Here is a 144,179-nt window from a genome sequence, read left to right on the forward strand (position 1 = left end):
TATTTGCACTGTAACAAATAAAAATACTAGACATATCATCATCAATATCAATATAATTAAATACATTTTATTATTTTATAGCACTTGGGTGAAAAAAAATTCATTCGTTTCAGGGTCTGCGGGTATTTTTTAAAGGGTTTGTTTTTTTAATTAAGAAACATCCTACATGAAAAAAGTTGCTCCAATATGCAACATAACACCGCAGCGCTTCACAGAGCGCATATTAAAGGGGAACATTATCACAATTTCAAAAGGGTTAAAAACAATGAAAATCAGTTCCCAGTGGCTTGTTTTATCTTTCGAATTTTTTTTCAAAATATTACACCTCCCGGAATATCCCTAAAAAAAGCTTTAAAGTTCTTGATTTTCGCTATTTGCGATGCGACTGTCCATTTCCCTGTGACGTCATACAGGACTGCCAATACAAACAACATGGCGGTTACCACAGCAAGATATAGCGACATTAGCTCGGATTCAGACTCGGATTTCAGCGGCTTAAGCGATTCAACAGATTACGCATGTATTGAAACAGATGGTCGGAGTATGGAGGCAGATAGCGAAAACGAAATTGAAGAAGAAATTGAAGCTATTGACGCTATTCGGCCATAGCATGGGTGTACCTAATGAAGTGGCCCATAGAATGGCTGCCATATTAGCATCGCCGGTAAAATGTGCAGACCAAACGATCAGGACTTTCGCATCTTGTGACACTGGAGCAACTTAAATCCGTCGATTGGAAAGTGTTTGTTTCGCATTAAATGTGGGTATCTAGTTTCAAATGTACATACAGCTAGCGTAAATAGCATGTTTACATCGATTAGCATAGTATGTTAGCATCGATTAGCTGGCAGTCATGCTGCGACCAAACATGTCTGATTAGCACATAAGTCAACAACATCAACAAAACTCACCTTTGTGATTTCGTTGACTTAATCGTTGCAAATGCATCTGCAGGTTATCCATACATCTCTGTGCCATGTCTATCTTAGCATCGTCGGTAAAATGTGCAGGCACTTTGGCAAATTCAATGGGGGTTTGGCGGTAGATTTCTTGCCATTGGTGCAACTTGAATCCCTCCCTGTTAGTGTTGTTACACCCTCCGACAAAACACCAACGAGGCATGATGTCTCCAAAGTTCCAAAAAATAGTCGAAAAAACGGAAAATAACAGAGCTAAGACCCAGTGTTTGTAATGTGTTGGAAATTAAAATGGCGGCTGTATTACCTCGGAGACGTCACGTTCTGACGTCATCGCCAAAAGAGCCATAAACAGAAAGGCGTTTAATTCGCCAAAATTCACCCATTTAGAGTTCAGAAATCGGTAAAAAAAATATATGGTCTTTTTTCTGCACCATCAAGGTATATATTGACGCTTACATAGGTCTGGTGATAATGTTCCCCTTTAAGGTGTTTGTTTTTTCATTTACATGAAAAAACTTGCTCCAATATGCAACATAACACCGCAGCGCTTCACAGAGCGCACATTAAACGTGCTAAAAGTAGGTTCTGTTACTTATATTGCGTTTCAATAAAGATAGTACATATTATATTTGTGTGCTGCATGTAAACAACATAACGAAACGCCACTGGTTGGAGCATATAATGCCACAAACGTGAAGGAAATGAGTGTCTCCATGGTAACAGCCATTGTAGTACACACAAAATCTTCATTTAAAAGAGAACGGTCTGCACTTGTCATCAATTGTACACATAGTCTACGTCCATCACCCGCAACACACCCCCTTATAGTATACACAATTTTATAGATAGCACACCCTATATAGCACGTGGTATTTAGATCTTAGTAGATCAGGCCCTATATACATGCAGAAGAGTTTCTGCATACATTACTAATCGATCAGTAAATCAACCAGAGGTTAATTTTCTTCATGTCTGCGACGTTGTGCACAACACAAGCTCAATAAAAGCATTTTTGGATGAGTTTGGAGTAGAGAATCTTGACACAGATAACTAGAGTGGGAATTCCAAAGTCCAAAAAAAAAAAAAAATGTGTGGCTGGTTGATTTTTAAATCACTCTAAACTTGTAAGAGGTAACAAATCGTGAATAGGTTTGTTCAAACTTTACTTTAAAATCCTGGACTGAAATACAAGTGAAAATAAGTTATTACTGCGAATTAAAAACTAAGTAAACAAACTACTTATCCCTGGAAGACGCCTGACAGAGTGAGGTTTGCAGGCCGATATTGTCATCTAGTGGCATTTTATTGTTATTGCTGTCGCTCTGCAAGAGAACATAGTGAGCTTTGTGGTCGTTTCCACAGCATTTTCTGTTTAGAAATTGATTCAGTGAAATAAAAACAATATACATCTTCGGCACCATAAAAGCGTGACGTACGTTGGCAAGTAATTTCTGGTTGTTTTCATGTTAGTCATTAAAGGAGACTTAAAATAATTTTACTCCTTAAAGACTTCCTTGTGAACTATCCATCCATCCATCATCCATTGTATACCACTTGTCCCTGTCGGGGTCACAGGGGGGATTGGAGCCCATCCCAGCAACACTTAGATAATATGTATTGGATATGCTTTGATGTACATTGTGCTTCACAGTCATTTTTATTACCCGTTTTTTGAGTCTGTCCGCAAGATGTTTATTTCTGGAGGTGTTCCCAGATTGCAAATGAAACCACGTTCCACATTCTTCAAAAGTACCATAATTTATCTTTTGAAAATCTACACTGTTGACACATATAGATTCTCAAGCCTTATTTTTTCCAGACGCAGTCAAAAACAAACTTCATAAAAATTACATTGATTCACCCGCTCACAACATTAGGTACACCTGCAGACTCATCGATTGATTCAGAGTTGCATAAAAGATAGCTGCGTTTAGCAGCATGTTTGTTACTACATGTCGCATGCCCGTGTCATCACGCACATGCCAATATTATAAAAACATGTTACTTATCTTGTGTTTTTTTTGTGTTTCCTCACAGCCTGAAGCAGAGGGGAGACACTTCTTCCCCTCTAGCCGAGAGCTCGGCTTAATGTCCGAATGAATATTTCCTCCTCGCGGTGATATTACAACATAGCCGGACTGCAAAACCCGGCAAACAGAACCATCCAAAACAGCGTGCAAGCTCACATCAAAATGCATGAACCTTATGATTTAATGGTTTGACATTGTTTGACACGATTATCCAAAATTTTAACAACATCTGTAAGGGCATGGCTTCACGAAAAAGTTTGTTTTTTGTTTTTGTTTTGCGTTAAAAAATGTGTCCCCACAGTGTCCTTTCAATAGTGAGTCACATCCAGGTGGAAATGTTGCCGGAGTAAGAATGATGTGATACAGTGCCTTGCCATAAGTGGCACTGTAGGCAATGAAAGCCACCAGAACCACCAAAAATATAGAAGAAACTGATACACACTCAAAGTTAGATATAACGCGGTCGTTGGGGACCATAAATTACCACCCATCCATTTTCTACCGCTTGTCCCGTTCAGGGTCACCGGGGATGCTGGAGCCTATCCCAGCTGCACTCGGGCGGAAGGCGGGGTACACCCTGGACAAGTCGCCGCCTCATCGCAGGGCCAACACATATGGACAGACAACATTCAAATACAGATTGCTTTATTCCCAAGATTGCATTAAATATAAATCTTTATTTATTAGCCTTTTGGTGGCTTGTGCCCGTACGTCAGAGAATGGGGCGGCACTATCCAGTAGATTTGAACATTACCGGGTCGATATTTTACTATTTTTTATTCAGTTTGTTTTTTTATTCCTTCTCTTTGGAAACTTTTATAAGGTTTACTGTGTAAGTTTGTAAATACTCGATAATTTGGTGAGAATCAAGGCGAAAAATCAGGGTCCACAGCAAGATCGCATTATATCAGTGGTGTGCCGTCAGGGCCAGCAAGGCATTCTCTGCTGGCCTAACATTACCAGAAGTCATGATCATAATTAAAGATAATTTTTTTTTTTTTTTACTTTACCTAAATATCTAAAATTATTCATATTCTCTTCATGTCATGTTATGCTTGTTCCAGTGCCGTTGTTTTTAGTTCAGTCAACTTATGTTGCCATGCTGTACCAAACTTGCAAGACGCCTTCAAAATCAACAATGCGGGCATCTGTGCACTGTAAGTGAACAGGCACATACAGGTGATAGACAGTTGCAATAGCCAATCAGATCACGAGTTGTTGTCAGTAAGGCGTTACGTCCCGTTTCCGCGTCCTGTTATTGGATACTCATCAGGACCGTTAGCAGATGAATTTGAGAACACTGAGTTGAGAAACAGTTGCAAAAGCCAATCAAATCACAAGTTGTTTTCAGTAACTGTTCTGTTACAACTAGAAGTTATAAACTATTGTTGTTAAAGTGTGTCATGAGTGTCATTTAATTAACTGTTACATGTGTGGGCAGCACGGTACAACAGGGGTTTGTGTGTCTGCCTCACAATACGAAGGTCATGAGTAGTCCTGGGTTTAATACCGGGCTCGGGATCTTTCTGTGTGGAGTTTGCATCTTCTCGCTGTAACTGCGTGGGTTCCCTCCGGGTACTCCGGCTTCCTCCCACTTCCAAAGACATGCACCCGGGGATAGGTTGATTGGAAACACTAAATTGGCCTTAGTGTGTGAATGTGAGTGTGAATGTTGTCTGTGTTGGCCCTGTGATGAGATGGCGACTTGTCCAGGGTGTACTGCGCCTTCCGCCAGATTGTAGCTGAGATATGCACCAGCGCCCCCCGCGACCGCAAAGGGAATAAGCGGTAGAAAATGGATGGATTGGTGTTACATGTGTATTTGTCGCCATCATGTATTCAGGGCAGTTAATATTTCTTTGAGAAGTGTGTACTTTGAATCAAACTTTATTGACCTCAAGATGCATAAGCCAAGCAGATATATTTACGGTATGTGTTTTAATTGCTGAAGCGTTTTTAATTGAATATTAAATGCGCCAGAAAATAGCCTGTTTTGTATACTGTTGGTATGATTCAATGCCCAGTAGGGTGTAAATGTGTTCCTTTATATTATTTCTCCAGCAATGATCGCGTGGTAACATCAATTGTGGTATTTTGAGAGGTAATCATTGAAGTCTGACATCACTGAAGGCCTAGGTGGGAAACGCACTGCCCGCCACTGCATTATATAGAACGTCATGTTACATGGGACTATATCTAAGTCAAACACCAAATCTTCTTTGCCTTTTGAAATATTTTCATTTATTTCGTACAGCTTACCCCAGGTTCAGGGTCACAGGTGAGCAGGAGCCTCTCCCACTGGACCTTGGGTGATATAGACTAACGACAAGTTACTCATTCACACCAATGGTAAATTTAGACTCCAAATCCCTGTTGGGTGAATTGGAGTCTACATTTAGGAGTTTTCAATTACCCTAAGATGTTTGTGGACTGTGGGAGGAAAGCAAAGTACCTGGTACATGCTAACATGAGCCCGTTATGAGTCTTGTCTCCAAATGTCCTGCAGTAATGACAGGCTGAACGGTCTCTTAAAAGCAGAACTTGCCACAGAATAAGTACTAGGCCATAAAGCCTGCCATGTTTTGCTGGCATTATAATCACTTTTCTCTTTGCGTGGCAACGCCAGTCAGTAAGCCTGCTCTTGATAGGATGAGTTGTTGTCAGTCACACACACACTGTATCTCAGCAACAGACACACACATTCCTCACCTGTCTTCCAGTGAGGCTTCAGCGCGCCTGCTGTCCACATTGTGAGATCCCACTTCACACGCAGTCTGAACACATGCACTCAACATGCACCTCCTCATTGTTTCCATGAAGGAGCCGTCAGACGCCTGACACCAACTACAGTATTAATAATTTACTCCCACTACAATTGGTGGTAGGTGGGATCCTAGGGTGGGAAAAGGGGAGCAATAGGTCAGCACAGACGTCATTGTATAAATTTTATTGAACAAATCTTACAGCTCCACTGTGACATTGCCTAGAAAAAAATTGTTTTAATACAAGCTCCGCTCGTATTTGTCGACACAACGCAGACAGTGAGTCAAAATCTACCTGCAGCGTTAATGCCCACTAACAAAAAAATACAACTCCAAAAGGCCTTTTAGATCTACTTTTGCAACTAAGTCTATTTGAGTTCAGAGTCTGCCCCCTGGTGGCATAATTAAGAGTTCACCAGGTCACGTTTCACTCTGCAAAACAGGAAAAGACATTAAAAAGACGAGTGATGGTATCGTCTCATCCACATTTCGAAAACATAACCACTGCCGGGAGCCAATAGAAACCTGCACTTAAACGCCCACAGCAAATTTCAAGCTGTCATTGCAGCCCCAAAGCGAGAAAAAAAAGGTTGAGAGACTTTCACTGAACAGGAAACCGAGTCAGCAATATATGCTGCCTTCCCAGCAGGCTGATACAGGTTTATCTTACTTGTAGTTTAACGCAAATTAAACGCAACAAACATTGTAATACATCTTGCCATGTTAAAAATGTGATATATCGTACAACTCCATCAATATGATTGCAGTCTGTCACCTTGTGATATTAAACCTTTAGCCTTTCAACAGTGTAAAAATATCATTATAAAAATTTAATAAACCTGCAAACTTTTCATTGGACTTTATATCCATGGAAAAGTATTTCTGTATGGTAATGTTTTGTATGTTTAAAGTGCAAAGCATTTATTTTCTTTGTTAGTAACATAGACAAACGCAATGTATCTTGGATGGTTTTTTTTCATTAATATATCAAGTTTTGTACCATTACTGGATCAAGTATTTATATTATCACAGTCCAATGTCACATTATGACTATTTAGGTTCCCTTTTCAGCCTTCCTAGGGATATACAGTGATGAATAAAACATTTAATTTATGGTAAACTTATGACAGAAATGTTTTTTGTATAGTACAGGCCAAAAGTTTGGACACACTTTCTGATTCAATGCGTTTTCTTTATTTTCATGACTATTTACATTGTAGATTGTCACTGAAGGCATCAAAACTATGAATGATCACATGTGGAGTTATGTACTTAACAAAAACATTTGAGATAACTGAAAACATGTTTTGTGTTCTAGTTTCTTTAAATTAGCCACCCTTTGTTCTGATTACTGCTTTGCACACTCTTGGCATTCTCTTGATGAGATTCAGGCCCACCTGTGAAGTGAAAACCATTTTAGGTGACTACCTCTTGAAGCTCATCAAGACAATGCCAAGACTGTGCGAAAAAGTAATCTGAGCAAAGGGCGGCTATTGTGAAGAAAATAGAATATAAAACATGTTTTCAGTTATTTCACCTTTTTTTGTTAAGTACATAACTCCACGTGTTCATTCATAGTTTTGATGCCTTCAGTGACAATCTACAATATAGTGATGAAAATAAAGAAAACGCATTGAATGAAATGGGTGTGTCCAATTTTTTGGTCTGTGCTGTATGTAAATAATGATCTATGGGTTTACTTTTTTCAGTTACATAAATATTATGTTTTGTATATGTTTTTCACCACTATATCGACTTTTGATATTGTTGGAAAAATATTGCAAAAATAGAATATTGCTGGCCAAGCCTTGAGTGAAGTGCAAAGTTTAAACAGAAACACATTTGTCTGAGTTTGCAGGTCAAACAGAATATTAAAAACAAGGCGCTGCAATAGAACAAATTCACAAATGGCTCACTTTTTGACCTGGTTTGAAACGTCCCCTGTTACTGTTTCCTACGAGGGCAAAATTAGCTAACATGTCAAGTAATTACATGTGATGACACCACTGATGAAAAGGTTGGAAACCACTAAAACCTGTTTGAACTGCCAATCACAATTTGTTCACAGATTTGAGGGCCTGTTTGCATAAAACATGAGCAGGGAAATTAAACAATAACCTCCCTCCATGGCTAGTGTGGAGTGTCTGGATCAAAAGTGTAAATAAATATTGTGCTTTTACTAAACTCTATGCCAAAGTACCAAAAACGGCAGGAGAAAAAAGCTCCTATCAGTCCTTCAAAGTAAGACGAGTACCCTTCATGGGAGCGGGATAAACCCGACATCAGCTGTGCCGGCAACAGTCAGCGGCGCGCGACCAAGTGAAGGCGAAGGTGATGCCAAACGGAACGCTGGGTTGATGGAGTGCATCGAGTCGTTCCTGGCAAGCGGAGAGCAAGGGTTGGCCGTGGTCGCCCGTGGGCACCCCATTGTGGGTGACGGCTGAGTGGGCGTCGCTGCGGAGCTGGAAGCCTCCAGGCCCAGGGGGGTTGTTTTGAGGGTACCAGGAAAGCAAAGGCCGGGAAAGTCAGAGGAGTTGAGTATCCTCTCGAGCACATCTTTGGTGCTCTGTGTGCACTGTGTGGAGAAATAAAAAAAATTCAGAAGTGGGTTAAGCGGCATTGTCGTGTTACTGCGGCTTTTCAAAAGGTTAGTTGCCAAAGCATTTAGCATTATGAAGGAAGTGAGCACACTGATGAAAGATCGGATTTAAATCCGTCAATTGAGACACACGGAGAGAGGTTAAATGCTGACAGTGCACACAGAAGGCAACCATCTGGGAGTAGGTGAAGATGGATGTGAAATACCTCCTCTTATCCCAACCTCTTCTGGCTCTGAGGAGAGCAGACAACGAATGTATGTCCGCGTGCATCGCCATGCATGCACAGTGCAACCAAGAGACATTTTATCCAATTACGGAAAGCACAGGACACTGATGTCAAGATGTGAGACGTGGGTGTGTGCAGAACAAATAGCAGTGAAGCATGCACACTCACACGTTCAACATCACAAAAATCAGACCCAAAGGTCCCCTCCGTTTGCACAAAAAAAAACAGGCGCTCTAATGGCCGAAGCACATCGTGGCAGAAACAAAGATGGTAGAGAAGTTTTGATTGGCTTCCCACTAGACCTGACTCTTACCATCCAGCTATGCTTTTCATGCTGTGCAGGACAATGAAAAATCCTGACAGTTCTCCTCCTGGCGTGGTGGAATGGATGCAGCACAACACTGAGCATTAAAGGTACAGCATTTTCATTTCAAAAGCAATTACAGTGGATGTCATATATTTTTACAAACCATTTGCAAAGAAATATTGTGTGCTAGAACCGGAGCGTTCATGAGGTTTGTTTGTCCAATGGAAAATATAGTGCATATTAGGGTTGTCCGTATAAACAATAAAAATGATTAAAATTTGTCCGACAATAGAGCTTTTAATACTGTCTTATCGTGATATTGCATGTTGAGGAGCTGTGTCTCGCAACTTTGATAGCAACAAGCGGACACCGGTCTACTGACTCTTTATGGAAATGTAGCGTCCTCGCTAGCGAGATTGCAGCTAACTAATCCTCACCTCCATGGCAGCAAATAAACAATGTTTCTTTTGAGTATCATTATCACTGGATGACGAGTAATAGCTAAATAGGCTACACTACACACCGTAGGAGCTATGACGTGTAGTGTTTGGCGAAGGAGGATACAATAAGCCATACTACAGTAAGAGCTAATGCTCTTGAAAGTAAACAGGGGTGGGCTGATCAATACAAATATGGACAGTAGCCATACTAAGTATAAAATCCGTATATGTTCAATACTACAGTGATTAAATCAATATTTTTATCATCACAAAATCCTTTTTTTTTTTTGTTTTTATTATTGTTATAGTTTACAATTCAGAATACAAGTCCATGGATTCAGGACAACTTAAAGGGCAAAAACCAAAGCATTTACAAACCTCGTTTCCATATGAGTTGGGAAATTGTGTTGGATGTAAATATAAACGGAATACAATGATTTGCAAATCCTTTTCAACCCATATTCAATTGAATGCACTACGAAGACAACATATTTGATGTTCAAACTCATAAACTCACATTTTTTTGGCAAATAATAATTAACTTAGAATTTCATGGCTGCAACACGTGCCAAAGTAGTTGGGAAAAGTCATGTTCACCACTGTGTTGCATCACCTTTTCTTTTAACAACACTCAAACGTTTGGGAAATGAGGAAACTAATTGTTGAAGTTTTGAAAGTGGAATTCTTTCCCATTCTTGTTTTATGTAGAGCTTCAGTCGTTCAACACTCCGGGATATCCGCTGTGATATTTTACGCTTCATAATGCGCCACACATTTTCGATGGGAGACAGGTCTGGACTACAGGCGTGCCAAGAAAGTACCCACAACCTTTCACTAAAAAGCCACGAAGTTGTAACACATGGCTTGGCATTGTCTTGCTGAAATAAACAGGGGCGTCCATGATAACGTTGCTTAGATGACAACATATGTTGTTCCAAAACCAAAGAAGTTGGGAAAGGTGGCAATAAATACTGATAACGTTGAGGAATGCTCATCAAACACTTATATGGAACATCCCACAGGTGTGCAGGCTAATTGGGAACAGTTAGGTGCCATGATTGGGTATAAAAGCAGCTTCCATGAAATGCCAAGTAATTAATAATAATAATAATAATGGATTAGATTTATATCGCGCTTTTCTATTACTAGATACTCAAAGCGCTCACAGAAAAGTGGGAACCCATCATTCATTCACACCTGGTGGTGGTAAGCTACATCTGTAGCCACAGCTGCCCTGGGGTAGACTGACGGAAGCGTGGCTGCCAGTTTGTGCCTACGGCCCCTCCGACCACCACCTACCATTCATTCATCATTCATTCACCAGTGTGAGCGGCACTGAGGGCAAGGGTGAAGTGTCCCGCCCAAGGACACAACGGCAGCGATTTGGATGTCAATAGGTGGGAAGCGAACCTGCAACCCTCAGGTTTCTGGCATGGCCGCTCTACCCACTACGCCATGCCGCCCCACACAAACAAGGATGGGGCGAGGGTCACCAATTTGTAAGCAAATTGTCGAACAGTTTTAGAACAACATTTCTCAACGAGCTATTGCAAGGAATTTAGGGATTTTACCATCTACGGTCCGTAAAATCATCAAAAGGTTCAGAGAATCTGGAGAAATCACCGCACGTAAGCGATGATATTACGGACCGTTGATCCCTCAGGCGGTACTGCATCAAAAACCGACATCAGTGTGTAAAGGATATCACCACATGTGCACAGGAACACTTCATAAAACCACTGTCAGTAACTACAGTTGGTCGGTACATCTGTAAGTGCAAGTTAAAACTCTACTATGCAAAGCGAAAGCCATTTATCAACAACACCAAGGAACACCACCGGTTTCGCTGAGCCCGAGTTCATTCAAGATGGACTGATGCAAAGTGGAAAAGTGTTCTGTGGTCTGACGAGTCCACATTTCAAATTATATTTGGAAACTGTGGACGTGGTGTCCTCCGGAACAAAGAGGGAAATAGCCATCCGGATTGTTATAGGCGCAAAGTTCAAAAGCCAGCATCTGTGATGGTATGGGGGCGTATTAGTGCCCAAGGCAAGGGTAACTTACACATTTGTGAAGGCACCATTAATGCTGAAAGGTACATACAGGTTTTGGAGCAACATATGTTGTCATCCAAGCAACATTATCATGCCAAGCCGCGTGTTACAACAGCGTGGCTTCATAGTAAAAGTGTGCAGGTACTTTCCTAGTCCGCCTGCAGTCCAGACCTGTCTCCCATCGTAAATGTGTGGCGTATTATGAAGCGTAAAATACGACAGCAAGAATGGGAATAAAACAAGAATGGGAAAGAATTCCACTTTCAAAGCTTCAACAATTAGTCTCCTCTGTTTCCAATCGTTAATTGAGTGTTGTTAAAAGAAAATGTGATGCAACACAGTGGTGAACATGCCCTTTTCCAACTACTTTGGCACGTGTTGCAGCCATGAAATTCTAAGTCAATAATTTGCACAAAAAAAATTAAGTTTATGAGTTTGAACATCAAATATCTTGTCTTTGTGGTGCATTCATTTGAATATGGGTTGAAAAGGATTTGCAATTCATTGTATTCCGTTTATATATACATTTAACACAATTTCCCAACTCATATGGAAACAGGTTTTGTACAAATGTTGAAAGTATAGGATTGTCCATATGCACCCACCTCTGATTATTTAGTGAGGAGGTGTGTCTTAGAACGTTAAGTGTACATGAGGATTTGCTGGTGAAATAACAAAACTTACATCTCATAACCAAATGGCCAAAATACAAAAAAAAAAAATGCTTATTTATCTCAAACCTGTGTTCCACAAATTGAGGCATACAACAAACATCATACTTATGCACAACAGAACAGCAAATGAGCAATGAAGTGCAGATATATACAGAAAACTATGTAAGCATTGGCAAAAAATGTAGACCAAGCTACATGTTGACTCCCTTAAGAGCCACACAACTAATCAAACAGCTAAAGAAAGAAAAGGTATGTGGTCAGTGAGTTTGGGACTGAAATTGTTTGACCGACTCAACAATCAGAACATCAAATACAGGTTACATGGTTGGTGAAGTAACTTTATGTTTCTACTGAAACAGCCAAGTCATGTCAGACACATGATGTATGAAGACAACATAAGAACCAATGCAGTAATTTGAAGAATTCTGCATGGAAACAGGTTTTGTAGCATTCATTTCTTAGTCACCACTCCTGCTACAAAATTTGCATACATGCAGAATTACTCTTGTTTGAAGGAGTATTAAAGCCACGCCACAAGTATTTAGTCATAACGTTTGTGTCTGTTACTGAGAAAGAACCACATAAACTAACATCTTTTGTTGGCATCACTCCATCTACTGATAATAAAGATCTTCTAGTATGCAAAATTAGTTTTTTAGTGATGTAATGCGCCTATAAAAACTGTTATTGAGCACCAAACTTAAGAAAAATCTATGATCCAACCTTCTTGTTTGCTCCACTTTTGAGAAAAGAGACGCCCATAATTTGAATGTCAGAGTTGTCATCACATCAATCTAGCTACACTTTGTAGAAAAAAGAAGGCTTCGCTACGCGTCTTTAAAAAATCCCAAAGTACTGCCAACTATGCGTCAGTCAGCTACAGACGTGGGAGCTGTAAGTTTGATGATTTTGTTCTTTTTCAGCAAAGAGGCTAACCAAGCACATAGCTATACTAGTGTTGCTAACTTTTGTGTTGTCCTGTAAAAAAAGTGGGTAAAGTGAATTATATATCGCTTTTTCTCTAATGACTCAAAGCGCTTTACATAGTGAAACCCAATATTTAAGTCAAATTTAAACCAGTGCGGGTGGCACTGGGAGCAGGTGGGTAAAGTGTCTTGCCCAAGGACACAACGGCAGTGACTAGGATTTCGGAAGCGGCGATCGAACCTGGAACCCTAAAGTTGCTGGCAGGGCCACTCTACCAACCCAACTATCTGCCCCGGTATAGCTCAGTTGGATAGCACAATAGAGTTTTTTGAAAACATGTACTTTATTGGAAAATGGCACAGACAAAATTGTGTTTTCCTAGTAAAACTTACTAAAAGCGCCATTAACCCTCAGGGGGTAAAGGCTGACTCTTTTTTTCTTTCAATAAATATTTGCTGTATTTCTGGCCAAAATTTTTGTTGTTACTCCATGATGCATTATTTTTCCTAAGATAATTATTTTATGTTAAACAAAATCCCTAATTTTTAGTACACATTTTTAATTTTTTTGCCTTAAATTTCCCAATCAACCTCAGCCCTTAACCAAAATCCCAAACATGTGCTGTTTTTAAACCCTATATAGCTTTAGATCAAATGATTTCACAGTTGTCAATTAGTATAAGACCATGTCCACAAAATCACAGTGAGCTTCAAAAATGCATATTTGGGGTTAAAACGATCTCCTTCCACACAAGTGTAGTTTCCAAAACTGTCTATGTCTAAACACAAACACATACACCTGCTGTCATGCACATTTTGTCCAATCAAAAGTCTAGAAGAAACAGCAACAGCTGACTTGGTGGATTTAAATTACACCTCTATTATGTTTATTTTGATATACTAGACGTATGTTGACATGCGCATTATCTTTAAAACCTGCCTGCACGAACACAGAGCCTTTGGAACATTGTATATATTTTTTTTTTGTCAGTGTTAAAACCGAATGCAAGCTTGTTGCTGAAACCCAACACTCATAATCTTAACATGTTCAGCAACATGATGTATTACATGTACAGTGAAGTGTAGATTCTTGAATCTAACGAGCCAAGGTAACCCTTTTGGATGTTTAAGTGCCTTTATAAAGCGAACGGACGTCCTTGTGTAATTATAAAGCATTTACACATCGATATAGTAGTACATGTGCAATGAAGTGTATATTGTCTTAAACATCAGTACACACTACAAAGAACACTACATCAAGGTACTTTTTTAGTTGCTTGATCGCTTTTTACACACGTGCACGGTCTCGCCGGACCCCATCTGCACAAATGGTACCAATGCACGTTAAGTTAACTTCTTGATTTGTCTTTAAACAAGGACTAAAAACATAAGATAATGTTGTACTTTTCGTATGACACGGAGCAAAAGGTATAATTTGTCAAAGTTGTACGATCAGGTGGTGGATCAACAGCGATCGTATCCAAAACAGCTGACTGTCATTAGTGTCGCAAAGCCCATTTTGATGCGTCTTTTTTATTGTTTAGTGAAAATAGCAGCATGTTTACGTTCAAACATACAGTAAGGCAGCGCACAACTGTGACGTCATCACAAGTCTTCGTTTCTGCCATGTGCACGTGTACGCTAAACGGAGAGATTTGGAACTCTACACTTTGTCCAGCAATTGCGAAAGTGTGTTTTTAAACAGAAAAGTAAACGTTTGCGTGTGGACAATAGGCCTAAACTCAGAGATAAGTATGCGTTTATTAACTATCCGTGTTTCTGTCAGCATGGCCTCACATTCACACACTAATATCAATGTTTTGCTAATCAACCTATGTCCAGGTGCATGTCTTTGGAGGTGGCACGCAGTCACAGGGAGAACATGCAAACTCCACACAAAGACATCGAGCCTGGAGATCGAAATCCAAGACCTTCATAGTGTGAGATATATACATATACATAGATTATATATATATATATATATTATATCCATCCATCCATCATCTTCCGCTTATCCGAGGTCGGGTCGCTGGGGCAACAGCCTAAGCAGGGAAACCCAGACTTCCCTCTCCCCAGACACTTCGTCTAGCTCTTCCCGGGGGATCCCGAGGCGTTCCCAGGCCAGCCGGGAGACATAGTCTTCCCAACGTGTCCTGGGTCTTCCCCGTGGCCTCCTACCGGTTGGACGTGCCCTAAACACCTCCCTAGGGAGGCGTTCGGGTGGCATTCTGACCAGATGCCCGAACCACCTCATCTGGCTCCTCTCGATGTGAAGGAGCAGCGGCTTTACTTTGAGTTCCTCCCGGATGGCAGAGCTTCTCACCCTAAGGGAGAGCCCCGCCACACGGCGGAGGAAACTCATTTCGGCCGCTTGTACCCGTGATCTTATCCTTTCGGTCATGACCCAAAGCTCATGACCATAGGTGAGGATGGGAACGTAGATCGACCGGTAAATTGAGAGCTTTGCCTTCCGGCTCAGCTCCTTCTTCACCACAACGGATCGGTACAAAGTCCGCATTACTGAAGACGCCGCACTGATCCGCCTGTCGATCTCACGATCCACTCTTCCCTCACTCGTGAACAAGACTCCTAGGTACTTGAACTCCTCCACTTGGTGCAGGGTCTCCTCCCCAACCCGGAGATGGCATTCCACCCTTTTCCGGGCGAGAACCATGGACTCGGACTTGGAGGTGCTGATTCTCATTCCGGTCGCTTCACACTCGGCTGCGAACCGATCCAGCGAAAGCTGAAGATCCCGGTCAGATGAAGCCATCAGGACCACATCGTCTGCAAAAAGCAGAGACCTAATCCCGCGGTTACCAAACCGGAACCCCTCAACGCCTTGACTGTGCCTAGAAATTCTGTCCATAAAAGTTATGAACAGAATCGGTGACAAAGGACAGCCTTGGCGGAGTCCAAACCTCACTGGAAATGTGTTCGACTTACTGCCGGCAATGCGGACCAAGCTCTGGCACTGATCGTACAGGGAACGGACCGCCACAATAAGACAGTCCGATACCCCATACTCTCTGAGCACTCCCCACAGGAGTTCCCGAGGGACACGGTCGAATGCCTTCTCCAAGTCCACAAAGCACATGTAGACTGGTTGGGCAAACTCCCATGCACCCTCAAGAACCCTGCCGAGAGTATAGAGCTGGTCCACAGTTCCACGACCAGGACGAAAACCACACTGTTCCTCCTGAATCCGAGGTGCGACTATCCGGCGTAGCCTCCTCTCCAGTACACCTGAATAAATCTTACCGGGAAGGCTGAGGAGTGTGATCCCACGATAGTTGGAACACACCCTCCGGGTCCCCCTTCTTAAAGAGAGGAACCACCACCAATCCAGAGGTATCGCCCCCGATGTCCACGCGATGCTGCAAAGTCTTGTCAACCAAGACAGCCCCACAGCATCCAGAGCCTCAAGGAACTCAAGGAATAGGAGAGTCATATATATATATATATATATACATATATATATATATATATATATATATATAATGACTCTCCTATTTCTGGGGCTGAGGTAGTTAAAAAGCTCCTCGGTGGCAAGGCCCCAGGGGTGGAAGAGATCCGCCCGGAGTTCCTTGAGGCTCTGGATGCTGTGGGGCTGTCTTGGTTGACAAGACTTTATATATATATATATATATATACACAAATACATACATACATACATATATATATATATATATATACATACACACACACACACACACACACACACACACAGGTGCTGTTCATATTATTAGAATATCATGAAAAAGTAGATTTATTTCAGTAATTATATTCAGAACGTGAAACTTACATATTATATCAATTCATTACACAGTGATATATTTGAAATGTTTATTTCTTTAAATTTTGATGATTAGTACTGACAATTACTGAAAATCCCAAATTCAGTATCTCAGAAAATTAGAATATTAGTTACGACTAGTACCAAAAAATACTGAAACGTATGAACATGGAAAGTTTTAGCATGTATGGCAATCAATACTTAATTGCAGCTCCTTTTGCCTGAATTGCTGCAGCAATACGGCATGGCATGGAGTCGACCAGTCTGTTGCACTCCTCAGGTGTTATGAGAGCCCAGCTTGCTTTAGTAGTGGCCTTTAGCTCTTCAGCATTGTTGGGTCTGGCATCTCGCATCTTCTGCTTCACAATACCCCATAGGTTTTCTATTGGGTTATGGTCAGGTGAGTTTGCAGGCCAATCAAGAACAGGGATACCATGGTCCTTAAACCAGGCACTGGTAGATTTGGCACTGTGTGCAGGTGCCAAGTCATATTGGAAAATGAAATCTTCACCTCCATAAAATTGGTCCGCGGCAGGCAGCATTAAGTGTTCTAAAACTTCCCGGTAGACTGCTGCATTGACCCTAGACCTCAGGAAACACAGTGGACCAACACCAGCAGATGACATGACACCCCAGACCATTAGCGATTGTGGAAATTGGACACTGGACTTCAGGCAACGTAGATTCTGTGCCTGTCCTGTCTTCCTCCAGACTCTGGGACCTTCACTTCCAAAGGAGATACAAAATTTACTTTCATCTGAAAACATAACTTTGGACCACTCAGCAGCAGTCCAGTCCTTTTTGTCTTGAACCCAGGCGAGACGCTTTTGAAGTTGTCTCTTATTCAAGAGTGGCTTTTCACAAGGAATGAGACAGCTGAAGCCCATATCTTGCATACGTCGGTGCGTGGTGGTTCTTGAAGCACTGACTCCAGCTGCAGTCCACTCTTTGTGGATCTCCCCCACATTTTTTAATCGGTTTTGTTTGACAATCCTCTCCAGGGCGCGGTTATCCTTCTTGCTTGTACACTTTTTTCTACCACATCTTTGTCTTCCCTTCGCCTCTCTATTAATGTGCTTAGACACAGAGCTCTGGGAACACCCAACCTCTTTGGCAATGACCTTTTGTGTCTTGCCCTCCTTCTTTAAAGTATCAATGGTCATCTTTTGGACAGTTGTCAAGTCAGCAGTCTTCCCCATGATTGTGTGTCATACAGAATCAAAACGAGAGACCATTTAAAGGCTTTCCCAGGTGTTTTGAGTTAGTTAGCTAATTAAGAGTGTGGCACCAGGTGTCTTCAATATCTGACCTTTTCACCATATTCTAATTTTCTGAGATGTTGAATTTAGGGTTTTCATTGGTTGTCAGCTATATTCATCTCCTTTTTGGCAAAAAACACTTGAAATGTATCAGTCTGTTTGGAGTGAATGTATACATTCTACAAGTTTGACTTTCTAAATGGAATTAATGAAATAAATCAAATTTTTCATGATATTCTAATAATATGACCAGCACCTGTATGTATATATATATATATACACACAAATGCATATATATATAAAATATATATACATTTACATATATACACGTGTATATATATATATATATATATATATATATATATATATATATATATATATATATACACATTATATATATACACATGTGTATATATACACATTTATATATACACATGTATATATATATATACACATTTAAATATATACCATATATATACACATTTATATATATATATATATATATATATACATACACATCTATATATATACTATATATATACACATTTATATATACACACTATATATACACACATTTAAATATATATATATACACACGTATATATATACATTTATATATACACATGTATATATATATATACATTTCTATTTATATATGTATATATATATATATATATACACATTTCTATATACACATGTATATATACATATATATACACATTTCTATATACACATGTATATATACATATATATACACATTTATATATATATATATATATATATATACATATATATATATATATATATATATATACACACATATATGTACACACACACATACATATATATATATACACACACACACATCTATATATACAGTGGAGAAAAAAAGTATTTAGTCAGCCACCGATTGTGCAAGTTCTCCCACTTAAAATGATGATAGAGGTCTGTAATTTTCATCATAGGTACACTTCAACTGTGAGAGACAGAATGTGAAAATAAAATCCAGGAATTCACATTGTAGGACTTTTACAGATGGGGGTGTATAATGTAGCCCGTAATAGTTCGGGATACATGGAATTCTGGGTATTTGTTCTGTTGTGTTTATGTTGTGTTACAGTGCGGATGTTCTCCCAAAATGTGTTTGTCATTCTTGTTTGGTGTGGTTTCACAGTGTGGCGCATATCGGTAAGAGTGTTAAAGTTGTTTATATCACAACCCTCAGTGTAACCTGTATGGCTGTTAAGCAAGTCTGCCTTGCAATCGCTTATGTGTGTCTGCAGAAGCCTCATACAACATGTGCATGGGCTGGTAAGCTGTTTGTTACGGTTGTGGAGGGCGCTAAACGCATTGTCATCATAGCACGCCCTTATTATTTTTGTTTGGGTGAAAACCAGCAGACAGTCGAGAGAATGGTTGCTCTGAACCTCGGTAGGCTCCCGGAAAAATTTAGATGGTTGGCAAATGTGATGTTGTCAAGCGGCATTCAAATAAAACTCACGGGCCGCACTAATATTAAATTTTCATATTAAGGTGCGGGCCGCGTTTCTGAGACCCCTGGTAATACATAGCACAAACAAAAAAAAACTTTGTACGCTGTGTTATTCCATCCATCCATCCATTTTCCACCGCTTATTCCCTTTTGGGGTCGCGGGGGGCGCTGGCGGCTATCTCAGCTACAATCGGGCGGAAGGCGGGGTACACCCTGGACAAGTCGCCACCTCATCGCAGGGCCAACACAGATAGACAGACAACATTCACACTCACATTCACACACTAGGGCCAATTTAGTGTTGCCAATCAACCTATCCCCAGGTGCATGTCTTTGGAAGTGGGAGGAAGCCGGAGTACCCGGAGGGAACCCACGCATTCACGGAGAGAACATGCAAACTCCACACAGAAAGATCCCGAGCCTGGATTTGAACCCAGGACTGCAAGACCTTCGTATTGTGAGGCAGACGCACTAACCCCTCTGCCACCGTGAATCCACGCTGCATTATTTCATTTTAAATTTCAAAAGAGTCTTGTGGCTCCCATAGTTTTCTTTATTTTGTGAAACGGGTCAAAATGGCTCTTTGAGTGGTAAAGGTTGCCGACCGCGTCTGTAGATGATGTTACATACTGTATGTATGTATGTACAAAATAAACCACATGATGTTAGTACATCAATCAAGGAAAATGATCAAACTACATACATGGCATACTGTAATTTGATTTTGATATTTTTTATCTTGATTGATTGAAAATGAACACCATTGATTTTAATGATGAAAATTATCACATAATTCATTCAGAAAATATAAATAACGACAAATAAAGATAGAATACTATTAACCCCAACATGTAAGTGTAAAAAAACAACAACATTATGATTTGTACATTTTCAGAATGTGCTTCTTCTATTTTTAAACACAGAAAACAATCTGAAGGTATCTTTATTTTTAAGTTATCGTGCAGGGATTTTACCAGTCCGGCCCACTTGGGAGTAGATTTTTCTCCATGTGGCCCCCTATTTAAAATGAGTTTGACACCCGTGCTCTAGAGAGACACTTAGACCAATGCATTTAGGACTGCGGGAATTTTGACATTCACTTTTTTTTGGCAAACACTGCTTTGTTCCTCAAATATCCATTAATGATCTACCACTTGTCCCTTCCAGGTTCACAGTACCTGGAGCCTATCCAAGCTGCACTCAGGCGGACAGCAGGGTACACACTGGACATGTCGCCACCTCATCGCAGGGCCAACAACTTTTTCCAAATATTTTGCTCTTAATACACCTTCATCCTTATCAGCCCAGAAGGCATAACAATTTGTCATAGATTTTCTATTAAAAGATTCTACTAAAGGCAAAGCAAAGTTTTAATTAATTACCCTTTGTGGATGTGTTTAGGTCATATCTATCAGATATGTGCCTTTTTTAGTCATTTTGCTTCCATAGAAGTGTTCACTCTTCCCTGACTGGAGATTTAGAGGATGAACGACTAAACACACAATCGACATTCAAAAAAGCAAGTCACATATTCTGGTTCACCCTACCATGTGTTTGTCGTTCTTGGCTGCAAAAGGAGGCAGCTCGATCTCCAAGGCAGAAGCAGCGGGGACAGACTCCTCAGGCGACAGGAAGCCTCTCTTGTCAATCAGACTGCACGACAAGATTATGATTATCCATCATTTCGCAAATGGTGGTGCAAACGAGTCCGAGGGACTCATACAAAGGTTACAGGTAGGTTATTTCACGAGACTCTTCACCCTTGCTCTTGATGGGTTGTGGTTAGGGCCTTGCATGGCAGCTTCCGCCGTCATAGTTTGAATATATGTGTGAATGGGTGAATGTGAAAATAGCGTCAAAGCGGTTTGAGTACGTTGAAGGCAGAAAAGCGCTATACAAGCATAACCCACTTACCTTGGTGGCATAGGCCCACATAACGTCACACAGCAGTTGGCGAGCATGCTGTTGTAGGTGTACGGGTTCCCAGACTCTTCTGCACCCCTTTTACTCGACCAGGAGCCCTTGATCTATAGAATTAACATTAAAAAAAGGATGTCTGTTTTTGTATTAATTCTACAAAACAATAATTGCAATGATGTATACAATATGGGCTTCAGAATACTTACATCCTCATTTGTTGTGAGGTTGGAGGCTACGAGGTAGGTATGGAAGCCTGATAGGCCCAGAATAGACCAGATGGAGAAGAAACAAATGACCAGCTCTACCAAAGTGCACAAGACAGTCAAGGAATAATCTCACTCTTAATGAGGGGTCTCAAACCATTTGTGACACCCAGGCCCATATTATGAGGCCCTCTACTAAACTTCATAGTTTAGTGTTACTGCAATCTTGCTAAAACAAATGCTAACAACAGCAGCGCAAACACAAAAGTGACAGAATTACACGCACACACTGAACAAAAAAAGCAACATCTTATAAGCAAGTGGAAGTGTCCGAACATCTCCTGGTTAATGCAAGTGTCAAATTATTACCTTTTTACATTTAATTTTACATTTATAATGACTGAAGACCAACTGTAGCTGAGGGTCCCTATACTTGTTAAAAGAAGAAACTAACACATTTAGTTACGTGGTTAAGATGTGAATCTGAAGTAAACTTTGTGCGGCCCAGCCTCACCGGGACTCGAACTCCAGGTAGGTACATTGAGTCCAAGACCCTTACTTTTAACAATATAAACCACTGTTATAAAACACACAACCATACACAGTGTGTACTAGGGATGTAACGGTAGGAACATTTTAAATCAGGGTTATTGTGACCAAAATTATCACTATTATCATTATTATTGTGCTCAAAAACTACTTATACATTCTTAAATATTTAAAAAAAAATGTAAATAACTCAAATTAATCCTGATAGGAAGCCCACTATTTTGTGTTTAATGCTTCACTGATAAGAGTGTTCTAGCGGGCATTGTGGTGCCCTACTCTGTTCAGCGGCCCTTGAACGCACTGTTAAAACACCTGCGTCTCATATTTCTTCAAGTATAAAACGATCACGCTATGTTAAGAGACCACAGCTTGTAGGTTGAATGTGCATTACTGGATATCTTAGTTGCTCCAGACAACAATGTGTTTATATGAGTTTAGATTAGTGTATGTTGTTTCTTAACGGGGAAAAACAATGTCTCCTATATTCATGTTAGCATTTAGGCTGGCAAGCTTGCGCCAGTGTGTCTATGAGTTTATCAAAGGGCCGCTATCAATCATGTTTTTTTTATTATTTTAAACGGGAATACTAACCATCGAGTTATATAATGCGGTTTAAGGTAGAGCTGCACTACTGGATTTACTCAAATGAACAACAGTCGTAAAATTTAGCAGTTAGAGGATATTCTAGTGCAACAACAAAAATACATTCAAAATAGCTAGAGAATGACAATGAAAACAAATGTTCTACTAGCCATTTGGTGACACATGTCCAATGGCAGTTTTGGATATGGGTCACTTAGGCAAACACTCAGAGAGGCGCAAGGATGAGGAGGGGAAAAAAAGATCATATTTATTTTCAGTGCCTTAGATGTAGGTAAAGCCAAACCAATGAGCAATTATCATTATTATTGTCATTGTGTGCACCATCTACCAGCAAAAAAAATTGTTAAAAATGGACTATGAAGCGGTTTTGTGTCTTGTCATTTAGTGGTGGTTAAAACTAATTTAAAGGGGACCTAAGATTAATGTATTCTATAAATAAAACACTTCCTAGTAGTCTAGATAATAAGCATTGGATATGCTTTGGTGTAAATGTTGCTTTGTCTATATATATATATATATATATATATAAATATTATATCATATATGATACATATGTATACGTTCCCAGATTGCAAATTAGACAACACCCCCCCCAAACCTCTACGGCCCAAACCCTCCCTCAAAAAAAATCTTAATTTATATTTTATCTTGAAGGTGTATAATTGATCTTATATCATAAAGTTGATACCACTATCAAAATAAACTTCATAAACATTAAATAGAGTCACCCAGTCACAACATTAGGTACACCTGCACAATCTCCATTCAATTTCGCTTTTAGCAGCATTCATATCAAACCTCGGTGTTTTGATGCTCATGCAAATATTATATGAAAATAATAATGTATCCTTCTTTTTCTTGGGTTTTCCCATAGCTTGACACAGAGGGGAGCTTTGAACTAATGAATCCAAAACTGATTGCAGGCTCACGCCAAAATGCATGAACCTTATAATTTCCCGCTTTGGAACACGAGTATCAAGCATTATAACGCCTTTTATAAGTCAGGAAAGACGGATTCCTCATAGGTCCCCTTTAAGATAATGATCATGTGTTTGAAAACTAAAAAGTTATACAACACCTTGAAATAAAGTCCACCACTTTCTCATAAATTATTTTTGTTGTCACTATTGCATTAGTGTTGATTAGTGCTCACAGGTGCTAGTGTTTTCGTACAAATTAATGTTTTGAACTTCTGTGTCCATGCAATGCTGTCCAATGCTGCCTGCAAGAGGTAAACCATAGAAGAGTTTGAGCATCATCACGAACATATATCTTGTTCTCAAGACCAGTGGTCCACAACCACCGGGCTGCGGCTCGATTGGTACCGGGCAGTAGAATAATTTTTTATTATTTTTATTTTTTATTAAATCAACATAAAAAACACAAAATGCACTTACAATTAGTGCACCAACCCAAAAAAAATCATTTTTTCATGACAAAAAAAATAAATAATTTGTCCCCCGCCGGGCTGTGGGACAAATTATCAAGCGTTGACCGGTCCGCAGCAAATAAAAGGTTGGGGACCTCTGCTCAAGACCATAAACTAGAACTAGATTTAATTAACAGCGACTCCTGTGGTTGAAGCCAGGTAGTGCACTCCTTTTTGCCTCAATTTCTTAAAGGGAATCAACCCATCAGTTAAGCCACCTATCCTTCATTTCAAAACCTACAATTCTGACACCAGGAAGGGAACGATGACGTAAACGACCATCATAAGACTTGAAAGCCATCTGCTTTGAAGGCATTGCGTTACTGTGAGCTCACACTGATCCTATTAAGCACTGGCTTAGACTGCAGAATGCCTTCACAACCCAGTGTTACTTTTTGCCGTTGCCACTGTCACACCTTGAAAAGACTGCACAAATTTCCAAAATGGTTTGATTATGGGAAAAACAAAACAAAAAGAAAAAGATATCTGGCAGGACTTTCCTGGATGGATTGGATGAGGCTTTTACCCGATTGAGAACCTGGACAGGGACACACAAACACTGTGTTTTTTATGGCATTCCGTGATGACAATAGAGTTCTTCTAGTAGTTAACTAACTTACGCAGGGTAATGTGGGCAATGACACAGCCAAATATGAAGGATGTCAGGAAAGAAAGAGAGATGATGAAACTATAGAAAAAGCGGTAGTTACGCCTGCCCACACAGTTGCCCACCCATGGGCAGTGATGATCAAACCTCTCTGCAAACAAAATAAATAAAAAAAATTGGATTACAGTAATGCAGTACGACAATACGCATTGAAACCCTTGAGGTGGTTGTCTAACAAAAACAATGCATGCCACATTCCTTATTTCTAATAATTGTCAGCTCTATTGTTAATACTGCTTTAAAATGTCTTTGACAATTGAGAACTGAAAGTTTCAAATTATTTTCCGTTTGAATTGACTATAGTTAAAATAATCAATTCCATACTCAAACTGTGGCCACCTTTAAACATTTGCTAATTGTACAGGCAATCCATCCACACATCCATTTTCTACCACTTGTCCCTTTTGGGGTCTCGGGGGATGCTGGAGCCTATCTCAGCTGCATTCGGGCAGAAGGCGATGTACACCCTGGACAAGTCGCCACCTCATCACAGGACCAACACAGACAGACAACATTCACACTCACATTCACACACTAGAGCCAATTCAGTGTTCCCAATCAACCTATCCCCAGGTGAATGTATTTAGATGTGAGAGGGGCCACTGTTGGAGGTAATTAGGCATGATACTTTGAAAATTTGAGTTGATACCGTACCAATTCCCACTACCAGTACTCAACAGTACTGAGATACTGTACTTTTGTGTGTTCTAATGCGCTGATAAATGTTTACTGTTTAAAAAGAAATCCACATTTTTTCAAATTCTAAATTTTTAACATTAATTAAAAACATATCATAATTTTCACAAATGGACAACTGTGCTTGTTTTCTTACACTTGTATTTGATTTGCAAGATAGTGGACTTTGCAAGCATTTGCAATTCTAAAGCGCCAAATGGCAGTAGTATATATATCATACAGTGTGTTGCCTTAGCCTCAAGGTAGTCTTTGCCATTAAGTTGAATGTGTCACATTAATCTTTTGTTGAGTTCTGCAAAGTGTTAAATTTGGAAGTGTTGGACTTATTACACACCGGCTATTTGATTATAATATGTATCTTAGTTTCATTATCAAATTTGGAGTTGTTGAAATTGCCATGTAAAATCGCCAATGCTAAATCGGTTCCATATCTATATCAAATCCAATGGAAATTAGGATCAAGTTAGCACATTTTGAAAAAAGGAGCCTTACTGTACTTTTAAGCACCTTATTTTTGCTTTGTTGGCAATAAAAATTGGAAACTACCAGGAGGCAGTCGAGGTTAGTCCACTCTGAGTGGCTGACAGCTTGATTCCCAGCCAAGTGTTTGAGCCGGTGCCAAGTATGCAAACGGACGTGACGTCCCGTTCAACAAAATGTATTGAATGTGGCACCGTGGCCGGTACCTATAAAAGTATCAAATTCAGTATCCATTTATAGAGGTAATATATAAGCACTCTCAAGGGTTATGATGAATGCAACTAGAATTAATTAAAAGTAGACAAGCAAGGAAGTGGAGTACTGCTGAAACCAACTGTTTTATACTTATTGTATATTATTTACATCATAATAGGTATAAAAGTAAACCAATAACATGTACTCATGTATAACTTTCATGGCACATACCAAATAGGTTATGACGAATGAGAAATACCTGTGAGGTGAGTCTCTTCACTATTCACAAATTCAGTACTTTTATAGGCATCGACTAAATTCACTCGGTACTACCAGGTATCGATTGACGTCAAATCAAACGATGCTATATTTCGATACCTTTGTTGCCTGCAAAAGAAAACCCTCGAACATAAAGTAAGTAAGGCTCCTCTTTTACAAAATGCGCTAACTTGATGCCAATTTACCTTCGATTTGCCATATACATGCGACTGATTAGTCTAATTTATTTTACACATCGATTTTATCCACCCATCCATTTTATAGCAGTTGTCCCTTTCGGGGTCGCGGAGGTGCTAGAGCCTATCCCAGCTGCACTTGGGCAGAAGGCGGGGTACACCCTGGACAAGTTGCCAATTTAACACCTCTATGTTGCAATTAAAAAGCTGGTGTGTAATAAGTACATTACTTACAGTAGAGACACATTTTAAGGCTCAACATAAGACAAGACTGGAACATTCAACTTCATGGCAAATACTATTACCCAGCTAGGAAACCCACCATAGTTTACATACTACTGCCATCTCAAGTCTTGGAATTGCAAAGCCGACTGTGTAATATTTGCAAATGAAACTCAGGAATGTAATAAAAAAAAGTGAGAATAAATAACTGGACTGCAAATGAGACTCAGGAATATATAAGAAAACGAAATGAAATAACTGGAAAGCTAATTTCAAATATTGTTATATTAAAAATTACTTTATTATTAAATAATTAATACTTCTTATCACAGACAAAAGTACCTAAAATCGGTACCGGTATCGATTCCCAGACACAGATCTTATGTACCTTATCGATTCAAGTGTTAAATGTTATCCATCATTAATGGTAGTATCACAAAAAAATCAAGGAACATTTTCCAAATTATGCAACTTTCACGGCATTCGACTTTGCACTGTAGAGTAAACAGCAACTTTTTCGCCACATCCTTACCCACACAGTTGTCACAAAGGCTGCAGTGCGACGTCCGAGGAGGGCGAAACATTTTACAGGTGAAGCAGTACTTGAGCTTGACCACATGCTGGTTGATGAGGATCTCCTTCGTCCGCGGAGGAGGGCGATACGTGGAAGATCCTGAGGTATCTTGCGAGACAAAGAACATGACAAAATTAATGTCCCAAAAACAAATGTGCAGCTGTCGTACTTTTCCAATGGAGGCAAGGGTAATCTTCTTACGTTTTGGTCTGCAGTTCAATCAAGTCCCGCACAGATCCCCCATATGGCAAAGCTCTTTTACCCCATCTGTCCCACAATGATTTGCAGGGTGTATCTTTCTTACCGATCTGCTTCTCTATATCTGCTGCTTCGTCCGGGGTGGCCCTGGGTAGAATGCCTGGGTCTGTGAAGCTGGTTCTCAGCAGGGAGAGGACCACGAATAAAAAAAGCACCCCTCCAATCACAGGTATGAAGACGGTCAGGTGCTGTACCAGAAACGGGCAACTGCAAAAATAAAGCATGCCAACTATTTATGCAGTGCCAAGTACACATTGTAAACAAACATGGTGACGTCACTTACTCGAAAGCAAAGAAAAGGCCACAGGTGACAACGATAAGACTTAGGGTCAGAGGGAGGACGCCGCTCTGCCTGGCGAACATGATCCGTCCATCGCAGAAAAACTGGTTCTTCCCAGGGAACACTTCCCATTTTCTTCGTGGACGTTCCGCTTTCTTGCCGGTGTGCTTGTGTGACAAAGCGGGCGACACCGACAGAGCAAGTGGGTCGATTTGCTGATACTCACAGTTCCTCATCCTGTCGGCACAACCACCACGGTTTAGGTGTAGATAAAAGCAGGCGTTATATTTTCACTGGATCTTTCAAAAAAAAAAAAAAAAAGGTTTTAAGTCATTGCGAGCGCAGGTTAGCATCCCCCGATGTCTTCCATCCTCAATGCTAACATCGGCGAGCTAGTGGTCCCACACGGAGGTTTTCTTCGTAGTTGACTTTTATCACATGAATGTTCTTTCCAGTCAGCCCAATGTCCATGATCATCTTTGGACGTTACACCACAGCCCAGGAAATAAAATAAAACAAAAAAATTTAGTAAGGGAAAAAATAGCAGACTTTAAAGCGTGATGAGTAGAAAACAGACGAGCGTCGCTTCCAGCTTAGATGCAGCACTTGATCCTTATCGCTTACCGTCCTCGTGTGACGTCACCACAGACTAGTCACATGACTCCAGAGTCGCGTATGACCAGCTGTCCGGCGGTTCTCATTTCTTTAATTCACATACCCCCTAATGCAGAGAAAAGCATTTTTGTTTGACGAAAACAGATAAAGAAGTAAAATACAGCACTATGTCATCAGTTTCTGATTTATTAAATTGTATAACAGTGCAAAATAATGCTCATTTGTAGTGGTCTTTCTTGAACTATTTGGATAAAAAGATATAAAAATAACTAAAAACTGGTTGAAAAATAAACAAGTGATTCAACTATACATAAAGATTCCTACACAGAGACGTAATTATCAACTTTAAGTGCCCTCTTTGGGGATTGTAATAGAGATCCATCTGGATTCATGAACTTAATTCTAAACATTTCTTCACCAAAAAAAAAGAAATCTTTAACATCAATATTTATGGAACATGTCCACAAAAAATCTAGCTGTCAACACTGAATATTGCATTGTTGCATTTTACTGTTTATGAACTTACATTTATATTTAGTTGAAGTATTATTCAATAAATATACCGTATTTCCTTGAATTGCCGCCGGGGCGCTAATTAATTTAAAAGCTCTTCTCACTCCTGCGCTTACCAAAGGCATGCGGTAAAAGTAAGTATGCGCTAATTATTTTAAAACCTCTTCTTACTCTGGCACTAACCACAGGCATGCAGTAAAAAATTGAGTGTGATGTAAGTTTGGACCTTAAATCCTAGTGAATAGCTCTTAATCTTCTTCACTTTATGCTTTATGCGATTTCAAATTACCGGTATTGAAATCAGCCTCCTCCATTTTGAAAATGATGACAGGGGAAGTGTCACTCGTGACGTCACGAGTTTGACCAGGCGGTAATACTAAGCATGTGCTAATTATTTTGCGAGGCGAGTTTGACCCGGCAGTAATTCAAGGCAGGCGCATACTATATCAAAAATAACTTAGATTTATATCGCGTTTTTTCTAAACACTCAAAGCGCTCACAGAGAAGTGAGACCCATCATTCATTCACACCTGGTGGTGGTAAGCTACATCAGTAGCCACAGCTGCCCTGGGGTAGACTGACGGAAGCGTGGCTGACAGTTTGCGCCTACAGCCCCACCGAGCAATACCCTGTATATATACCCTGCTGCAATTCAAGGAAATACGGTATTTATAAATGATTTTTTAATTGTTGCTATTTTTAGAATATTTTTTTTAAATCTCACATACCCCCAGGGGTACGCATGCCCCCATTTGAGAACCACTGAGCAACACACCGGCGCCATCTTTGCTACCTGGGACGTGTGCGGTTGTGCAGCAAAGCATGCAATTGCTGTCATTTTCATGTTAGTTTTCCTGACTAAATACATAAAAATTATTATTCTAAATTTATTTCTCAATACGTAAATGACCAACATAACCACAACACCAGGGGGAGCTCTACAAACCACGTTAAACCCAGGTTCCAATCTAACAAAGGTCTTAACTCATTCTATGCCACATCAATGTGGAATGCACTCCCAACAGGTTTAAAAGAAAATGCATCTCTATCCTCCTTGAAAACCACACTAAAACAACACCTACAGGCAACAATAGACTCACACCCTTCCCCATCGATCCACATCCCACCTTCCCGGATTGTAAATGATCCAATGTATAAACTTGTTCTTATGCTTTCTGATCTCTCTATGTCCACTACTTGCTGTATTTATCCTACAAAGTCAGACCTACACTGTTTCAATGTCCATTTCTCTGACGATGTAATTGTTGATGACTCAAGTGCTGCACGACATCCGCGGTACAGAGCCCACACAAGGGCAAGGAAAAACTCACCCCAGTGGGACGTCGGTGACAATGACTATGAGAAACATTGGAGAAGACCGCATATGTGGTCAAAAATTGATCAATTGTTTTACACTTGAATATAATATCGCCTCTCTTTTTAAGGCCCCTTTTTTAACCATATTTTAAAATGTTTATGAATGTTATCATTTTAAGAATCACATTTCTTAACAACTGGACTGTTTGATAATACCGTTTCATTGATCCCCATTATCTTGAAATCAATTACCATCATAATTCTTCTGTTTGTTGACGAAAAAAGTAATTTAAAAAAAAAGTGATTATTTTCAAAAAATTAAATGCATCATGGGCTTCACGGTGGCAGAGGGGTTAGTGCGTCTGCCTCACAATACAAAGTTCCTGCAGTCCTGGGTTCAAATCCAGGCTTGGGATCTTTCTGTGTGGAGTTTGCATGTTCTACCCGTGAATGCGTGGGTTCCCTCCGGGTACTCCGGCTTCCTCCCACTTCCAAAGACATGCACCTGGGGATAGGTTGATTGGCAACACTAAATTGGCCCTAGTGTTTGAATGTGAGTGTGAATGTTGTCCGTCTACCTGTGTTGGCCCTGCGATGAGGTGGCGACTTGTCCAGGGTGTACCCTGCCTTCCGCCCGATTGTAGCTGAGATAGGCACCAGCGCCCCCCGCGACTCCAAAAGGGAATAAGCGGTAGAAAATGGATGGATGGAAAATGCATCATAAACTTTGTGTCTTTTCTCATCTTTTATTTACCAAGCACCCCTATAATAAGACTACTGTTCTTTTTCAAACTGAACAACTTATTTACAGAAATCTACAAATATTGGTTAATACGGGTGTGGATCTTTAGAACCAAACGATTCGATCCACGTCCTGGGGTGATGAATGATTCCATTCAGAATTATTTCTCGATGTAACACGATTCTCGATTCAAAACTAATTCACAAAACGTATTATTTGGTGTAATAATTATAATGAAACGTTTTCTAAACAGGTTACAGGTTAGATAAGTTTATTCTGTGTGCAAGGAGATGGACTAAAAAAACATATTTCTAAAAATATATTTTTTGCAAAAAAAAATGCCTGGCGATAAAAAAAAATATATATATATATTTTCAGGTAAAAAACTGACATCCATCACAAGAGTTTTACAGTAAAATGTCCAGTGAACTAACGGCAGTATCATTATTTTTACAGTAAAACTCTGGTGATTGAGCTACCAGTTTTTTACGTAAAACCTATGGTTGTTTCATTTTAATAAATGTTATATATACATACAGTATATTTCTAATTACGACCAACATGAGTCCACACTGTTAGGGAAGTCACTTGTCTTTTCTAAAAAAAATGTAGCACACCATGAAGCAAGCTGTTGGACCTCTGCCCTGTATGCTGTCTCAGCAACAATGCTGAGACAACATACAGAGGTCCAACAGCTGGCTTCATGGTGTGCTAAAACAACTTGGTTCTTAACACTAACAAAACCAAAACACTAATTGTAGACTTCCGCAGGAAATGGCAGAAAGAACACCCTCCACTTGTAATTAATAATCTTGTAGAAAGGGTCAAACAATTCCAATTTTTAGGGGTGACCATCAGAGTAACACTGCTTCTACAGTCAAAAAGGCCCAACAACGTCTTTTCTTTCTGAGGAAACTAAAATGCGCAAACATTCCGCAGAAATCAATGGTAAACTTTAACAACTATGCTATCAGCAGTGTCCTCAGTCCTCACCTACAGCTTTTTAGTGTGGTTCGCTAGCTGCACTAAAGCAAACCAACAGGCCCTCCAGCGAGTGGTTACAACGGCAGGGAAAATTACAGGGACTATACTCCCAGAGATGAGTGCCATGTACACAGCTCGCTGCTTAAAGAGAGTACGCAACATCCTGAAGGACAGATACCATCCAGCACGTGGCCTCTTGAACCTGCTACCCTCTGGAAGGAGGTACAGATCTATTCCCACCAAGACCACCAGAATGTCTCACAGTCTGTATCCCCAGGCTGTGAGACTGCTAAATGAACAGCATGCCCCTTTACTGCCCCCGACCATCTTATTAGCTCACTCTTCACCACCTCAATAATTGTGCTCTGGAAATTGCATTGCTGCAGCATCAACGCAACACCCATCAGACATCTGACTGTATCCATCCCCCACGTCCCTCTATACGCGTTCTCATAGACAAATGCTAAACTAAACTGTAAACTACGGTCAACCTGCACATCCATGCAGTTTCTATGCCGCTGGACAAAGCTCAAACGAAATCTGTATGACTTAAGTGTTATTTATGACAATGACAATAAAAGAATTGATTGATTGGATTGAATTAAGCATTTAAATATGAGAAATATTTTATTTAATTTTAAAATGTTAACAAAAATGTGTAAAACAAATGAGATCTTTAATTTTTCACATTTAAATGCAATCAACTCTGATAATGATCATAAAAAATCCCCCCACTTTGTGAATACATGCACATTTAATGCCATGTTTTTCCATTCACATCCAAAATGTATAAATAAAACAGAATATTCAAAACAAACACATACACCACAGTTCTTAAACAAAAATATGAAACACATTCAATCCGCACTTTTTTCCCCATTGGTACGACCGAGACGCATGAGAATAAACATTCAAATTTCATGTGCACCCTGCTCAGGTTTGCATTCAACTACAGTAACATTTACAAAAAGGCATGATTTAAATTATGTAACCATATCTACTGTAAGCTCTTGTTTCAAACAAAAACAATCAGGCACAACATTTTGTCATGCTTTTTGTAACAGGTTATGTTAAAAATGTTACAGCAAAATTGAAAATTGAATAAATGCTATACTCCAGGTTAAGTCCATGGTAGAAAATTACAGTGCAGTGCTAAGCCTAGCAGCCAATAAGAGAGGAAATATCCCAGGATGCTTTGTGTGGTGGGGGAACAGATCTTAAAGTGTGGTAGCAGAGCAATGATGGGGTTTTGAGGTGTGTGCTTACATCCATTTTTGGAATGAGTCTTGAGTTGAATGTTTGGTGTCGATGTTTTCCTTCGGTGAAGAAGAGGCTCATTGAGGAGGAGCAGATGAGCGCTGATCCAGTAGGGAACAGGAGTTGAGGAAGCCATGAATCTGGTTAGGACCTAGACACACATTAATAGACTTCAGAGGAATTCTTCATGACATATTTTTTTTAACAAATATGTTTTTTTTTCCTTACCTGCACATGCATGCACAATATTCCAAAGGCGAGAAGAAAAGTTGAATGTACAACATAGACAAATACTCTCGGACTGAAAAATCCCGGCATGGGTTTATCGAGGCCTCTCTTTGAATCTGTCTCCCATAGTCCAAGTTTTAGGCACAACTCTGGGTTTCCTTGAAAATAAGCAAAAGCTGCCATGACACCCAGAGTCACCATAGGTAGAGCCAGAAGGAAGTTTGGTATTTGCCTTAGTTCAAAGTAGCGCAGGAAGCCCACATTCCAATAAACATCTTGGATATGGGAGTAAAGCAGGGGCAGAGATCTCATGCACCAAAGAGGGGGGGGACTATTTTCATCTGGAACACGGTAGCCTTTCCGCTCAGCCAAGGAGAGAAGAGCTGCGGGGATGCGTTCCAATGATGCGGAAGGCATACAGAAAGTTCTATAGCCGTAGTATTGGAAAGCACAGAACGGAAGGGCAATGATTGTCGTTCCTAAAAGAGAAGTGAGCAGGAGGCGGGTGACGACCCAAATGTACTGAAGCATCTTCTTGTGGCCTTTTGTCGTTGCGCGATATAAACGGATCCGGGAGATGGCGTGGAGTGTTGGAAGATAAAGTATAAAGCCTATATTGACCAGTCCGTTGGATCGTGCCGCAGTGGCTGTACTGAGCGCCACGCAGGCTCGAAGGGTGAATCCTTTCTCTAGGAGGAAGACCCCACTGAATGTGAGAGCAGCGAACAGACACTCTGAGTACCCGGCCACCATGAACACATTAGCAGGTGTGATGCAGTAGAGCAGAGTGGAGAGCAAGGCCAGACGCCTGTCCTGCAGAACTTCCCTGCTGAGCGCGTGTAAGGCCACCACACTCAGCAGGAAGAAGATGCTGTTCCCAACAGCGACTGCCACCATCAGACGGCCCCGCACACTCAACCAGCTGCTGAGAGGCCACAGCAGCGTCTCCGCCAGGCCTCGCAGGACCACGGGGAAGAGAGGGAAAAAAGCAAAGTTGTGTTCATAGATGTACCCTCTCTCCGCGATGAGGAGGAAATGCTCAGCATCCCAGTGAGTGAGGCCACCAAATAACCACTCAACTGCAGAGTCCAAATATAGATGCTCTTCGGTCCGCGGGGGCCTGAATGCATCAGCGTCATGGTCAGGGATGGCAGCGTTCAACAGAGCCTGTTAAGTACAATTAACATCAAATTAAAGTGACTTATTCTACTGTTTCTAAAACATATACCGTATTTCCTTGAATTGCCGCAGGGCATATAGTATGCGCCTGCCTCGAATTACTGCCGGGTCAAACTAGCTTCGCAAAATAATTAGCGCATGCTTAGTATTACCGCCTGGTCAAACTCATGACATAACGGGTGACACTTCCCCTGTCATCATTTTCAAAATGGAGGCTGATTTCAATACCAGTAATTTGAAATCGCATAAAGGGAGGAAGATTAAGAGCTATTCAGTAGGATTTAAGTTCCAAGCTTACCTCTCACTCACATTTTTACTGCATGCCTTTGGTAAGTGCGGAGTGATAAGAGGTTTTAAAATAATTAGCGCATGCTTACTTTTACCGCATGCCTTCGGTAAGTGCAGGAGTGAGAAGAGATTTTAAATTAATTAGCGCCCGGGCGGCAAATTAAGGAAATACGGTATGTAACTTTGTGGCGTATTTTCGATACAACGTGTTGTTTTTTTCCAAGAGCAGAAACATGTTTATTGTTACAGTTAAATTTTCTATTGGCAAGTAGCTAGCGAAATAAAATTAGCATGTGGCTCATTCACAACAGTTTACTAGGAAAATACATACCTGTAAAAACAACGAGAGACCCCTGGTTACAGTAGCAAATTCCACAACAGCTCTGTAATCCATGATAGTCACTGACTGAATTGGCGAAATCTGCTTTTCATATGACAGATCATCGTCGAGGACTAAGACTCGGCTTGTCGCGTTTTACATTAAAACCAGCGAATACAGACATAAAAACCCAATATTAAAATGAATTCAATTCAAATACTATTTTTTTTTCAATATTTGTAAAAACAGGGCGGACAATAGGTTTTTAAACGCAGTTTTTAAATTTCACTCTGGCGCTGCCTTCGACCTCTACCTGATTCACTTCCGGTGCCAATGGAACGCAAAAACGCTTTTCAAAATAAAGGTTTGCGGACTGGAACGAAACAACAGCCTGCGTTTATTTTATCAGCTACACATACGCAGAACATGTTTAATAATATTGTTTCAGCCTGTATGGACCTTTGTCTTATTTGCAGCTTTTTCGGGGAAATACAAATACTGTGTGGAGTTTGCATGGTCTCACCGTGCTGCGGGGGTTTTTCCCGGGTAAATAAATGATAAATGGGTTGTACTTGTATAGCGCTTTTCTACCTACAAGGTAATCAAAGCGCTTTGACACTACTTCCACATTTACCCATTCACACACACATTCACACTGATGGAGGGAGCTGCCATGCAAGGCGCTAACCAGCACCCATCAGGAGCAAGGGTGAAGTGTCTTGCTCAGGACATAACAGACGTGACGAGGTTGGTACTAGGTGGGGATTGAACCAAGGACCCTCGGGATGCGCACGGCCACTCTCCCACTGCCCACGCCGTCCCGGGTAGTACGTAATACATTAGTATTGTGTGAATGTGTGTGTGAATGGGTAAATGTGGAAGTAGTGTCAAAGCGCTTTGAGTACCTTGAAGGTAGAAAAGCGCTATACAAGTACAAACCATAAACCATATTCGGCCCAGCTGGGGAGGCGCTAAGCAACCTAACGCTCAAAACAGTAGGTATCCAGTTAATACTGCTTTTTAATATCTAGATAAATTGTATAATTATGCCTAATAGATAATATATCAATGTGTGCATGAAGCTTGAGCGGATAAAATACAGTAAATCTTGTAAGACAATCTGAACAGTCAAATTAGGATCTACTCAATGCCCTTAGAAAACATCGACCTGGATAAACGTGAATTATCACAGGCAATATGGGATAGTCTTCCTGCATGCTGTTATTTCACTAAAAACTAAATTCTGCATTAAGCATTCTTGTTTTTATTAAGAAGCCATTCATCTATAAGACAAACACCATTAAACAGTTTAGGAAGATTTAATGTACATTTATTCTTACCACGTGGAACATATAGTATAAAGATTTCATACTGAATAAATGATATTCATTGAGCCAAAAAAAGGGAAAGGGGGGAATTTACATGTCTTAGCTACATAGTCTGAAATACAAATATGATGAATCCATGATTGAAGAAAACATGTCAGATGTGTGTATTTCATCTAGTTTGCGTGGTACCAGGAAATAAAAGCTTTGAGCTGTGGAGAGACCAGAGTGGGTCTAATCAGCAGGAAGTAAAGGACGTCGAGTCAGCCTCTATCCCTCACCAATAATATGTGAGAATAGTGACACAGACAGAGACAGACACAAGAAGAAGTGTAATGTACAACATTATATATACACACCACAGCAAAGCTGTATTCGAAGTTGAAAACCAGTCCTAAGAGGTGATTTCTTTTCATAGGGGTATTCATACAATCAAGGGATAAAAGGAGGTAAGGGTGTTCTTGATACTTTGGGGAAGAAAGCCATTTTCTGTTTTAACACCAAACTATGACGAACAAACTCGAGTAGAGCTTCATCGTCCACTTCTGTGAGAAACGCAGTTTACAGATTGCTGTCACTGAAGAGCAGTACGGTACAGAAAATGTCCTACAATCTACTGCACACTGCACAGGCCTCCCCGGTGAAGGTGTCTATTGGCAGCATGTTGCTGCGTGTTGGGTTGACTGGTGATACTCCAACTACAGCAACTAGAACCAGTAGGCCACTTTTGTCAGTCTACGCCACCTCTGAGAGGAGAGCTAGGGCACACTGCCTCTCCCAAACTCACTGTAAACGAGACAGCAACTTTGGTTACAGTTTTTGTTTTTCAGCTATTTATTTATTTATTTATCTTTATTAAAAAGTACTTTCTCCCCAAGTGCAGAAAAGTTTCTCCACTGTGGCATTGCTCTGCTCTCTTGTCATCCAGTTGGCATTTCTTTTGTGAGTTTGTGTCACTTTGTGGGCTTCTCTTGGTTTTTTTAATCCAGCACAGCTCTGTGATGACAAGTCTCAGAGCAAGAATCAGAGAATGGAATCTGTGGATTTTCATAAATAAGAGTCACGTTCAACCTTTCCTTGCCCCGTTGCACACAAGCAATGATATCAGGGAAGTGGGGGTGAGGAGCCACAGCTCCCTACAGCTGTCAGGACTGGCCAATCAAAAAGAGTACATCACAGATAACATGAGAGACCAGCGAGTTCATGAGGGGGGACACTGAAAGGTCAAGGAGCCGGGACTCATGTAGTGTGAACTCAGAGTGGTTCTCCTCTACCTTGGCTAAAGCGTGCAAAGCCCGGGCAGCTCGCCTCATCATGTCCGGGCTTGTAGCCTCGAAGTGCATCCCCTGCAGGTGTAGCAATGAACTCTGGCTGTGCTGAAACTGAGTAGCAGCCAGACTATCCTCCAGGAAGCCTAACAAGTTGCCTACACTGCCCTTCTGAACGGCAATTGCCCGTGCAGCCAGCGTATCACCCTGTGCTAAGTTGGCCAGTAGAACCACAGCCATCTCCCTGCAGACAGCCACCTTCCTCTCTCCAATTTGCCGCACAAGATTCCCATAGAGCTTCTCCAATCGGCTGAAAGGTGGGGTGGCCAGGATGAGGTCCACGTTGTTGTCTTGTATGCTGAGCTTGCTCAGCGTCTCCAAGACCAGTCTCTGAGGGGACAAAGCACTGTGTGGACCCAAAGTGGGGAAAGGATCTTGGGCTTCTGCTGAAGGGCAGACGGCCCAGTGGAGTAGACCATCCAACAGAGGCAAGCAGATGCTCTCAGAGTACACAGACAAGTCTAATTGGCCTGAGATGTTTGCCAAGGTGACCAGTGTGTTTTCTCTCAGGAGCTCCAAGCAGTCCCACCACCATTCATCCCTCTGGCCCATTCCCTCCTCGGTGTCCTCATCTTTCTCGTAGGTGAGCGGGGCCTGTTTGCGCTCAGGGTGCCGGTGGTGGAGCAGAATAAGGCGACCCAGCAGCAGGAGTAAGCCTGGATGCTTGGACATCTCGTGGTCGTTGCCTGGAACAAAGGAGAGGCTGCGGACGATGTTGGAAATACAAATGCAGCGTCGAGCAAGTGAATCTTGCCAGTTTGCTAGTGAAACCAGCGGGCCCTCATCTTTACTGTGAGGCTCATCCTCCAGGATGGTGTTTGCCTGATGTGTCAGCACACTACCCACAGAAGGAATAGGTCGGTTATTCTCCTGGTTATTCTCAGCAATTTTTGACTCAGATTTGTTCTCCTCCTCAGTAGCCATGGTAGGACTGTCTTCAAAGACTGTGGCTTTTCCTGAGGTCTCTTTACAGCCTTTATCATCTTGAATCTTTTTCTCCTCTTCTGTTGGCAAATTATATTCAACGATATCTTCTCTGACTCGTCTTTTCAGCAGACTTTGGGGTACAGGTATTCGTTCTCGGCGATCCAAGAAGTTTTTGCGGGGCTCAAAGTGTGTCTGAATGTGATCTGTTGAGTCCCCACCACCTGCACTCCAGTGAAGTAATCCACTGTCAAACTCTTGAAGTTTGCTGTGACTGTTGGTCTGGGCAGCGATAAATGGGTCTCTCTTTCGTACCACCTTTACAGGAAACTTGTCAAACTTGCTGCCCTGTTTAAGTCTGTCCTGGGCAGATAAAATAGGTAATGAGCCCGTTTGGTCAGATGAAGAACCCTTGCACTTTCCATCGTCGTCTTCAGTCTTTTCATCTCCTTCATTGAAACACTCCTTACGCTCAACTTCCTGTTTTACATGAGCTTGCAGATCTATTTCTTGTTCCTCCTCATCCATATCGTCTTCATCCTCCACATCTACATCGTCTGGTTGTAGTTCCTCTTCTTCTGTGCTATCCAATACTTTTTTCAAGGCATCAGGGTCAAGTAGTGTCCTCTGTCCGGGGTCCCCCACCTCATATTCTTGCAAGATGCCAAAGATCTCAATGAGACAGCGACGGAAATATTCAACGACCAACTCGAGTAGGCCGGGCAACTAATGGGGAAGATAAATGTGCTCAATTATAAAATACAGACATTAACACCATGCTTAGTATGATGAATATGATAAAAATATAATCAAGTCTCACCGTATTGAGATCAAAAGTCGAAATACTGCTGTCATCATAAAGGAGAATGTTGATTGTGTCCAAGGCCCAGGTACTCTCAGCCAGTAGACCCGACTTTAATGACATCATGACCCTCCATGCCTCTGGGGTTCCTACGTTAAGAAGAAGAAAAAAAACTATCATGACCACCAACTAAAAAATTCCCCATCTTCCATTTAGGTTAAGTGCAGGGTAAAAGGGAGATGCAACCTATCAGCAGCGGAATAATCAACAATCATAACCTAACATGGGGAGAACATAGAACTCACAATCACAGAGAACACATGCAGAGTCAGTAACTACTTTTGAAATACCAACAGTTTCAAAATGCTGTTAAAGAGACATACCGATCTCTTTCATGGTGAGTCTCCGACGTGGTTTCAGGAGTGGGTGGCTAGCTTCGATGGAACCCATGGGGAAAGGCATGTCCCGCCTTATTAAAGGTGACTGCACTGAAGAGGGCACTATATGTGATGCAGGCACAGGAGGGCCGGCCTTTTGCATTTTCATTACTCCGTGCATGTAGGGAGATTTATTTGGGGATGTCCTGCTCTCCATTGGGCGGGGCATGGACGCAGGGCTGGATACTTGTGGAATGTGGTTCTGCACGCCCTGCGAGGTCTGGTAGTTGGTCTGCACAGAACGAGGTATCGGTTGACCCGGCCCGGCTGGACCGTACGGAGGCTGCCTCAGTCCCATCTGACCACCCCACTGGTTTTCATGATTCATTCGCTGTTCTGATGACATCATCTCTTCAGAGCGGCTCATGCTTGGGTAACCGGGTCCCTGAGGCGGGCCCCCAGGGCCACCCTGCCGACCATGGTAGTTCTGATAGTTCATGTCTCGTGGTCCCTGCCACATGCCTCCTTGAGGACCCTCGGGGCCCGGCTGCATCATCTGAGGGGGCATGGCGGGCTGAGCGTTAGGACCTGTTGCTCCTTGCATCCTGTCACGGCCAAAGGGAAATGGATACTGATTGCCTGGGCCAGGGGGGCGGCGTTCAGAGCCTGGGTATGGTCCACTGCCGCTGTATTGATTGTACGGCTCTTGCGGTACTGGAGATGGTGTAGGTACGCCGCCTTGCTGCTGTTGCTGTGGTGGTGGTTGTCCACCCGGGAAAGACCCACTGTACTCTGACTCATGACGTTTTGAAGGAGGGTAACCTCCTTCCAGAGGACGCTTGTAGCTCTAAAAAAACAAAACAAAGAAAACATGGTCAGAATTCGGTGTACTAAACTCTGCTCATTAGCATAGCGCAGTTTGACATTTACCTGCTGTTGCTGTGGGTACATTCCAGGCTGCTGATTGGGGTAAGAGCCAGTAGGGGGCGTTCCTTGTCCAGGATACTGATTACCATAGGAATCATGTCTGCAAATGATACACTGTCAATGCCAGCTTAGCCATGAAAATATTTCTTATTCAAAAGATAATTCATTGTATAATTATTTGAGTTGGTTAAATTTACTAATAGGACTGACTTTTTATGTTTTTTTGTTTCATCAATATTTTCAATCACTATATTTCTTTAGACTTAGAAAAACTTTGAGCCACAAGGGAAGATGTATAACATATACAAATTCAAGGGTATGTGATTATGCTATCACACAATATACTCTATATCATCATAATAAAAATAAAACCAAATAGACAACAGTCGATCACACAATATACTCTATATCATCATAATAAAAATAAAATCAAATAGACAACAGTCGATTACATTTGGTCTTCCATCCATGTAGCCAGTATCTGCCAACGTAATATTGTATAAAGAGGTTTTGTTAACGGACCGTGGTTGCTGTGGTGGAAAGCGATTTGGCGAATACATCCCAGCGTCGGCATTGGCAGGTATTATAGAGTTTGGCTGAGGAGCACCAGATCCCATGTTGCTTTCTGGACCCATTCCTTGCTCAGATCTGGGAAAGAACATAATCATCACAATACATCAGAACATCATGTTTCTTTTGTTTACTCTTTTCTTATGGTAGTTTTGTTTGAATTTCTTAATTACTGTTTGAAAATTATAGAGAAAGGTCATTTCTAAGTACATGTTTTGAAAAAATTTAAATAGACAAGTTTACTTGTATGTTTTGATTGTTTGAATTTTGTGCGTCATTTTGTTGTTGAAATAAAGTTGGGGGGAAAAAAGAGCTATGTTTGGTCAGCTTGTTAAGACATAATTCCCTGCGTTTACACAGCCCACCTTCGCCAAGATCTGCTTCTACGGTTTTGAAACTATGTGCACATTAAAAGTAACCGTTGCATTAAAATGATTAGTTCCAACTCCAACAATAGAGTGTCACTACCACTACTACACACAGGAAAAGAGTGGAAAAGAATTGCAAGTAAGTCCCGCATGCGCGTACCAAAACGAAGACTGGGGATGAATGACAAGAGGCTTACTCTGTTTTTGTAATTCTACTGTCAAATAAGCATGCTCAAGTGCCGAGAGCGATGCACAAAGTGAGACCATTGGTAGTTTGAATGCCAGAGCCAAAAAAACAAACTCAGGGAGATTGCAATTTATCTATGACGGCAAAGTTATTGAGTTAATTTTTCATTTATTGTTCCAAGAATCGATTTACCGAAGATACCGACCTACAATTATATTATATTTCTAATGCCTCTGGGCATCAAATGTAATACCATTAATTTTCGCAAAATCCATTTGACTTTTTAATGCTGTTTAATGACGTGCGGAAATCTTGAAATTAAGGTATTAGGGGTTAGTGCGTCTGCCTCACAATACGAAGGTCCTGAGTAGTCCTGGGTTCAATCCCGGGCTCGGGATCTTTCTGTGTGGAGTTTGCATGTTCTCCCTGTGACTGCGTGGGTACTCTTCGGGTACTCCGGCTTCCTCCCACTTTCAAAGACATGCACCTGGGGATAGGTCAATTGGCAACACTAAATTGGCCCTAGTGTGAGAGTGAGTGTGAATGTTGTCTGTCTATCTGTGTTGGCCCTGCGATGAGGTGGCGACTTGTCCAGGGTATACTCCGCCTTCCGCCCGATTGTAGCTGAGATAGGCACCAGCGCCCCCCGCGACTCCAAAAGGAATAAGCGGTAGAAAAATGGATGGATGGAATTACAGAGACAGTATCTCTTTCTGACTTGCAAAGGGAATTAGCCCCTGAATTTCATCAACATTCTTTAGTGACCTTTAAAATTCAGAATTTCTGACCTCCTGTCGTAGCCTGGTCCATAGGGATACTGTTGTCTGGGCCCCATTGGCATTGTGCCCATAGCTCCAGGTGGTCCACGATTGAATGGAGGCTGCTGCTGCTGTTGTAGCGGTTGCTGCTGCTGGTCGCCCATCGCGCTGTTCCCACCCTGGTTAGCAGGAAGAAATTGCTCCCCAACTGAGGATGCATTCAAAATTAAAGTCTGTTTAGTGCAAATTAACTGAGCCGTTACTTAGGGAACCATTTTATGATCCATTCAGCTCTCGCCTATTTAGCAAGCCTTTTTACCTTTTCGCATATTACTGAAAGGATCCTTGTTGAGTTCGTAGGGGCCAATGCGACCTTGCATGTCTGAAGTGTTCATACCAGACTGATAAGCTGAGTTAGGTGTCATGTTTTTACGTGGGTAGGCAGGATCACTACCTTCAGAAAAGGGGTCTTGCAGGTTAACACTACTTCTAGGATGGAAGGAGAAAATGAGGGTGTTTGAAATGGTAATAGTGGGAATGGCAGAAAAAAATACAATTAGTTTCACCAATTTATGAACAGTTTCACTGCAATAGTCAAATGAGGAAGTCACCTGGAGCCAGGCGGCATGGGAGGCATCTGGGAATGAGGAGTGGAGGCTGGGGTTGGAGGCTTGAGGTCTCCGCCCTCTGCCATAGAGCTGCTGGTTGACTGGGGAGTCTGAGGGCCCTGCAGAGAGCCTGACCCAGCTGTGGAGCAGAGGGACGCTTCAGTTTGAAAGTAGAGAGAAGCAGACAAATATAAATATGACAAATCATTTTAATGACACAGAAATATAGATCACATTAGAAAGACAATGGTTTGGCGCTAACCTGGCGAGGGGGGCTGGACCTTTGCAGTTTGGTTTTTTTTGTTGTCTGAAAAAATCTCAGGAGGTGGGTCTTCGCCACGCTCAATCTTACACTCAAAGGCGTACAAACACTGAATGTACTGCTTTTTCAAAGAACTGGCAGCACTGCTAGATGTACCCACATTCAGACTTGTGGCCAAATCACGCCATTTTTTGTTTTTATTCACCTGAGACACAAATCACAATGTAAAGTAATGTTAAAGATAAGAGAAAGGAATACATTAAAATGACAAACACACATAAGTAAGTACCTGTGTCATGCCTCCGATGTCCTTCACTGACACATACAACCGAAAGAGGTCAAGAGGTTTGCGTCCTACAGCAGGCAGGTTGGTCATGGGCATGGCTTTTTCCTCAACGAAAGCCAAATAGCGGTCAACCCACATCTTCCTCTCAGGCTCTGGTCCTAACTCATACAGACGCGTTATCTTTTCACTGGTCGTGGTGGAAGAATTGGACTTCTGTTTTGTGTGACAAAAGTTAAACCCATGTTTAGTAGGTGTGTTTGTTTTTAGTAAAACATAATTTATCAAACACAAAAGCAAATGTACCTTAGATTTGGGCTCGGGTTTAGGTGTTCCTCCCCCATCAACTTTGTTATTCATTTTATTGTTCATCTCTGGACTTGGAGCCATACCTATGCACATTTAATTTAGGAATACTTGATATGATTTGGCTTCACAAACAAAATATTAAAATCGGGTGAAATCAATTTGCATAATTTACCACTAGAGTTGTTGGCCATGTTTGGCCCTATGGAATAAGGTGATCCACCTTGGGTGTTCATCATTCCGGGCATGTTATTAATAGGAGGGCCATAAGGAGGGCCTGAGCCCATCATGCCTGGAGGCATATTTGGATAACCAGACATCCTGGAAAGGGGGACAGAAGTCAGAGTGTCAGACAGCATAATAAAGTAAATCAAAAGGAGGCATGAGCAAATACCAACCTGTTGTGCATTGAGTTAGAGGCGGGGTGCTGCAAGGCTCCAGGATCTTGGGCCTTTCTGTTCATTCCTGGAGGAGGGCACATCCCAGAGCCCACCTGGGGCGGTATGTTGCCAATGTTCGGAGGGATGTTTGGGACCATGTTGGGACTCATGCCAGGGCCATAAGGACGTGGCCCCATTTGATTTTGAGGCATCCTTCCTGGGGGCATGCCCGCATACGGTTGTCCCCCACCTTGACCTGCCATTTGACCCATGCCTGTTCCTGTGAAGTTGGCATTGGGCATGTTGCCATAACCAGGTTGGCGAGGATAACCTAAAGAAAATACAGCAATATATACAGTGACTAACTACTTAATATCTGTGTATTAAGACAATTCAGTGAGAACAATGTCTTTGTGTACATAAGGCACACATTTCTTTTGATTCTGTGCTAGCAGTGAAAGCTATGTTCCCAGAGCAACAAGCCTTCGTCACAGTCTGAGCTCCACTGACAGGAGGCTCTGCTACGTCAGCTGACTTTCTGCTTGACAGCTATTAATAGCTGCAACAGAGTTAGAGGGAGCGACTCGCGATAGCTTGCTATGCTATGCCTGTGTGTGGAAGAGATAGAGCCCACAGGTTTAAAAACAGTTAAAACATTTCAAAAAAATAAAAAGGTAGTAAATCAAGTCAGGGGAAATAAATAATGTCTACAAGCATTCAAAATGATACACACCTTGGGGTCCATATTGTCCCCCTTGTTGTCCATATCCCCCCATGGAGTTATTTTGTTGATATGGACCCATCGCAGGATGCATCTGTCCACCTGAAGACTGGCGAGGCGACAACGCAGAAGCTGACTGAGGGGGACCATAAGGTGGCATCTGAGGGTTTCTCTGCATAAACCCTGAAATGTTGTGCGGAGACAGGTATTGTTCAGAAAAAGATAACCAATTTACATTGCACTTGCATTGAAGGCCAAATGAGTGCACTATGTATTTAAATGACACACCCTGCTGCGTGAGGATATATGTACATCTTTTAGACTTCGGGGGTAAGATATGTCCACATACAACAGCATTTTGAAAAGTTCTCTGTCCTTATAAAAACATATTCGCTGGCTGACATGTGTGTTTTGGCCAACCAGAGGCCTTGAATAGCAAAATCACCTGGCTTAATCAGCCAAGTTTCTCTTTTTGCTGAAATTCCTGATGTCAGTATTGGACTTTGTTATATTTAAAAATCGATGCTCCACTTTACAGAGGCTGGTCGACAACATGATTCATGTTGGGTTTTTTAATCTCACATGGTGTCATTTATTCAGCAAAGTGCACACGTGCTCGGTTGTTACATTCGGTTTAGATAAATGAGGTCGGAGAGTTCAAAAGCTTGGTTTTCCCAATCTACAGACAAACAGTTTGGTAATGTCTTGACCTCGGGCTGGAGTTTTCAAATAGCTAATTTTTCAAGAACAAAATGCCAAAACACAAAAAAATATGTTTAAAAAAACATCCACTTGTATGCTGAGAGAGCATACAAGAACAAACATCTTGGAGAGAAAGAATTGCAATAAACAATTCTACTGGTTAATAAAGAGGGCGTGTGAAGGGCAATAGGGAGGTATTTTGGCTCAAAACTATCGATAAAGATGTAGCTTTAAACACGACATCACCGTGCTGCAGCCCTGCTTTAAAACATGCCTTGCCAAAGGTGGCATGAATAAAGTATAACAATATTAGCTTCATCTTAAAACTAACTCAACAAATAATCAGTCAGATCAACAGGTAATGAAATTAACTAGCTGCCTGCTGTGCCAATATGTAGACGTATAAACAGCTCCTTTGCTTGTTGCCAATTATTAGTGCAGTCTAAACAGTCCACGCAGCGTAAACTAATGCAAATGAAAGGACTGAATTTTGTGACAAATTCCTACAATTGGTGCTATATCTTTAACAATGTGTGCTTTACCTGCTACATTTTAGCTGTGTACTTATAGCCATAGTATTGTTTTTAGTAGGCGTGTGGGAAAAAAATTGATTCAAATACGTTGTGCGATTCAGAATCGAATCTCTTTTTTTTTTTCAATCGATTTTTTTTTTTTTATCAATCCAACAAACCACTACACAGCAATACCATAACAATGCAATCCAATTCCAAAACTAAACCTGACCCAGGAACACTCAGAACTGCAATAAACAGAGCAATTGAGAAGACACAAACACGACACAGAACAAACCAAAAGTAGTTAAACAAAAATGAATATTATCAACAACGGTATCAATATTAGTTATAATTTCAGCAGAAGTGATTAAAAATCCCTCATTTACATTATCATTAGACATTTATTAAAAAAAAGAACAATAGTGTCAGTGGCTTACACTTGCATCGCATCTCATAAGCTTGACAACACACTGTGTCCAATATTTTCACAAAGATAAAATAAGTCATATTTTTGGTTTGTTTAATAGTTAAAATAAATGTAAATTATTGCAATCAGTTGATAAAACAGTGTCCTTTACAATTATAAAAGCTTTTTTTTTTTTTTTTTTAAACCTACTTCTCTGCTTATATGTCAGCAGACTGGAGTAGATCGATATTGAATTGAATCGTGTGACACCCAAAGATTCGCAGCCCTAGTTTTTAGTATTTACTAATGTTGTATGTGTCTCAATGCCAGACCTAGAGTGGCAACCATAAATCATGAAGCATTTATTACAATACCAGTAGGGCTTTCTATTTTACTCCAACCTAATCCCAGATTATGGCAGGCTATATGTAACATATACACTTGTAAATTGTTATTTGAGTGCAATCAGAAAATGCCATTGTGTATTTTGATTTTATATTCAACCTTCTAAAATTGATCTTTAAAAGCAATAAGAAATATGTTTAATACATCATAAGATTTTGTATTAAAATTAAGACAATATGACTATTTTTGGGGTACCCTTATTTTGAAAAGTATAGAAATACATTTTGGTACGTGTAGCAAAATATTGATATCGGAACAGGACAAACTGAAATGAATGCATACCTGCAAATGACACTCAGAAGTGTAAGAACAATAGTGTCACAGTGACGTAAATTTTGGACAGCACACCTCAGTGCTAAATATTAAATTACAAATATTGTTAAAAGATCATTTATTACCACATGAACACACAGAAAGGTACCAAAAATCAGCACTGTTGTATACTGGTTTACTTGATTCACAGGTATTGGCGATTGGTACCATATCGGTTCAAGTGTGATAGATAACCATCTCTAATCAGGATATTACAAAAATTATTTGGCTGTACACTATGAGCATATTCCACAGGCGTATTCTTCTTTGATATCCATTTTCAAAATAAGGTGTGCACCATTTTGAAAAATATGTTACTAAATACAGGGCAAGTATATAATATGAGGAGACAATAGAGTTCCTGAATATGGTTTTATAACCATGAGAACTGAGTTTGACACCCCTGTCTTACATGATAATTGCATTTATAGTGTACCTCTGTCAGGGGCCAGTGGAGAGTGGCTCATGCCAGGGTGAAGGCTGCCATCTGACTGCACACTTGATGGCCTCGGAGGCATTTGATTGCCTACAGAAGCAAATTGACCTTGTGTTAGCAGGAGCAAAACCAATACCTTTACTTGGGTATTTATTGTGATTATGTGATTGAAAGGCCAGGTGGCGCGTAGTGTGTAGTTATTGTGTTGACATAGCCTAAAGGGCAAGAAAATAACACCGGAATGTACAAAAAAATATTCTGTGAAGAAATACATTTACCTGGCATGTTGGCAGGGGACAACGGTCCAGCACGAGGTGTACTGGCGCTGGCAGGGGATCCGGTCGGGGAAGGGGAGGGGCCTCGAATACCCGGCAGGTGTGGAGATGTGTGAGGCGAGAAGGGTGACTGGGCCGGGTTGCTCTGCTCACCCTGACTGCTCGAAACCCCTGGCGTGCTCACACCAGGACTCAGTGCACCGTCGGTACCAGTAGGCAGGTCATCAATGGATCCTGACAGGTCCTAAAATTATGTGAGGGAGAGCAGACTTCGAGTACATTCCGAATGTAAACGGATTAAACCTGACTACAAACCCCGTTTCCATATGAGTTGGGAAATTGTGTGAGATGTAAATATAAACGGAATGATTAGCAAATCCTTTTCAACCCATATTCAATTGAATGCACTACAAAGACAAGATATTTGATGTTCAAACTCATAAACTTTATTTTTTTTCTTGCAAAAAATAATTAACTTAAAATTTCATGGCTGCAACATGTACCAAAGTAGTTGGGAAAGCGCATGTTCACCACTGTGTTACATCACCTTTTCTTTTGACATCACTCAATAAACATTTGGGAACTGAAGAAACTAATTTTTGAAGCTTTGAAAGTGGAATTCTTTCCCACTCTTGTTTTATGTAGAGCTTTAGTCGTTCAACAGTCCGGGGTCTCCGCTGTCGTATGTTACGCTTCATAATGCGCCACACATTTTCGATGGGAGACATGTCTGGACTGCAGGCGGGCCAGGAAAGTACCCGCACTCAATTACTACGAAACCACGCTGTTGTAACACGTGGCTTGTCATTGTCTTGCTGAAATAAGCACGGGCGTCCATGATAACGTTGCTTGGATGACAACATATGTTGCTCCAAAACCTGTATGGACCATTCAGCAACAATGGTGCCTTCACAGATGTGTAAGTTACCCATGACTTTGGCACTAATACACCCCCATACCATCCCAGATGCTGGCTTTTGAACTCCTCTTTGTTCCGGAGGATACCACGTCCACAGTTTCCAAATATAATTTGAAATGTGGACTCGTCAGACCACAAAACACCTTTCCACTTTGCATCAGTCCATCTCAGATGAGCTCGGGCCCAGCAAAGCCAGCGGCGTTCCTTGGTGTTGCTGATAAATGTGTTTTACTTTGCATAGAAGAGTTTTAACTTGCACTTACAGATGCAGCAACCAACTGTAGTTACTGACAGTGGTTTTATGAAGTGTTCCTGAGCCCATGTGGTGATATCCTTTACACACTGATGTCTGTTTTTGATGCGGTACCGCCTGAGGGATCAACGGTCCGTAATATCATCGCCTACGTGCAGTGATTTCTCCAGATTCTCTGAACCTTTTGATGATTTTACGAACTGTGGATGGTAAAATCCCTAAATTCCTTGCAATAGCTCGTTGAGAAATGTTGTTCTAAAACTGTTTGACAATTTGCTTACAAATTGGTGACCCTCGCCCCATCCTTGTTTGTGAATTACTTAGCATTTCATGGAAGCTGCTTTTATACCCAATCATGGCACCCACCTGTTCCCAATTACCCTGCACACCTGTGGGATGTTCCAAATAAGTGTTTGATGAGAATTTCTCAACTTTATTAGTATTTATTGCCACCTTTCCCAACTTCTTTGTCACGTGTTGCTGGCATCAAATTCTAAAGTTAATGATTATTTGCAAAAAAAAAAATGTTTATGAGTTTGAACATCAAATATGTTGTCTTTGTAGCATATTCAACTGAATATGGGTTGAAAATGATTTGCAAATCATTGTATTCTGTTTATATTTACATCTAACACAATTTCCCAACTCATATGGAAACGGGGTTTGTACATCAAAAGTGAGCAAAAATAAACAGATCCTTCGGCAGCAATAATCCAATTAAACCAAAAACAAAAATCTAACTCTGATTAAAAAAAGAAAAAATATACTGTGAAAAAGTATTTGTATTCCAGCTGATGCATACATGACTGACCGGGAGGCTGGAAGGACGGCCTTGACTGTCCTCTGGACCACTTTTTGGCTGCGAAGATGGTGGGGCGTTGGACTGAAAAGAGTCCTGGGATAGCTCCTAAAAAAGCCAACACATGTTCAAGTACACTGCCAGATGTACAGATGCTTGTACAGTAAAGTACAACGACGTGGATGAATAAGATTCTGATCTGATCAGCACCTGTTGTGGAGGAGGAAAGCGCTGATAAGGTGACGGCTGTGCTTGCTGCTGCTGCTGAGGATTCTGTGGGTACGCTCCAGACTGGCCCTGTTGGTGCTGGGGTGGCTGGGACTGTGTCTGCTGCTGTTGCGATGGGGTCTGCTGTGGTGGTTGCGCAGATACAGGGTAGCTGGCCTGCCCTTGGGGTACTGGGGGAGCCTGGGAACTCGGTTGCTGTGGGGTTTGACCGCTTTGCCCCTGCTGTTGGTACGGGGATTGGCCAGGCTGTGAGGCCGACGTTTGGGAATAGGGCGGCTGAGACTGTGGGGGGCCTTGAGGTGGACCAGATGGGGGCATATGAGGTTGTTGATATGGGGATCCCCCTTGAGTGTGCGGCGCTGAACTTGGTGGCGGGTGTGGTTGCCCGGGGTAAGATGTTTGGCCACCTGGTTGCCCTGCTTGGGACTGAGAGTAGGGTGTTTGATGCTGGCTTGGGTGGGGACCTTGACCAGGCTGGCCGTAATATGGGCCCTGGCCTTGTGAACCATATCCTCCAGATCCATAGGACCCCATCTAGAACACAAGACAGATGGTGAGGTCAACTAAAGACGAAGGCAGAAACTCAACAAGATCAATACCTGTGGACCATAGGGCATGGCACCCATGCCTCCAGGGGTTCGTCCTTGCATTCCAACTGGGTATCGCTGAGGACCTGGGGGTCCATACCCCTGGCCAGGATATCCAGGACTCTGCTGCGCTGTGGGAGGCCCCTGTTGTGACTGCTGACTGTATGGGCTACCAGCACCGTACGGTTGCCCTCTCATTTTCCCCATTGGGTCCATGGAACCAGGCGGCTACAGAAAAAGGAATACATGCCAAAAATACATCAAAAATATGAATAAGCACAAGAAAATACTTTAGTTATAAATGCAGTGCAAAACATTAAAAAGATAAAAAATGTGTCCCGATACAACTTTACACTTTCGATAAAATACCGATATTGATCTGACGCCAGCACAAATAATACATACTTATAATTGTATAGAGTGGAATGTTAAAAAAGGCTTAATCAAGTGAAATGGATCAAACAACTGATATAATCCAATTAGGAGTGTGCCTATTTTGGTAAAAAGAATGTGATCGCCATTCCCAATTAATACATTTTATCAAAGATCACAAACACTGTTTGCCTCTCGTTGACACTGTATATATTTGTTGTCCCTCGGCTGACAAACAGCCAATTATGTGTCTCCATACACAATGTGGAACCGCTCCTCTTGAATAACAATAATCATCTCCATAATCCAGTATAGCAAATCTGCAATTTTTTGCATCATAAGTATCATTATCACGTAATATTATCACTGGAGGACAAGGCTGAACATATTACACACAAAGTAAGAGAACACAGGACGAGCTGAAATAATGTGTTGTTATAAAGTAACAGTCACCATAAATAGATTTAAAAAATGAACAGTTAATACAAGTGATTGGTTTGGGTATCGGCCAAGCTTACTCATGGATGATCGGTATGGTAAATGGCAGTATAAAACCTTGATCAGAACATACCTCAATCAGATACTTGTTTTTCCACTGATAATATACCAATTTCAGGTCGAAACACCTCTAGTTAACACGTAAAATTGGCTTTTAAATTTTATCACTAGTGCTGAATATATTCCCTTTCAAATGAAGGGCAGTCCGCCCAATTACAAACATATACCAGCTGTGCTCCTGTTTTGAGTCATGTCCAAGTATTTTTTTCTTCCTGGAGAAGGCCGTTTCGCTGTGCATGAATGCACAGCCACAAATTAAGTAAGTACTTTCAAAACAGACTGGGAGTGAACGGGGAATGAGCGCAAACTCATTCAAAGTCCAATATTTATGACTCCCCTTTAATGTAATTATTTGCTTTAAATGCCACACCATACCTCCATTTAAAATAATCCCTGAATGTGCAAGAGGAGAAAAACAAACATCAGCTGTACAAGCTATTTGCGAATAGCATGACATTTTGCAGATGCAAGAAAAATGAATTGAAATACATAAGAACAGCACATGGCTAATCTCCATAAGACAAAGGGTAACCCTTGGTGCTGTGAGAGATGGTGGACTGCCTTCTGATTGGCTTGGGTGGAGGAAATGGGGAGGTGTGCCAGGGGTTCCTTAGAGTCAAACTTTTGTGGCATGCCAGACACAGCAGCGACATGCACACATCTTCAAAAACTAGAGGACAAACCTCGCCTTGCAATTCTAGGAAGATTTTTTTTTTTTAAACAATTGCATTTATAATGAAAACTGCATCCAGAAAACTTAAAAGTGAGAAAGGAATAATGTGTTAAGAAGCACAGGAAATGTGTGTTGTAAAAACACTACTGGTGTAACGGTACGTGTATTTGTATTGAACCGTTTCGGTACAGGGGTTTCGGTTCGGTACAGGGTGTACGGAACGAGTTTCTAAGCTAAAGTTTTGACAAGCTGCTTTGCTTCTTCTGCCTCTGTCTCAGCACCCAGCATTGTCCCTCCCACACAACCATCTGATTGGTTACATATATAGCGGTAACAGCCAATCAGCAGTGCATATTCAAAACGGTAACAGCCAATCAGCAGTGCGTATTCAGAGCGCATGTAGTAAATGCTTCAGCGTCGAGCAGATAGGTGTTTAGCAGGTGAGCATAAGGCAGCGTACTCTCCCCAAATAAACACCTCCCAGTCAACTACTACTAACATCACTATGAGCCCGTAGACCTTCTAGAAACTTAAAGGCCTACTAAAACCCACTACTACTACCCACCACGCAGTCTGAAAATTTATATATCTATGATGAAATATTAACATTGCAACACATGCCAATAAGAGCTTTTTAGTTTACTAAATTGCAATTTTAAATTTCCCGGGAGTTTCGTCTTGAAAACGTTGTGTAACGATGACATGTACGCAAGACGTCACAGTTTTTTTAGGAAGTAGGAGCGCTACGCGCACACACACAGCTAAATGTTGTCTGCTTTGACGGCATAATTATATAGTATTTTGGAGAACTGTGTTGCTGAATCTTTTGCAATTTGTTCAATTAATATTGGAGAAGTCAAAGTAGAAAGATGGAGTTGGGAAGCTTTAGCCTTTAGCCACACAAACACACAGTGATTCCTTGTTTAAAATTCCTGGAGGTGAAAATTTACTATGGATCACAGCGCGGTCAAGCGAACATGAAACACGACGGAATGTCAACCAGCAAGTTTCGGTGAGAAAATTGTGGTTAAAATGTCACTTCTTACCGGAGGAAAGCTGAGCTTGCCCCGTCCATAGCTGCCGTTGACTCCTCTGAGACACTGCGCGTCAAGACAACCGTGGACGTACACCTCTGACTATCAGGTACTATTTAACTCACTAAAACACTAGCAACACAATAGAAAGATAAGGGATTTCCCAGAATTATCCTACTAAATGTGTCCAAAAACATCAGAATCTGTCCCAATGCAATCGCGATTAATTTTTTTTTTACTTTTTACTTTTTTTTTTTTCTAGTCCGTCGCTATCAATATCCTCAAACACGAATCTTTCATCCTCGCTCAAATTAATGGGGAAATTTCTCGGTCCGAATAGCACTTTTCGTTGGAGGCTCCCATTATAAACAATGTGAATATGTGAGGAGCCCCCACACTTGCGACATCATCGTCTGTGACTTCCGGTAGAGGCAGGGCTTTTCTCTTAGCACCGAAAGTTGCAAACTTTATCGTGGATGTTCTCTACTAAATCCTTTCAGCAAAAATATGGCAATATCGCCAAATGATCAAGTATGACACATAGAATGGACCTGCTATTCCCGTTTAAATAAGAAAATCTCATTTCAGTAGGCCTTTAAACTCAGCTCGCTTGCAGTTCTGGCTTGAGGTGAAGGCTAATTAGCTTTTAGCGTAATGTTAGCTCATTTTGCGGTGCGTGTGTGTGTGTGTGTGTGTGTGTTGGTGTGTGTGTGTTTTTTTTGGACAGAAAAGCTTTGAAAGGCAGGGTCCCTGCTATCACATGTTGATAAAAATATAACATTTACGTAATAAAAATCAACTACAGGATTCCCAAATGCTGTGATAATTAATCATGATGAACTGACTTGAAACTGTTTAATGTTGCACTTTTTATATGTAGAAGAAAAGTTTTGTCATTTTATTTAATCTGAGCAACAATTCTAGGCAGTTTAATGTTGATTAACGTGGGCAGAATTATTACAATGTTCCCGATGATAAAAGTATAAAGCCATTGTTTACCAATTTGGTAAATAACCAAAAAATGTATATTTTGTTGTTTTCTTACTGTACCGAAAATGAACTGAACCGTGACTTTTAAACTGAGATACGTACCAAACCGTAATTTTTGTGTACTGTTACACCCCTAAAAAACACAGAATATATTATTTATTATTTTGCAAACTTATTGTATTCTGCCATTCCCACTATTACCCGCATAAAAGTGGGTCATATTATGATTTTTTCCTCTAGGTTTAAAACACTTCCTTGTGGTCTACATAACTTGTAATTGTGGTTCTTTGGTCAAAATTTAGCAGGTTAATTTATAAGCCGCTCTCTATCTCTTTAGAATGCATCATTTTGTGGGCGGTTTTATCCATGTGCCGAAGCCTTCCTCCAGGCCAAGCCCCCTTTTGACTGCGTCTCCACCCCATCAACCATGTCGTAGTTTCCATATTGAGTTTACTGACAGATAAAAAATTAGAACTATGCACTACTCTTCATGAGGAATGGCAACAGTAAAGAATTTTAGCATGAATGTGCATGTACAATCCTGTCTGCCCCACAAAAAGAGCACTAGGAAAAATAAGGAACTTATTGACTAGAACTGAATAGAAAAGGCGGACACGTGCAAAGCACTTCGTGTAAAATTCGACCATTTATGGCAGTGCCGTTCAACAACATAATAAAGAGGGCAGCAGTTTCAAGAGACTAGACATGCACTGTTTCATTGATATTTTTGATGTTTCGTCAACAAGTGCCTCCACAGGTTATATTCCTTCCAGACTGTGTTTACTTCATTGCAAAGTGAACACAGCACCTTTCCCACTGCATTGTCAATAAAGCCATACTTTGTTGTCGAGTCGCTGTTCACAGTCTGATTTTCGTGATCCATTTTTTCTTTTTTCTGAGTCGATAGTAATATTTTTGGTTTGAATGAGTAGTCTCCACTCACCCCATTGTAACACAAATGCCTTTCTGTAGCCACCTGTGGGGCAGCGGGAGTACTGCATACATAAGCAACCCAAGCAAAACTGGTTTCATCAAGCTCATTTGGGTGTTCAGCGGACCAAATGAAGAACTTTGGAGGACCGGATGTGTTTTGGCGGCCACCAGTTGAGTAGGCTAGACATATGGAGATATCCACTGGCGTAACTATGGCAAGATATGTCCCTGAAATAACAAATTCCAAAACATTCCTTACAAGCAAGTTTTAAAGAATGCAAGATTGTTTTATAATTATTGCTGCATGCCTCCATGGTTTAGTTTAAAATTTTCGAAACTTATGGGGATCCCAAATACACAAAACAGGTACGAACAGATAAGAATATTTGTTTTGAATAATAGGACCCCTTAAACACACAATTCACTCTCGCCACATATTAGAATTGTTTTGCTGTAAACCGTATTTTAGCATCTTGTAAGTTGTGTATTGTTGTATTAATTAGGACGTGGATTGACAATCAAACAGCCTGGAACACACAACAATACTACAGCATCCTGTAAGGTATCCATGGGGCGCTGTCACGACATGTTCAGTACCGGAGGACACAATTGGTCCACACAAAAGCAAAAACGACATAATTTCCTTTCTTGCAGTTTTTAGGACAGGGAATCTGCAACCTTACGTGCTTTGTTATTGTATAGTGTTAATGTTTTTATAAAAATAAAATCTTACCTAATAGGAAAGGAGAACAAAAATATGAACATGAACAAAGGGTTGATTTGAAAAATCAGGGAGTATTCTCGCCATAATTTCAATCACTTTCACTCTACTATCAGTGCACCTAATGTGAGGCATTATTTTATTAAAGGTACACCTAAATGTATATCTGCAAGCTAGCAAAAAGTAAACTTTGCAATTGGCAGTATTGTGGATTGTTATATTCAAAAATAGTCAAAAGGATTAATTTATTTGTCATTCAACACTGCCAAGTAGATTGCTTTGGTTTCTGTACAGATATGTATGGTTTAGAACAAAATACTGTTTTGTTAAATGATGTGTTTTATATCTAAAGTTTCGTATAACAATGATTGTAATGTAAAAAGTAAATTAAGATAACAGTGACGGCGTGCAAGGACGTATAATACTGTAATTTGACAGGAAATTACGTAGTCTCTGCACGTGCGTGGACCGATCCTGTCTTCTGGTACCGATCGTGTAGCGAAAGGCGCTCCTTACGTGAGTGACAGTGAATTGGGCCAAAGTCACAGAAGAAAAACACAAAAGTGCTATATTCAGTGGTGGATTGGTGGGATGGCGTTAGAATTAACAATGCAATGGCATCATTGTGAAAATCAAAAGTGTGGACTCAGTTTCGCTTCTTAGTGTGGATGGGACAAAGCTGGAAAAATACTTTGCTGCATAGAAGAGTGTTTGATGGAAATACAACAAACTGACTGCATGGCAAACATGCACAGACACATCATTGTGATGTCACTGTCCTAAACTGAAAAAGAAAAATAATTATTTTTCTAATCAAAAGTTTAATATTTACTGTGTTATGTTTTTACCTAATAGATTTGATCTACTTTAGATTTGATTTTACAGGACCTGTGTTGGTCCTGTAATGAGGAGGGGACTTGTTCAGGGTGTGCCCTGCCTTACGCTCTGATGCAGCTGGGATCTTGATTGTCCAGTATTACTTCTGTTATAATTACACTATAGCATTATCAATGTTATTTCTGTTTTGTACAGTTCGTTTGCACCATGTTTGTTTCTGTTTTCAACATTCTGTTATGTATATTGGTTAATCCATCCATCCATTTTCTACTGCTTATTCCCTTTTAGGTCGTGCGGGGCGCTGGTGCCTATCTCAGCTACAATCGGGCGGAAAGCGGGGTACACCCTGGACAAGTCACCACCTCATCGCAGGGCCAACACAGACAAAAAGACAACATTCCCACTCACACACTAAGGCCAATTTAGTGTTGCCAATCAACCTATCCCCAGGTGCATGTCTTTGGAAGTGGGGGAAAGCTGGAGTACCCGGAGGGAAACCATGCAGTCACGGTGAGAACATGCAAACTCCACACAGAAAGATCCCGACCCTGGGATTGAACCCCAGACTACTCAGGACCTTCGTATTGTGAGGCAGACGCACTAACCCATCTGGGATATTTGTTTGGTGTTTCTATATCTGCACTATCTGGTGCTTTTATTTACTCAACAGTGTTGCTTCTTTTGTGTCAAATTTGCACCAAGATACACATTAATCCTTATTGCTATGTATATTTGCATCAGGGGCAATAATTGATATTGGTATGTATGTTTTTGCTATCTGGGATATTTATTCAATTGTACTACTGTTACATACTGTATAGGTGGTCACTTTGTCCAATCAACAAGTGTTACGCTATATTTTCCCTGGTTTCAAATGATCAAATATGCGTGAGAAAAATGGTGGAATTGACATTAAAGCTTCTTGAATCTTGAACCTGACTGATTTCCAACCACTGGGCTGCAGCACATTAGTGTGCTCTGGAAATCATCCAGTAAGCAATTTCATTTATGGCCATTGGCCCGAAAATGTGTTACTATAAATTAGGGCTGCAGCTATTGATTATCTGAGAAATCAAGTAAACTATCGATTAGTTTGTTTGATTAATGGAGTAATCAGTACAACACACTTTATAGTCTCAATATATAAATTAGGGAAAATAGTTCAAATAAAGAGTGTTCTAAATTTTTTACTACATTTATTATTTTACAAACTGTGTTCGCTGCCACATAGATCATGGCACCAACACACCACTGCTCTCGTGTGTGGTCCATTGCAGCGGCCGTACGAAATCTATGTACACAACATTAAATTTTTGCGTCCCGATTTTATACATTTCAATTATATACACTTATTAAACAATTAATTGGAGCAACATAAAATATGTTGAAGATTTTTTATTAAATAATAATCATTGCAAGACTTATATAAATGATGTTTGTGTTTGACTAGGCCTCAGTGATATATCAATTTAATCAATAAATTTGAGTGTTATGTTGCAGATAATTTTAAATATGGATGTTTTTTTTTCCCCCTTGCCCTGGCATACCTTTTACTCCCATTAGCTTCTGTAGGCTTCGCACACCCCCTGACTTCCTTACCAGAGATTTTACAAGCATAGCAAAACATTGCTAAGGCCAATGCGAGACGTTTCTGCTAAAGAAAAAAATTGTTCAATTTTTTTTTAGGTTTGCAGCAACAGGCGGGGAACAAGTGACTGCACGCTGCAAACTTTCTTTAAAAAAAGGCAGCAACACAACAAACATATTTCAGCATCTGAAACAGCATCAAGCCAAGTGGGGAAATGCAACTCTTTATGAAGCACCAAAACCGCAACAACAACAATCCCTAAAAAGCAAGTTACTGTGATGGAATCAGTTACACAAGGTACAATGTATGATGAAAAAAGAGAACAATGCACGGATCGATCACTAAAGCTGTTGCTGTGCATATCCAAACCGGACAGCTCGTACACGCATGTGCAGCTGCAAAACGCTCGTTTTAGTAAAGTTTGCACTTTATTAATCTCAATTGTGGAGATTATTTTGTATTTGCACGCAACGTACTATGCAACATTTTTGTTTACAGGAGTTTTTCTTAATTCAAGCAGGATTGCCTCCCAGAGGAAGCTATTACTTTATTTCTTTGAAAATGATTGCATAAACAGTACAACTTATAGCTGGTTTGAAAAGACAACATTATACAAATAAGAATGTTGCTAAAAGTAAGATGCAAGAGTTTTTCTTAATTCAAGCAGAAGGATTGCCTCCCAGAGGAAGCTATTACTTTATTTCTTTGAAAATGATTGCATAAACAGTACAACTTATAACAGGTTTAAAAAGACAACATTATACAAATAAGAATGTTGCTAAAAGTAAGATGCAACATATACAGCGTCATTTCAAACAAATAGTTTTGAACAAATAAAAGCAAAACCTCTTTGGAATTACCCCGATCATTTGTATTCTTAGCTTTTTATAAAAAGTAGGGGGAAAAACGTAAAGAATCGTTAACTGAATGGTTAATGAAAAAGTTAGAGAGTTTATTTCTTGGCCATAACACCCAGGCCTACGTTTCACATTGAGCGAGTAAATATAATTTATCTATCTATTGCTACACATTCTCTACAATTTTTACTTAAATTAGAAAATAGTGACAAACACAGAAAGTGTAAAAAATTTAAATGACAGAATGTAAGCAGAGAAAATATTTTAGGAATGAACATGTGAAAGATATAATGGTAATGAATCTTGATGGAAAAGGGCTAATATTAATAAATAAGTGCTTCTTCTCCCTACTCTTTTTTGGACTTGTTAAATTGTATAACTTTAAAAATGTGATGTTCCTCAATGTAAGGCGGTCCGAAACAAACCATTCCATCACTGATTTAGTTACATAAGCCAGCAATGATTAATTGATTATATTCATCCAGTCAATTGATTTAAACTTTGTTGGTTCAACTGATCATTTAAGATGTATAAAATCCAAACCGGAACTTTAAATGTGTATCCGCACAGCCGCGTCAATATAACACACATAGGCTCCAGCACCCCCCACTACCCGAAAAGGACAAGCGGTAGGAAAATGGATGGATGGTGAGCAGTGGTGTGTATGGGTGCCTTGATCAGTGTGGCAGCTAACAGCTGAGTTTTTTTCTATTAATGCACAAGTGTTAAAAGTGATGTGCATTTACTCTTTGAAAAAATAAAAATGAAGATTACGTAATGCAGAAAAATATTTTGTATTCCAACAATTTCTATAAAATACACAATTAGGCTATAGAGTAAATGGTGAATAGGTTGTACTTGTATAGCGCTTTTCTACCTTGTTTAAGGAACTCATAGCGCTTTGACACTATTTCCACATTCACCCGTTCACACACACATTCACACACTGATTGCGGGAGCTGCCATGCAAGGCGCTAACCAAGACCCATCAGGAGCAAGGGTGAAGTGTCTTGCTCAAGTACACAACGGACGTGGCTAGGATGGTAGAAGGTGGGGATTGAACCAGTAACCCTCAGATTGCTGGCATGGTCACTCTCCCAACTTCGCCACGCCGTCCCCCAAAAGTATTTTTGATCCGATTAATCGGACAAACCAAACCATAAATTACTCCATCCATCCATCCATTTTCAGCACAATCCCATTCAAGAGCAGACAAACATTACAGGGAGACAGAACAGGATCGCTGACGGGTCTGCCAACTTCCGGTGGCCCTTACAAAAAAGGTGAGATATAGGTAAACAAGTGAGGGGAAATGGGAGAAAAATAAATAAATAAATAAATAAAATAAAAAAATCGGTCAAAGGCTGGGCCCCTGGAGAGGGGGTCCAGACTGTGGCCAAGGGAAAAAAAAAAAACTCATAGCCATAGTACACATCCCTCTTACATCCTCTTTCTACCACTTATTCCCTTCGGAATGGCGGGGGAGCGCTGGAGCCAATCTCCACGGAAGGGGGGTACACCCTGGACAAGTCCCTACCTTATCGCAGGGCCAACACAGATAGACGGACAACATTCACACACTGGGGCCAATTTAGTTATGCCAATCAACCTATCCCCAGGTGCACGTCTTTGGAATTGGGAGGAAGCCGGAGTACCTGGAGGGAACCCACGCAGTCACGGGCAGGACATTCAAACTCCACACAGGAATATCCCGAGCCCGGCATTGAACCCAGGACTATTCAGGACCTTCGTATTGTGAGGCAGGTGCACTTTTCCCTGGGCACGGCACCGCTGCTGCCCACTGCTCCCCTCACTTCCCAAGGGGTGATCAAGGGGATGGCTCAAATGCAGAAGACAAATTTCACCACACCTAGTGTGTGTGTGACAATCATTGGTACTTTAACTAACCTCCGTTACACCGTGCTGCCCCCATAAATTACTCGATCACTAAAATAATACCTGCGGGACATTTTTAATACCCATTTTGTGAGATCTGTGGTCATTTTGTAAATTATGTGCAGGAGTGGTCTAGTTGGCTATACCTTTGTGGCCTGCAACTCCCATAATGGTTGATTTGCTTTTACACATTAACTGTGGGAGAGGAGCTGCTGCATGATCCTGCATTAAGCCACGCAGAGGGTCATTGTAATGTAAAGCATCATAAGATGCAATAGGATATGGCGTGTTTGCAGAAAGCAGGCCTCAGCTGGAATACCTCCAGTGACCCTGTGACGAGTTAACGCCGCTCTTATCAGTAACTGTTGCTCCGCATCACATGTAATTATAAATGGCCATGAGCTGCGGCCTAGGAGCCAATCAGATCGGAGCTAGCATGTCAACCCAAGACCAACTATCTCCTGGCTTTGACAGCCCGATTTTTTACCTCCACAATTCAAATCCCCGTTGCACGCTGCAATCTTGCACTTGCAGGCTTGCAGCCACCGGCCCGATCTCGTTAACCAGCCACAAGCATTCGAAACCAAATTCACATAAGCCTTCGTATGCATTGCAAATAATTACGTCATTTTAGTGACATATTGCGGGATATTTGAGGATGTGGCTTTTTTATTCTTTTTAAAAAAAAGATGCGACTTATCTAACAGCGGGGCCGAGTGTGAAGCGTAACGCATTCCTTCCGTCGTTGCCAGCAAATTATAGCTGTGCGCCAAGAAATATGACAAGTACACCTACTGACCGAAATGAAAGGAAAATCCACCCGGGCGTGTTCAACTTAATATAAACAAAGAAAAACGCAAACGCCTTGTTAGAAACATTCAGCTAGCAATGCTAGCGGGGTTAAAACGAACCGTCGTCCCTCGGTGTGGATTCTGGCTGGTTCACAAAGTCGGGCCTCCGCAGCTTCGTCAAAATCCCCAACGTCGCATTGACATCAAAACCTCGCTCTTGTGTCCGCCTCTAGCTTCAAAAAACGAGCTGAAAACGAGTGTTTTGCTGGCTGCTATGAGTGAAAACACACACGGCAGGCAGCCATTTTAGAGTCTTAGCGAAGTAGTGTATGAGACAATGGCTGGCCTGCTACGTTGTCAACTAGTTAGGAGGAGGGAAGGAGCCGTTGGGGGGGAAACTCGTCACGTTAGGGTTTAAATGTGATTAATTTATTTTTTACCTGTGTTCTAGCTAGTGGCTGTCCGCCGCTTCCAGGGCTCATAGGCGACGAGTGGTGGCTTCTTTGTTGCCAAGCCGGGTTGCTGCCTCCATACTGGCCGCTAGCGCCCATGTCTGCTGCTGCCTTGCTAGCGCCCTCCTGGCCGCCGTAGTCGCCGGGCGGGTAGTTTGTGTACGCCCGTGTGGAGCTCGGAGACGTCAGCAGTTTATTGAGGGTCGGCGTCGATGTCGGCTGGGGGTTCCCGATGTTATATCTCTGGTTATTATAAGATCCTGCCATGGCTGCGGGTCCTCCCGCTGGTGTTTGCTGCTTAGCTGGCTGCCCCCCGGCTGGCGGCGCCTGTGTACTACGAGGGGAGTTCATAGCGTAGGCCTGGCCCGGGTACGGCGTCCTGTTGGGGAACGGGCTGTAATTGTTAAACTGGTGGTTGGAAAAGCCGTGCTCGTTGGAATTCGCTTGGTAAGAGTCCATAATGTTGCTCTGCTGAGCCGCGGCCATGCCAGGGCTTTGTTGTCCGCCATGTTGTTGAAAAGGGGCCCGACTGTAGTGCTGACTGTATCCGTACGACGGGGGAGGAAAAGCGGGGTTGTGGTGATGCACCATGCCCGGGTGGTTATTTCCCTCTGGTCCAACACTGTCATTCTGGCTATTATTGTTAGCCCTGGGCGGGTTCCCATTCCCGTTCTTCATCTCAGGTTCCCCTCCTCCTCCTGCATTTCCACCGTCGGCGCCGTCCTGCAGATCCCCTCGTCCCGGCGATTCGCCGTCCAAGCCGGGCTGCTTTTTCTCCGACTGCTTCTCCCCTGGTCCCGAATCCTCTTTGGGTTCTCGATCCGCTTTTTTGAGCTCGGAAGGCGGGCTTGTGTTGAGAGTGGCGGCGCTAGCGACCTGAGCGGCCATGATATTTACCCCCCTCCACCCCACCTCTCTCCCTCTCCTCGGCGAGTCAGTCACAATTACAAGCTAGCATCGAATTGTTTACAACCATTTATCCCGGTGCCGATTCATCCCCGCCCGCCCGCGCGAACCGGACCGAATCCGGCTGCCACCCCCGTTGGTTCCGGTTCCGCGAATTGGGGTTAAAGAGCTGATGGAGGCTCCATACAATGCGTGGAAAAGGAGAAAATGTTGTGGGAGTTGTTAGTAAGCCCGGGTAGAGGCAGGGAGCGAACCCAAGCAACACGAGGCTTGGTTAGATACAGCCATTTTACTGAGCCGCACGGAGGCCTGCAAAACCCGGACTGGAACGCCAACGTCGGCATTGTCTTTTTTTTCCAATTGGCGTTTTTTTCCTATGCATAATATTTTAATTATCCTCCACGTCTGCTCTTGTGACAGAAATCCCAAACAAAACTCAAAAAGTATATTTTATGCAAGCTTCCTTACAGGTTATTTTCAACTGAGACCAACACAAATGCGGTTTTTCCACAGTTTTTCCACCCTGGCCTAGCCTTGCAGCAACAGAGACAAGCAATGCACATTCCCTCTCTTTTGCATGCCCCCTCCCCTCTCGGTTTCTCGGCGCCTGCACAGGGTGTGGGGGATGGGTGCGGGCCGCAGCTCCCTCGCTCTCGCTCCCTCTCGTCCCAATAACATAGAAACCAACAGCCAGACCTTATCTAGCGAGCGAGTGACGGATTGGAGAAGAGTGTTAGTGCAAGCATGGACCGATATTCTCCCAACAATGGCAACATCGGCGCCCATTAAAAGGCACCGAGGGTGCGTGCGCAGGACGCAGCATGAGTGCTTGTGTGCAACATACTGGTGAAATACAGAAACAGTGATTACAAATAATAAATACAAGCTACCATCTTTCCGTTTCCTCCCTCTCTCTCGCACACGCATGCACACACACACACGCAAACTCAAACGCATCATCCTCCAGGGGGCTTGAGGGGGGGAAAAGGCAGGAAGTACCAATGAGAAGGCATAGTTGGTCACATGTGCAAACATTGGAACACAACTTATCAGCCTGACACGCCCCCCTCAATGCACGGGGCCCATGTGAAACGCGCACACACAGAGCAGTGATGTCATTTGACGAATTATATTAGCCTGACCACACTGAGGGAAAAAACGGTGAATTTATTTTTAAAGCCATTCATGAGTTTATTTACCACCTCATAATAAGATAAAAGTGGTGATTTCCAAGTAGAATCGGAGTTGAACAGAGAAAGAAAGAAAGAGACAGGGTCTTCAATCCCAAAGACTAGACACAGGGCCAGTTTTGCAGAAACACAGATTTAATGTGGCTTCCTCTCCCCGCCTGACTTAATTTTTCTGCTCAGGCTGCAGAGAAAAGCTGGAGCAGAGTTTTTTTGCAGATCCGCCTGGAAGATGTGTGAGAAACGTCTGCTGCCATCTACTGGAGGAAAGTAAACGTGCAGCTCCTAAAGGAGAGTCGCCTCATTTTAGGGTAGGAATATTCAACCAACAACCGCCCAGTAACGTTTTATATACACACTGTAAGTCTATGTATAATATGCAATGGTTAGAGTGTTCGCCCTGAGATCGGTAGGTCATGAGTTCAAACCCCTGCCAAGTCATACCAATGAAAATGGGACCCATTACCTATCCCCACTTGGCACTCAGCATCAAGGGTTGGAATTGAGGGTTAAATCAACATAATGATTCCTGGGCGCGGCCACCGCTGCTGCTCATTGCTCCCCTCACCTCCCAGGGGGTGGAACAAGGGGTTGGGTTAAATGCGGAGGTTACTTTCACCACACCTAGTGTGTGTGTGTGTGTGTGTGTGTGTGTGTGTGTGTGTGTGTGTGACTATCAGTGGTACTTTAACTTAATTTGTTCAATATTTAGCGTATTTGGATCATTTTAATAATTTCCTGAACTGATTTCTTCCACGCATTGATTTCTGTTTTCATAGCAGTGCACGTCTGACTTCTGGCAGCAAATGTTTGTTCCTACTTTCGCAATAAAAAACAAGTGTGTTTTGTAATCATGGCAGACTTGGTATCATACAGCTATATTTTTAGACAAATGAAGGTTTACAACCTTATACGAAGGAAGCGTGAGACGTTGGAGCAGAAGAAGCCGGAAAAGTGAGGTGAAAGAGATTTTGACGCTGTAAATATGGAACTTAGAGCCAAGTTATTTCGACATAAATGGAGTGCTTACCTAACATCAACAGGAAATGTCCCCGCCAAGCTGGACCAGATGAACAACTGTCCATCGAGTGAGTCACTTTAATATTTATCATGATACATGCAGCACGCCATGCGTGTTAGTACAACTACTGTACATACGCTGTCTGGCTAGCTCAGCTGTGTAAAAACAAAAGATGAAATCAATCAATCAATGTTAACTTATATAGCCCTAAATCACAAGTGTCTCAAAGGGCTGCACAAGCCACAAATGTCTTTTTCGTAGGTGACGTCACACCAACGAGTCTGACGATTAAAACTGGGGCGATCCAAATACAGTTCGATGTCTACTAATTACTCAAAAACGAATTGATGTTACATACAGGAAATGACTGCCAAATTGGTTTTCAGGATAAAAACATACCGTATTTTTCGGAGTGTGTGGGGTAATACTTTACAACAACTGTAATATCTATGTTCATGTTTTTCAGTCAGTACAAATTGGTGTATATCGCAGTGCTGAGCATCACAAACTCAAATGTGTTTCGCGTTGTTGTAGAAGCTAGTTTATATCTTGCCATAGTTAGCTTTTACGGCTAATGCCGTAGCGTGGCGATGTGTTACTACGATAGAAAATTAGTTCCTCAGTGTTCACTCTTACAATAATGTTGCTACAATTTGGTTATTATATGGCTTACTGAACGTAAATTAAGTTTTTTTGGCGGTTTTTTAATGCATATTTAAAGAATTTTAGAGGTAAAATGTATTGCTCCCATCAGTACAAGTACCTGAGAGTCCATTTGAACAGCAGACCGGACTGGAAGGACAACAGCAAAGCTGTTTATAAGAAGGGCATGAGCAGACTCTTTTTCCTGAGTAAGCTTAGGTCCCCTAATGTGTGCAGCAAGTTGTTGGAGGTCTTTTATCAGTCTGTTGTGGCCAGTGCCCTGTACTTTGCAGTGGTTTGTTTGGGGACCAGCACCAGCAAAAAGGGACTTAAATCGGGTTAACAAACTGATCCGGAAAGCCGGCCAAACAATTGGCACGCAGTTGGAGGCGTTTGTGTCAGCGAGGGACAGGAGGACACTGGACAAACTGCTCGCCATCATGGACAATCCTGCCCACCCACTCCACCAGACAATGGAAGGACAGCGGAGCTCATACTCCAACAGGCTCCTTCAGCTTCATTCCCACAGTGTTCGATTCAACAACTCCTTCATTCCGCACTCCATCCAGCTGTACAATCACTCACCATACAAAAATAGATGATATCTTTCTATTACCTGACACCTTTTATGTTAGCTACCTCTCTTTGTTTATGATGTCTATTTTCTGCTGGATCTACTTTTTGCTGCAGCTGTTGCATATACTGTAAAATTGTACATTAAATTAGTATTTTTTATATATTCTATATATATTATATAAAAATATAACATATAACTATACAATATATACTGTATATATAGTATGTAAATATTACATGTTATATCTTATATTGCTATGGTACATTTTTAGTCTACTTTATACTTTTTGTTTTCGCTCTTTTTGTGCCCTTGTGTGCATTATCCTTTCCATCCTTTGTAATTGAGCTACTGTGTGAAACAATTTCTGTTGTGAATCAATACAGTTTGTCTAAGTCTAAGTCTCGCTGCATTCCTAGCCACCGAAAACAAGCCAATTTTTATGTTAGAAAGCAAAAAAAAACTTGTGTCTTCTTGTCCCGCATGATTGTAAACAATAGACAAAATTCCGAAATAAGTGCAGTTCCCCTTTAAACTGTTTGTGGCCACATATTCAGAATGCTAAGGACCGTTGGGGGCAGATTTCTCCTTTCACAATTAGTTTTAGAGCGTATATGCCAGAGAGCCAATGTCCTCTATGAAGACAATTGATTTTGGTGTATTTATTTTGTCAGTTATAGTAGCACTTTATTTGGGTTATTTTTAAGGAATTTATGCAAAAAGATAGTCATTAATCATTTCTATGACAGCACTCTGTTTTTAAGAGTCTTCTGAAAAAAATGTCTCTTTTTTTATTTTTTTTTAACTGAACTCACACACCACCAGAATGAATAATGAAAAGGAGAAGAAATCAAATTAAACCTTGAAGAACACCACTAGTATAACTAAAGTTGAAGAAATGACTGTCTGCATCTGAAGTAAACAAGCTACAGCAACACCTTAGTTATATCTAACTAAAGGTTTTGACACAATTAACCATAATATGTTAATAAATTAAAACACTATGGCATCAGAGGGATGGTCTGGAACTGGGTAAGAAGCAAAAGGGCAGCAATGTACAGAGACATCCTGGATGCAAACCCACGCTTCACATCCAACCTGATGAAGCTCGAGAGGTGCTGCAAAGAAGAATGTGTAAAAAGGAATAGGCAAAAATACCCAAAGACAGATTACAGCCGGAAAATATTACAAGTGCTTAACTTTCTCCACATTTTGTTACAGCCCTATTCCAAAATGGAATGTATTTTTGGCCTCAACATTCTAATACCCAATAATGACAATGTGAGAAGTTTTTTTTTTAAATATTTTTGCAAATGTATTACATCTAAAAAAAACACACACACAATTACTGTACATAGGTATTCACAGCCTTTGCTAAATACTTTGTTGATGCACCTCAGGCAGAAATTACAGCCTCAAGTCTTTTTTAATACGAAGTCACAGGCTTGACACACCTATCTTTGGGAAGTTTCATGCATTCCTCTTTGCAGCACCTCTCAAGCTCCATCAGTTTGGATGGGAAATGTTGGCTTTCATCCAGGATGTAAACATGTACCTGAAATACTGACAGACCATCCATCCATCCATTTTCTACCGCTTATTCCCTTTTTGGGGTCGCTGGCGCCTATCTCAGCTACAATCGGGCGGAAGGCGGGTACACCCTGGACGAGTCGCCACCTCATCGCAGGGCCAACACAGATAGACGGACAACATTCACACTCACATTCACACACTAGGGCCAATTTAGTGTTGCCAATCAACCTATCCCAAGGTGCATGTCTTTGGAAGTGGGAGGAAGCCGGAGTACCCGGAGGGAACCCACGCATTCACGGGGAGAACATGCAAACTCCACACAGAAAGATCCCGAGCCTGGGATTGAACCCAGGACTGCAGGACCTTCGTATTGTGAGGCAGACGCACTAACCCCTCCCCCACCGTGAAGCCTACTGACAGACCATGACAAACAAAAGTGTTTGGCATGAAATCCAGACATCATAGTGTGAAGCATGGTGGTGGCAGCATCAGGCTATGGGGATGTTTTTTAGCGGCAGCAACTGGGAGACTTGACATGATAGAGGGAAATATGAATGCATCAATGTACAGAAACATCCTAGATGAATACCAAAGCTTCTCATTAAACCTGATGGAGATTGAGAGATGTTGCAAAGAGGAATGGGCGTGACTGCCCAAAGATAAGTGTGCCAAGGTTGAGGCATCGTATTCAAAAATATTTGAGGCCATAATTGCTGCCAAAGATGCATCAACAAAGTATTGACCAAAATGATATGAATATTTATGTATGTGATTTTTTTCAGGGTTTAGGTTTAAAAAAAAAAAACATTTTTACATGGTCATTATAGGGCAGTGGTTCTCAACCTTTTTTCAGTGATGTACCCCCTGTGAACATTTTTTTTAAATTCAAGTACCCCCTAATCAGAGCAAAGCATTTTTGGTAGAAAAAAAGAGATAAAGAAGTAAAATACAGCACTATGTCATCAGTTTCCAATTTATTAAATTGTATAACAGTGCAAAATATTGCTCATTTGTAGTGGTCTTTGTAGAACTGTTAGGAAAAAAATATCAAAAAAAAACTAAAAACTTGTTGAAAAATAAACAGGTGATTCAATTATAAATAAAGATTTCTACACATAGAAGTAATCAACAACTTAAAGTGCCTTCTTTGGGGATTGTACAAACCCCGTTTCCATATGAGTTGGGAAATTGTTTAGATGTAAATATAAACGGAATACAATGATTTGCAAATCCTTTTCAACCCATATTCAATTGAATATGCTACAAAGACAAGATATTTGATGTTCAGAATGATAAACGTTTTTTTTTTTTGCAAATAATCATTAACTTCAGAATTTGATGCCAGCAACACGTGACAAAAAAGATGGGAAAGGTAGCCATAAATACTGATAAAGTTGAGGAATGCTTAGCAAACACTTATTTGGAACATCCCACAGGTGTGCAGCCTAATTGGGAACAGGTGGGTGCCACAATTGGGTATAAAAACAGCTTCCCAAAAAATGCTCAGTCTTTCACAAGAAAGGATGGGGCGAGGTACACCCCTTTGTCCACAACTGCGTGAGCAAATAGTCAAACAGTTTAAGAACAATGTTTCTCAAAGTGCAATTGCAAGAAATTTAAGGATTTGAACATCTACGGTCCATAATATCATCAAAAGGTTCAGAGAATCTGGACAAATCACTCCACGTAAGCGGCATGGCCAGAAATCAACATTGAATGACCGTGACCTTCGATCCCTCAGACAGCACTATATCAAAAAACTGACATCAATCTCTAAAGGATATCACCACATGAGCTCAGGAACACTTCAGAAAACCACAGTCACTAAATATAGTTCGTCGCTACATCTGTAAGTGCAAGTTAAAGCTCTGCTATGCAAAGCGTAAGCCATTTATCAACAACTTCCAGAAAGATGGACTGATGCAAAGGGGTAAAGTGATCTGTGCTCTGACGAGTCCACATTTCAAATTGTTTTGGGAAATATTCGACATCGTGTCATCCGGACCCAAGGGGAAGCGAACCATCCAGACTGTTATCGACGCAAAGTTCAAAAGCCAACATCTGTGATGGTATGGGAGTGCATTAGTGCCCAAGGCATGGGTAACTTACACATCTGTGAAGGCACCATTAATGCTGGAAGGTACATACAGGTTTTGGAACAACATATGCTGCCATCTAAGGGCCGTCTTTTTCATGGACGCCCCTGCTTATTTCAGCAAGACAATGCCAAGCCACATTCAGCATGTATTAAAACAGCGTGGCTTCGTAAAAAAAAAAAAAAAAAAGAGTATGGGTACTTTCCTGGCCCGCCTGCAGTCCAGACATGTCTCCGAGCGAAAATGTGTGGCGCATTATGAAGCGTAAAATACGACAGTGGAAACTCCGGACTGTTGAACGACTGAAGCTCTACATAAAACAAGAATGGGAAAGAATTCCACTTTCAAAGCTTCAACAATTAGTTTCCTCAGTTCCTAAACGTTTAAGTGTTGTTAAAAAAAAAGGTGATGTAAAACAGTGGTGAACATGCCCTTTCCCAACTACTTTGGCACGTGTTGCAGCTATGAAATTGTAAGTTAATTATTTGTAAAAAAAAAAAAAAGAAAGTTTATGAGTTTGAACATCAAATATATTGTCTTTGTAGAGCATTCAATTGAATATGGGTTGAAAAGTATTTGCAAATCATTGTATTCTGTTTATATTTACATCTAACACAATTTCCCAACTCATATGTAAACGGGGATTGTAATAGAGATCCATATGGATTCATGAACTGAATTCTAAACATTTCTTCACAAAAAAAAGAAATCTTTAACATCAATATTCATGTGACATGTCCACAAAAATTTAGCAGTCACCACTGAATATTGCATTGTTGCATTTCTTTTCACGGTGTATGAACTTACATTCATATTTTGTTGACATATTATTCAATATATTTATTAAGGATTTTTGAATCGTTATTTTTAGAATATTTAAAAAAAAATCTCACGTACACCTTGGCATACCTTCGAGTACCCCCAGGAGTACGCGTACCCCCATTTGAGAACCACTGTTATAAGGCATTGTCGGCAGAATTTAGAAGCAAAAAAATATTTATTCCATTTTGGAATAAGGCTGTAAATGTGGAAAAAGTAAAGCGTTGTGAATACTTTCTGGATGGTAGGTGTGCCAAGCTTGTGGCTTTGTATTAAAAAAGACTTGAGCATGTAATTGTGTCAAAGGTAGATCACAGTATTGAGCAAAGGCTGTGAATTGTTATGTAATATGGGATTTTTATTTTTTTCAGATGCACCATATCTAACCAACAGAAAACAATGCGTGAAGCTATAGGCAAACACGAGTTTACAGCGTTAAATATATCCTGCGATGTACCCCAGGGATCAATACAGGGACCAAAACTGTTCAATCTCTCTAAATGGCTTTTGTAAAGTTACAAAGGACTTATAGTTAGTATGAATTGCAGACAAAACACATTTTTTGCTCAGGAGAGAACACACAGAAGCTAATACAAATAACAAAAGACAATATATTAAAGAGATGGTTTGACAAAAACAGATGCTTGCTAAACCTCAGTCAAACTAAAACAATGCTATTTGGCAACAGTAGAAGAGAAAGTCAAATATACAAGTAGACAGTGTAGTCATTGAAAGAGTAAAATAAATAACATTATGAGGTGTAACAATTGATGACAAAATTAACTGGAAATCATAACATATTCAACATAAGGTGGCAAGAAATATATTAATAATGAATAAAGCAAAATATGTACTCGACAAAAAAATTCTCCATATTTTATACTGCTCGAGAGCGTTACCATATCTGAGTTGTGTGGCAAAATGGGGAAATAAATGAAAGAAAAAAAATAATAAACACAGCTTCATTCCCCAAATGTCTTACAAAAAAGATCAGTCAGTATAATACATCCTCAAATCTTTTATTTATTGAATCCAAAATATCAAAATTCAACAATTACAATGAATTTGCAAACTACTATAAATATGTACTAAACAAACTATAACCTGCTACCCAAGAATGTACAACAAATTATGGAATGGATTAAGCTAACAACTCAAACAACGTACTAATTTGATTTACTTTAAGAAACTGATCAAACTTAGGTGTTTACAAAGTACAAATAAGAATAATGAAACATTTTGCATTGATTGAAAATTAGATCTAATTCGTCTCACTATGTTAAATGCAACTTACTTGTATTTTTTTTTTAGAATTGTATTATGGAGTAAATTGTGTTGAAATTGAGAACAGGAATTGAATAAATCTGTTAGTGATTGCTATGCTGGTTCTTCCTACTCATTCCTACTCATGAGCAAAGCAATCAAACAATGTACTAATATGATCCACTTCAAGAAACTCTTCAAACTCAAAGTGGTTACAAAGTACAAAGAAGAAGAATCATGATAAACATTCTGAATTTATTCATCCATCCATTCTTTCATTCACAAAATAACCTTACTTATCTCATCGTATGGAATATAACTTACTTCACCAATTATTTATTTGCATTGTGATACATATGGAGTATATTGTGAATTGATTGAGAACAGGAAGTGAACAAAAGTTTTAGCAACTGTTATGTAAAAGAAAAGGGGTAGGATTTAATAAGTTCTGCTTCTTCCTACTCCTTTTCGAACATGTTGAAAAGAGAAACTGGAAATTGTGATGTATCATGTTGAAATAAACTCAAACTCATTTTCAAACATGTTGAAAAGAGAAGCTGGCAATGGTGAAGTGTCATGCTGTAATTTAATGAATGTTAAAAAATAAACTGGAAGTATAAACCATATAAAATCACATTGCGAAAAAAATGTGTAACTGTCAAAAAAGGGAAGTACATGAAAGGGGTCTCTTGAGAAAACACAAGTTTGGACCCCCTGGTCAATGTTTGCTGGCTGGGTTAAAATGTTTGTAGTAGTCCAGGTTCCTTTTTACAACAGCAGCATTCTATTTAGTTTTTAGTAGTTTGCTGCAAAAATTGTTTGTCTCCTAACTTTTGACCTGACAACGGGGGCCGGTATGTGTCATTGCCAAATGTTTTAGGTCATTGGAGTCTACTCTAGCTGTTAAGTGAACATGAATTAATTTTTTAAAAAGCAAACCACAGGGATTAACATCCAGAATAAAAAAAACATGTGGCGTCATTTAGTTGCAAACTTCTTGTGTCTATTATTTCAATTTAGACGTCCAGGTCATATTGAGAGAATGACCAGCTTTGTGTAGGCATTTAGCAGTCAGCCATTCAAAATCTCCATCATTTCGTCCTCCACTGTCGTTTCACCCGTTTCAACGTAGCGCTCTTGAACTCCAAGAGTGCTGGGAGTCAGCTCGTTAAGGCAGATATCAAAAGTTTTAAGTGTTTATTTCATTGAGATTACAGCTGCCATTAGGCCGAAATAAGAAAAGCAGTCATCTTTTCAGCTCGGTGCCGTAAATTGTGGGGGTTAAACGACATGAGTCATAGTTGAGTCACCAGAGCAGCTAGAAAAAGGATACGAGTCGAACTGGAAATCTGCCCCCACTGCAGCTGACATCATCGTCTGAAGATTCCTCTCCTCCAGGTCTCCAAAGCAGTAGCCGTTGGCCTTGTCCACAGCCCGCAACACCTGTATCATGCTGTCTTTGTCCTACAAAGGCACAGAATGCTCTCAGCTTTTGGCAGTCCAACCGCCAGGGGGAGGGAAGGATACAACTGACTGACAGATTATGAGTAGAACTGGAACTGTGCACGTCACCACTGTTACAAAAGCATCCAAAAGTCTTGTCAGTCTCACAAAAATGCCAAACATAGTGTTCGGGTTTGGACTTTTAAAGCGATAGAGCTTAAGAACCTAGGTAGCCAATGTTACAAGCAGCCATGTATGTGACCCGTCATTAAGTAAAACATGAACGGAATTTAAGTGAAACAGTAAAAGTAGCTTGTTGTTCAAAAATCAAACTGTTTGAACTGCCATCATGTTTTATATTGCATGAGACCTCAGCAAATCTCACATGATTTCAGCTTAGCGAGCTCCTAAAGCAGGGGCTTCTAAAGTGTGGCCAAGTGGCCATTTTTGGCCTGTTCCTTTTTCACCCAAACATAAATCCAGGGCTGCTAAGTTTCAGAAAATGACAAGAGTGCGATATAAATGTCATGATGCGTTCTAAAAAATTTTGTCATTTAACATTGATTTGGCCCATTTTAACGTTGATTCATACCTCAAGATTGATTTTCTCACCTCCAGTGGCTCTCCCTGCACTGCAGCCACTCAGTGAATACCAGTGACGATGTGAGTTCCTTTAGGCCAGTCTAAATTGACTCTTACAAGGTCTGTACCACTGACAGTGTTGGGTCCATTTGGTTCCATTTGTAAACTGTCAGAGTTTAGGACATACCTTGAAATTAAATCTTTAAGAAACGCTGCTTTAAGCGGGTCTACCGTAATTTTATATTTACAAGTCTGTAACTGACACACATACACACACAAATATTGAAACTAACATTGGTTTCTTTTTCAAGTGTGAACTGGTACAGAGAAGAGGCAAATAAATGTTACACAGCTTTACAAGAAATAAAGGACAATTATAAACTTCTAGCAGCATAAAACAATACATACTAACTGGGAAACTCAAAGAGAAACAGTGAATACAATTGATTAGTTACCTTCGTTTAGCAAGCAGGAGAATGTTGAGTGGGTTTTAAATGTCGGCGCGGTTGTATGTGAAAGAGTTTGAAACGCCAAGCCTTCTTCTTCTTTTAATGGTAGTTGGCAAGCAACTTTGTGGTGTGCATTACCACCAACTTATGAAATGGAGTGTGAATCAAGATACACTAAATTATTTTATTCAACCATGCCTTTTTAAAACTGTATGTATGTATTGCTTTGAACACTACATGTTCCAAATGCAATCTTAAAATATCCTCCACTGCTACACAAACCTTTTTTTTCACTAACTTATTTTTCATTATTTCCCTATATATTATATTTCCAGTATTCAGTATATGAAATATGTTAGATAAGAGGTTGGAGAAATAATCGATTTTTAGGTGTATCGCAATTCGTACATGGGCGATTATCTATTTATTGTATACAATGAAATTCAGACGGTTCTAAAATTTTACTGACTGCAGCGAGTCACCTGACCGAGAGTTCTGACATGTTACTTTTTTTCCAGTTTTGCACACATTCCAATTAATTTTATAAAAACGTAATGGTAAATAATTCAACTGTTTATTACAAATGGACTGTCTTTAAAGGTTGCAAGTGATGAATGCTTATTTAATGAGACAAAAATAAATGTAAAACTGCATCAGTATCCATAAATTAAAGATTCGTCAACAATCAATTTTTTATTAAATCGTAGCTCCTGAATCTTAATCGAATTGAGAGGTGCCCAAAGATTTCCACCTCTAGAATTAATACATGCTGTACATTTTCTATTTAATTACAATAATCACACAACCCTCTGTTAGGTTTCCCTATTCATTTCTATGAGCTACAGTATTTAGATATGTATATCATGACCTCATTCTTGGAACGACCTCTTTCCTAGGTCTATTGACTCCTCTTATTATTCCTACATTCCTCTCGACTTTGTAATACTGCTTACATTTTTTTTTTATTCCATTAATTCCCTTTTTATTGACTACCACAAATTTACCACACGTCCATCTTTATTCATTGTAAATATTTTTGGAACTACTTCATTTATTCCTATGTCCATTTAACTGCCATGCTAATTGCTATCAATTCCCCTGTAAAAAAACGATAACTTGTCACTAATCTTTTTATTCAAAAGTATGTTTTCTTGTGGAATAACTCGAAGATTACATTTGTTTCTGTAAAAAAAGATTGCATGATGTGTGCTTTAAATGATACATTGTAAATATATGAATAAAAAAGTTTGTATTTAATTGATGTCACATTCGACTCATTAGCTTCGAAGTGGTGGGCCAGTGTGCGTCTATTGTCTAAGCGTTCTTGGCGGTATTTAACCTTTCTCGAAGAAAAATGCACTATGCTTGCATTGTTTTAGGCTGTTGAACCATTCAAATCGCAAAAAGGATAAACGTTTCAACAGAGTTCCCCGAGAGGTAATCAAGAAGGGCGAAAAATGTCGAGATTTTACGAAATAGTATGATAAGAGGCACGCACTCCAGTCCAAGAAGGCATAATCGAAGAATGCACGAGTTTGCAGCGATCCCTTTGTTGAATGTTTGTGTGATATACTTCTAACATTTAGTATTTCCCACTGAAGTATTATCTTGATATTTATTTTTCTTAAATTTTTGCTATTAGTGTTTTGTAAAGCACCAACTCAGCGAGTCTAAATAAAAGAAAGCAAATGTGAGCAAAACCCCCAAAAAGTTAAGCTTTTACCAAAAGGCAGCAATCATAAATGAAGCTTTCAGCACAAACTCAATGTTGAGATCTTGGTCCATCCATCCATTTTTCTACCGCTTGTCCCTCTCGGAGTCACAGTGGTTCTGAAACCTATCCTAGCTGCATTCGGGCGGAAGGCAGGGTACACCTTGGACAAATCGCCACCTCATAACAGGGCCAACAGAGATAGAAAAACATTCACACACACACTAGGGCCCATTTAGTGTTGCCAATCAACCTATTCCCAGGTGCATGTCTTTAGAGGTGGGAGGAAGCCGGAGTACCTTGGAGGAAACCCACACAGTCTCGGGGAAAACATGAAAACTCCACACAGAAAGATGAACCCAGGGCTTCCCTAATGTGAGGCACACGCACTAACCCCTGTGCCACCTTGCTGACGAGGTCTAGTTATGTTTTGATATAGACAAGAAAAAATACACAGACTCAAAAACGATGCATATAACAAAGACAACGCAAAAAACATGGCTGTAGACGCAAAGTTAAATCATGAATTGCAAACTTACCCAAGTAAAGACAATGCATTTCCTTGACCCAGCCAAACACAAAAAAGTTGTACACCTCCATGCTTTTCCAAATTTGTATCTCTTTTGTCATGTACTGTAGAATGACATCTTGAGCATTAAATGGTTTGACATATCTGGGAACGCGACCAATGGTTAATACTTGAGATCACTCGACAAATCTTTTTTTGATAAAGTATAGGGATGGATACTTTTTCATAGTTTGCATTTTTGGCTTGTATCTGCTTAGTGGTAAGAGCTAGGCCTCTTACATCCTCAGATAGGGTGCACTCTGTTTGCTGCAAAGTAGCCATGTTGGTTTGGTGGACTATCACTTTGTTTACTTCTGTTCAAAAGTCACATGTCCGAATACAACCCATACAACAATAAACACTACATGTTTAACAATGTATAACAAAAAACAGAGGGATACCTGAACATTGAGAGATACAAATGAGACCAGGCTGTAATCTTCTATGACTTCTGACAGCTTTTCGTTTAGATGGCGAAATTTCTTAAAGAATGGATCCGCTGCCAAGTGGTCCAAGAGATATTTCAGGTCCATGACTTCAGTGTAGAAGTCGAGGTTGAAGGCTGTTCAAGAGTACATAATAAAATAACCATTATTACTACAATCAACTGAATTTAGAGCAAACAGGGCATTGTGGAAATTTGATCACGTTTGAATTCTACAATTATCTTTCAAAATCATGCCTGGAAAGTCCCACAACATTGTAAACATATCACGCAAGACCTCAGCAAAGCTCACAAGAACTCAGTTCAACAAACTTTGACAAGTTTAACTTTGTTTTGCTTTTTGATTTGGATTTTCACCAACTCCAAAAAGGATCACACTTAATAGGTGACGAAAGAAGAAGGTTTGGGGTACATTGTTTTAATGTTCTACAGGTATTAGTGGTCGATTTCATTTTGCACCTATTGGACAATTAACAGTATAAAATATTGTTATCAAAATATCATTATTTTGAGACTAAATGTGTAAAGGATATCACCACATGGGCTCAGGAACACTTCATAAAACCACTGTCAGTAACTAGTTGGTCGCAACATCTGTAGGTGCAAGTTAAAACTCTGCTATGCAAAGCAAAACCTATTTATCAACAACACTAAGGAACGCTGCTGTCTTCGCTAGGCCCGAGCTCATCTAAGATGGACTGATGCAAAGTGAAAAAGTGTTCTGTGGTCTGACGAGTCCACATTTCAAATTATATTTGGAAACTGTGGATGTGGTGTCCTCTGGAACAAAGAGGAAAATAATCACACAGATTGTTATAAGCGCAAAGTTCAAAAGCCAGCATCTGTAATGGTATGGGGTTGCATTAGTGCCAAGGCATGGGTAACTTACACATCTGTGAAGGCACCATTAATGCTGAAGGGTCCATACAGGTTTTGGAGCAACATATGTTGTCATCCAAGCAACGTTATCATGGACACCCCTGCTTATTTCAGCAAGACAAAGCCAAGCCACATGTTACAACATCATGGTTTTGTAGTAAAAGAATGCGGGTACTTTCGTGGCCCGCCTGCAGTCCTGACCTGTCTCCCATCGAAAATGTGTGGCGCATTATGAAACGTAAAATACGACAGCGGAGACCCCGGACTGTTGAAAGACTAAAGCCTGCATAAAACAATAATGGGAAAGAATTCCACTTTCAAAGCTTCAGCAATTAGTTTCCTCAGTTCCCAAACGTTTTATTGAGTGTTGTTAAAAGAAAAGGTGATGTAACACAGTGGTGAACATGCCCTTTCCCAACTACTTTGGCACCTTGTTGCAGCCATGAAATTCTAAGTTAATTATTATTTGCAAAAAAAATTAAGTTTATGAGTTTGAACATCAAATATCTGGTCTTTGTAGTGCATTCAATTGAATATGGGTTGAAAAGGATTTGCAAATCATTGTATTCTGTTTATATTTACATCTAACACAATTTCCCAACTCATATGGAAACAGGGTTTGTAAATGTTTACCTTTGTCTGAAGCAAAGGTGGTAATACGAATCGCCACATTTGGCGACGTTCGTTTTAAACCAGAACTTACAGCGCAGCGCCTCCCTGTTTGAAGCAACACCTTTATTGTTAATTTTGAAGCCCAAATACCTTCATATTGCACTTCATGCACCCTCTTTATTAACCAGTAAAATTGCAGTTTATTGCCGTTCATCCATTCCACGATGTTATTGCTTGTATGCCCTTTTTTTGTGCGTTTTGACACACTCGACAACATGCGTCTCGGCTCTCTAGTCACCGCAGCACAGCGGGCATACGGATGAAAGAACGGTAGCAGAATTTTTCAAAATGCAGTATGGTGCCGATTTCAATTGATTAGTATCCCGGTACCGGTATACCGTACAACCCTAGACCCGAGTCACATAGTTGTCTTACGTCAGCACTGGAAATAGTAAAAAACCTGGCGGGTTTTTCCTGTGTGATACAGAGGGGATAAACGGGGAAGTCTTCCTTTGCTGCCACTTTATTTTATAATATATTACTGCCTTTACACACTTCAACTTTAACTTTTGTATGCACAATAAATCAACACAAAATCCGCACTATGGAGCAATTTCCACACCTGCCTCCTATATTTCTCGTTAGCTTCCCGTCGCAGGCAAGCGGTGATGATCGTGGTTGAGGAAAGAGTTGTTTGATGTTGGATGCTAGAAAATAGCCGACGCGTTGCAACAGTCAGCTTTGATTTTGCTAGACAAGCAGGTGTCGTGTGCGGCCGTGCTAGGGGTTCGGCCGCGGTGTCGAGAGCCGCGAGATGTAAAACTGAAGAAAAGGTGAGGTGAGCGGGCGTGTTCAGGGGTTAAAATGAGTGCCTGTTGACGGGTCTGTTGGTTACTCTCTGGGTGGAGGGTGTCACTGATGTCATATTAATACTTGTCTTCTAATAATTTTGCGGTCGGCTGATAAAGACCCAAAGATCGACTGGTTAGCGACACCTGCTTCAGAGGTTCTGCTGTACTTTCTGTAAACTCCAATCATTTCGTGTCACATACAAACATTACCTAGTTTTCCATATTGCTCTATCAAGTCCATCTTGGAGAGGATGTTGACATGAGGGAGCTCTACATGCAGCATGGTGGACAATGAGGTGCACAGCACTGAAATAAACTTGGCTGGGTCAGCACAGTAGTGAGAGTCCACAAGGTGCACTGATGTGAGCTGAAAGACAAACAACTAACTATTGATGTGAACTTTTAAATCCAAATTGAGAATGTTTATTACACTTACCCTAAAATGTAACTTCCCCAACAATGAGAAAATGTTTTTCACTGAATTCTGGTGCGTGTACAACTCCACCTGCCCAGGGCAGTCAAACAAGAAGTAGGAGTCGTGGTGCTGCCTCAGTTTATTTTCCAACCAGTCCATGTTGGCTTCAACATACTCCATGCAGTAAAGCAGGCCGCCATTTGGCCCCAGCTTCAAGGCATCCATCACATCGTCCAAAGTTACTAGCTCGGAGATATCCACAGCGCACTTGTATGGAAGTTCTTCATTAGCTGGGTCCATGTTCACCACCACGACGTTGCGTCCTAGCCGTGTGAGGAACTCCTGCATGGCCCGGCAGTAAGTGGTTTTACCCGAACCTGGCGGTCCAATCACCACCTGACCGAAATGAAGCGACGGTGTTGCTGCTGTTTGTTCGGACATCTTGATGAATGTGCTATAAACAGCACATGAAAAGTAGCATCTCTACACTTTCCCGTACAATTGTATATTTTGTGTCGTTTTACATTACGCAACACCAATTATATGATTAATATATAAGCGCCGAGTCTGAATAATAATGCAGAACGTTTAGTTCACAAAGTTTAAGACAGTTCATCACCTACTGCTGTTTGCGTACATGCCGAACACGCGCCACTAAATAGCTCACCGGCTAACGTTAAATACATCCGGGTTACTTGAACTTCAGGCTTTCAAAATAAAGTTTGGTTGATTTACTTAAAAATAAACGAATACAGTACTCGAAAGGTGGAAGTCTAAGAAGTGTAAATATATCCAGTGCAATTGTAGTATTTCACGGTACTTCACAGGACACTAAGGAAAGTAAACACTTCTACCTAAAGTCAACGTTCAAATGATGGAAAGTGTAAGAGTGGAAAGGATAATGCAGGAATAAAGTGCACTAAAAATGTACCATAGTAGCAATATAAAATATACCATACTGTATTTCCTTGAATTGCCGCCTGGGCGCTAATTAATTTAAAACCTCTTCTCACTCCTGCGCTTACCAAAGTCATGCGGTAAAAGTAAGCATGCGCAAACTATTTTAAAACTTCCTCCCACTCCGGCCCTTGCCAAAGGTATGCAGTAAAAATTTGAGTGTGAATTAAGCTTGGACCTAAATCCTACAGAATAGCTCTTAATCTTCTTCCCTTTATGCGATTTCAAAATACCGGTATTGAAATCCGCCTCCTCCATTTCGAAAATGATGACAGAGGAAGTGTCACTCGTGACGTCACGAGTTTGACCAGGCGGTTTTACTAAGCATGTGCTAATTATTTCGGGAAGCGAGTTTGACCCGGCAGTAATTCAAGGCAGGCGCATACTATATGCCCTGCGGCAATCCAAGGAAATACGGTATATGGCGTAGTGGGTAGAGCGGCCGTGCCAGAAACCTGAGGGTTGCAAGTTCGCTTCCCACCTATTGACATCCAAATTGCTGCCGTTGTGTCCTTGGGCAGGACACTTCACCCTTTGCCCCTGGTGCCACTCACACTGGTGAATGAATGACAGGTGGTGGTCGGAGGGGCCGTAGGTGCAAACTGGCAGCCACGCTTCCGTCAGTCTACCCCAGGGCAGCTGTGGCTACAGATGTAGCTTACCACCACCAGGTGTGAATGAATGATGGGTTCCCACTTCTCTGTGAGCTCTTTGAGTATCTAACAATAGAAAAGCGCGATATAAATATAATCCATTATTATTATTATTATTAAGTAATATTTAAATATTATATGTACAGTATAAAATGTACACTGATATATTATTGCATTATATTTTTATATAAAATATACAATATATTACATTACAAATCCCAATGAATATGTACAATATTACAGTATATGTAACAGCTGCAGCAAAAAAAGAGCAGCATAAAAAAAAGAGTAGGTCCTGAATAAAATATACATTATAAACAAAGAGAGGTAGCTAACATAAAAGGTGTCAGGTAATAGACAGATATCATCTATTCTTGTATGGTGAGTGATTATACAGCTGGATGAAGTGCGGAATGAAGGAGTTGTTGAATCGAACACTGTGGGAATGAAGCTGAAGGAGCCTGTTGGAGTATGAGCTCTGCTGTCCTTCCATTTTCTGGTGGAGTGGGTGGGCAGGATTGTCCATGATGACGAGCAGTTTGTCCAGTGTCCTCCTGTCCCTCACTGACACAAACGCCTCCAACTGCTCATGCCCTTGTTGTCCTTCCAGTCTGCTGTTCAAGTGGACTCCCAGGTACTTGTACTGAAGGGAGCAATCAATTTTACTTCTAAATTACTTTAAAAATGCATTTATAAACCGTCAACAAAACTTAATTTATGTTCCGTAACCCATATATTGGGAGAGTGGCCGTTCGCAACCTGAGGGTCCCTGGTTCAATCCCCACCTAGTACCAACCTCGTCACGTCTGTTATGTCCTGAGCAAGACACTTCACCCTTGCTCCTGATGGGTGCTGGTTAGCGCCTTGCATGGCAGCTCCCTCCATCAGTGTGTGAATGTGTGTGTGAATGGGTAAATGTGGAAGTAGTGTCAAAGCGCTTTGAGTACCTTGAAGGTTGAAAAGCGCTATACAAGTACAACCCATTTATCATTTATATAATAACTAAACTGTAGCAACATTATTGTAAGAGCGAACACTGAGGAACTCATTTTCTATTGTAGTAACACATCGCCACGCTACGGCATTAGCCATAAAAGCTAACTACGGCAAGATATAAACTAGCTTCTGCGACAAAGCGAAACAAGTTTGAGTTTGTGACGCTCAACACTGCGATACACACCAAATTGTACTGACTGAAAACATGAACATACATATTACAGTAGTTGAAACGTATTACCCCACATTTCATATTTTGTATTAGTACACAGCTGAACGAGCCAGACAGTGTCTGTGCAGTAATTGAACTAACATGCATGGCGTGCTGCGTGTATCATGATCAATATTAAAGTGACTCACTCGATGGACAGTTGTTCATCTGATCCAGCTGGGCGGGGACATTTCCTGTTAATGTTGGGTAAGCACTCCATTTATGTCGAAATAACTTGGCTCCAAGTTGCACATTTACAGCGTCAAAATCTCTTTCACCTCACTCTCCCGGCTTCTGTCTGCTCCAACATCTCACACTTCCTTCGTGCTCGCTTCTATAAGCAGTAGTGCATTTAGCTTCAAAAGTATAAGGTTGTACATTTAAAACGCCTCCAACTGCGTGCCAATAGTCTGGCCAGTTTTCCGGATCAGAATCAGAAGCACTTTATTAATCCCTGAGTTTGTCAATCCGGTTTAAACTGGTGCTGTTCCCCCAACAAACCACTGCAAAGTACAGGGCACTGGCCACACCAGACTGAAAAAAGATCTCCAACGGCTTGCTGCACACATTAAAGGACCTAAGCTTCCTCAGGGAAAAGTGTCTACTCATGCCCTTGTATACAGCTTTGCTGTTGTACTTCCAGTCCAGTCTGCTGTTCAAGTGGACTCCCAGGTACCTGCCCCACTACTGCCCCCACCCAACCCTGGATGTTGATGGGCTCCACAGGGGTCATCTTCTTCTTGAAGTCAATTACCAAGTCCTTGGTCTTGTCCACATTAAGGAGCAGATTTTCGTCTGTCAGTGGTCAGTGTCCTGTACTCCAATTCCTGTCCTTCTCCGATACACCCGACCACAGCAGAGTCAACAGAGTATTTCTGCAGGTGGCAGGACCTGGAACTGTACTGTACTATTGACCACAGTATCAGACAGGGAGCTCCCAAGTCGCACAAACTGGGGCCTATCAGACAAGTAGACTTAGACTTAGACTTCCTGTTATTGTCATTCAAATTTGAACTTTACAGTACAGATAAGAACGAACTTTTGTTGCATTAGGTTGTTGTAGTGCAGGATAAAAGAGCAATAAGGTGCAGATATAGATAGATTGCTGTACAGATAAATATATTGCACTTTTTCATATGCATCCACGTTTATGGATGTATGTTATACTGTTTTTATATTTCCACGAGTTAATCCGTTTTGGGGGGGAATCAAGGGTATTATTATGATGCGTTCAAGAGTTTTATGGCCTGAGGGAAGAAGCTGTTACAGAACCTAGATTTTCTGCTACAAAACCTCTTTCTAGTGTCCAGCAGCGAAAACAGTCCTTGGTGGGTGGTGGGAGGAGTCTCTGCAGATTTTCTGAGCCTTGGTCAGGCAGCGGCTTTTTTGCGATTTCCTGGATAGGAGGAAGAGCGGTCCTGATGATGTTTTCCACTGTCCTCACCACTTGCAAAGGCGTTGTCCAAGGCACTGCAGGCTCCAGTCCAGACAGAGATGCAGTTGGTCAGCAGGCTCTCTATAGTGCCTCTGTAGAATGTGGTGAGAATGGAGGAAGCCGTGCTCTTGACATCTGATGCAAAAAGTGCATGCGCTACTGAGCTCTTTTTACAAGGGACAGGGTCATATTGTCAGTTTTCTGCACCCCCAGGAAATTGTTAATGCATACGATCTGCACTGCTGTGCTGTTGATGAAGAGTTGAGTGTGGCTGGACTGGTGCCTCCTGAAGTCGACGATGATCTCCTCAGTCTTGTAGAAGTTCAGGACCAGGTTGTTGGTTCTGCACCAGTCAACTACGAACCCCGTTTCCATATGAGTTGGGAAATTGTGTTAGATATAAATATAAACAGAATACAATGATTTGCAAATCCTTTTCAACCCGTATTCAGTTGAATATGCTACAAAGACAACATATTTGATGTTCAAACTAAAAAACATTTTTTTGTGTGAAAATAATCACTAACTTTAGAATTTGATGACAGCAACACGTGACAAAGAAGTTGGGAAAGGTGACAATAAATACTGATAGAGTCGAGGAATGCTCATCAAACACTTCTTTTGAACATCCCACAGGTGTGCAGGATAATTGGGAACAGGTGGGTGCCATGATTGGGTCTAAAACAGCTTCCCAAAAAATGCTCAGTCTTTCACAAGAAAAGGATGGGGCGAGGTACACCCCTTTGTCCACAACTGTGTGAACAAATAGTCAAACAGTTTAAGAACAAGGTTTCTCAATGTGCAATTGTAAGAAATGTAGGGATTTCAACATCTACGGTCCACAATATCATCAAAAGGTTCAAAGAAACTGGAGAAATCACTCCACGTAAGCGGCATGGCCGGAAACCAACATTGAATGACCGTGACCTTCGATCCCTCAGACGGCACAGTATCAAAAACCGACATCAATCTCTAAAGGATATCACCACATGGGCTCAGGAACACTTCAGAAAACCAAGGTCACTAAATACAGTTCGTCGCTACATCTGTAAGTGCAAGTTAAAGCTCTACTACGCAAAGCGAAAGCCATGTATCAGCAACATCCAGAAAGGCCGCCGGCTTCTCTCGGCCTAAGATCATCTAAGATGGACTGATGCAAAGTGGAAAAGTGTTCTGTGGTCTGACAAGTCCACATTTTAAATTGTTTTTGGAAATATTCGACATCGTGTCATCCGGACCAAAGGGGAAGCGAACCATTCAGACTCTTATCGACACAAAGTTCAAAAGCCAGCATCTGTGATGGTATGCATTAGTGCCCAAGACATGGGTAACTTACACATCTGTGAAGGCACCATTAATGCTGAAAGGTACATACGGGTTTTGGAACAACATATGCTGCCATCTAAGCACCCTCTTTTTCATGGACGCCCCTGCTTATTTCAGCAAGACAATGCCAAGCCACATTCAGCATGTGTTACAACAGCGTGGCTTTGTAAAAACAGAATGCGGGTACTTTCCTGGCCTGCCTGCAGTCCAGACCTGTCTCCCATCGAAAATGTGTGGCGCATTATGAAGCGTAAATTACGACAGCGGAGACCCCAGACTGTTGAACGACGGAAGCTCTACATAAAACAAGAATGGGAAAGAATTCCACTTTAGAAGCTTCAACAATTAGTTTCCTCAGTTCCCAAACGTTTATTGAGTGTTGTTATAAGAAAAGGTGATGTAACATGGTGGTGAACATGCCCTTTCCCAACTACTTTGGCACGTGTTGCAGCCATGAAATTCTAAGTTAATTATTCGCACAATAAAAAAAAAAAAGTTTATGAGTTTGAACATCAAATATCTTGTCTTTGTAGTGCATTCAATTGTATATGGGTTGAAAAGGATTTGCAAATTGTATTGTTTTTATTTACATCTATCACAATTTCCCAACTCATATGGAAACGGGGTTTGTAGATGTTTTACCTCCTCACTGTAGTCAATGTCGTTGTTGTCCCGGATGATACCCACTACTGTTGTGTCGTCCGCATACTTCACAATGCGGTTAGTAGTGGACCCGGCGCAGCTGTCATGGGTCATCAATCTGAACAGCAGTGGACTCAGGACGCAGCTCTGGGGGGAGCCAGTGCTCAGGGAGATGGCACTGTAGGTGTTAATCTCCAGTGGAGGAGTAATCAGCGATGCGGGAGACAATGGATGAACTGACGCCCATCCTGAGCAACTTTTCACTCATCAGAATTGGCTGAATGGTGTTAAACACACTGGAGAAATCAAAGAACATGATCCTCACAGTGCCCCTCCCACCATCCAGGTGAGAGTGAGCACGATACAGCAGGTAGATAACAGCATCATCCACTCCTTAATGGGCCTGATACACAAACTGTAGAGGGTACAGAGGAGCCACCAAACCTGAATTATGTTTTAAATGATTATAACCCGAGTTATAATCAATTTAATTAGTGCTTAAATTTACAGGTGCATATCAATACATTTGAATATCTTTGAAAAATAAATGTATTTCAGTGATTCATTTTGAAAAGTGATACTTCTATAGATTTACTAAAGAGTGAAATACTTCATGAATGTGTTTTACTTTTTTTCTTTATCCACCCATGATCTAGTGTTTGTACTTATCAGGTCGTGGGGGGCTGCATTATTTTAAGTATCTCCCAAATTCAGTATTGTATTAAATTGTAAAAGGATCAAAAAGTTCAATATTCTAAACTTTTGCTTTGGGCTTTTAATCTAATCTTAGCAAATTAACTGCAAAAACTTCCTGGTCTACTAGTTAGAGTTGAAGTCCTGCAATCAAAGAACTTATGCAGTATAAACTAATTTATTGCGATGCACTCCTATACCTCACCCTTCTCAATACATTACTAAATTCTCAGTAATGCATGTTGGTACAATTCAGTGTGTGTGTTGCAAGTAGTGAAAACAATATAGTATATAAAGAGTTTCCCCTCGGGGATTAATGAACATTTAATAAATATAGCTGTGCACATTTTAATACCTTTAATACAGGTACTATTTATGTTTTAAGTAACAACAAAATACAAATACATTTTTGTAAAGGGTTTTATACAATGGGATATAAAATGAATTTAAAAAAATGTCATCTTTGTGATCGACCGCTGCCACCTGGCTGCCAGCCTCTGTACTTCATTCCGGTGTTTGGTTGGCGTCTGAGCAAGCTGTCGCCTTTATCCATGTCTTTGGGTTTATCGTAGCTTGTAGACACGAGAAAGTCTTTTCTAGGTCTTTTAACATTATGAAAATGTAACTTTTCACCGTGATACCTGCAAACACACACAACATCACAATAAGTACACTGGCATAATTTAAAAAAACTGTTATACTACAGAAATGATCTTTTCTGAAGGGAAATGCCTGAGACCCTCCAACAACCACAACACACAAGAGAGGGCTGGGAGTAAACTTACCCGAACCCTCGTTTGCAGCGTGGATGTTTGCCTTCATTTTCAAGGGCTTCTGAAATCCCAATCTGACTGCTCCCCAAACCTTCGCCGTCCTTCCAGCCCTGCTTCTCCATCACCCGGCGGCCAAAGCCCTAACCGAAATGCACAAGTGATTAAAACTTGAAAAACTGCACAACAAAAAAATGGGGTATGTTTGGGTTGTGACAACTTTCCTACCTTTGTGAACTTTTCAAAACTGCCAATGGCCTGATTGTGTGCCGCTCCCGATTCAAGACCTTCTCTTAGCCTTTTCTCAAGTCGCATTTGGACATAGTCACGAGCATCCATGTCACCACCATCTGTTCAAAGTTTAGAAACTGATGTCAAGAGATCAAGTACACCTTTTTCAACCAAGGTGATCAATAACTGAATACAGGTATATACCAAGGTACCTTTATCATAGTAGACACTCATGTCAACATCCCAGTCATCTGTTGTTTGCTCATCAAAATCTAAAACAAGGACAAAAAGAGACCAAAATTTGATTTTTTAAAATTGCATTTTATTTGTAATATAGGTTTAAAAAAAGCATTGTTATCCTTACCTCCTTCGTCTTTTTGCCAGTACTGGGCATCAGTGTAGAACACCAAACCTGACCCACCCTTTTCCCACTTCAACTCGATTTCTTCTTCATACAGCCTCTCTTTGCTTCGCTCTTGGCTCGTGATGTCATCATGCAGCGCTTCATGACGCACCCACTCCTCACAGCAGTCGTCATCCTACAACGCGAGAGGAATAATTTGTGAGAGTTCAGAACACCACCAAAGAGAAAATATTACGCCAACTATAAAATTCAAAATAAATAGCTATGATGTAGAGTTCTTAAAATGCTGTATAGGTTATAGAGAAGTGGCTGCCTACAGGGCGCTCATGTTTAAACGAGCTGAAAACCCACCCTTTTTCTGGTCCAACCATGTAAGCTATGCCCCTCTAATAAAAACGCAACAAAATGATAACCATGTTACAAAAGCCAGGTTTAGAAAAGCCGAAGGTTTCACTCACTGGTTCAACAGGATTTAAAAAAATGTAATTCCTTACGTTCTCAAAGATCTCTTTTGTGCACCAGGGATGTAAGAATATAAAAATGTCATGTCAGTTATTGTGGCCACCATTATCTTGGTATTGATGTATGAGATAAAAAAGTACTCATACTTTTTCAAATATTTCCACTGTTTTTTTCAAATAAACCTGATGCTTTCTATAGCAGAAAAAACATTACTGTTCTGGCTTCTTAAAGGGGAACTGCACTGTTTTTTTTTAATTGTACCAATCATTCACAATCCATATGTTAGAAATGTTTTTGTTATCCATTTTAACTCATAAATAAACACTATCAAGACTCAGCAAACAATGGCGGTAATGGGATTAGCTCTATTTCGCCTATAAAGCACTCTAAAAGAACATACATTGTTTTATATACATGCTTTAGGTATGCATATACATAATGTAGTAACAGGTACATTCAAAATATGTAATATTTACGTATTTTGCTAAATTTAAGCATACGCAGGACATTAATTTCACAGACTCATCACAACATTCGCTATTAACTTCAACAACTACTCCTCGTGGCAAACTTCATGATAGACAACAACTACTACTTTTGAACAAATGATGATACAGAACCTTATACTTTTGAGCCTGAATATACGGGACATGAGCTACAGGTTTTAGAAGCTGAGTAATAAGCAGATCCAGCAAGTAGCAGTTTTTCTAAGAGCTAAACAAGAAATACAAACCACAAACATTAATAATCACTTGCTGTACAAAGTCTACTCTCACAGGGATGTAGACTGATGGGATATTTACATTGTTCCTTTTAGATGAATGATTATTCATAATCCTCACACATACAAAAAAATAAATAAACATAGGCGCAAAATCTTTTTGAGTCTTTCTTGTGATCTCCGGGTCTAAGTTGACCGACTTCTCGGTTTATGGCAACGTACAACACTTAAGACCTTCAGTATATCAGTATGTGGAATTAAATTATGGAATGGATTAAGCAAAGCAATCAAACAATGTACTAATATGATCCACTTCAAGAAACTCTTCAAACTGGAAGTGTTTACAAAGTACAAAAAAGAAGAACTATGATAAACATTCTGATTTTACTCACCCATTCATTCTCAAAATAATCTTACTTATCTCATCGTATGGAATAAAACTTGCTTCACCAATTATTTGTTTATTTATTTGTATCGTGATTACTTATTACTTAAAGAGTATACATTGTGAATACATTGAGAACAGGAAGTGAACAAAAGTTTTAGCAAGTGTTATGTAAAGAAAAGGGGTAGGATTAAATAAGCTCTGCTTCTTCCTACTCTTTTTCGAACATGTTGAATAGAGAAACTGGAAATTGTGATGTATCATGTTGTATGCTTGCATGTTCGAAATAAACTCAAACTCAAACAACCTACTACTTTACAAACAAGAGGTATGATTTACAATCTGGAATTAACTTTTTCTAGTTTATAGGCGATGCAGCAGCTCTTTGGCTAACTACATCAATTGCTGCATAAACTAGGTATCTCTCTGCGATCACGACGGCGCTATAAGTACATCAGCACCGTTAGCGCTTATAATAACAGTATCGCTAATACTTGGTTAAAATGCAGGTTATGACATATAAATGGAGTATTGTAGGCAGTTTTATGATGTCTTTGTAGAGGGCTTTATGTGCGCAATAGATGACTCTCATTAGCTGCATTGTTAGCCACCTCTCTTACTTTAGAATGCATAAAAAAAAGAAAAACGTCTGTGTTGACTTATGTAAGGATTGTGAATGATAGGCAGAATAAAAAAAAAAAGTGCATCCATCCATTTTCTACCGCTTATTCCCTTTTGGGGTCGCGGGGGGGCGCTGGCACCTATCTCAGCTACAATCCGTAAAGTGCAGTTCCTCTTTAAGAGCTACGTTATTAGTATTTGAGCATTTGCCTCCTTCACCCACATCTTTACCCCGTGCCGCTCACACTCACAACGTAAAACGTGTTTGGAGACTGTTGGTTCAAATTGGCAGTCACGTATTTATGTGGCTACAAATAAATGGGTTGTACTTGTATAGCGCTTTTCTACCTTCAAGGTACTCAAAGCGCTTTGACACTACTTCCACATTTACCCATTCACACACACATTCACACACTGATGGAGGGAGCTGCCATGCAAGGCGCCAACCAGCACCCATCAGGAGCAAGGGTGAAGTGTCTTGCTCAGGACACAACGGACGTGACGAGGTTGGTTCTAGGTGGGATTTGAACCAGTGACCCTCGGGTTGCGCACGGCTACTCTCCCACTGCGCCACGCCGTCCCTATGTAGCTTACTACCATGAAAAATTATGGGTTTTCATTGTCACGCGTTTTGAGTCACCAGAAAAAAAAACACTGAATAAATCTAATCCATTATTTGTTATGCTTTTTGTTTATGCCACAAATTAGTTGAGCACAACTGCTCATTGTAGCCATTTGGCCTCAGTTGACACAATAATTATTCAATTAGTTGAATTAAATCCATCATCGTGTGATTAAAGTAAAATAGATTTTTCATAAGCAATAGATATCAAAATAAAAACAGATTATAGACTAAAATATTATTATACCCTGCCTTAGTTGCAACTTGGAAAACTAAAAATAACAGCAGGAAATATACTGCATAAAATATTAAACATACATCATCTGAGTTTGATTCAACATCCTTCTCTTCTTCGTCTCCCTGTGGATCATCACTCTCTGTTGTCTCGTAGTCACCAGCCTGCTGCGTCTGTGTTGACATCTGAGCTGCAAAGGCACCCGGCCCCGATATCTCATGCCCAGCAGCGGTTAAAACAGTCTCTTCTGTAGCTGGTAGTGTGCAAGTGTCCTGGTACTGGAAAGGCACGTTTCCGTAACGACGGTTGGAGCCTGTCTTGGGAAAAGTGAGGCCCAATTTCCGGATGAGGCGTGGAGGCAGACGACAGGACTGGATGAGCTGCAGGAAGACTTTGACTGGCGTGCCCACGTTTCCATTCTGCATTAGGGCAGGTGGATTGAGCTCCGATAAGCTGTTGAGGTCAGAGATGGTGAAATGCTCGGTTTGGGCCACCCTTTGCCGCTGCTCATACCTCGTCTTATAAGGAAATTGCGAATTTTCTGAAAAAAATCAAAATATGTTTCAGTACACTGCAGCAATTTCCAACACACAAAAAAAGTAATTTTGTTAATTTTCTGTATTTTGTAGTTTGACGTGGTGAAGAACGGAACTACATCATACGGGGACGGCGTAGCGCAGTTGGGAGAGTGGCCGTTCCAGCAACCTGAGGGCTCCTGGTTCGATCCCCACCTTCTACCAACCTTGTCACGTCTGTTGTGTCCTTGAGCAAGACACGTCACCCTTGCTCCTGATAGGTTGTGGTTAGGGCCTTGCATGTTAGCTCGCGCCATCCGTGTGTGAATGTGTGTGTGAATGGGTGAATGTGGAAATAGTGTCAAAGCGCTTTGAGTACCTTGAAAGTAGAAAAGCGCTATACAAGTATAACCCCTTTACCATCATACTGAGAGTTGGTTGTTATGTTTTGACCCAGCTATGTGAGGCCACCAAAATATTAGAAACAGCTTTGGTGAGATGCAGTGCAGTTCTGTAAATGCATTTTACATCCATTCATATACATGCTGAAAGGATGTGTGTTAAATAGTAACATGTAATGATAACATGTAATATTTATGGTTGTTTGGTCATTTTAAGCATTTCGGTAATGCATTTGTTCTTGCTACCTGTGTAGGTTCTTGTCTCCCACGAGGATTGTGAATGATGTATATATTTTTTTTAAAATGCAGTTATATTTTTGAAGGCCCAAGCTGTTTGTTTACATGCTTTTTATTTCTCTTTGCTATTTGGGCTTATTGGACCCTAATTAGAATAAAAACTAAGAATCATCTTTTGATATGATGTACTTAGTCTATAAGTACACACATGTGTGCTTCATGTTTAGTGACATGCTAATTCTTATTTTTACACTTTTTTTTCCCAAATTCCATTGTATGTTATACTCTTCTGACACCACCAGATAGTAGTACAAGTGTCTACATAAGTGGCCATAAGATCCCAATTCAGTAGTGCAGTGGTTCTCAACCTTTTTTCAGTGATGTACCCCCTGTGAATTTTTTTTTAATTCAAGTACCCCCTAATCAGAGCAAAGCATTTTTGGTTGAAAAAAAGAGATGAAGAAGCAAAATACAGCACTATGTCATCAGTTTCTGATTTATTAAATTGTGTAAAAGTGCAAAATATTGCTAATTTGTAGTGGTCTTTCTTAAACTATTTGGAAAAAAAGATAAAAAAATAACTAAAAACATGTTGAAAAATAAACAAGTGATTCAATTATAAATAAAGATTTTTACACATAGAAGTAATCATCAACTTAAAGTGCCCTCTTTTGGGATTGTAATAGAGATCCATCTGGATTCATGAACTTAATTCTAAACATTTCTTCACAAAAAAAGAAATATTTAACATCAATATTTATGGAACATGTCCACAAAAAATCTAGCTGTCAACACTGAATATTGCATTGTTGCATTTCTTTTCACAGTTTATGAACTTACATTCATATTTAGTTGAAGTATTATTTAAAAATATCTTCATAAAGTATTTTTAAATTGTTGCTATTTTTAGAATATATTAAAAAAAATCTCAGGTACCCCTTGGCATACCTTCAAGTACCCCCATTTGAGAACCACTGCAGTAGTGCACACAATTTTGGAAATAAGAGGTAAAAGGTGCTGTCAACGCATGTGGCAACTAAGCCTTTAGAGCAGGGGTCGGGAACCTTTTTGGCTGAGAGAGCCATGACAGCCAAATTTTTCAAAATGTATTTCCGTGAGAGCCATATAATATATTTAACACTGAATACAACTAAATGCGTGCACTTTTCAATAAGACCAACATTTTTAGAGTATAATAAGTCTCTTATTCTTTTTAATAATATTGTTATTCTAAAGCTAACCAATAATAAATATAATACTTCTTACCATTAATGCGACTTCTTAAACAGGTGCGATAGAAAATGGACGGTTGGATTAAAATGCATGAGAATGTTTTATAAATTGAACGTTATTTTTAACACTGTGATTACCAGCGGAATTATTCATTACTTATCGTGTTAAGCAATGTCAGCTAAGATTTATCTGAGAGCCAGATGCAGTCATCAAAAGAGCCGCATCTGGCTCTAGAGCCATAGGTTCCCTACCCCTGCTTTAGAGGTTGAAAGGCCTACTGAAACCCTCTACTACCCACCACACAGTCTGATAGTTTATATATCAATGATGAAATATTTACATTGCAACACATGCCAATACGGCCTTTTTAGTTTACTAAATTGCAATTTTAAATTTCCCGGGAGTTTCTTCTTGAAAACGTTGCGTAATAATGCCGCGTACGCGTGACGTCGTGGGCTGTTAGGAAATATGAGCGCTGCACACACACACAGCTAAAAGTCGTTTACTTTGACGGCATAATTACACAGTATTTTGGAGATATGTGTTGCTGAATCTTTTGCAATTTGTTCAATTAATATTGGAGAAGTCAAAGTAGAAAGATGGAGTTGGGAAGCTTTAGCCTTTAGCCACACAAACACACAGTGATTCCTTGTTTAAAATTCTCGGAGGTGAAACTTTACTATGGAATACAGCGAACACGGATCCCGACCGAATGTCAACCAGCAGGTTTTGGTGAGAAAATTGTGGTAAAAAGTCGCTTCTTACGGGAGAACAGCTGAGCTTGCCCCGTCCATAAAGCTGCGTCGACTTCCCTGAGACATTGGCGTCAAGACACCCGTGGACACACCCCTCCGACTATCAGGTACTGTTAAACTCACTAAAACACTTGCAACACAATAGAACGATAAGGGATTTCCCAGAATTATCCTAGTAAATGTGTCTAAAAACACCTGAATCCGTCCCAATGCAATCGCGTTTTTTTTTTAACTGTTTTTTTCCTAGTCCGTCGCTTTCAATATCTTCAAACACAAATCTTTCATCCTCGCTCAAATTAATGGGGAAATTGGCGTTTTCTCGGTCCGAATAGCTGTTTTTGTTGGAGGCTCCCATTAAAAACAATGTGAATATGTGAGGAGCCATCAACATGTGACGTCATCGTCTGCGACTTCCGGTAAAGGCAGGTCTTTTCTGTTAGCGACCGAAAGTTGCGAACTTTATTGTGGATGTTCTCTACTAAATCCTTTCAGCAAAAATGTGGCAATATCGCGAAATGATCAAGTATGACACATAGAATGGACCTGCTATCCCCGTTTAAATAAGAAACTCTCATTTCAGTAGGCCTTTAAAGATCCCGTTTGTACATTGTTGGGGCACAGTCAAAGAAAAAGCTAGCCCAAAATGGCCCCCGACCCACAGGTACCACAACGTCCATCGGGCTCACTAACCGTTGTGTTGTGAAACCTTCACTCTTTTAACAACACATCTTCTGGACAACCAGCTGCCCTTCGAATCGATCCAATGGTTCCCTCCGTACATCCTGGCGAATCTGTCAGCTTCTTTTCCGTGTACAGACACAACACAACAGCACGATTTGACCGTCTCTCTTTTCTTGTCGTTATTGTTAGCATTAGCAGCTGCCGTGTCGCTGCCCGAAGACTTGTCGCCGTCCTCTTCGCTGTCACCACACCCTTGCGGCTCCCTGAGCACCTCTGGTCGGTGGCGATAATGAAAACAGTGGAAGCCGGCGCTTTCTATAAACTGGCTGAAATAATTCCTGAGGTCCGCTGAGTGAAAAGCGACAGGAATGTTGCTAACAACAAAAAACACGGGAGATACGCCATGACACTCTGCCATTTCTACCGTTACCCATATATACAGCGGAAATGACGACAGCTCCAATTCCATTACAGGGCGCCTGAACCGGATATGACGCACATCTTATTAAATCCCAAAAACATATTTGTTGATAACGCTTATTACACATTTTGAAAGTTACAACAAGTATGTATATCCTATAATTTAAAGTATTTCTTTAATTGGATTTTTGCTGGTATACTTTACATATTCACAGCGAAAATGACGACACCTTCACTTCCTTTACAACAGGGGTATCAAACTCAATTTACCTGGGGGCCACTGGATGCAGGAACTGGGGGAGGCTGGGCCACAAGAAAATATTTCTTAAAAAAATCTAACATGCACTTTTTAATGAATTCACCTTCTTTGAATGGCTTTTTCCCGCCCTACCATGAATTGATTAACGTGGACCCCGACTTAAACAAGTTGAAAAACTTATTCGGGTGTTACCATTTAGTGGTCAATTGTACGGAACATGTACTGTACTGTGCAATCTACTAATAAAAGTATCAATCAATCAATCAATCAATAGCATTAACATACTTGCCAACTCTAGCGATCTTTCCGGGAAGCACCCGAATATCAGTGCCCCTCCCGACAATCTCTCGGGGCAATCATTCTCCCGGTCTCCACCCGGACAACAATATTAAGGGCGTGCCGCGATGGCACTACCTTTAGCGTCCTCCACAACCTGCCGTCTTGTCCGCTTTTCCACCATATAAACAGTGTGCCGGCCCAGTCACATATTGTATAAGGCTCCTGCAGACCCGCGGAACTGACTGCAAGACATACTTGATCAACAGCCATACAGGTCACACTGAGGGGTGGCCATATGAACAACTTTATCACTGTTACAAACATGCGCCACACTGTGAACCCACACCAAACAAGATTGACAAACACATTTTGGGAGAACATCCGCACTGTAACACAACATAAACACAACAGAACAAATACCCAGAATCCAATGCAGCCCCAACTCTTCCGGGCTACAATAGGGGGCGGGGTTGGGGGTGGCGGGGGTGTATATTGTAGCCCGGAAGAGTTAGGGCTACATGGGATTATGGGTATTTGTTGTGTTGTGTTTATGTTGTGTTACGGTGCGGATGTTCTCCCAAATTGTGTTTGTCATTCTTGTTTGGTGTGGGCACACAGTGTGGCACATATTTGTAACAGTGTTAAAGTTGTTTATACGGTCACCCTCAGTGTGACCTGCGTGGCTGTTGATCAGCTTTGCTTGCAGTCACTTATTGCGTTCACAGAAGCTAAATATAATATGTGGCTGGGCTGGCTCGCTGTTTGTAAAGGTTGTAGAGGATGTCAAAGGCAGTACATCCACGGTGTACCCCTAATATTGTAGTTTGGTTGAAATTTGGGAGAATGATTACCCCTGGAGGGGCACTGAAAATCGTGAGTTTCCTGGAAAAATCGAGTATGACACTGTAAAGCGGCATTCATATAAAACTTGCGGGCCGCACCAACATTACATTTTCATATTAAGGTGCGGGCCGCAAAATAACGTCTCGCGGGCCGCAATTCACCCGAGGGCCGCTTGTTTGAGACCCCTGCTTTACAAGGTACCTGAACCAAATATAATGTGCACCATATTATAATACACCAGTACATTTTTTTGATAACGTTTATTACACGTTTTGAAAGTTACAACAAATATGTATATCTGATAATTAAAAGTATGATTTCAATTGGATTTTTGCTGGTGTATAAATATTTTACCACTATTAAAAATAAAGAAAAGTGATTAATGTCTCCTGTCTGTTGACTGTACGTGTTCTGTTGTTTACAATCTTCAATGAAAAAAAGTACATACATTGCATTTTTGACAATTTTGTGGGAGTGACTTTATTCAGATATTACATTTATATGAAAAATGAATACAAATAAAAACGTACACCTATACACATTGAATGTATCACATGAACAGAGGTGTCAAACTCATTGAAGGCCACATCTCAGTTATGGCTTTCCTCACAGATCCGTTTATAACAGTGAATAATATATATTATAGTAATATAAATCTACAAGGATCCGCCTCATGATATACACAATTGCAGATGCATTTGATTATTATATATTTTTTCGTCCACTGTGAAAACAAATCTGTAGATTTTACGGTGATAAACTTGCAGTTTTCCTGCAGTTTGCCATAAAATTTACAATGGATTTTACAGCACACTTGCCAACCTTGGGACCTCCGATTTCGGTGGGTGGGGTGGGTGGGGGGGCGGAGGCGTGGTTGGGGGCGTTGTTGGGGTGGGGGGCGTGGTTAAGAGAGGAGGAGTATATTTACATCTACAATTCACCAACTCGAGTATTTCATATATATATATATATATATATATATATATATATATATATATATATATATATATATATATATATATATATATATATATATATATATATATATATATATATATATATATATATATATATATATATATATATATATATAGTGGGCGGCATAGCTCGGTTGGTAGAGTGGCCGTGCCAGCAACTTGAGGGTTGCAGGTTCGATTCCCGCTTCCGCCATCCAAGTCACTGCCGTTGGGTCCTTGGGCAAGACACTTTACCCACCTGCTCCCAGTGCCACCCACACTGGTTTAAATGTAACTTAGATATTGGGTTTCACTATGTAGAAGCGCTTTGAGTCACTAGAGAAAAGCGCTATATAAATATAATTCACATATATATGTGTGTGTGCGTGTGTGTATATATATGTATAAAATACTTGACTTTCAGTGAATTCTAGCTATATATATAGTTATTTTATTATATATATAAATGAAAGAAATAGTTGAATTTCAGACGGCACCTATCAAATACACAGTAATAAAAACACAGTTGTTCTACTAACTGTACTGTGCTTGCTGGTTACTAAAAAAAACAACAACACTTACCTTTCACTATTTGAGCAACCTTTGTTCTGCCATTTATTTCTTCCTTTTGCTAATAAACGGTGTAATATATTGGGTTGGAGTCAATAACCAGGCGAGGTGATAAAGTTATATCTCTTTACTGTGGGCTTCAGAACAGACTCCCTCACTTGCTGTCAGGTGCCCAACACCACGTAAATTGTTGGCCAATCAAAAAGCAACCCCATAACGCTATAGCCAACATTCACCAGGAGATGCCAACAGACAACATAGAATCACTCTATTACAGACGGCGTCGCTATGGCTGTAACTTCCTCGTTCTTCTGCTTCGTCTCCTCAACGGGTGACGTCATCGTCTGCGACTTCCGGTAAGGGCAGGGCTTTTCTATTAGCGACTAAAAGTTGCGAACTTTATCGTCGTTGATCTCTACTAAATCCTTTCAGCAAAAATATGGCAATATTGCGAAATGATCAAGTATGACACATAGAATGGACCTGCTATCCCCGTTTGAATAAGAAAATCTCATTTCAGTAGGCTTTTAAGTTTGACACCTGTGTAATAGATCAACGTTGTTAGGTTTATTTTAGGGGGGCTTAATAATTTTATGTGTTTTTTGTTTTATTTACAAAAAATTACATAACAATTCAATATAAATATGCAAGAATATGAGTTTAAATAAATAATAAACCTGTCATAGTGCGCTATGATTATAAACCATTTGTCCTTTTGTCAGCGCTTATTATCCAATCCAATCAGTTCCATTAAGTAACCCCCGCATAGCTATACTGAAAAGCCATTCCACGTTTTCACTGTTACCTTAGCAAGGTCGAGCAAGCTAGCCCTCAGCAGCATTAAGGCTACATTTTTTGCATTCGCAAAACTGCAAGGTAGGATGTCCAATCAACATTTTTGGGTCAAATTTGATCATTTTATGTAATCGTTCACATTACAAAATAAATGTGTCCAGACTCCAATGTGAATGCAATCTGACCCGAATACGGACATGACGTCAAGTGTCCTGCAGTGTTTACGCAAGTAAACCCAGAAGTAACATGCTTCAAATGTTGTTGTCTCAGTACTGGTGCATTTGTGGCAATTTCAAGGATTCCGTGCAATAAAAGTCAACATTTTCTGAACCGCAGAAAAGATTATGAAAGAAGATGTTTCCGCTGCTTTGGGGACATTTGCTTTCATGTCTGCTCTGGTGATCAGTGGTGGAACATTGATTGGTGTGAGTTCCTAAAACATTATTTTTGCCTGTTTTTGGTCATTTGTCAACTATCTATTTTGCAGCCATCTAATTTGGTGAATAATGATGACGCTTATGATAAGCATCATCATTATTTGCCATTAAGCGACCGGAGCGGGAGAGTTCACGCTGGAGTCGCATCATAACACTATCTGATTGATTTGTAATACAAAACTCATAATAATAATGTCGATAATACTGCTGACAGAAAAATAACTAAGAAAATCACACTACTATAGTCTTACAGTATATGTGTGCTACTTAAACTTAATTGATGTAGTTTTATAGCCTTAGTCTTATTTTGGAGTAGTGTTTTGCGCTGACAGACTCATAGTCAAATTGGTGGAGTTTTATGGGTGTTTTTTATCTTCACTTTTATAGTTTTCACCATAAATGGCAGGGTATTGTGGTAGTCCATATCACCCATCTATAATGGCCAGGTGTGGTTGTAGAACTTGAATTTGACACCTTTGGTCTAAATGCCTTAAATTATCATTACAGTAATAACAGGAAACTAACAACATTGATTTTCAACCATTTCGATTTATTCAGTATTTGTTGTGTAATTCTAATACAGCAACAACAAGTTGTAAGCAAAAAATCTTGCAAGTGCAGAAATGTTCATTTAAAGAGGTTGTGCGCAGACAACATATCTGTAGGTGGACATCCAGCGCCTGTTTTCCAGGCAAGAAAGTTTATTTCCAACAGAACCTCCTCTGTTTTCAGGTCAACTCTGTAGTGCTGTTTACACTGTTGTCATCTGTGCAACCTTTCCTGTTTGCAAGTTGCCTGCTAGCTTTTCCATGCAACAACACTGTCCTTAAGTGTGTGGGGTGTCTCATGCTTACTTTCAATCAATGTTTATTTCAGTCAATGTTTATTTAAATAGCCTTTATTTAAATCACAAGTGTCTCAAAAGGCTGCACAAGCCACAACAACATCCTAGGTTCAGATCCCACATCAGGGCAAGGAAAAACTCAACCCATTGGGATGACAATGTGAAACCTTGGAGAGGACCGCAGATGTGGGTGACCCCACACCCCCATCCCCCACCCCCTCTAGGGCGACCGGTGCAATGGACGTCGAGTGGATCCAGCATAATATTGTGAAAGTTCAGTCCATAGTGGGGCCAGCAGGAGACCATCCCAAGCGGAGACAGGTCAGCAGCGCAGAGATGTCCCCAACCGATGCACAGGTGAGCGGTCCAACCGGGTCTCGACTCTGGACAGCCAGCACTTCATCCATTGCCACCGAACCTGTGACCCCCCTCCACGAGGCAGAAAAGAAAAGAAATGGCAGATCAACTGGTCTAACAAGGGGGTCTATTTAAAGGCTAGAGAATACAAATGAGTTTTAAGATGGGACTTAAATGCTTCTACTGAGGTAGCATCTCTAACTGTTACCGGGAGGGTCTTCCAGGGTACTGGAGCCCGAATAGAAAACGCTCTATAGCCCGCAGATTTTTTTTGGGCTCTGGGAATCATTAATAAGCCGAAGGCAGATTTCTTGCCGGGACATATGGTACAATACAATCAGCAATATAGGATGGAGCTAGGCCGTGTAGTATTTTATACGTAAGTAGTATATTCTTAAAGTCACATCTTGAGTGCACAGGAAGCCAGCGCAGGTGAGCCAGTATAGGCGTAATATGATCAAACTTTCTTGTTCTTGTCAAAAGTCGAGCAGCCACATTTTGTACCAACTGTAATCTTTCAATGCTGGACATGGGGAGACCCGAAAATATTACATTACAGTAATCATGACGAGACGTAACAAACACATGAATAATGATCTCAGCGTCACTAGTGGACAAAATGGAACACATTTTAGCGATAATACGGAGATGAAAGAAGACTGTTTTAGTAACACTTGATGTGACACTCTTGATGTGTGACTAAAAACGAGAGAGTTGGGTCGAAGATAATAAAGCCAGAAGTTAAAGTACCCATGATTGTCACACACACACACTAGGTGTGGCGAAATTATTCTCTGCATATGACCCATCACCCTTGATCACCCTTTGGGAGATGAGGGGAGCAGTGAGCAGCGCGGGCCGCGCCTGGGAATCATTTTCGGTGAATTAACGCCCAATTCCAACCCTTGATGCAGAGTGTCAAGCAGGGAGGTAATGGGACCCAGGTTCTTTATCGAGTCGCCTTGTATAATTGTTTGGTTGTCAAATGTTAAGGTGGTATTATTAAATAGGTGTCGGTGTCTAGCAGGACCGATAATCAGCATTTATGTTTTCTTAGCGTTGAGTTGCAAAACGTTAGCGGACATCCATTGTTTAATTTCATTAAGACACGCCTCCAGCTGACTACAGTCCGGCATGTTGGTCAGCTTTAGGGGCATGTAGAGTTGGGTGTCATCAGCATAACAGTGAAAACTAACACCGTATTTGCGTATGATGTCACCTAGCGGCAGTATTTAGATGCTGAAGATGACGAAAGCTTTTCTACAACACCACTTTCAACCATTTGGATGTATTCAGTGTTTGTTGCGTAATTTTAATACAGTGCCAAAAAGATGTGAGCGAAAAGGTCTTGCAAGTGCAACATTTTTTGCTTGCACGCTTTGCGCACTCTCATGACAGGAACTTTCTGGGGGCTAAGCCCCCCTGTTTTTTCAAACTTTGTGACGCCCCTGGTACAATGCAACAAATGAAATACTCATTTTTATAATGATAATTTACTAATTGAATTGGTTTATTTTGAACTGCAATCAATTAAAAATACTGTGACTTATGCCTAATATTTGGGTTGCCCTATATCTACATGTGGGGTCAAAGGTCAAGTTTAAATATTTAAAAAACATATTGCCCTTTTAAGGACATTGAAAACAAATACCCAATGTAATATTATTACAGTAGTTTTAAAATGGTCTATTATATAGTTCTATAAATTGTTGTTTTTCCCCTTCCTCTTTCAGAGATGACCAAGAAAAATATTCTCTGAGTTCATTAACCCAGAGGCTAACTCTCCAGTTGGCCTTCACCTCAGCCTTTATCGGTGTGTTTTGATAGTAATAGGCAGTAAAACTCTACTCATGTGTCTGGACCCTGACATCACTACACCAATTACACCATATTTTACTACTTTTTCTGCATTAGTCATAATCACTACTGCTGCAAATACAAATATAGTTTTAAGGGGGCCAAACATTAAAAATGAGAAGATACACAACTTGGGCTGAAATCAGAGGTAAACTCAACAGTGGTTTTAATCGTGATGGCAAAAAAACAAAGTGCCCCTTAAGAAAAGGACTCGCCCCGAGGCAAGACAAAACAAATTTTGATCAGCATCAAATCATTCACATTTATACATTGACCTAAATGAAAAGGGGCTGTTTTTAATTTTTAATTTTTAATTTAGTAATTTTCTAATATAAGCATATATGACACCTTGAAACATGCTCCATAACACGTCAGTTATCCTAAAATGCATGTTTCTAAGTAAATCCATGCAACCATGAAACGAACAAGCAAACTCTATACTCAAATGTCAAACCCTCAACTACCTGGTTGTGACGCGGACCGGATCCTGGAGGCTGATCACATGTCCAGTTTTAGTGTGAAGCAGCTGTTGTATGTGTATGTGTCCACATGTTTCTATTGTATGTGCGCAGACAACATATCTGTTGTAAAAAAGATAATAAAAGTTGTTGTGAGAATTTTTTATAAAGATGAAGCACAAGTGGAGCTGAGAAGAGGAGAAAGCAAGAAGAAAGCAAACCGTTTTTTTAAATGCTTTTTCTCAATAACAACAAATATACTGAATGTGATCAACACAACAAGTGCTACGTCAGTGCAGGAAGAAAGTGGAGAGTGACGCTTTTCATCACAAATATTAGTATTAGTGCACTAGAAGTGGTGAACAGGGCTTCACGGTGCAGGGGTTTGTGCGTCTGCCTCACAATACGAAGGTCCTGAGTAGTCCTGGTGTGACGGAACACAAGTAGGGGATTTTATTTCTTTTTCATTGACATGCAAGTCTTATAGTGTTTTATTGCTGTGGATTTTAAATGGCATGTTTTACATTTTAGAATTTGATTGTATTTTTAATTTCACATTTTTATATTTTAGCATTGATTATATTTTTGATTGCATGTTTTTATACTTTGGAATTTGATTGTCTTTAATTGCATGTTTTTACTCCTTGTGGACTTTGCTGGTATTTTAAGACATCGCCCCTTTTAGCTGGTTGCCCCTAACAACCAAAGTGCCCAATCCAACAGCACGGGAAATTGGACACACCTGTGGACCATTAGGACTGCACATTTAAAAAGAGCGACAGGAGGAGGAAAAGAGGGGTCGACAAAGGAAAACGACAGGCTTTGCCAGAAGGAGAGGAGACGGCGGGATTTGGCAGGTTCTGGCCGGGACGGGGAAGAATCCACAGGCTTTGCCGAGAGCGACCGGGTAGACGTACACAGGCTGGGAAGGAACCCCCGGACCAAACAGTTGATCCCGCAGGCTACCGGAACGAACCCTAAGACATCCACAACAGGCAGGGGCAGAGGAAACTCTGCCGCCCAAGTAAGTGCCGTACTGTTGTGGATCTGTGGGGACACCCAACTGCCTTTGACTGTGGGCTTGCAGGCTCGTGCGTCGTACGCTGGCTGTGTGGTTCTGTGGACAGGGGGCGATTTGGACCCAGGGACCTGCGGCGACCCCCGAAGCGACCGGGAGGCGGAGTGGGACGGGTACGGCCACGTAGATCCTGCGAGTAACCGGAGACTGGCGAGGAGAGTGGGTGTACCCAATACGTTGACGCGGAACTACAGCAAAGGCAGGGGAAACCCTGCCTTGCGTGTAAGTGTGACGTCAGCCCGGATAGCGTCTCCGTGGTTTTAGAGGATTTTATCCCCGTGGCCTGCCTCCCTTTTTGATTTTGTGTGGAGGACGCCGTGGAATTGGGCAGAGCCAAGATCCACACGCCTGTCGTGACTGTACCCTCTCCCATCACGCCATCGGGACGGCGTGGCGCAGTGGAAGAGTGGCCGTGCGCAACCCGAGGGTCCCTGGTTCAATTCCCACCTAGTACCAGCTTCGTCACGTCCGTTGTGTCCTGAGCAAGACACTTAACCCTTGCTCCTGATGGGTGCTGGTTGGCGCCTTGCATGGCAGCTCCCTCCATCAGTGTGTGAATGTGTGTGTGAATGGGTAAATGTAGAAGTAATGTCAAAGCGCTTTGAGTACCTTGAAGGTAGAAAAGCGCTATACAAGTACAACCCATTTATTTGTATCATTTGGTATTTTAGTGTCGACAACGTGACTGTTTTTTAATTTTATTTTAATAAATTGTGAACCAGCATATTCATCTTGCCTTATTTTGGGACAGCTGCTCTCACTACATTGGGTTCTTAATATTTATATTGGTTTTAAGGAACAATTTTATTAGATTTTAATATTCCACCACTCAAGTGGCCATCACGCTCGGTTCAATCCCGGGCTCGGGATCTTTCTGTGTGGAGTTTGCATGTCCTCTCCGTGAATGCGTGGATTCCCTCCGCGTACTCCGGCTTCCTCCCACTTCCAAAGACATGCACCTGGGGATAAGTTGATTGGCAATACTAAAAATTGGCCCTAGTGTGTGAATGGGGGTGTGAATGTTGTCTATCTGTGTTGGCCCTGCGATAAGATGGCGACATGTCCAGGATGTACCCCGCCTTCTGCCCGACTGTAGCTGAGATAGGGACCAGCGCCCCCTGCAACCCTAAAGGGAATAAGCGGTAGAAAAATGGATGGGTGGAAGTGGTGAACTATTTTAAATCAACAGCCACGCCTCATTCAAAAATTGCCAGTAGCTGTGTTTCCATTAACGTTTGGTCGCAAAATAAAAGCGATAGTTCTAAAATTCAAACACAGTACATTTACTACCTAAAGGTTTTTCAGTTAAAAGGTGTTTTGCGTTATGAGTTGTAGATCTCGTAAAGTCTTGTGTTCTACTTTGCGGAACATGGACGCTTTGCATTTCCATGGTTTTGGAGCTGTGATTACAAATGCAATCCCTGCAAAGGTGTCTCATTGTTGTCAGTTTTTTGTGGGTTCAGCTCTGGGGATGTCATTGTGGTTTGTGAAGCCCTTTAAGGCACTTGTGATTAAGGGTTATGTAAATACATTTCATTGATTGATTGATGCCAAAGACGGAACTGACATATCTGGCGTCGAACAGCTCTCACCTATGACTGAATGACCTGGGGTCAAGTTCCAGACACAGCGTTCTCGAGAGGTAATCGACCCGAGAATGTTGAAAAATGACAGTCCAGGATAACCCGTGTGAAAAACTTAACAGTTTTAACATGTATTTCACTGGCCCTATTTGTGAAATGACTGACTTGTTTTTTTTCAAAGTAAGTTCAATTCTCATTTTGCTTTTATAAAAACATTGTGTTGCAACCATTGCATAATTCAGGCATGGCATTGTTCACTTCCTTGATCATGTAGCAGTTGCTCCACTTATGGAATGAAGGACATTTTTATTTCAACTTTACAGCCACAAAGAAGATAAGCGCCTGTCCTCCGTGTCGGTCTCTGCCGGCTCCAAACCTCTATAAACAGGCGTCTTATCACATTTACAATTGTCCGCATACTTCATGGAGACCGATGGCTGCCAAAGTGTATTATCGGGCATTTCGCCGATGAAATGCACGCTTTATGACAGTCCTTTTCAAACAGTGGGGCGGGCCTCCCTGGGGGGCACAGTGCAATGCTAGGGGACATGCTTTTTTTGCCGCACTAGAATATGACGAAATGCATGTGGCGCTTGGCCACACTGTGACTACGGTGAAAGACAAGGAAATATTGGTGTGTTGTTTTATTTAATGTTAATAAGGATACCATCAATGTTGTGCATAAGGTTTAGTATAATTATAACAATTTTATAGACAAATAATACACGGTGGACCAGGGGTTAGTGCATGTGCCTCACAATACCAAGGTCCTGAGTAGTCCTGGGTTCAATCCTGGGCTCGGGATATTTCTGTGTGGAGTTTGCATGTTCTCCCCGTGACTGCGTGGGTTCCTTTCGGGTACTCTGGCTTCCTCCCACCTCCAAAGACATGCACCTGGGGACAGGTTGATTGGCAACACTAAATTGGCCCAAGTTTGTGAATGTGAGTGTGAATGTATCTGTGTTGGCCCTGCAATGGGATGGCGACTTGTCCAGGGTGTACACCGCCTTCCGCCCAAATGCAGCTGAGAAAGGGCTCCAGCACCCCCCGCCACCCCAAAAGGGACAAACGGTAGAAATTGGATGGATGGATGGAAAATGGTCCCAAGTGTGTGAATGTGAGTGTGAATGTTGTCTATCTGTGTTGGCCCTGTGATGGAGTGGTGACTTGTCCAGGGTGTACGACGCGTTCCGCCCGAGTGCAGCTGAGATTGGCTCCAGCACCCCCTGCCACCCCAAAAGGGACAAGCGGTAAAAAATGGATGGATGGATGGATAATAATATTAATAGATTTTGGAGGGGGTGTGTGTGGGGGGGGGGGATTGGCGCAAAATATTTATATCTCGCATTACAGAAAATAATGAGAAGCACTACAGTTTGCGACAATGGCCATTTCATTATTATTTACAATAGCCCCTGTGTGTGTGTGCAAAACCCATTTCCATCTGAGTTGGGAAATTGTGTTGGATGCAAATATAAACGGAATACAATGATTTGCAAATCATTTTCAACCCATATTCAGTTGAATATGCTACAAAGACAAGATATTTGATGTTCAAACTGATAAACATTTTTTTGTTGTTTTAAATAATCATTAACTTTAGAATTTGATACCAGCAACACGTGACAAAAAAGTTGGGAAAGGTGGCAATAAATACTGATAAAGTTGAGGAATGCTCATCAAACACGTATTTGGAACATCCCACAGGTGTGCAGGCTATTTGGGAACAGGTGGGTGCTATGATTGGGTATAAAAACAGTTTCCCAAAAAATGCTCAGTCTTTAACAAGAAAAGATTGGGCGAGGTACACCCCTTTGTCCGCAAATGCGTGAGCAAATAGTCAAACAGTTTAAGAACAACGTTTCTCAAAGTGCAACTGCAAAAGATTTAGGGATTTCAACATCTACGGTCCATAATATTATTAAAAGGTTCAGAGAATCTGGAGAAATCACTCCACGTAAGCGGCATGACTTAAAACCAACATTGAATGACCGTGACCTTCGATCCCTCAGACGCCACTGTATCAAAAATCGACATCAATCTCTAAAGGATATCGCCACGTGGGCTCAGGAACATTTCAGAAAACCACTGTCACTAAATAGAGTTTGTCGCTACATATGTAACTGCAAATTAAAACTCTACTATGCAAAGCAAAAGCCATTTATCAACAACATCCAGAAACGCGGCCGGCTTCTCTGGGACAGAGATCATCTAAGATGGACTGATGCAAAGTGGAAAAGTGTTCTGTGGTCTGACAAGCCCACATTTCAAATTGTTTTTGGAAATATTCGAGGGGAAGGAGAAGCGAACCATCCAGACTGTTATCGACGCAAAGTTAAAAAGCCAGCATTTGTGATGGTATGGGGGTGCAGTAGTGCCCAAGGCATGGGTAACTTACACATCTGTGAAGGTACCATTAATGCTGAAAGGTACATACAGGTTTTGGAACAACATATGACAGCAGACAGACAGACAGCAGCTTTATTGTTGTCCATTCTCAACATGTACAAGACACATAAGAACTGAAATTACATTTTCGGCACAGTCCCACTAAGAGCAGACATATGTTACAAGGGGACAAGACGGGACCGCCAATGGATCAGCCACTTACGGCACTCCTTAAAAAAAGGTGACATTGGGACAGGGGGAAGAGTAAAAAAAAAATATCAGTCTAAGGCTTGACCTTCAGGAGGACTGAGTCCGAGGAATAAAACCTCACATAGCATAGCACACATAAACGTGGTACATGTAATCCCAACAACTCGCAAAAGAGGGGTGGGGTAGTTGGGGCCCTGGAGGCAGGCTGCCGGTATAAAGTGCTACTCAGCCATCCAAAACCCCGGAGGAATTAAGCAGTGGTGAAGGCGTTGATTTGGGGAGGGGCGTGTGTGTGCATGTATGCCCAATTAACTTGGGTGAGATGTTGAAATGTTTTTGTGGACTGGGGCCGATCTCAAAGTTCGACACCAGGTGTTGTTGAAAAAAGGAAGGTCAAAAGTGTCCATCTTTGAGGAGTCCTCGGGGGAGTTCTTCAGAACAGCCTGTTTCTGATTGCATCAAGGCCATTCAAGGGAGTCAAATCGTGGATTAAGATGTTGTTTTTTCTTTGAGCAGTCCAAACAATGACTTGCCTGCTCTGTGTCCGTGCTGGATCTCACAAATTCAATTTAATTATTCCTTCTAAGCAAACTTCTCCAAGATGAGATCCATTTTGGGATTCCAATCAGAAATCGCTCCAGTCAGTGTTCTCACAGCCTGACCCAATCCTTCCATTGCATTGAACAGTCGTTGGGCCCCTTGAGTGGCTGCCATTATCTTCCCAATTTGACGATACACCGGAGCAATGCACAGCCCAATCAGCAGGTGCCCCGTGATCAGAGTTCCAAATAGGTAGATGTCTTCCTCGTCCTCGATGGAAAGAACTAAGAGGCACATGGGTCTCCATTTATCCCAGGAATCTCTCACGTACCCCACAGCAATGGTTCCATCAGGGCAGCCGGCCCCGAACTTCTTTTCCTTGTCAAAAAGACTGTGTCAATTGCGTCGAGAGTCCAGCTGATCATATTGAAATGAAGTGAAGGGAATTATATTTATATAGTGCTTTTTCTCTAGTGACTCAAAGCGCTTGACATATAGAAACCCAATATCTCATTCTTACATTTAAACCAGTCTGGGTGGCACTGGGAGCAGGTGAGTAAAGTGTCTTTCCCAAGGACACAACAGCAGTGACTAGGATGGCGGAAGCAGGGATCGAACCTGCAACCCTCAAGTTGCTGGCATGGCCGCTCTACCACCGAGCTATACCGCCGGTATATTCATATTTGATGTTTGATGTTTGACAGCGCAAAGAAAGAGGCTTCAAAAAAGTTCAGACAAAGACAAGGACACAGAAAGCAAGCAGGGAAGGAGAGAGTGGAGAAAAATGCGACGGCCCTCACCAAGAGGCAAGACTGATGCTGCCATCTAAGCGCCGTCTTTTTCATCGACGCCCCTGATTATTTCAGCAAGACAATGCCTAGCCACTTTCAGCACGTGTTATAACAGCGTGGCTTCGTGAAAAAAGAGTGCGGGTACTTTCCTGGCCCGCCTGTAGTCCAGACCTGTCTCCCATCGAAAATGTGTGGCGCATTATGAAGCGTAAAATACGACAGCGGAGACCCCGGACTGTTGAACGACTGAAGCTCTACATAAAACAAGAATGGGAAAGAAATCCAATTTCAAAGCTTCAACAATTAGTTTCCTCAGTTCCCAAACATTAATTTAGTAGTGTTAAAAGAAAAGGTGATGTAACACAGTGGTGAACATGCCCTTTCCCAACTACTTTGGCACGTGTTGCAGCCATGGAATTCTAAGTTAATTACTATTTGCAAAAAAATAATAAAGTTTATGAGTTTGAACATCAAATATCTTGTCTTTGTAGTGCATTCAATTGAATATGGGTTGAAAAGGATTTGAAAATCATTATATTCCGCTTATATTTACATCTAACACAATTTCCCAACTCATATGGAAACGGGGTTTGTACTTGTTCAAATCATTCGATATGATTCTTTAGAAGAATGAGTGAAACCACAGTGAAGAACACATATTTGGCAACGGCTATATAATCTTTGAATTGGACCTATTACCTTTCTGAACTGACCTTGACTCTGAGGTGTTCAAACTTAAATTTAAAAGCAAATATAAATGTTTTATATTGGGAAATGGTAACTCTGAGGTAGGTGGAAGAAGAATGAGGCAATAGTCACGGAACATAAAATGAGTCATTGACATGGTACCATTTGTACCATTTGTTTATTTGCGACAACAATAAAGTCATCTTGTTATCAGTGTCAAGCCTCCGTGCCAGGCACTGCCAGGATAACAAGATTGGCTGTAACTAAATAAGTGACACCTGCGACGTCGCACTGCCTGACACAGACAACATAAATGGAAATTCCTTGAATTTTATTGCGTTTTACCTTCCGTTGCAAAGAAGAAACAAGGGGTTGTTGGTTTCAGTGTCATGCGCTGAGGGGTATGACATTGGATGTATTTCAAGTGCTTTTTTAAAATCATATAATTTTGAACACGTTTTCAAAATGAACACAGTTGGTGGGATTATGACAGTTAATACGAAGATATGTTAATTAGCTTACAGATACATACATACAGTATACCACCATGATGTTTTATTCCTAAAAATCTAGTAACTGCCCTGAAATGTGCCTTTAAATATATCGTAATTTCCGGACTATAAGGCGCACCTGACTATAAGCCGCACCAGCTAAATTTAGGGGAAAATACAGATTGCTCCATATATAAGCCACACCCGACTAAAAGCCGCAGGCGTTTTGATGTGTAATTACCGTAGTATATAGGCGTTCCTGCTACAACGGAGGGGATTGTCGGGACAGAGATGACTGTTTGGGAACGCAAAGCGTCCCATTTATTAACAATAAATCTTTCAATCATTCAATCAAACTTTCACATCTTTGACATGGCGAACAGCATTCGTGCAGAGTACAAATAATACAACGGTGCAAAGTAATACAAAGTGCTCGCCTGTAACGCGGCAGTAAAAGTGCAGTCTTCATGCTGCCGTCTCCAACATCTCACCATTGATTCATTGATGTCAAGGGTACGTGCAGCAGCTCTATTTCCTTCTTTGACAGCCAGATCGATTGCCTTTAACTTAAAAGCAGCATCATATGCACTTCTCCGTTTGTTTTTCATATTGAGGGCGTTTGCATGAACACTTCCTTCGCGCAAACTGTCGCTGACGCTCTCCTACTCTTTGTTTTGCTCTCGTTACCTGGCGCCAGATGTCTGCCTCGGTCTCGCGCATCCTCGGTAGTGCGCGCCCCTGGTTACCGTAAGCTGCATTGTTCTATAAGCCGTAGGGACCAGAACGAGGGAAAAAAGTAGCGGCTTCTAGTCCGGAAATTACGGTAAATGAAGTTATGTTAGTTGGTACAACTCAAACAAATGGAGTTAAATCATTACAATTGACAACGCTCTCCGTCGAGTCAAAAATACAACTGAATAAAGACCAATGCGCAACTACCTTTGCAGGTCTAGGTAGCCCATTCGATGGATCTGGTCCAGAGAGGTCACCTGTCTAAATGGTCCATATAAGTGGTGATGCCAACATCCAACTTTTGACTGCATGTAACTGAATTCCTATGTAGAAACTTCAACCTATATTTTAACTTGTGTGTTTACAAGAACACAGTTTATGGTCACCAGTCTCAAGATTCTATCAAAGGAGCAATCAGAAGTGTCCCAGCTAACCTAATACAGCTGGGACCTTAACCCATTTCCAGAAAAATGAGTTTTCCTGGTGCAGATTTTGTGGTGTTTTCTTCACTGTTTATAACCTAAATTATTTGTAGGGCTGTCAAATTTAAATAGTTAACTCATGTGGTTAATCACAAAAAATAGCACATTAATCATGAAGACACTTTGATTAATCATGCAATTCATTTTGAGTGCACAAGCTTTACGGTCAGTGATCAGATCGATGCACAAGTCAGTACAAAAATGAGTGAGAAGATTTTGCTCGCAAATATTACTTTAAAATACATCCTGAAAATAACTTTAGATGAAACTCTTACCAAGTTTTGTACAAAAATATGACATACTGCACATGCAAGTAAAACGTTTAAAACTGTTCCTGGATGATATTCTGACAATAAAGCATTTGTGTACAAATATTAGGGTCTTTTCTTAAGCTAAATTCAATTATGCCAACAAGCAATTATTCATGATTAATCCAAATTCTGAAATGTGATTAATCTAATTGAAAAAAAAAACATTTGTCTGCCCTAATTATTTGCTTTTAAACATAGGTAAAGTTATCTTAGCAGGTTTGAGAACTATGATTTATTTTTCTTAATGTTAGGAACTCGCATGGCTGCTGTTTTTTGTGACCTCAAGATGCAGGAACCTTGAGAGCGAAGAGAATGTATGAATAGTTTTAATATCTTGTAGAAGAAAATGAAGCAGTCTTGCAAACAAAGGTTCCTAACATAAAATGTGATCTTCGAGCAGTGAGGAGTGCTCGAGTGAAAACATAAATAGACATATACTGATTGGCAGCAGGTGTGCACCAGCAGCCAATCAGCAGCAGTTGAGGAGAAAACAGTGCTCCGCAGAACACACAGGAAATTTAACAAAATAAAAGCACAAAAACACACAAAAAAAAATACAAAAACAAGTAAAACCAACAGAAATGAAGTGACCAATCGTCACATTTAAGCTGCAATACCTCCTTGAAAGTCTTCTGGTGCCATCGTTTAATGGGGTCATATGATTACTTTTCTACATTAGAAATGGCAACTGCGTAGGATGCATGTGCATTATGAGCCAGTCTGCTCCACAACAAGAGTATAGAGAATACAAATTTACCTACTGACTACAACGGCGGACTCGTACAAAGCTTCTTGGATACATTTCTATCATATATGGAGATATCCACTGACGTCACACATGGGAAAAACGTCACAAATTGGGAAAATTCCAAAGGGCTCGTTTGGAGGAAGCATGACATAGGACAAGATTGTTTCATAAATATCTCGGTCATGCCTCCGTGGTTTGATTTCAAATTTTTGAGACTTATGCAGATCCAAAATACACAAAAACAGGTTGGTTTTGCATAATAGGTCCCCTCTGACTGAAGTACACTTAATAATCTACCGCACAAGGTATACTTGCAATGAGAAATGTTCCAACTGGGAATGCCACTGTGATAACCATTACAAATGTGATACTATTTGTCACCGAGGTCTGATCAATAAAGAACTTAACCTGATTTGAACTCCTATCTGTTGAGTTGCAAAAGAAACATTGACCAACAAGAGCAAAGAGTCAGACTTATAGTAATGGCAAACCATCCCACTTCTGACACCATCCATCCAGCCCGGAAATGAGACCATAACGGCCCCCGAGTTCAGTTCAAAACTTGGGAGTTGAATGTTTTTGAAGCAAATTCCTAAAAACACTGGAGAGCTTCTGTTCTATAAAGGAACTTGGACCAAAGTAAACACATTGGCGGATCCTTGTATTGATATTTTAACATTAGCAAACAAAGAACACCGAGGTCCAAACTTGTGATTTACATAACTAAGACCTTTACTCTCCTTTTTAACAGTTTTTTAAAAATCATGTAATTTATGTAACCATGGTGTTGCTGTGACTTGTTCACTTCAGATGCAGTCAGTAATCATTTGTTTATCTTGTTTAAATATATTAATATTGTTACTTTAGGTTCCATTTTAGGCCCTGTCTTAGGATCATTTGGGCTATTCAACTGGTGGCATGCAATAAGTTAAAAAAAACAACTTCAAAAGGACTCAAATTTTTGCATCAGTTTCTTAAAAACACAAGCGTGCTGTCATGAAGATGATCTCTGATTAGGTTTTGTTTTTTACAGAAGGTCCTTAAAATCAGCAAATCACTCCTGTAATGCTGAGAAAATAAATAGACCAAAATCAAAAGTCTACTGTAGAGGACACTACTTCTCAGGAATATACAAAATAAGACTAACGGTGAAAAGAGAAGTCTGGGCCTGTGATCCTTAGCTTTCTGGAAATGTGGCCCCCAAAACAAGTTAGTTTAATATCTCCAGTGTCAATTGTCTGTCTCTATGTGCCCGACGATTGACAGGTGACCAGTTTATGATGTAGACACCTTTTGTCCGAAGTCAGCTGGGATGGGCTCCAGTGCCCCTCGACTTTTAACAAGAGAGGCAGTCTAGAAAATGAAACGATACGGTAGGTAGATGAACCCATCCATCTATCCATTTTCTACCGCTTCTTCTTTATGGTGTTGTGGAGCCTATTTCAGCTGCATTCGGGTGGAAGGCGGCGTACACCCTGCACAAGTCGCCACCTCATCGCAGGACCAACACAGATAGACAGACAACATTCACACTCACATTCACACACTAGGGCCAATTTAGTGTTGCCTATCAACCTATCCCCAGGTGCATGTCTTTGGAGGTGGGAGGAAGCCGGAGTACCTAGAGGGAACCTACGCAGTCCCGGGGAGAACATGCAAACTCCACACAGAAAGATCCCGAGCCCAGGATCAAACTCGGGACCTTCGTGTTGTGAGGCACACCTACTTACCCCCCGTACCACCGTGTTGTCAGGTGGATGAACGTTGAACTCAATGTTTTTGGAATCAACGCAAGAGACTTGAATAACCATCTTCCTGTGATACCATTGAAAAAATATATGTTTAAGAGTTTAAACGGAAAGAATATTAAAAATGCAGGTTAGTATTGAAAAGTAGGTTCCTTCCAACTGTGCCAGAAAGAATGACGATGACGTCCCCTGAAGTGCCTCACTTTTAGGTCAATGCCCCGAGCACTCTGCTCTGGCCTCTCCAGCTCTGCAATTGTGACCTGGCAGTGAACAGGGGGACACAGACCTTTACAGTCCTTGGTAGCTTGGTACTGTCTGGGTTAATGGCACCGGCCAAAAGATAAGGCCCAGCCCTCTCATTATCCAGACGTTACTCCACGAGCTCCTTTTCATTGAGAAAAGCTTATCAGTTTCCCAGGGTTATTCCTTCAGTCACCTGGCTGAGCACATGCTTGTGTTTCCCAGAGTGTATTGACAAGTCAAGGTCCGCCGAGCTGGGCGGCTTTGCCTTATAAATAGAGAGAGGAGAGGATGTGAGAGCACTCGTACACTCGCTGGTTTAGTAGAAGAACGTAAACGTCATGGATAACCAATGTCAGTGTTCTGTCGGCAGCGATAGACTATTAAATCCTATCCTCTTCAACATTCTCAGCCAACTGGATAACAGCAGTTCAAACAACTTCAGCTATCATTCAATACCTCACAGATGCAACTGCGAGCTGCGGCGAACAGTGTGTTTGAAAATGCCGTCACAGATTTGCAAAGAAGCTTCAGCGGTTCTGGTCAAAACCGTCCATTTCATGAAAAACTTACCAGCTTTTAGCCAGCTTCCGCCCAACGACCAGTTCTTGCTCCTCAAAAGCTGCTGGGCACCTCTTTTCATATTGGGCCTGGCACAGGAGCGCGTGGACTTTGAGGTTATGGACGTTCCGTCTGACAGCATGCTGAAAAGGATTCTTCTGCAACGAGAGGGGGATCCTGAGCTGGAGCGGGAGCAGCCCACCATGGCCGGCGTCAGCAAACTGAAATCCTGCCTCAAAAAGTTTTGGAGCTTGGATTTGAGTCCTAAGGAATATGCATATCTCAAAGGGACCACCATATTTAATCCAGGTATGTGTGGCCACAACATAATACATTCTTTATACCATTTTGTTTGAGGGGCCACATAGCAATTCTGGCTGTCTTCAGAGGGGGAGGTTGAAACAGTAAAAAAAATGATAACTTAAACATATAAAAGCCTTGTTATTTCCAATTTTCACAAGTAGATCATATTTATTGCTATACAGTATTTTTACAAACAAAATTATTTATTTGAAATTGTAAGACAATGATTTTGATTTATTGCATGATCAAAAATTAAAGTGCAGACCTTATGCAATTGGATGCAGCACATTTTTATGTCAAAATTGAAAGAACAAACACATTTAGGCAGAAAGTGCAGGTTGCAATGATGTGGCGGCCCCATTAAAGGATGTGTCGGCCCCATCAAATGATGTGGCGGGCCCCAATAAATTATATGGCAGGCCCCGTTAATTGATGTAGCGGGCCCCAGTAAATGATGTGGCGGGCCCTATTGGATGATGTGGCAGGACCCTTCAAATTATTTGGCGGGCTCCATTAAATGATGTAGCAGGTCCCATTAAATGATGTGGCGGGCCTCCAAAAATTATAAGGCAGACCCCATTACATGATGTGGTGGGCCCCATCAGATGACGTGGCAGACTCCATCAAACGATTTGGCAGGCCCCATAAGATGATATGGCAGGCCCATAAAACGATGCGGTAGTGGCCACATTAAATGATGTGTCGGACGAGAATTGGCCCTAGGGCCTTGAGTTTGGCACCTGTGATTTAATGGTTAGTAACAGTTCCTTTTACTGTAGTGTTATTGTGGGTTTTTTTGTACATTTTTCTGTCAAAATTTGAAGAATAAATACATCGCAGCAGAAAGTGCTTTATTATTTATAGAATTTTGCATGATGTGGCAGGCCTCGTTAAATGATGTGGCGGGGACAAATTTAAATGACGTGGCCAAGAGTTTGACACCTACAATTTATTGTTGAAAATAGTTCCTTTTACTGTACTTGTATTGAGTTTTTTTTGAGGAATGCATATCAGGCCGTTCTATAGGTTCAGGCCAGATCTGGCCCCTTGAGTGTGATACCCGTGCTTTACACTGTCTATAACACTCATCATCACGTCTTGCGCCCAACAGACATCCCAGACTTGAAGGCGTCGTTGTTCGTGGAGGGACTGCAACAGGAGGCCCAGCGCGCCTTGAGCGAAGTGGTCCAGCTCCTTCACCCTGAGCACCAGGAGCGTTTTGCCCGAATCCTTCTCACGGCCTCCATGCTGCAGAGCATCACGCCCAGCCTCATCACAGAACTGCTGTTCCGGCCTGTGATTGGCCAAGCACACCTACTGGAGCTCCTGGTTGAGATGCTCTTCTGCAGGTAGACCAGGACTTCCTTGAACAGAACTGAACCAAATGGATTATACATATGTGCTACGAAACGTGTGAATGAGAAGCTTATGAATAAATTTGACTTTTTATTTAAGGGAGGCTAACATTACTGTAGTGCATCAAGAAAGATTTGGTCATTTTGAGGTAATATTATCTTTGCTTTGTTGTAAATATATTTGACTGCATTTACAGATTTACAACTCAAATAAATATATTTTTCTACTTGACTCCTTTTGAATTCATTTCATTTGCTTTATGTGCAAGATGATCTACCACGTGCTTAAAGGCCTACTGAAACCCACTACTACCCACCACGCAGTCTGATAGTTTATATATCAATGATGAAATATTAACATTGCAGCACATGCCAATACAGCCTTTTTAGTTTACTAAATTGCAATTTTAAATTTCCCGGGACTTTTTTCTTGGAAACGTCGCGTAATGATGACGTTTACGCTTGACGTCACGGGCTGTTATCAATATGAGCGCTGCACACACACAGCTAAAAGTCGTCTGCTTTAACGGCATAATTACACAGTATTTTGGAGATCTGGGTTGCTGAATCTTTTGCAATTTGTTCAATTAATATTGGAGAAGTCAAAGTAGAACGATGGAGTTGGGAAGCTTTAGTTTTTAGCCACACAAACACATGGTGATTCCTTGTTTAAAATTCACGGAGTTGAAACTTTACTATGGATCACAGCGGACATGGATCCCTACCACTTGTCAATCAGCAGGTTTCGGTGAGAAAATTGTGGTTAGAAAGTCGGCACTTACCGGATATCAGCTGAACTTGCGCCTCCCGTACAGCTGTCGTCGACTTCCCCGAGACACTGCACGTCAACACCCGGCCGTGGACGTACACTTCCGACTATCAGGTACTCACTAAAACACTAGCAACACAATAGAAAGATAAGGGATTTCCCAGAATTATCCTAGTAAATTTCTCTAAAAACATATGAATCCGTCTCAATGCAACATGATTGCAATCGCGTTTATTATTATTTTTTTTCTAGTCCGTCACTATCAATATCCTCAAACACGAATCTTTCATCCTCGCTCAAATTAATGGGGAAATTGTCGTTTTCTCGGTCCGAATAGCTGTTTTTGTTGGAGGCTCCCATTAAAATCAATGTGAATATGTGAGGAGCCATCAACATGTGACGTCATCGTCTGCGACTTCCGGTAGAGGCAGGGCTTTTCTCCAGTTGCGAACTTTATCGTAGATGTTTTTTACTAAATCCTTTCAGCAAAAATATGGCAATATCGCGAAATTATCATGTATGACACAAGGAATGGACCTGCTATCCCTGTTTAAATAAGAAAATCTCATTTCAGTAGGCCTTTAAGGCAGGGGTCGTCAACCCAACACGTTGAAAGAGCCACATTAGAGCAAAAACACAAAAAACAAATCTGTCTGGAGCCTCAAAAAGTTAAAAGCCTTATGTGAGTGTTATAATGAAAGCAACACATTAGGTAAGTGTCTCAGAGGGTGAGATTACTCCTGGAAATGACTGGTTTAAAACAGCCAAAGGTGAAGATGAGTGTGCCCAAAGTAAAGGAATTGGCAATAAATGGTAACAGGTTTATTAAAATATTTGCAAGCTGGGTAACGTAGTCTCGAACAAACAACAATTAGAAATGCAGCCAATATTACATACAGATAAGGTGTCAGGAGACATGCTCATATAAATTAAATACACAGAGAACATAATTAAAGGAAATGAAATAAACTCAAAGATACCTACAAACGAGGTATAATGATGCAATATGTATAGACAGCTAGCCTAAGTAGCATGTTAGCATTGATTATTAGCACTTCACACAAGTCAATAACATCAACAAAGCTCACCTTTTTGCATTCATGCACAGCATAAAACGTTTGGTGGACAAAACAGTGGGCTTTCTAACAATTAGGAAGGTTTGTGTCATGTTTGTCCTCCTACAGAAACATAATTAAAACAACAAATATATTTTTCCCTCATCTTTTTCCACTTTTGAAAAAGCTCGAAGGAGCCACCAGAGCCGTGGTAAAGAATGCATACTGTTGTGATCCGCTGCCCGGATCATATTATGTTTAGGTTTTGAGTCTTTTTTGTATTATGTTCTGTTAGTGTTTGACTTAGTTCCTGGTTGTACTTCCTTGTTTATTCTGTCACCATAGTTACTCATTAGATTCACCTGCCTCTTGCTTTTGATGCGCACCTGCCTCTTGATTACTTACTGTCTTGATTTAAGCCTGCCTTCTTTGTCCATTCTTGCTTTCTAGTTTGTGTTTTCACAACAAGTGACGATGTTTGGTCTCCGGTTCAGTTTGTGCTCGTGTCCTAGTTGTTTTTCTAGCTCCCAAGCTAGCTCTTTTGGTTTGCCTTTTGTGCCTTGTGCAAGTTTTTCTTTTTCATAGTCTGAGATAGGCGCCAGCTCCCCCCGCAACCCCGAAAGGGAATAAGCGGTAGAAAATGGATGGATGGATGATTTAATTTCACAGTAGGAAGCAAGCACTAAGAAGTTCTCTCGCTGCGGGCATTTCGGAGGTCGAACAAGGTACGTGGGCGGTACTCCGAGCAATGGAGGCAGAGACGCTCCGCTGTTTGCCGGACAAAGACATGATATGGGGACCTGGTGGGTTTCTGGTCCCGCTTGACTCCGCCTGGCCAGGTGTTGTCCCCTCTCAGCAAGCTTGCACGCGTCAGCGAAGACGGAAGTCGCACAAAAAGGCTTTGCCTCGCTCCAACCCTGCAATTCTTCCCTCTGGAACACAGCCAACTACAAGCAGCCCAATATTCCCCTCAGTTGTCTGGTAATTCCTTTGTTCAATTGTCTAAAGACTCCTCCGGCCCACCTGTCAATCACAAGTACAGCAGCTATGACGTCACCCCGTTGACACCCCCCGATGACGTTTCCCCATCCACGTTTGATGACAGCAGTGACGAAGAATTTTTTTTAAATTCTGAAAATTCTTTCTCTCAGCCATTCACAAACGATTTTAATATTAAAATCAAACACTATCAGGACATTTTTGTAAATTGTAAATTTAGTCAGTCTCAGTCACCTGCTGACTTTCAAGCTCAGCCCCCAATTATTTTGGCCCCAACCTCTATGGCCCAAGCTCTGTCCACTCCTCGGTCTACTGCACTTCCTGCCCCAACTTCGCCAGATTTCGAGACACACCTTGAAAAATACCGTCCTGCTTGGACCCATGAGTGGTACCGGAGGGTTCCTATCGAACTGAAGCTTGAAGAACAAGCCCAAGCGGCAAAGAACACTCCACCCGTTTGTAGGGAGAGTAATAGACTTTCTGGACAATCAAAAGGGGAGGAGTCCCAACCAAGTACTGAGTGCATTAATTGACATTTTCAAATATTTGATTTTGTTTTGCTGTTATAAATCTTTATTTTTTACTTGGTCTGAGGAAATACTTTAATTTTTTGAGATAGGATTTTTGAGTTTTCATAAGCTGTATGCCATAATCAGCAATATCAAAATAATAAAAGGCTTTCAATATTTCAGTTGATGTGTAATGAATCCAGAATGCATGAAATGTTCATGTTTTTAGTTGCATTACAGAAAATAAAGGACAATATTCAAATTTTCTGAGACAGTTCTGTATATATATATTAGGGCTGCGAATCTTTGGGTGTCCCACGATTCGATAATATATCGGGTTTTTTTTTCGATTCGATACGATTCTCGATTCAAAAACGATATTTTTCAGATTCAAAACGATTCTGTATTCATTCAATACATAGGATTTCAGCAGGATCTACCCCAGTCTGCTGACATGCAAGGAGAGTAGTAGATAAAAAAAAAGCTTTTATAATTGTAAAGAACAATGTTTTATCAACTGATTGCAATAATGTAAATTAGTTTTAACTATTAAACAAACCAAAAATATGACTTATTTTATCTTTGTGAAAATATTAGACACAGTGTGTTGTCAAGCTTATGAGATGCGATGCAAGTGTAAGCCACTGTGACACTATTGTTCTTTTTTTCCATTTGTATAAATGTCTAATGATAATGTCAATGAGGGATTTTTAATCACTGCTATGCTGAAATTATAACTAATGTTGATACTGTTGTTGATAATATTCATTTTTGTTTCACTACTTTTGGTTTGTTCTGTGTCGTGTTTGTGTCTCCTCTCAATTGCTCTGTTTATTGCAGTTCTGAGTGTTGATGGGTCAGGTTTGGTTTTGGAATTGGATTGCATTGCATTGTTTGTTGAATTGATAAAAAAAAATAAATAAAAAAAATAGATTTTTTAAAAATGAGAATCGATTCTGAATTGCACAACGTATTCGATTCGTATTCAAATCAATTTTTTCCCACACCCCTAATATATATATATATATATATATATACATATATATATATATATATGTATATATATATATATATATATATATGTATATATATATAGACACACACACATAAAAAAAGCAAATACAAATTATCTTGAGAGCGATGTGTTGGATAAAATACAGTTAAAAAGATAAAAACAGTTTAAACAGTTCAAATTCTCATACTGGGTTAAAAGCCAGTGAGTAAAAAATGGGTCTTAAGAAGGGTCTTAAAAGTAACCAAAGAAGGGGCCTGTCTCACATGGAGAGGGAGGTTGTTCCAGAGTTTGACACCCGCAACAGGACCCACTGTCCCCTCGAAGCTCGCCCTTTGATTTGGGTCCTTCCATGAAGTGAATTTAAGTGAATTATATTTATATAGCGCTTTTCTCCAGTGACTCAAAGCGCTTTTACAAAGTGAAACCCAATATCTAAGTTACATTTAAACCACTGTCGGTGGCACTGGGAGCAGGTGGGTAAAGTGTCTTTCCCAAGAACACAACGGCAGTGACGAGGATAGCGGAAGAGGGGATCGAACCTGGAACCCTCAAGTTGCTGGCACGGCTACTCTACCAACCGAGCTATACCGCCCCCAGGAGCAGCTGATCAGCTGACCTGAGGGTCCGGGTGGGGGTATAGAGGTGGAGCAGCTCAGAGAGGTAAGGTGGGGCAAGACCTTGTAAGGATTTAAAAACGAATACAATCATTTTAAAATGGACTCTAAAAGACACAGGCAGCCAGTGAAGTTAGGCTAAAACAGGAGTAATGTGCCTTCTTTTTCTTGTGCTTGTTAAAAGTCGGGCAGCTGCATTTTGGACCAGCTGCAGACGTGAGAGGGCGGATTGATAATTCCAAAATACAAAGAGTTACAGTAATCCAGCCGAGATGTGATAAGGGCATTGATTACAGGCTCAAACTGTTGCCTAGAAAGAATGTTTTTAACCTTAGCCAGCTGACGTAAATCAAAAAAGCTGGCTTTCAACACTGTGCCAATCTGACGGTCCAATTTAAAATCCCTGTCAATACGAAAGCCCAGGTTGGTGACCATGGTCTTAACGTACAAAGCCAAGGTGCCAAAGTCAACACAATCACATAATCGCCCAGCCCGAGCCGTGAGTGACAAGCCTGACTTTTTCCTCAGGGGGACAATCTTAATTTACTATAATTAGTAATTGTGGAAAAAATACTTCAATATGTTCTTTTAAACAACAAATGCTAAAATAAGATATATTTTTGAGTTTGAAAAATTTTACTTTGAGGAAGTTGCACTCAAAATGATTCTACAACCAATGTCATTGAATTAACCTTCCTAAAAGAAAAGAAAAAACATTTCAATACCTCAACAGAATTAAAAAGCCCTAACTAAACATTGAAAATTCATACACAATTTCCATAAAGCACATCCACTTCACTTTTTCCAATTTTTTTATGTACCATTTGGTATCTGTAGTCGATTCCCTGGGCTTGTTTTGTTCTCTGACATGCACAGTCTACTGTGGAACAATATAAAGACTTGTGCAGACCTCTCTAATTAATACAGTTCTTAGGTTGCAGTCATCTCAGGGCATTGAATTGATCGCAACTGGACTGCTTGGTTTGTTTTGGAAGACGTTTCCCCTCTCATCCGAGTAGGCTTTATCAGTTCGTGCTCATAGACTTAGATCCCCTCAACTCCCTGGGGGTGATCAAGGGTCAAATGCAGAGAATAATTTCGCCAAACCTAGTGTGTCTGTGACAATTATTGGTACTTTAATTTATTGGTCAGATCCAGTCCAACGGTTGGTGCCAATACCCGAATATTTAATCTCCAAAAACCAGGAGGGTGTGCCTGGGCGAGGATGGTTTCGCCCTATTGTATAGTGAGGAAAACAACTGTTTTGATGCAAACAAGCAATCCTGACTGTCAAAGACAACGACAGCCGTTGAAGTGTAAATTCCCCACGTTAGCATTAAGAGCGAAACCAAAAAGGTTTCTATTACTCAACTGTGGTCCATATGGGGGCAGTGCTCAGCTGTAATACTCTTTTCCACCACTGGTGTCAGTAATGGCAATATCAAACAAACAGAAGAAATCTAGAGCTAAAGCCATAGAGAAGTTCCTTCAGGGCAAAAATTACAACTAAAATGGTGAGGCACTGACAGTTTATTTAGGAAACATATCATTCCATGGGCTTCACGGTGGCAGAGGGGTTAGTGCGTCTGACTCACAATACGAAGGTCCTGAGTAGTCAGGGTTCAATCCCGGGCTCTGGATTTTTCTGTGTGGAGTTTGCATGTCCTCCCCGTCATATATATATATATATATATATATATATACTGATTGATTGATTGAAACGTTTATCAGTAGATTGCACAGTACAGTACATATTCCGTACAATTGACCAGTAAATGGTAACACCCGAATACGTTTTTCAACTTGTTTAAGTCGGAGTCCACGTTAATCAATTCCGCCTGAGTGCAGCTGGGATATACTCCCCGTGTATAGAATGGATGGATGGTTAAAGGCCTACTGAAATTAGATTTTCTTATTTAAACGGGGATAGCAGGTCCATTCTATGTGTCATATTTGATCATTTTGCGATATTGCCATATTTTTGCTGAAAGGATTTAGTAGAGAACATCCACAATAAAGTTTGCAACTTTCGGTCGCTAACAGAAAGCCCTGCCTTTACCGGAAGTCGCGGACGATGACATCACATGTTGATGGCTCCTCACATATTCACATTGTTTTTAATGGGAGCCTCCAATAAAAACAGCTATTCGGATCGAAAAAACGACAATTTCCCCATTAATTTGAGCGAGGATGAAAGATTTGTGTTTGAGGATATTGATAGCGACGGACTAGAAAAAAAAACAAAAAAAAAAGGAGTTTGAATTGGGAAGGATTCAGATGTTTTTAGACACATTTACTAGGATAATTCTGGGAAATCCCTTACCTTTCTATTGTGTTGCTAGTGTTTTAGTGAGTTTAACAGTACCTGATAGTCGGAGGTGTGTGTGCACGGGTGTCTTGACGCCAATGTCTCAGGTAAGTCGACGGCAGCTTTATGGACGACGCAAGCTCAGCTGATCTCCGGTAAGAAGTGGCTTTTTACCACAATTTTTTTCACCGAAACATGCTGGTTGACATTCGGTCAGGATCCGTGTTCGCTGTATTCCATAGTAAAGTTTCACCTCCGAGAATTTTAATCAAGGAATCACCGTGTGTTTGTGTGGCTAAAGGCTAAAGCTTCCCAACTCCATCTTTCTACTTTGACTTCTCCAATATTAATTGAACAAATTGCAAAAGATTCAGCAACACAGATCTCCAAAATACTGTGTAATTATGCCGTTAAAGCAGACGACTTTTATCTATGTGTGTGTGTAGCTCTCATATTTCTTAAGTCCGTGATGTCACGCGCACACGTCATTATTACGCGACGTTTTCAAGAAGAAACTCACGGGAAATTTAAAATTGCAATTTAGTAAACTAAAAAGTCCGTATTGGCATGTGTTGCAAGTTAATATTTCATCATTGATATATAAACTATCAGACTGCGTATTGGGTAGTAGTGGGTTTCAGTAGGCCTTTAAATGAGCTGTATAACCTGCTTGTAAACACTTGTCTCCCTCTGGTGGAAAAAGACTGTAACTTTTAGGAGGTAGCACAGGAAGAGGATTCATGCAATGTCAAATCAATCAATCAATCAATCAATGTTTACATATATATAGCCCTAAATCACGAGTGTCTCAAAGGGCTGCAAAATCCACTAAAGTGCCAAGCATTGTGTTGTACGACTTCTGCCAGACGGCAGAGCTGTGGTATATGATCCTTGTGAAACTTTGAGCTTCCTACCTGACACCTCAGCTCCTCATACAGGTAAAACAGGAATGTGCTGGCGGGGGCAGAGAGACGCACTTAATGGGGCTACACGGGCCTCTTGCAACGCGTGCGCACACGCACACGCAAGCAAGTCACGACAAAGTGAGGCAGAGCAAGAACAACACACTGAAGAATCTCCACAAATGTTTCGGGACATTGGTTGAAGTTTATAGTATTATTATATATATATATATATATATATACATATATATACATACAAAAAATGCAATTGTAAAAAGTAACAGAAAATGCGTATGTTTCACAACCTTAATCTATCTCAGCTACAATCTGGCGGAAGGCGGTGTACACCCTGGACAAGTAGCCACCTCATGGCAGGGTCAACACAGAAAGAAAGACAACATTGACACTCACATTCACACACTAGGGGCCATTTAGTGTCTTTGGCATTTATGGACCAAAGCCACAAAAAATTTGCTGCAAAGGACAAAGCACGGGATTTTATTTCCAATTTTGTCCAAACCGGATAAACGAGTTCCCGCTTTTGCTGAAAGGCGGACGAAAAACCTGCCTTCGCACATCTCACTCACGTCAGCGTGATGACAACAGTCACGCGTGTGAGGGAGAGGGAGAGCAGCCTGAAGAAACACAGCAGGAAATAACAGTCACGGTGATGATGCAATTATCAAGACTAGGTCATTTCAAAACAATATTCAGCTTTATGTGGAAACTAAGTGGAATAGTCTGGTAACTACAGTACACTGGCTCTGCTTTGTTTTCTTGTATCTTTTTAAACTAATCACAGTCAAGCTTATAAGGATGTGGGAAGCTCACTTTATGGCAGGAAATGCTGTCCTCTCACATAATCTCTCGCTGGGATGATTTTTAATTGTATTTCCTAATTACACACAGTGAGGCAAAAAAGTATTTAGTCAGACACCGATTGTGCAAGTTCTCCCACTTAAAATGATGAAAGAAGTCTGTAATTTTCATCATAAGTACACTTCAACTGTGAGAGACAGAATGTGAAAAAAAAATCCAGGAATTCACATTGTAGAAATTTCAAAGAATTTATTTTTAAATTATGGTGGAAAATAAGTATTTGGTCAACCATTCAAAGCTCTCACTGATGGAAGGAGGTTTTGGCTCAAAATCTCTCGATACATGGGCCCATTCATTCTTTCCTTAACACGGATCAATCATCCTATCCCCTTAGCAGAAAAACAGCCCCAAAGCATGATGTTTCCACCCCCATGCTTCACAGTAGGTGTGGTGTTCTTGGGATGCAACTCAGTATTATTCTTCCTCCAAACACGACGAGTTGAGTTTATACCAAAATGGATACATGGATGATACAGCAGAGGATTGGGAGAATGTCATGTGGTCAGATGAAACCAAAATAGAAGAGCAAGTATTTAAGTTAAATGAAAGTCCAATCCAATATTGGGAAAGTCCCATATTCAAAGAATACAGTCTCGCAGCGTTAATCACTAGCTTGCAACTTGAGCGCTAATATCTGGCTGTTTTAAATGCTAAGATTATTTTATTAATATAGCAGAATTTTTCCATGTTTTTAATTAAAACATGTGGGTAGGAAGTCACGTTACTGTCATTTATAAACCAATCTCAATGTGTATTTAAATACATTTACATTTGTGGAAAAATTGCAGGTGGAATAAATACATACACACATATATATATATATATATATATATATATATATATATATTTGGGTGTCCCACGATTCGATTTAATATCGATTCCTGAGGTCACGATTCGATTCAAAATCTATTTTTTTTTTTTCAATTCAACACGATTCTTGATTCAAAAACTATTTTTTTCCCGATTTAAAAGGATTGTCTATTCATTCAGTACATAGGATTTCAGCAGGATCTACCCCAGTCTGCTGACATGCAAGCAGAGTAGTAGATTTTTGTAAAAAGCTTTTATAATTGTAAAGGACAATGTTTTATCAACTGACTGCAATAATGTAAATTTGTTTTAACTATTAAACGAACCAAAATTATGATTTTATCTTTGTGAAAACATTGGACACAGTGTGTTGTCAAGCTTATGAGATGCAATGCAAGTGTAAGCCACTGTGATACTGTTCTTTTTTTTTTTATAAATGTCTAATGATAATGTCAATGAGGGATTTTTAATCACTGCTATGCTGAAATTTTAACTAATATTGATACTGTTGTTGATAATATTCATTTTTGTTTCACTACTTTTGGTTTGTTCTGTGTCGTGTTTGTGTCTCCTCTCCATTGCTCTGTTTATTGCAGTTCTGAGTGTTGCTGGGTCAGGTTTGGTTTTGGAATTAAATTGCATTGTTATGGTATTGCTGTATATTGTTTTGTTGGATTGATAAAAAAACAAAAAATAAAAATAAATACATTTTTTTAAAAATGAGAATCGATTCTGAATCGCACAACGTGAAAATCGCGATTCAATTGCGAATCGATTTTTTCCCACACTAAACATATATATATACATACATACACACATATATATAAACGTCATGGGCCCCCTGTTCATGACCGATCTGCATTAAATGATGTTGCGGGCCAGATCAGGTCCCCAGGCCTAGTTGGCACCTGTGATTTAATGGTTTCAAACAGTTCCTTCTACTATAGTTTTGTTGTGTTTATTTTAGAATTGCATATCAGACAGTACTATAGGTGCCATAGAACATAGAGCATCAATTCAATTATAATTTACAATTTTTAGTTGCTCAAGTACTGCACTAAGTTTAAGGCTTAAAAACGAACATTGCTCTTTAAAAACAGGTTGTACTAACTAAAAAAAAATATATTTTTGTGCATGTTACATCAATTTTACTACATGTAGAATTATGATGTGCCGCCTTAATATACATACAGAAAACAATACTAAAAGGCAAATACAAATGGCTGAAAAACGAACATTGCTCTTTACATACAGGTTGTACTAACTAAAAAAAATACAATTTTTGTGCATGTTACATCAATTTTACTACATGTAGAATTATGATGTGTCGCCTCAATATACATACAGAAAACAATACTAAAAGGCAAATACAAATATACAGCTTTATTGAACTAACATCAAACAAGACAAGAAGTAACTATTCTGTCCAAATCAGTACTCATCGCTGAATAAAAAAATACAGTGTCCAAATATCACATTTGGTTTAATAACCCAGAAAGTAACTTAATAATATATAACATGACTTGCAGGAAATATGGCTTAAAAAAGCAGAAAGCTTTACAGTATCAAGTGAAAACATAAATTCAGTGGTGTTAAAAAGGCCTGAGTTAATGAGCCCTGACAAAACCTGCACAATCGCCTCCACTGTATAAACATTCACGTTCTACCATCCTCCTGTCTGACTGCCAAACCTGCTTGCAGTGTACGCACACATCTTTTCAACATGACAATGCCAACTCCAAACTCTTTACAAATACATTGTATAAAAAGCAACAGTCTCTCTCATATGTGTATAAAATCTGTCTATAGTGGGGAGGGGTACAGTAAATGACATCATGATAGCATGTAACAGTAGCAGCACTAAAATGACCAGCCAGCGCTCAGAAAGCATAGAGGATAAATCCTAACGTGAGGTAACGTGTTAGAGAAGCAGCAGGGGAGCACCTGACGAGTCGGTCTCTGTGTCATGCTGGTAGGGGGAATATGCCATGGCAGTGCTGGACGAATATGCTGAAAGAAAAACTTTGCATTAAAAAAACAGTTCTTTTTTTGTCATGCACCCTCTTGGGAACAGTTTTTTTCACACCCGCCCAAATTTAAATACTATTGATTACTGATATTTATCTGTTTATTTGTCTGATACAAATACTGGAACACCTGCTCCTCACTCATCCCCCCATTCTCTACAACTCAACTCCCGACAACTATTTGAGAAGTACAGATGTAAAGAAAGTAGAACACATGCTCGAAGATAAAGGAAAAGATAAAAACTGGTCAGGGAGGATACACCAAGAACTATAGGAATTTTTTTTTAAGTCCTACGACATGTAGAAACATTCCTGTGTAGTCTTTTCACTGTTTGACTCTGTGGTAAGGTGACAAGATTGACAAATAAAAAATAAAAAAGTATTTCATGCAGAAAAATAAGGTGAAACCTCTAAGGCAGGCCGCTAGCACATTCTAAAAATACAATTTAATAGTAACAACAAAAAAGGGGGCAAAGACCAGTCATTTTATGAGAATAAAGTCAAAATATTAGATATTAGGGATGGGACTCTTACAACAAAAAAAACAATTTGATTCTGATTCATGGGGTGATAATTTGATTCAAAATCGATTGTCGATTTAAACCGATTCTCGCATTTAATGATGTAACCATAAAACTTGGTTAGTGTTAGTTTCAAGGACCGCTGGACAGAGTAGGAAGCCAGAAATGATAAATAATAATAAAAAAAGAATTGATTTTGTCACGCAGTTTTCATTTAAAAGGGAACTGCACTTTTCCCGGGGAATTTTGCCTATCGTTCACAATCATGAGAGCCAAGAACACACGCGTCTTTTTTTAAAGGATTTTAAAGATGATAAAAAACGCTTGGAAGATGCCACTCACCGTAGTAGCCTTCAAAGCCCTCAAAAACAATTTCAAAACCCTCCATCAACATTTTATATACACATTGCAAGTATAAATACAGTCGTGGTCAAAACAGCTCAATTATTGTTTCATTTGACATCACGTGGACAAAGATAAGTGAAGTGAATTATATTTATATAGCGCTTTTCTCCAGCGACTCAAAGCGGTTTACATTGTAAAACCCAGTATCTAAGTTACATTTTCAAACCAGTGTTGGTGGCACTGGGAGCAGGTGGTTAAAGTGTCTTGCCCAAGGACACAATGGCAGAAGCGGGGATCGAACCTGGAACCCTCAAGTTGCTGGCACGGCCACTCTACCAACTGAGCTACACCGCCACTGCTGGAGGAAGGTTCTGATGTCAGATAAAACGAAAATTGAGCTGTTTGGCCACAATACCCAGCAATATGTTTGGAGGAGAAAAGGTGAGGCCTTTAATCCCAGGAACACCATTACACATTATGTTCTGGGCCTGTTTTTCTGCTAATGGAACTTGTGCTTTACAGAGAGTAAATGGGACAATGAAAAAGGAGGATTACCCCAAATAATTCAGGACATCCTAAAATCATCAGCCCGGAGGTTGGGTCTTGGTTGGGTGTTCCAACAGGACAATGACCCCAAACACATGTCAAAAGTGATAAATTAATGGCTAAATTAAGCTAGAATTAAGGTATGGGCTCCAATCACTCTATCACAAAACAATATGAGTTGGAGAAATTATTCGAAACTCAAGACAGCCATGACATTATGTCCTTAACAAGTGTATATACACTCTTCACCACAACTAAATAATATAGTAACAGACACGTTCATAACAATATGTAATAAGTCAAATATTTACCGTATTTTGGTCATTTTAATCATTGATTTCTGTTTCAATAGCAGCATACTTCTGACATCCGGCAACAAATTGTGTGTTTCTACTTCAGGAAACAAACACAAGTGTTTTTTCTAATCATGGCAGACTTGTCAATAGACAACAAAGACGACTATTTTTGGAGAAATGAGGATCCACAATTGTAACTTTTTTAAGCTGAATATACAGCGGATGAATTGTTGAATATAAAAGCCAGCACAAAGAAAGAGTGAAACGTTGGAGCAGACGGAAGCCGAGAGAGAGAGAGAGAGAGGTGTGACTTGACGCTGTATACATAAATGTGTAAAATGAAGCCAAGCTATTTTGATATAAATAGAGTGCTTACCCAAACGAACCGGAAAAAATGCTCAACTGTCCATCGAGTGAGTCGCACTTTAATATTGTACATGATACAGGTAGCACGGTATGCGTGTTATTACACCTACGGTGCATACGCTGTCTGGCTAGCTTCGTACAAACAAAACATGAAATGTGGGCTAATGCTTTACAGATACTGTAATATGATTGTTCACATTTTTCAGCCATTAAAAATAGCGTTTTCTTGTGCATTATAAACTCAAACTTGTTTCGTGCTGAGGTGGAAACTAACTTATCTCTTTCAGTAGCTAGCTTTTACGGCTAATACCGAAGCATGCCGATAGAAAAAGAGTTCCTCAGTGTTCACTCTTACAATAACAATGTCGCTACAGTTTGGTTATTGAACAGGTTACGGAACGTAAATTAAGTATTGTTTACGGTTTTTGAATGCATTTTTAAAGAGATTTAAAGTTAGAATTGATTGCTCCCATTAGCTGCATTGCTAGCTACCTACAACAAGCTGATATTTACAAGTTAGAATGCAAAAGAAACGTTTGTCTTCTTGTCTCTTATGATTCCAAAAAAAGTGTAGTTCCCGTTTGAATAAATCCTAAAATGTTACAGTACAAACCAATATTTAAAACAATAAAAGCTTTGCCATTAAAACAGAGGAAATACAAAGACTAAAACACTACCAAGTGAAACATTAGAAACACAAACCATGCAAAGTAGTGGCTTTTCTATCTGTGTCAATTTAGTTAAGTTATAAGTACTTTATTATTATTTTTTACAAATCTGTAATAATGATAATGATAACCGTGATAATTTTGGTTACAATAACTGTTATATAAAACTTATTTTGTTACATTTCTGACGCAAATTATGGATGATATTCTGACAATAAGATCACATTGGTGTCTTTTTCAAGTCAATTTAAATAATGCGAGTGAGTAATAAACTGTGATTAATCATCATTGATCCAAATTTAAAGTGTAAGTAATCTGATTTAAAAAAATATCCTTTGACAGCAGTAAAATAAACATCAAATAAAGATAAATTATTTACCTAAACAAAAATAAAATACTAATAATTTGGAATGTAAAAAAAAGTAAATTTGGTAAAATGCACATCTTTTATAATGTTATTCTAATTTTGGATCGCAGTTGAAAATAAAGAGGGGCAAATATTGTATATTTTGCCACTTTTTTCTACCAGAAAACTGCAGGCATATTTTTCCGCTTTTCATAAAACTGTTGTTAATTTAAAAAAAAAATCAAATCCTTTGCTGTGGTGTGACAGTGGCAGACACAAAGACATGTAACAGGACACTCTGTCCTTTCATCCGCGTCTTTGCAGAAGAAGAAAAAACAACGACAACCTTGCTGCACAGTAATCCATTTGAAATCCTAGTTGCTCTCCAAAATGACATATCAAACCACAGGACATCTTGTGGCATATATGTAATGAATTGATCTGCTGCGGCGACGGGTGGTGGTGTCATGTGACGCGCTCAGCTTGAGGGGTGGACACGGATTGATCGGTGCGTGTAAGGTGACCGACCCAATAAGAGATTGTCAAACAGAGACAAAAGACAGGAATGTTGCGCTTTCACTGTTACCGGGTGCTATGTTACTGGGAAGCAGGGAGGAAGGCTTGCAGAGCCTGGCAGCTTAATACGATGATGCGTATCAGGATGTGGGTCCAACCACTAATCATACAGGGCTTACGTCCCACTAGGTGTGAGTTTTCCTTGCCCTTATGTGGGCCTACCGAGGATGTCGTAGTGGTTTGTGTTGTGGTTTGTGCAGCCCTTTGAGACACTAGTGATTTAGGGCTATATAAGTAAACATTGATTGATTGATTGATAATGCAGCGCCTACTTTCTTTTGTCTACCACATCACAATTTAACTAAGTTTTTATTGTTTTCCTGCATGACAGTTCAATGTGGGGGACTGAGAAACAAAAATATTACACCCAGTTCCAGGATCCATTTGGAACACAGAACGGGAATCACCTGTAGGATGTTCGTTTTGAAGATATGAAACCCCATAAGATATATATCATAACAACTAAAAACGTTATTATTTTTCTGAGTATCTGAATGATCCATTGCCCGATAATGGTCCACCGTCTGGTAATTGATGTCTTAAAAGTTGCCTATCCCCCACTTAACGGGGGACAGCTTTGTAGGAAAAAACGAGGCTTTGCAAAACATCTTAAAAGAAAGCCTGGAGCTCTGCCGTCTATCAGTGTACAGTCGTTCCACACCGCATTGCACTTTAAAGAGTCACCGTATCGGGACAATTTTTAAAGCATATTCTATGTATCCTAGGCCTAAATTAAGCATGTTTAAGCTTAAAAACAGGTTAAATAAACTACAAATATCGGCGTGGCATGGTTCTTTTGCTACTGGATGTGGCAAACCAATCAGTGCGCGCTTTTCAGTATTGTGGCCACTGATTAAACGCCGTGTTCATGCTTTTAAACTGTCTAAATTCCTGTATCAAGGTTAGATTTAGGCTCTTTCTAAAAATCTTATTTCATGGGACTAGGGATGATATTTGGATTTCAGAAGTGGAGGGTAGAGGGGTCATAACTGGCTTGCGTACAGGGAGCCGGGCTTGAAAGGATTAAATATGTGGTTTGGAGTAAAATGAATAGCAAATTAATTCTTCAATAATTATTATTTTTTTTTTCAGAATACCAAAATAATCAGAATTAAATAAATACCTTTAGTTTTTAAGGTTGCATTATGACATAGTTTAATATTTACCTTCTATGCCCTGGCTGGAAAAAAAACTAATTGTTAAACCGTTGCGCTACCAGGAATCACAAACACGTCAGCTGCAATTTATGTCGTTATTCCCTAAGCAGCAAGTCTTAGTCAACAGCATAAGTGGAGACTGGACTCCTCTGGTTTTGATTTTTTAATGAGCTTTACTGGTTCGTGTGGAGGCCAACTTGGTTTTATCACGCATCTGACCGCTGATTTATAAGCTGCTGCGTGCTGTCAATCATTGTCACAATGGCAAATGGCAGCAGAAAGCCATTCATTAAGCTTGTGGGCGGCCTAAAGGGACAAGCTTCGGCCTGAGTGGCTGTTTTTCCGCCTAGCGCTCATGTTTGACTTGCCTGCACTCAATGGAGTAACATTAGTTTTGGATGTTAAAAAGTGCAGGGGACAAAAACTGATTTTTGTCCGTGTTTTGGACCTTTAAAAGCATTGACAAACTCACATCTCCCGCTGTTATCGCTGTTATGTCTCATCTTCCTGGCCAGCTTGTCTGAGGACGTCTGCTCCGACACCTTCACCTCTGGGACTACAGACGGAGACAAAAGGAGAACAAATTAATTACTCTCATGATTGTGTGTGTGATAGTGTATTCCTGTCAATTACAAATGTCTGATCTTACAGTCACTGCTCATGAAGGTCATGGTCTCGTTGCCACTGTCGGGCAGCGTGCCGTCATTCCGCCCGTTAAGACGCTGTCCTGCAGAATGATGACTCTTGTTTTTCTTCCCCTTGCGGGTGCTGATGCGGATCACTCCATGCACCAGCTTGCACTCGGCCTCCTGCTCCTCCAGGTTGTAGTCCTGGGCGATGCTGTATATGAGCTCGCTGATCTCGTTGGTCTTGCGGGAGAACGACGAGTCAGACGTGCACTTTGCCAGCTGGTCGATCTGGTGCAGGGCGTACAGCTCCAGCAGCTTCTTGGTGATAAGTGAGTCAATATCCGTGCCTGTGTCGCTCAGGTCATCCAAGTCGTAGTCATCACGGGACAACAGGCTCGTGTTGCTGATTGGCCGGTGGCTTTCCCCCCGGCCCGACATACGGTTCTGTTTGGGGGCCGACGCCGGATACTGCACCGTTTGACCTGCGATGCGCACATCCGGGTAGCGGAAACTGTCACTAGTGGGCCCCTTATAGGATTTAGTGGACTTGCTGGGTTCAAGATGAGTAGTGTTTGTAACAGCAATGCCATTAGGAGGGTGGGGCTGACTACTTGTTTTAGGGGGATGGTCTGTGGAGCTCTCGTTAGCGGGCAAGCAGGGCTCTCGGCTGCCGTAAAATCCACAGGTCAGGACGCAGCAGATAAGAGCCTTGCAGCCGCTCCAGCCCATAGACGCACAGGAGCCACAGGCATGTCTGCTGGTACGCGTGTTGTCTGCGGAACCAGGAATGAAGCCGATCGTCTCTGAGCCCCTTCCGCTGCCGTTGCGTGGGGGTGCTCTGCGAACTTGTTTGGTGTCCGAGTAGTGGAAGTGGACGTTGTGATGATGCTGGCCATAAGAATCTTTGCTGGTTGTGCTCTCCCTGAGTATAGCTGGAGCCTCACTGTACTTCCCCGGTCTGGAGCTGTGATGTTTGTGGTGGCGGGATGCCGGCGGGGGCCCAGTGCTGCGGCCAGGCATGGCTCAGAACCCCCCAGACCTGTTTGGTTAGAGCAGGGGTCACCAACCTTTTTGAAACCAAGAGCTACTTCTTGGGTACTGATTAATGTGAAGTTTGATACACACTTAAATAAATTGCCAGAAATAGCCAGTATGCTCATTTTACCTTTAATAAATAAATCTATATATATAAAAAAATGGGTATTTCTGTCTGTCATTCCGTCGTACATTTTTTTTCCTTTTACGGAAGGTTTTTTGTAGAGAATAAAAGATGAAAAAATAAAACTTAATTGAACGATTTAAAAGAGGAGAAAACACGAAAAAAAATGACATTTAAATGTTGAAACATAGTTTATTTTTAATTTTGACTCTTTAAAATTCAACCGAAAAAAATGAAGAGAAAAACTGGGTAATTCGAATCTTTTTGAAAAAATTAAATAAAGAATTTATGGAACATCATTCGTAATTTTACCTGATTAAGATTAATTTTAGAATTTTGATGACATGTTTTAAATAGGTTAAATTCCAATCTGCACTTTGTTAGAATATATAACAAATTGGACCAAGCTATATTTCTAACAAAGACAAATCATTACTTCTTCTAGATTTTACAGAACAAACATTTTTAAATACATTCAAAAGACTTTGAAATAAGATTTAAATTTGATTCTACAGATTTTCTAGATTTGCCAGAATATTTTTATTTTAATCATAATAAGTTTGAAGAAATATTTCACGAATATTCTTCGTCCAAAAAACAGAAGCTAAAGTGAAGAATTTAATTAAAATGTATTTGTTATTCTTTACAATAAAAAAATACTTGAACATTGATTCAAATTGTCAGGAAAGAAGAGGAAGGAATTTAAAAGGTAAAACGTTATATGTGTTTAAAAATCCTAAAATAATTTTTAATGTTGTATATTTTCTCTAAAATTGTTTTTCTGAAAGTTATAAGAAGCAAAGTAAAAGAATAAATGAATTTATTTAAACAAGTGAAGACCAAGTCTTTAAAATATTTTCTTAGATTTTCAAATTCTATTTGCGTTTTGTCTTTCTTAGAATTAAAAATGTCAAGCAAAGCGAGACCAGCTTGCTTGTAAATAAATAAAATTTAAAAAAATAGAGGCAGCTCACTGGTAAGTGCTGCTATTTGAGATATTTTTAGAACAGGCCAGCGGGCTATTCATCTGGTCCTTACGGGCTACCGCGTTGGTGACCCCTGTGTTAGAGAGAATATACAAGTGAACCCCCACACAGCAATGGCGCTAGAGTAGTAACATATAACTGTAACATTATTATTTTTTTTTAATGAATCCAATAACCTCAAAGGGAAATGTTACACTTTTTTTAAATAAATAAATAAATATAATGGGCACTTACCGCATAAGAGAGAGAGCTGTTTGTGTTAGTTTGTATCCCAAATGACTTGAGGGCGGAAGTCGAAAGAAAATAATAAAAAAATTCCCCGCTAAGATCTCAAAACGAAAGAAAGTCTTCCAACTTTGGTGAAGAAAAATGTCGCCGCGTTCACCAAATGAGACATGAATGGGAAGATACGGGAAGTCCTCTGTGTTGTGCCCTAGTGGGAGACACTTTACAGTGTGGTGTTGTAGAGAGTCGCCCAATGTTTGGCGGCTACCTGCAGGCTGAAGCTAACCCGGGCTAGCACAGCTGCCAGCCCACAGGTAAGTGGTGACGTCACGATAGGCGGAGAGGCGCGAGAGGAGGAAGAAAAGGAGGAGGAGTACATAAACAAGAAAAGTAGAAGAAAACGTTACCTAGAAAACACTTTTTCATACACATGCAGGCGAGCCAGCAGGTGTAGTGAATTCAAAGATATTTCATTCTGCCCTATTTTCCCCACACTAAGGACGCACTTAATCATAACTGCCTGGACACGGAAACACCTGCAGTGAAATGAAGTCTGCTCACAATGAAACAAATGGCAACAGATATTTGTTTATTTAACAAGGGACTCACTGCGTGTAAGGAGCTCGAACAGCCGCGTGATACTGTCTACATCAGGGGTCGGGAACCTTTATGTCTGAGAGAGCCAAGAAGCCAAATATTTTAAAATGTATTTCCGTAAGAGCCTTATAATATATTTTTTAAACACTGAACACAACTAAACGCGTGCATTTTTAAGTAAGACCAACATTTCTATTGTATAATAGGTCTCTTATTCTTTGTAATAACATTGTTATTCTGAAGCTAACTGTGGAGGGGGAGTGGCCTGCGGGCCTGCAGCGAAGCGGGGTGTTGCCAGGATCGGCCTCGAAATCAGCGACAGGTGCATAGATGGCCCACCTTGCCCTTGTTATCTAATCACCTGTCGCTCTGTTATAAGCAGCGGCCAGGAGGAGAGACGGGGTTGGGGCTGGAGCCAGAGCGCGAGCGAGAACGAAAGGGTAAAAGACAATTGCTGGAAAGCAACTGATTGACTTATTGAAAAATAAAATAATAATGTAACCCTGAAACAGGCTCTCATGTCGGTGCTTGGTGGTCTGAAGAACCCCCAGGAGGGCAAGCCCTAAACTAACCAATAATAAATAAATACCTTGTTACCATTAACGCAACTTCTTGAACAGGTGCGGTGGAAAAAGGATGGATCGATTAAAAATGCATGAGAATGTTTTATATTTTGAACGTTATTTTTAACAGTGATTACAAGTGGAATTATCCATTACTTATCGTGTTAAGCAATGTCAGCTTAGATTTATCCGAGAGCCAGATGCAGTCATCAAAAGAGCCACATCTGGCTCGCGAGCCATAGGTTCCCTACCCCTGGTCTACAATGTGCTCCACCAGGGGATGGGGATATACAGTCGCGATCAAAAGTTTACAAACACTTGTGAAGGATATAATGTCATGGCTGTCTTGAGTTTCTAATAATTTCTACAACTATTATTTTTTTCTGTGACAGAGTGATTGGAGCACATACTTGGTAAAAAAAAAACATTCATGAAGTGTGGTTCTTTTATGAATTTATTATGGGTCTACTGAAAATGTGATGGACAGCACAGTTGTACAGGGGTTAATGCGTCTGCCTCACAATACAAAGGTCCTGAGTAGTCCTTGGTTCAATCCCGGGCTCGGGATCTTTCTGTGTGGAGTTTGCATGTCCTCCCCATGACTGCGTGGGTTCCCTCCGGGTACTTCGGCTTCCTCCCACCTCCAAAAAGATGCACCTGGGGATAGGTTGATTGGCAACACTAAATTGGCCCGAGTGCAGTGGTTATTAACCTTGTTGAAGGTACCAAACCCCACCAGTTTCATATGCGCCTTCAACGAACATTTCTTTAGTGAAAAATAATATATATTTTTTTTCTAATTCAAGACGAAGGTATGGTTTTTCTACTGGTGCACAAAATGAACCGTGCATCAACATCACCTTGTTGAAAGAACAACACAAACACAGTGCATGAACTCACAACAAATTACACACCTGCAAATCAAAGAGAAAATTGTTTGGGGGTATCCGTAATACGTCGATAGGGAGAAGGTTTTTTTTACACGATGAGTTGGGTGTGTCTTGACCTCAGCGGCGGAGGCTCTGCCGAACCCCTGAGGCCGACTCACCGAACCCCTAGGGTTCGATCGAACCCAGGTTAAGAACCACTGCCCTAGTGTGTGAATGTGAGTGTGAATGTTGTCTGTATTCCGCCCGATTGTAGCTGAGCTAGGCACCAGCGCCCCCACAGGGAATAAGCGATAGAAAATGGATGGATGGATAAAAATGTGATCAAAACTGCTGGGTCAAAAGTATACATACAGCAATGTTAATATTTGGTTACATGTCACTTGGCAAGTTTCACTGCAATAAGTTGCTTTTGGTAGCCATCCACAAGCTTCTGGTTGAATTTGTGCCCACTCCTCAAGACAAAATTGGTGCAGTTCAGCTAAATTTGTTGGTTTTCTGACATGGACTTGTTTCTTCAGCATTGTCCACACATTTAAGTCAGGACTTTGGGAAGGCCATTCTAAAACCTTTATTCTAGTATGATTCAGCCATTCATTTACCACTTTTGACGTGTGTTTGGGGTCATTGTCCTGTCGGAACACTCAACTGCGCCCAAGACCCAACCTCCGGGCTGATGATTTTAGGTTGTCCTGAAGAATTTGGCAGTAATCCTCCTTTTTCATTGTCCCATTTACTCCCCGTAAAACACCAGTTCCATTGGCAGCAAAACAGGCCCAGCGCATAATACTACCACCACCATGGTTGTGGTGGCATGGTAGGCATGTCGTTCCTGGGATTAAATGATTCACCTTTTGTCCTCCAAACATATTGCTGAGTATTGTGGCAACTTTTTGACTCATCTGACATCACATAGACAAAGATAATACTTTCTGGAGGAAAGTTCTGTAGTCATATTAACAAAACTTTAGCTGTTTGGCCACAATACCCTGCAATATGTTCGAAGGAGAAAATGTGAGGCCTTTAATCCCAGGAACACCATACCTACTGTCAAGCCTGGTGGTGGTATTATTATGCTCTGGTACTTTACATAGAGTAAATGGGAAAATTAAAAAGAGGATAACCTCCAAATTCTTCAAGACAACCTAACATCATCAGCCCGGAGGTTGGGTCTTGGGCACAGTTGGGTGTTCCAACAAGACAATGACCCCAAACACACGTCAAAAGTGGTGAAAGAATGGCTAAATCAGGCGAGAATGACCTTCCCAAAGTCCTAACTTAAACGTGTGGACAATGCTGAAGAAACAAGTCCATGTCAGAAAACAAACACATTTTGCTGAACTGCACCAATTTTGTCAAGAGAGTGGTCAAAAATTCAACCAGAAGCTTGCTCGTAGCTTGTGGATGGCTACCAAAAGCGCCTTATTGCAGTGAAACTTGCCATGGGGCATATAACCAAATAATAACATTGCTGTATGTATACTTTTAACCCAGCAGATTTGGTAACATTTTTTAGTAGACCCATAATAAATTTATAAAAGAACCAAACTTCATGAATGCTTTTAGTGACCAACAAGTATGTATTCCAATAACTCTATCACATCCATCCATTTTCTACCGCTTATTCCCTTTCGGGGTCGCTGGCGCCTATCTCAGCTACAATCGGACGGAAGGCGGTGTACACCCTGGACTAGTAGCCAACTCATCGCAGGGCCAACACAGATAGACAGACAACATTCACACTCACATTCACACTCTAGGGTCAATTTAGTGTTGCCAATCAACCTACTCCCAGGTGCATGTCTTTGGAAGTGGGAGGCAGCCGGGGTACCCGGAAGAAACCCAAGCATTCACGGGGAGGACATGCAAACTCCACACAGAAAGATCCCGAGCCTGGTATTGAACCCAAGACTGCAGGACCTTCGTATTGTGAGGCAGACGCACTAACCCCTCTTCCACCGTGAAGCCCTATATATATATATATATATATATATATATATATATATATATATATATATATATATATATATATATATATACATATATATATACATACATATATATATACATACACACACACACGTATACACATACCTGTTTTATCACACGCTCCAATAAAATACCTGTATCCTTTTATAAATATGCATGAGATTATTACTGTAATAGTGTTTATTATTGTGGTTGCAGTTGTGTTGCTGGTTCTAATACAGTAATTTACCCCTCATAAGTTACAAATAAGGGTACACAATATTCTATAAGCATGCAAACTCCAGATATTTTTCAAACAGATATTCAGATCCAGTTCTCCTGACTGGGAGGCAGACACACCAACAATAAATATGCAGTTAAGTTTTTACCTATGAGCACAATCAGTGTAAAAGTATAATGACAATACAGCTCCTCTATGGGTTATCCTTAGTTTGTCTAGTGTACCAACGTATGTAGCCAAGTGCCTGTTAAGGCATAATCTATTAATATAAACAGAAAAACACATTTTGGAAACCTTATAAAACAAAGGCCTTCAATTAAGCCAATGCAATATATATTCCTAAAAAAACGTAAGATACAGTGGTACCTCAACTTAACAGTGTTTTGAAATAGGAGTTGTCTCTCGGCCTATTGCTCTGCTTTAAGTTGCAAGCAAAATATTGAGTTACAAGCGTAGCCGCCATTAGTTGGCATAGCGAATGCCACACTAAAACCCATAAAATCAGCCCAAAACATATGGTCTCACTTGCTAGCATTAGCTTATGATGAGAAATTGTCCAAAGTTACAACAATTGGAAAGAACACAGTGCTGAGAAGTGAATAATATATTAATTGAATTACAAAAAGAAATCATGAAAAACAGGGCGCCTTGGTGAAGCAATTTGAGCGCATCAATGTGAGTCCGCACCATACTAGTAGAATGAGTTGAACAGCAGCCAAGAATGTCTAAATGGACATTCATCCATAAAAATATGGAGTAGCTGCTGATGGTGTGTAGATGTGTTACTCACTATCCAAGGTAAAGTCTGTACATTATATAATTTAATAAAACTTCCGTTGTTAGTACAATATTTTATTGTATTGATTTTATACAATATTTCTTGTCTACTGTAAATGTACTTCTTTTTTTGTTTTTTAGAAGCATGTTAAATTTCAAAATTGTGCTGTTTGGGGGAAGACATTGATTTGTGATACAAGTGTTTTGAGGTAAACACTTGTATCACAGAACCAAAGAAGCTTGTAAGTTGAGGTCCCCTTGTATCAACATATAACTACAATTTTACAAATAAATAAAGCTCTGGTGCCATCCACGCATGAAGGCACTTTAAAAAGTAAGGTTTATTTGTTACATCTGAGGTACATGCACAATCTCAGAGACATAAAATAAACCTACTAGCAGTAAATGGTTAAATTTACAGCATTTTACATCCTTCTAGCTTCAGTGGTAGATGTTAGGGTTCCATGTGGGCTTTTGACCTGCGTGTCTGCAGGAACGATGCAAGTGTCATTGGGCAACTGCTGCGACAGGGATAATCCTACATGCTCTCTGCCGACGTTGTGTGCCGAGATGTGTCCCAAGCGAGGATCTGAGTCAATCTCAAATCGGTAATGATAACCCTCCAGGATATCCCGACATGCATCTCTCATTTCGATAATCCACCTCTTCATGCCTCTGCGGTTGAGGTAGAGCACAAAGAGGAAGACCATGCCAACAAAGCCTAGGACCAGCCCCAGGAAGACATAGGACGTCTGTAGGGTGAGGTCGGTAATCTCTGTTTGGATTGGGACGACGCAGCCGATGGCTTGCACATCGAGCCCTCTCACCCGGGTGTTGTTTAGCTCCTTAG

The 144,179-nt window shown here is 40.6% G+C and overlaps 8 protein-coding genes and 1 long non-coding RNA gene across 17 annotated transcripts in view; 2 read left to right on the plus strand and 7 right to left on the minus strand.

Annotated features, from left to right (window-relative positions):
- Nucleotides 1–5,882: 5,882 nt before the first annotated feature.
- On the minus strand, nt 5,883–28,670 carry zdhhc18a (zinc finger DHHC-type palmitoyltransferase 18a). 3 transcript variants are annotated; one of them, XM_061916115.1, is made up of 10 exons: nt 28,021–28,670; nt 27,784–27,944; nt 27,438–27,587; nt 24,811–24,948; nt 24,677–24,728; nt 21,613–21,715; nt 21,401–21,513; nt 21,034–21,139; nt 8,852–8,939; nt 8,142–8,287 (listed from the first exon to the last, which is right to left on the minus strand). In XM_061916115.1, exons 1-9 carry the CDS (start codon nt 28,251–28,253, stop codon nt 8,868–8,870), a joined length of 1,128 nt encoding a protein of 375 aa, XP_061772099.1. In that variant the 5' UTR covers nt 28,254–28,670; the 3' UTR covers nt 8,142–8,287; nt 8,852–8,867. The 3 variants fall into 3 exon arrangements, with proteins under 3 accessions (XP_061772098.1, XP_061772099.1, XP_061772100.1); XM_061916116.1 differs by having other exon boundaries at nt 8,852–8,909; nt 28,021–28,669; XM_061916114.1 differs by lacking the exon at nt 8,852–8,939 and having other exon boundaries at nt 5,883–8,287.
- On the plus strand, nt 12,785–20,839 carry LOC133562172 (uncharacterized). The gene is made up of 3 exons (XR_009808849.1): nt 12,785–12,907; nt 14,782–14,879; nt 20,654–20,839. It is a non-coding gene; the product is annotated as an uncharacterized LOC133562172 (long non-coding RNA).
- A 4,126-nt stretch (nt 28,671–32,796) lies between the features above and the next one.
- On the minus strand, nt 32,797–35,834 carry pigv (phosphatidylinositol glycan anchor biosynthesis, class V). Its single transcript, XM_061916113.1, has 3 exons — nt 35,472–35,834; nt 33,674–34,840; nt 32,797–33,596 (listed from the first exon to the last, which is right to left on the minus strand). Exons 1-3 carry the CDS (start codon nt 35,532–35,534, stop codon nt 33,309–33,311), a joined length of 1,518 nt encoding a protein of 505 aa, XP_061772097.1. The 5' UTR covers nt 35,535–35,834; the 3' UTR covers nt 32,797–33,308.
- Nucleotides 35,835–36,759: 925 nt separating this feature from the next.
- arid1aa (AT-rich interaction domain 1Aa) lies at nt 36,760–64,355 on the minus strand. Of its 7 annotated transcripts, none has more exons than XM_061916111.1 (21): nt 63,113–64,355; nt 51,435–51,650; nt 50,818–51,369; nt 50,620–50,715; nt 48,640–48,880; nt 48,362–48,451; nt 45,598–45,768; nt 44,883–45,195; nt 44,660–44,805; nt 44,485–44,570; nt 44,185–44,394; nt 43,896–44,100; nt 43,637–43,790; nt 43,480–43,511; nt 43,345–43,407; nt 43,056–43,233; nt 41,665–41,790; nt 41,146–41,242; nt 40,222–41,062; nt 39,857–39,987; nt 36,760–39,762 (listed from the first exon to the last, which is right to left on the minus strand). In XM_061916111.1, the coding sequence occupies exons 1-21, from the start codon at nt 64,010–64,012 to the stop codon at nt 37,930–37,932; spliced, it is 6,681 nt and encodes a 2,226-aa protein (XP_061772095.1). In that variant the 5' UTR covers nt 64,013–64,355; the 3' UTR covers nt 36,760–37,929. The 7 variants fall into 7 exon arrangements, with proteins under 7 accessions (XP_061772095.1, XP_061772094.1, XP_061772093.1 ...); XM_061916110.1 differs by having other exon boundaries at nt 43,480–43,514; XM_061916109.1 differs by having other exon boundaries at nt 43,345–43,511; nt 43,637–43,772.
- Nucleotides 64,356–72,905: 8,550 nt separating this feature from the next.
- gpn2 (GPN-loop GTPase 2) lies at nt 72,906–81,805 on the minus strand. The gene is made up of 5 exons (XM_061916118.1): nt 81,142–81,805; nt 80,916–81,072; nt 78,320–78,480; nt 74,499–74,629; nt 72,906–74,318 (listed from the first exon to the last, which is right to left on the minus strand). Exons 1-5 carry the CDS (start codon nt 81,559–81,561, stop codon nt 74,237–74,239), a joined length of 951 nt encoding a protein of 316 aa, XP_061772102.1. The 5' UTR covers nt 81,562–81,805; the 3' UTR covers nt 72,906–74,236.
- Nucleotides 81,806–88,325: 6,520 nt separating this feature from the next.
- On the minus strand, nt 88,326–96,720 carry gpatch3 (G patch domain containing 3). The gene is made up of 7 exons (XM_061916119.1): nt 96,276–96,720; nt 92,528–92,985; nt 89,399–89,573; nt 89,247–89,306; nt 89,032–89,153; nt 88,819–88,946; nt 88,326–88,674 (listed from the first exon to the last, which is right to left on the minus strand). The coding sequence occupies exons 1-7, from the start codon at nt 96,682–96,684 to the stop codon at nt 88,491–88,493; spliced, it is 1,536 nt and encodes a 511-aa protein (XP_061772103.1). The 5' UTR covers nt 96,685–96,720; the 3' UTR covers nt 88,326–88,490.
- A 19,483-nt stretch (nt 96,721–116,203) lies between these two features.
- Nucleotides 116,204–118,789, plus strand: nr0b2a (nuclear receptor subfamily 0, group B, member 2a). The gene is made up of 2 exons (XM_061916120.1): nt 116,204–117,240; nt 118,346–118,789. The coding sequence occupies exons 1-2, from the start codon at nt 116,712–116,714 to the stop codon at nt 118,585–118,587; spliced, it is 771 nt and encodes a 256-aa protein (XP_061772104.1). The 5' UTR covers nt 116,204–116,711; the 3' UTR covers nt 118,588–118,789.
- An 11,028-nt stretch (nt 118,790–129,817) lies between these two features.
- Nucleotides 129,818–138,630, minus strand: kdf1a (keratinocyte differentiation factor 1a). Its single transcript, XM_061916121.1, has 4 exons — nt 138,306–138,630; nt 135,947–136,965; nt 135,770–135,853; nt 129,818–130,459 (listed from the first exon to the last, which is right to left on the minus strand). The coding sequence occupies exons 2-4, from the start codon at nt 136,944–136,946 to the stop codon at nt 130,371–130,373; spliced, it is 1,173 nt and encodes a 390-aa protein (XP_061772105.1). The 5' UTR covers nt 136,947–136,965; nt 138,306–138,630; the 3' UTR covers nt 129,818–130,370.
- A 5,020-nt stretch (nt 138,631–143,650) lies between these two features.
- tpbgl (trophoblast glycoprotein-like) overlaps nt 143,651–144,179 on the minus strand; it is a 1,413-nt gene continuing 884 nt past the window's right edge. Inside the window, exon 2 of the mRNA XM_061916122.1 lies at nt 143,651–144,179. This exon is cut by the window's right edge and continues 551 nt beyond it. Within this exon, the coding sequence (XP_061772106.1) occupies nt 143,755–144,179 (425 nt within the window). The 3' untranslated portion in view covers nt 143,651–143,754.

Source organism: Nerophis ophidion, linkage group LG11, assembly GCF_033978795.1.
Source record: "Nerophis ophidion isolate RoL-2023_Sa linkage group LG11, RoL_Noph_v1.0, whole genome shotgun sequence".
In the NCBI taxonomy this organism is placed as follows: Eukaryota; Metazoa; Chordata; class Actinopteri; order Syngnathiformes; family Syngnathidae; genus Nerophis; species Nerophis ophidion.

Excerpts from the sequence above, each read along its gene's own strand:
- zdhhc18a (XM_061916114.1), bottom strand. The coding sequence starts at position 28,253 with ATGAGGAACTGTGAGTATCAGCAAATCGACCCACTTGCTCTGTCGGTG. Across the intron at positions 24,729-24,810 it reads CATTGCCCACATTACCCTGC|GTTCTCAATCGGGTAAAAGC; the intron begins GTAAGTTAGTTA and ends GTCCCTGTCCAG. Across the intron at positions 21,716-24,676 it reads ATCCAGGAAAGTCCTGCCAG|TTTGGTAGAGCTGGTCATTT; the intron begins ATATCTTTTTCT and ends TGTCTTGTGCAC.
- pigv (XM_061916113.1), bottom strand. The coding sequence starts at position 35,534 with ATGGATTACAGAGCTGTTGTGGAATTTGCTACTGTAACCAGGGGTCTC. Across the intron at positions 34,841-35,471 it reads GTCTCTCGTTGTTTTTACAG|GCTCTGTTGAACGCTGCCAT; the intron begins GTATGTATTTTC and ends TGTACTTAACAG. Across the intron at positions 33,597-33,673 it reads TATTGTGCATGCATGTGCAG|GTCCTAACCAGATTCATGGC; the intron begins GTAAGGAAAAAA and ends ATGTGTGTCTAG.
- arid1aa (XM_061916106.1), bottom strand. The coding sequence starts at position 64,012 with ATGGCCGCTCAGGTCGCTAGCGCCGCCACTCTCAACACAAGCCCGCCT. Across the intron at positions 45,196-45,597 it reads GGGACAATATGGACCCCAAG|GTTATCCTCGCCAACCTGGT; the intron begins GTGTGTATCATT and ends TATTTTCTTTAG. Across the intron at positions 41,243-41,664 it reads TTTCCACCACAGCAACCACG|ACATGATTCCTATGGTAATC; the intron begins GTCCGTTAACAA and ends TATCATTTGCAG.
- gpn2 (XM_061916118.1), bottom strand. The coding sequence starts at position 81,561 with ATGTCCGAACAAACAGCAGCAACACCGTCGCTTCATTTCGGTCAGGTG. Across the intron at positions 81,073-81,141 it reads TGGGGAAGTTACATTTTAGG|CTCACATCAGTGCACCTTGT; the intron begins GTAAGTGTAATA and ends TTTGTCTTTCAG. Across the intron at positions 74,630-78,319 it reads TTGTATCTCTCAATGTTCAG|GACAAAGACAGCATGATACA; the intron begins GTATCCCTCTGT and ends GTGCCTTTGTAG.
- gpatch3 (XM_061916119.1), bottom strand. The coding sequence starts at position 96,684 with ATGGCAGAGTGTCATGGCGTATCTCCCGTGTTTTTTGTTGTTAGCAAC. Across the intron at positions 92,986-96,275 it reads GAAGGTTTCACAACACAACG|AAAATTCGCAATTTCCTTAT; the intron begins GTTAGTGAGCCC and ends GATTTTTTTCAG. Across the intron at positions 89,307-89,398 it reads CTGGCAAAAAGACGAAGGAG|ATTTTGATGAGCAAACAACA; the intron begins GTAAGGATAACA and ends TCCTTGTTTTAG.
- nr0b2a (XM_061916120.1), top strand. The coding sequence starts at position 116,712 with ATGGATAACCAATGTCAGTGTTCTGTCGGCAGCGATAGACTATTAAAT. Across the intron at positions 117,241-118,345 it reads GACCACCATATTTAATCCAG|ACATCCCAGACTTGAAGGCG; the intron begins GTATGTGTGGCC and ends TGCGCCCAACAG.
- kdf1a (XM_061916121.1), bottom strand. The coding sequence starts at position 136,946 with ATGCCTGGCCGCAGCACTGGGCCCCCGCCGGCATCCCGCCACCACAAA. Across the intron at positions 135,854-135,946 it reads GACCTTCATGAGCAGTGACT|TCCCAGAGGTGAAGGTGTCG; the intron begins GTAAGATCAGAC and ends CTCCGTCTGTAG. Across the intron at positions 130,460-135,769 it reads CAGCGATAACAGCGGGAGAT|CATATTCGTCCAGCACTGCC; the intron begins GTGAGTTTGTCA and ends TTTTTCTTTCAG.